Source organism: Trichomycterus rosablanca, chromosome 11, assembly GCF_030014385.1.
Source record: "Trichomycterus rosablanca isolate fTriRos1 chromosome 11, fTriRos1.hap1, whole genome shotgun sequence".
NCBI lineage: Eukaryota > Metazoa > Chordata > Actinopteri > Siluriformes > Trichomycteridae > Trichomycterus > Trichomycterus rosablanca.
In genome coordinates this window covers 8781453-8925631 of record NC_085998.1, presented here as the reverse complement: position 1 = coordinate 8925631, position 144179 = coordinate 8781453, and the positions used below count along the sequence as shown (strand labels likewise).

Below are 144179 nucleotides of genomic sequence, written 5' to 3'. Positions count from 1 at the left end.
AATAGCCATTGGATTCCCTAATGAGAAAAAAAAACATCCAGAGCCAACAAGCGGGTTTTCACTGGTAATGCCAAGTTCAGTATAGTCAAGACAAGACAAGTTGTCAGGTCGCTGTACAGTTCACACTACACAACTGGATCTCTTGTAATCGGGAGTCTTTCAAGTCGGTGTGTATTTCACAATACATGACTGATCGGTGATAGGGGGTTTCACACTACACCATCTATCACCAACTGGAATCGCAGGTGAGCTTCTCTGGTCTCTCAAACTATGTTTTGTCACGAAAACACACGCGAGAAGTGACGAGGGGTTTAATGATACCACGTCCAAAAATACACGTCAACAAGTAGCGAGCGATTAAAGTTTGTGCGCTGATGTGCAGCGTAAAATCAAGGAGAAAAAAATTAATGAGTGGATTTGGCAACACGACCAGCAGGGATTTTGTTCTGTAGCAAGTTGGAGGTTAATAAATATTTTTTTGTAATGCAGTGTTGGTATTATGGTTTGGCATGGACGATAAGCTTGTGTGTGTGATTATCCCCCTCACCACACTCATTGCCAGTCGCAACCGACTGATCCAGATATTCAACATGCTAGATATCTCTCCTCAGTCGCCGAGTGCTCGGTGAGCCGCTCGGATCGAGTTGTTGAGTAGTTCACACATAGCTATTGAGAGCCGAGTTTAGATTGCCGAGCGAACACCGAGTTGCTCCCGAGCTGCCACATCTAGCGGCGACCAGTCAGCGAGTGAAAATCAGGGCAAAAATCGTGTAGTGTAAACGAGGCATAATCAGACTCAGCTGGTCAGGTTGGTCAGATCTGATGATGAAATCAAAACAATTATATACTTACATCTCCACCATTCATTTCATTATCCATCTTTATCCTTGTCAGGGTGGCGATGACTTCTGCCACACCCTGGAAAGGGGCACTTGGGTGGCACAGCTGTAAAACACGCTAGCACAGCAGTGCTGACATCTCAAACTCAAGAATTCAAATCTCAGCTCTGATACCAGCAATCCAGGCGGCTATATGGACAATGATTGGCTCATCTGAGGCTTCATGACCTTGACATTGATGTGTGACTCTCCCTACGGGATACGGATCTCCATATGAACCCGCCTTGTAGACAACTACTGAACACTTGTTAGAGGGGACGTGTGTAGAAGAAGCGAAATGAAATCAGGTAATTGGATATGACTTGAAAAAAAAAACACACACACACACACACAGGTCACTACGGAGCCCCTTAGGGGTCACTAAGGAAAAAAAATATGTGAAGACAAAAACCGTACCCTCAGTTTAGTAAACCGTACGCACGGTTTAGTAATCCGTACCCTCGGTTTAGTAATCCGTACCCTCAGTTTAGTAATCCGTACGCACGGTTTAGTAATCCGTACCCTCGGTTTAGTAATCCGTACTCTCGGTTTAGTAATCCGTACCCTCGGTTTAGTAATCCGTACCCTCAGTTTAGTAAACTGTACTCTTAGTTTAAAGTCCGTCCGCGGTCACGCTACAAGTTTTACTGTGCGCCTAAACCCCGTTTTACGGTAATACAGTTGCGAAGCATTGAAGAGGATAAAGCATCTTTTTACAGCTTAATATACTTAATATACTATATATTAGATATAATATATAGAATACATTTCAGACATTTTTACTGTAGTAATCTGGGGTGATGGGATAGCAAACTTATTAAAAAGTCAAATCAAAATCTTATCAAATGCCACCCACACAATCATAAATAACACGAGTGCTCATCTTGTGATTTTGAGACTATTTTACCATAGGAATTTAGAATAATAGGATTGCAAACAAACGTAAAGTGAAATGTACAGAATAAATGAGCCTCATAAAGTCAGTAGGTAGAAGCAGAAGTATTCTTCAAGAGTAAGGGGCTCCGTAGTAAAATTATGCAAATGGTTAATTTTAAAATTCCATTAAAACAAGTCGAATTGCTATAGACCAATTTTAAAGGTCTAATTAAATAAGCAAATCAAATTATTATCAATTCACCGCATCAGACTCTTGAAGAATACTTCAACTTCTACTTACTGACTTTATGAGGCTCATTTATTCTGTACATTTCACTTTACGTTTGTTTGCAATCCTATTATTCTAAATTCCTATGGTAAAATAGTCTCAAAATCACAAGATGAGTACTCGTGTTATTTATGATTGTGTGGGTGGCATTTGATAAGATTTTGATTTGACTTTTTAATAAGTTTGCTATCCCATCACCCCAGCTGTAAAAAGATGCTTTATTCTCTTCAATGCTTCGCAACTGTATTACCGTAAAACGGGGTGTGGGCGCACAGTAAAACTTGTAGCGTGACCGCGGACGGACTTTAAACTAAGAGTACAGTTTACTAAACTGAGGGTACGGATTACTAAACCGAGGGTACGGATTACTAAACCGAGAGTACGGATTACTAAACCGAGGGTACGGATTACTAAACTGAGGGTACGGATTACTAAACCGTGCGTACGGATTACTAAACTGAGGGTACGGATTACTAAACCGAGGGTACGGATTACTAAACCGAGAGTACGGATTACTAAACCGAGGGTACGGATTACTAAACCGTGCGTACGGATTACTAAACTGAGGGTACGGATTACTAAACCGAGGGTACGGATTACTAAACCGTGCGTACGGTTTACTAAACTGAGGGTACGGTTTTTGTCTTCACATATTTTTTTTCCTTAGTGACCCCTAAGGGGCTCCGTAGGTCACCAATCCATCAGTGATAATAAAATAATTGAATGTGTTGTAAATTATTTACACGTTTTGTGTTTAATAAATTAGATGTTAAAAAATCATTAATCCCAGCAGCAGATTTTAAATATTAATATCTATATATTGTACATGGAATAATTATTTATTCACTTCTGTTTCATGATGGATAATGTAATCTCATGACATGACTGCAGAAAAAAAAACTAGGAAGTTGAGCGTGTAACAGCTGAAAGTGGGACTGGAACCATTAATAACAACTGCTGGAAAAGCATCCATTCCATCCTGCTTTCACTAAGAGAGTGATCCACCCATCAAAAATACACTAAAATTTTATTTTCACGTTTTACCACCAGGGTGGCTCAGTGGGTAGCACTGTCGCCTTACAGCAAAAAGGTCCTGGGTTCAATCCCCAGGCGGGGTGGTCCGGTCCGGGTCCCCTCTGTGTGGAGTTTGCATGTTCTCCCCATGTCTGCGTGGGTTTCCTCCCGGAGCTCCGGTTTTCTCCCACAGTCCATAAACATGCAGTCAGGTTAATTGGAGACACTGAATTGCCCTATAGGTGAATGGGTGTGTGTATGTATGTGTGTGTGTGTGTGTCTGCCTTGCAATGGACTGGCGCCCCATCCAGGGTGTTACTGTGTGCCTTGCGCCCATTGAAAAGCTGGAATAGGCTCCAGCACCCCCTGTGACCCTGATTAGATAAGTGGTTAAGAAAGTGAGTGAGTGAGTGAGTGAGTGAGTCTTACCACCGTTATCTTGGTCAGGGTGACAGTGATTCTGATTTCTCCAGGATCACAGGGAGCAATGCAGTAACAGACCCCGGACAGGACAGTTCCCTCCCTCAGACACAGCCAATCATGTCTGTATGTGGATGCCCAACTGACCAATTAGCACCACTAGAGATTCAAACCCTGGCTAGCAGAATTTACCAGTGCGCCACCTCAGTGTTCACTAACAATTATTAATACAAAAAGAACATTATGTAAACCTACCTGCAGGACTCACAGAAAATATTTAGATGTTACCTAATCCCTTTCACTTCTGTCAAAATATTTCATAGATCTGTTTAGATCTCTGTTAAATCTCTCAAATTGTCTGAAATCAAGACAGTAAAGACACCAGAGAGCCAATAAATAAAAATAAAGAGTGAAAAACAGTGGCTGTTATTGCCAATCATTGTGGGAGTATATACTGTATAATCGTAAGTGCTAGGCTGTGAGAATGTGTTTGTAGGAACCTGCAACACGTATGTGGTGGGTGTCTTCTCATTTTTTTAGCCTCACAGCAGGAAACTCTTTCTGCTATCGGCCTTTAAAGCATTGAGAAGTTTGCTAACAGACTGGCTGCGAGCAGACACCCCCCCGCTACGCTTTTGCACTAGCATTATGCAGATAGTACACTGAAGAACATTGTAGAACAAGTGTGAGTTTCAGAACATTGGCAGGTAATTGGCAAACTTGCTGCCTGCTTTCAGGCCATTTAACTGCACTTTAAAAATACATGGAGCAGTGGTCTTTTACCAAGATCAGGAAGGAAATTCATAATGTCACCTTATAATAGAGGGAATTATTTTGAATAATTGGATGTAATTCTTGAACCACCCAAAAACAACTAGTTTGCCATGAATAAGAAGCTGCATGAACATGTGGCACAGTCTGGTGTCAAGTAACCTTAGCAAGGAGGCCACTCTTTTATTTACTTTGTAATGGGTGCAGTCAACTCTATTAATATGAGCACAAAGAATTCACCAGCTATTATTACTCAAAATGTCTAACAAGGAATTTGGAGGCCATGACACAAAGGTAAATGACATAACAGAACTTTTGGCAACACCAAATAAATAAATAATTCAAGTTGATTTATGTGTAGTTATAACCCAGCAAATAGTCACAAAAAACAATGTGTAAAAATTAATGAATTTTTCACTATTACTGCAGGACGAAGCTGAGTACGATGTTCTGGGGCGTCTTGTATGCTGCCCAGAAGAACCGGGCTTACCTGTATGCTGAGCCTTTCTCAACAGCCAATCAGCAGTGTAAGGAATACACTTCTTTTTGTTTATGCATTATCTCCCCTTTTTCTCCCTTTTTAGCGCGTCCAATTGCCTGATTGCATCATGCTTCCTCTCCACCAATGCCAATCTCTGCTCTGATTGAGAAGAACGAAGCTAACCAACGCCCCCTCCGACACATGGGCAGCAGCCGTATGCATCTTGTCACCTACACTTTGACGAGTGCAGTGCAGCTCAGCACTGTGTATGGAGAGACACACCCTGAGAGCACTCTTTTCTCATCTCTGTGCAGGCGCCATCAATCAGCCAGCAGATGTCATAATTGCATTAGTTATGAGAGAGGCCCTATTCGGCTTAATCCCACCCCTATCTGAACAACAGGCCAGTCGTTGTTCATGTGGCCGCTCAGCTCAAACGGCAGGCAGAGTTGAAATTTGATACGATGTAATTGAGATCCCAGCTCTGGTTCCTTGTGTTTTTACCACTGCGCCACCTGAGTGGCAAATACACTTTTTTTTTAAGTGGACAGAAAACTTGGGACTAAATAATGCCTGGTGCTTTGCAGAACAGACATATTGCTGTAAAGTCACTCACTCTTACTTTCTTAACTGCTTATCCAATCAGGGTTGCTTTTGGGAGCTGGAGCCTATCCCAGCTTTTCAATGGGCGCAAGTCACACAGTAACACCCTGGTCCATCACAGGGCATATTGCTGTAAACTGTTGGGGTAAATCTATATGACATTGCAAGCAAACATGGCTTCAGCGTCCAAGCAGAGTTTTAGAACAGAAGCACTAATTGAAAGTCAGACACATAAAAATGTAAAGTTTAATCCCCTAGCAAACCAGCGCTGAGATTCTGAACACCTTGGTTCGAATCTTGGCTCTGCTACCGGTCGGCTGGGTGTCATTATGAGGGCAGAATTGGCAGTGCCTGCAGTGGACAAAATTGGCCACTAGTCTGCTGGGTGGTAAAAGGTCGGACTTAGTGGGTGGAGTCTTCAAACTCTGTGTAAGGACCCTGGTTAGCAGACCGAGGCACCTGTGCAGAATGGATGAGTCTCATATGCGAATCCCCAACAGCTGAAGACTAATTGGCTACGCTAAATCGGTCTGAAGAAATGCATAAATAAATAAGCGCTGCTTGAGTTTTTAAATACCATGTCCACTCTATTAGACACTCCTACCTAGTTGGTGCAGCTTGTAGATGTAAAGTCAGAGACGATCGCTCATCTATTGCTGCTGTTTGAGTTGGTCATCTTCTAGACCTTCATCACTGGTCACAGGACACTGCCAACAGGGAACTGTTGGCTGGATATATTTTTGGTTGGTGGACAATTCTCAGTCCAGCAGTGACAGTGAGGTGTTTAAAAACTCCAGCAGCGCTGCTGTGTCTTAATCACTCACACCAGCTCAACACACACTAACACACCACCACCATGTTAATGTCACTGCAGGGCTGAGAATGATCCACCACCCAAATAATACCTACTCTGTAGTGGTCAGGGGAGAGTCCTGACCATTGAAGAGCAGCATGAAAGCACCTGCTGCACTTCCTCCCATTTTCATCTCAATCTGCAAGCTTTATCACCCAGATTCTATTTTAGTACAACAAATACAGCCTAATTACAGCAAATATAATCTCAGAAATGATAGATAATGAATATGTTTTTAACAACATGCTCACAGTTGACCAGGGTGAGCCTGGAGGAAAAAGCTATTTATAAAAGTTATTAATGTCATTCAGCCTCAGGGGGGGAAATAATGCAAAATCAGAGGCACAATTAGTATGAATGAATCTAATCTGCTTTGCTTCAGTCATTATGAATCGATTTTAGGCCAGTCATTTAATTTTAGTGCTGGTAAAAATGGAACCTTTAATTTCTTCTATTGCAACAGCCCCAATTTCCATTATTTATGACTCTGCATTTATTTCATTGCAGTGGCTTTTATAGGTAAAGTGTCGCTGACTCAGGTTTGTGGCAATCTATTAAAAATCTATTGCTGTTCTTTGTATAAATTATACATGACGGTGGACCTGCATACAAAGCCTGATCTGTAAAGACATGGTTTAATAAGTTTGTCATGGAGGGACGTCAGTGACCTGCACAGAACCCTGACCTCAGCCCCAGTAAACATCTTTGGGATGAACTGGAACATCCATTGTGAGCCTTGCCTTCTTGTCCAAAATTAGTGCCTGACTTCATGACTAAATAGGCACAAATGTTTACACTCCAAACTCTTGTGAAATGCCGTTTAAGAAGAGTGACAACTGTTATAGCGGCACACACACACACACACACACACACACACACACACACACACACACACACACACACACACACACAGCAAGAAGGTCCAGTGTTCGAGTCCCAGGTGGAGCGGTCCGGGTCCTTTATGTGTGGAGTTTGCATGTTCTCTCTGTGTTTGCGTGGGTTTCCTCCGGGAGCTTCAGTTTCCTCCCACAGTCCAAAGACGTGCAAGTGAGGTGAACTGGAGATACAAAATTGTCCATGACTGTGTTTGACATCAAAAATTGAACTGATAAATCTTGTGTAACCAGTAACTACCGTTTCTGTCATGAATGTAACCAAAGTGTAAAACATGATGTTAAAATCCTAATATAATAAATAAAATGTTCCACCTGTACCCAGACAGAGAACAACAGCAATTGACTGGGACATTCGCAGCAGCTGTTGGTGCCCTGCCTCTAGTTAACACCAGTTCCACTATCATACTGGTGTAGCCAGAGGTCCTTAAGCCCCACATATCCTGGCAAATGACCAGAACCAAGGTGGAGATGGTTGCCAGGCAAGAGATGAAAATGTAGGGCGGACAGTGGGTACAATAAATTGTTGGCAGGATAGGTATACACTGACTCTCTGCATCATCTATCACCAACTTCAGGCATTAGATGATTCACCATGCTACCGATTTCTGATGCCAGTCTACCATGTAGTAGAACAAAGGAGTCAAAGTCTGACTTCCTCAAAAACTGGAGGCTTTACTGGGCAGAATGTGAGGCAATAGAATATAAAAGATGCTTTTGAGCATAGAGAGTTGAACAGCATTCAACTCTTGGATTGTGCTAGCCTTAGCACACATAAAACAGCACTAGTTCAACCAAAATTAGCACATAACACACAGATGGTAGATTGACAAAACAACTCAATATCTATGATCCCCCGTGAACACATTTGCATAGAAAATATGTACAACCAAGAGCGCCAACACGTTGGAGTCATCCCGCCAACGCTACACTATTCACACATTACATATAAAGGAACAAAAATACATCAGTTTATTTTAGCATTTATCAGTTTCTTTAGTCACATATTACATTAAATAAATCACTTCATTCATTCAGTTATCCAGTTTATTTGGCAGCAATGAACAACTTTGCTATTTATCCAATAATTTAATGGGGCATGAAGCCCTGCAATGGATCAACTCATCTATCAGTCCATTTATTCATCCATCCATCCATCCATCTATCCATCATCCATCTATTCATTCATCCATCAATCCATTTATTCATCCATCCATTCGTCCATCTATCATCCATTCATCCATACATCCGTCAATCAATCCATTTAGTCATCATGTCTATTATTGTACTTGTATGATGATTTTTAATAGAATTCTGTACTTACTGAATTATTTTTATTCTAAATACATGGTGTGTGTGTGTGTGTGTGTGTGTGTGTGTATGTGTGTTATTAAATGTGTATGAGAGATAATGAGGGAATGTTGATGTCATGTCTAAAGTGCCCTTCCAGGCCAGTAAAAAAAACCCTGCCAGCCTGATCGGGCTGCACTCTGAAGGCCAGATGCATCTGTTTGGAGTTTTATTGTGATCATATGAAACTCAGAAAGATGGTAATGAGATTCAGGAATATGAATGGCCATCTGCCTCCATCTGCAGAGCTTCGAAACACCTCTCCCAGGCGGCCGACGCCAAGAAACTTACGCCCACTTCTCAAACTCACTTTACCACACTGTAGTCTGGCTTCAGTTTCTCTAAACAACTGAGAGCCATCTTCAGAATTAAAAAGTATAGATTAATGCAGTAAAAGTGCTTCAGCTAAGGTTGTGCCAAGTATAAAACTTGCAGGCACGTTGGAAAATGTCCCACAGATACACGTTAGGTGTTCCTGACACTAGAGATTACTATTAACTGAATGTTGTTATGTTTTTTTCCTCGATATACTGAACATTAAACAGGAAAAACTCCTAAAGTTTACAAAAAAGTGCAACTCTGGAGGTGTCCTTGCTGGACCTCATACTGTGCTGCCAGATTTGAAAGTGTCTCATGGTATGCTAATCTAACCATATGACACCCTTGTGCATGCAACACTAGCTCTAATGCTGTGCCCTGTTTCCACCTGTCTAGTCAGGTCAAACTGTCCAGTCAGCGTCCACTGAGACACAATAGTCGGTGACAACTCCAGTCTATGTTGGATCTCCCGTAGGTATCCTCCCTCTCTCTAGCCCACAACTTTCTTTATGCTTTAGCCCATGTGTTCTTACTGTCTCTACCCTCTCTCTCTCGGTCCTTTGCTTTCTCTTTTAGATAAATAGAGATAGATAATTGGGCCAATAGCCATATCTATATATACGTACTTCAACATACATATGCATGTGTATGAATATAATTAAGTACACATATATATATGTATATACACATACATGGCTACATGTAGGGCCCTCAGTCCTTAGTGATCACCCGCTGTCCTCGAATGCTGGAGTTATAGAGCCTAATGGCTCTGGGGACAAAGGACCTTTTTAATCTGTCCGTGGAGCAGCTCAGTGACAGCAGTCTGTCACTGAATATACTCCTCTGTTTCATGATAACAGTGTGCAGGGGGTGGTCCTCATTGTCCATGATGGAGTGGAGTTTGCTTAGGGTCCTTCTTTCAGCCACAGTCACCAGAGATTCCAGCTCAATGCTGACCACTGCCCCAGCACGGCTGATCAGTTTGTTCAGCCTCGCTTCATCTTTCTTCTTAATACTGCCTCCCCAGCACAGCACAGCATAAAAAAGAACGCTGGCGACCACAAACTGATAAAACATATGGAGAAGTGTTTTGCATATGTTAAAGGACCTCAGCCTTCTTAGGAAGTAGAGCCGGCTCTGTCCTTTCCTGTACAAGATGTCTGTATGTCTGGAGGTTAATAAATATTTTTGCAATGCAACGTTGGTGTTATGTTTTGTAGAGAACAATAAGGTCAGAAATATTGTAAAACTTGTGTGTGTGCCGATGTATTCTGATATTATATTACTATACTATATTATGCCGCTGTCCCACCTTTTTACATCTCCTCCCCTGCGTTTCCCCTCACCCCGTATCTTGTGTTCTCATTGGCTGTTCGACATAGCACTCATTGCCAGTTGTGCGACTCAGATCTAGATATTTGACAAGCTAGATATCTCTCTTCAGTTGCCGAGCGTTTGGGGAGCCGCTCGGATCGAGTTGTTGAGTAGTTCACACATAGTGATTGAGAGCCGAGTTTTGATCGCCGAGCAAACGCAGAGTTGCTCCCGAGCCGGCAAATCTAGCGCCGACCAGTCAGCAAGCGAAAATCAGGGCAAAAATCATGTAGTGTGAACTAGCCATTAAAGGCTCCCGATTACAAAAAATCAAGTTATGTAGTGTGATTAGTACTGCGTTCTGAACACTTTAAATGTGGTGTAGTGTGGCCGCTCAGGTGGCGCAGTGGTAAAAACACACACTGGAACCAGAGCTGGGATCTCGAATTCATCGTATCGAATCTCAGCTCTGCCTCCTGGCTAGGTTGTGCGACCACATGAACAATGATTGGCCTGTTGTTTAGATATGGGCGGGACTAAGCCGAATGGGGTCTCTCTCTCATGACTGGTGCAATTACGACCTCTGCTGGCTGATTAATGGCGCCTGCACAGAGATGAGAAAAGAGTGCTCTCAGGGTGTGTCTCTCCGTACACAACGCTGAGCTGGAGGGGGCATGGGTTAGCTTCATTCTCCTCAATCAGAGCAGGGATCGGCATTGGTGGAGAGGAGGCATGACGCAATCGTGCAATTGGACGCGCTAAAAAGGAAGAAAAAGGGCAGAAGATGCATAAACAAATATATATATATAAATGTGGTGTAGTGTAGTGTGAACTTGTCTAATTTCTATCTCATTTTTGTCCCGGCATTGCTTTATCTTATGGTTTGATTTCTCTCCTGCCACCTATTCTTTCGCCCTACTCATTGTTTTGTCCTGCCAATACCAACCTTCCTGCTCCGGCCCCAGTATCTACTTAACCCTTCTGATGTCCCCTGCCCCTTTTTTCAATGTCCTCTGATTCTGATTATAACACTTCTATTTCTCCAAATTATCCCATCTCATTTATTTCCTCTCAGTAAAAAGGCTAACTCACCTAAAGCAGGTCAAGGTCACATTTGGTTGCCCACTTTGATCGCTGCTTGTTTGGCTTTGAGTTGGAAGCCATCCATCTCCTGTTTACTCAATATAACACCTTCCCGACAGCAAACACATGGTCTCTCTGTCCTCGTGCTATTGTGTGCTTACACAGCCCCTCTGATGGGTACATAAAAGGAACATTTCCAATTTAAATAGAGCCTATGCAGAGAGGGTTGCAGCACCATGAATATGGATGCGGGGTTTATCAATAGACCCTCACAATAACACTGCAAATGACTATGCAGGACAAGCCAAGACCTAATAACTGAATGACCAAAAATAAGTCTGTGTTATTATGGGTTTTCTTTACTGTTTTTTTCTCTCTCTGGCTTTGTTCACCCATGGCTCGGTGCAGGCGATGTTCATTTGCATTTTAGCATTACTGACTCCTAAGAGTGACAGGCCTTAGATTTTGGAGTCTTGTGTTAAAAATAATCATTACCAGACTCACAATTCTGGAGATGCACAGCAATTCTGTACCACTGAGGAGAAAGTGTGAGTTTTCATGGAGAACAATAAACTTGATATGAAAGGAATAAATAAATGAGGAGTTTGCCCTCTGACTCATGATCGATACACAGCACAGTGGCAAACAGCTGTCAACAAACAAACTCGTTTCAGAGCCCATAGAGAAAAAGAAATGTGTATCTGTGAGTGTGCTTACGTGATTATGGGGGTGAAATGTGGGCATCTGTGTTTGAAATGGGCTTTCTAGCGCTCAGGTGCTAGACGGCTCTTGAAGCATGAAGCGTTTCAATGCAATGCTTCAACATCTGTGGATGGACTTCTGAAAATAATGCATTCTGACTGCTGCTGGGGAAAAACACACACACAATGTAGAAAAAAGAATAACAAATACACCCCAATATAGACCCAGAATTATGTGTATACACCTCCTGGGGTTTTGGTGTTTAAACCTTACCTATTTCAAGTGTATCAAATCAACTACATAAAATCCTTTTTAATCCTTCTTTAATAGATGCAGACAAACTAGATCTATATTAATGGGCACAGAGAAGTCACCAAGCATCAAGCATTCAAGCAAAATGAAAAATTATTATATAAAAACATTTTATACACACTGATCAGCCATAACATTAAAACCACCTACTTGTTTCTACACACTGTCCATTTTATCAGCTCCACTTACCATATAGAAGCACTTTGTAGTTCTACAATTACTGACTGTAGTCCATCTGTTTCTCTACATACTTTTTTAGTCTGCTTTCACCCTGTTCTTCAATTGTCAGGACCACCACAGGACCACCACAGAGTAGGTATTATTTGGGTGGTGGATCATTCTCAGCACTGCAGTGACATACTGCTGGTATGAGTGGATCAGACACAGCAGCGCTGCTGGAGTTTTTAAATACCGTGTCCACTCATTGTCCACTCTATTAGACACTCCTACCTAGTTTGTCCACCTTGTAGATGTAAAGTCAGAGACGATCGCTCATCTATTGCTGCTGTTCGAGTTGGTCATCGTCTAGACCTTCATCACTGGTCACAGGACGCTGCCCATGGGGCGCTGTTGGCTGCATATTTTTGGTTGGTGGACTATTCTCAGTCCAGCAAGGACAGTGAGGTGTTTAAAAACTCCAGCAGCGCTGCTGTGTCTGATCCAGTCATACCAGCACAACACACACTAATGTGAATGAGAATGATCCACCACCTAAATAATACCTGCTCTGCAGTGGTCCTGGGAGAGTCCTGACCATTGAAGAACAGCATAAAAGGGTTGGATAAAATGGACAGTGTGTGTAGAAACAAGGAGGTCGTTTTAATGTTATGCCTGATCGGTGTATATTTTATGCATTTTTCTCCCATTTTCTCCCAATTTAGTGTAGTCAATTTGTCACCCGCTGCTGGGGATCCTTGATTTTTTGCAGTTGAGGTGGGTATATTGCTGCTCACGCCTCCTCTGACCCAGGCACAGCCCTTAACGAAACCCTTTTCCACCCATGCTCTCTGCACAGGTGCCTCTATCCGCCAATCAGGGTCCTTACACAGCTTTTGAAGACCCCACCCACATAGTCCAGTCATCCCTACCTGCAGGCACTGCCAATTATGCCCGCTAGATGGTAGATCACATTTTTAGAACAAAAGTAAAACTAATTTCTGACATGTGTAAGAACAAATGTGTTGTAATCTTCCAGTCACAGAAAATATGAGCTGTGTTAACTTCAGCTTTACATAAATACTGTACAAATAAATGTAGTCATATGGACAAAGTGCTGACATCAATTGAATCAAAAACCTTTGGGATGAATTGGAATGCAGACTTTATACATGGCCGTAATGCTCAGCATCTGTCTGACCTCATGAAGGAAAGTTAAAGAAATGGATGCTGGATCCATACAAATGAGATAAGAAAAGTTATAAGAGGTGGAGAGACGTTTTATTGAAATGTTAATAAAGGTTGAATGTTAGGGCTAACACAACTTGACATTTGGCATTTTCATAGACTTTGGGGGTCACCTTAGTTCTCAGGACCCAAAGCAGCTGCCTGTCAAGAAGCTGCACCTCTAGAGGACAACACAGAAAAGAAGACAGGAAGAGAAGCAAAACAAATACCTCTTTTGTAATTTGATGGACAAGGAGAAAGGAGAACCTTGAAAGAACTTCTATAGCTTTATACTACGTCATCATCATCTGCCCGTGGTCGAACTCCCTGTCAGAGTGTTACCTCCCTCCTGTAGGCAGTAATGACAGGACCATATGGACCATCTCTCCGTCTCTCCGTACCCTCTGTATCTTCTTCTGACAGAGAGGTTAAAAAGGGTTTTTCATCTTTTTACTTATGCATAGGCAGCATTTCCATATCAAATGCAAAACAAGTCACTGGAATCAACCACATTAGCACAGTTTTTTGAAGGATCAAAAAATAGGTGTATTTTCATGCTGTATCTATCAGGAGGAGAAGGTGGACATTTTGGATGCCGTGAATCTGAAAAAAATAAAAAATAAAAAAAATAAAAAATATATATATATATACAGTGTATCACAAAAGTGAGTACACCCCTCACATTTCTGCAGATATTTAAGTATATCTTTTCATGGGACAACACTGACAAAATGACACTTTGACACAATGAAAAGTAGTCTGTGTGCAGCTTATATAACAGTGTAAATTTATTCTTTCCTCAAAATAACTCAATATACAGCCATTAATGTCTAAACCACCGGCAACAAAAGTGAGTACACCCCTAAGAGACTACACCCCTAAATGTCCAAATTGAGCACTGCTTGTCATTTTCCCTCCAAAATGTCATGTGATTTGTTAGTGTTACTAGGTCTCAGGTGTGCATAGGGAGCAGGTGTGTTCAATTTAGTAGTACAGCTCTCACACTCTCTCATACTGGTCACTGAAAGTTCCAACATGGCACCTCATGGCAAAGAACTCTCTGAGGATCTTAAAAGACGAATTGTTGCGCTACATGAAGATGGCCAAGGCTACAAGAAGATTGCCAACAACCTGAAACTAAGCTGCAGCACAGTGGCCAAGATCATCCAGCGTTTTAAAAGAGCAGGGTCCACTCAGAACAGACCTCGCGTTGGTCGTCCAAAGAAGCTGAGTGCACGTGCTCAGCGTCACATCCAACTGCTGTCTTTGAAAGATAGGCGCAGGAGTGCTGTCAGCATTGCTGCAGAGATTGAAAAGGTGGGGGGTCAGCCTGTCAGTGCTCAGACCATACGCCGCACACTACATCAAATTGGTCTGCATGGCTGTCACCCCAGAAGGAAGCCTCTTCTGAAGTCTCTACACAAGAAAGCCCGCAAACAGTTTGCTGAAGACATGTCAACAAAGGACATGGATTACTGGAACCATGTCCTATGGTCTGATGAGACCAAGATTAATTTGTTTGGTTCAGATGGTCTCAAGCATGTGTGGCGGCAATCAGGTGAGGAGTACAAAGATAAGTGTGTCATGCCTACAGTCAAGCATGGTGGTGGGAATGCCATGGTCTGGGGCTGCATGAGTGCAGCAGGTGTTGGGGAGTTACATTTCATTGAGGGACACATGAACTCCAATATGTACTGTGAAATACTGAAGCAGAGCATGATCCCCTCCCTCCGGAAACTGGGTCGCAGGGCAGTGTTCCAACATGATAATGACCCCAAACACACCTCTAAGACGACCACTGCTTTATTGAAGAGGCTGAGGGTAAAGGTGATGGACTGGCCAAGCATGTCTCCAGAGCTAAACCCAATAGAACATCTTTGGGGCATCCTCAAGCGGAAGGTGGAGGAGCGCAAAGTCTCGAATATCCGCCAGCTCCGTGATGTCGTCATGGAGGAGTGGAAAAGCATTCCAGTGGCAACCTGTGAAGCTCTGGTAAACTCCATGCCCAGGAGAGTTAAGGCAGTTCTGGGAAATAATGGTGGCCACACAAAATATTGACACTTCAGGAACTTTCACTAAGGGGTGTACTCACTTTTGTTGCCGGTGGTTTAGACATTAATGGCTGTATATTGAGTTATTTTGAGGGAAGATTACATTTACACTGTTATATAAGCTGCACACAGACTACTTTTCATTGTGTCAAAGTGTCATTTTGTCAGTGTTGTCCCATGAAAAGATATACTTAAATATCTGCAGAAATGTGAGGGGTGTACTCAGTTTTGTGATACACTGTATATACAGTAGATCTCGATCATCCACCTCCTTGTTTCTACACACACTGTCCATTTTATCAGCTTTACTTACCATATAGGAACATTTTGTAGTTCTGCAAAAGACACAGCAATGCTGATGGAGTTTTTAAACACCTCACTGTCACTGCTGGACTGAGAATAGTCCACTAACCAAAATATCCAGCCAACAGCGCTCTGTGTGCAGCGTCCTGTGACCACTGATAAAGGTCTAGAAGATGACCAAACAGCAGCAATAGATGAGCGATCGTCTCTGACTTTACATCTACAAGGTGGACCAACTAGGTAGAAGTGTCTAATAGAGTGGACAGTGAGTGGACACGGTATTTAAAAACTCCAGCAGCGCTGCTGTGTCTGATCCAGTCATACCAGCACAACACACACTAACACACCACCACCATGTCAGTGTCACTGCAGTGCACCACTCTGTGGTGGTCCTGTGAGGGTCCTGACCATTAAAGAACAGGGTGAAAGCAGGTTAAAAAGATATGTAGAGAAACAGATGGACTACAGTCATTAATTGTAGAACTACAAAGTGCTTCTATATGGTAAGTGGAGCTGATAAAATGGACAGTGAGTGTAGAAACTCAAGTGGTCTTGATGTTATGGCTGATCAGTGTTTGTGTGTATATATATATATATATATATATATATATATATATATATATAATGTACTTATTTAGGTAAGAGGTAAAAACCATAACCATCTCACTCACAATTAAATATCTTCAGACTTTGGGTCTATCTGAAAACCTGGTGAGCTCTCTGCATAGATGCATTTTATGTCATCCTACTCTCCTGAGAAGAAGACATGTCTAAGTTTTTAAATACCTTAAAATGCTGCCGTATGAGGTGCCTAATTTTTAAGCAATAAACTGCCTGAATAACAAGTGAGCATCCAATGCTTCCTTAGCACTGAAGGCAATCCCAGCATTCAGTGCGGCACAACTTCTCTCACAAAAAAATTACAAATATGGTGGACAAATGCGGAGCAACTAACAGTTCTTTTCAAATGTAAATCAATTCTCATTGATTTTTTAAGTTGTATAAAGCTGTACAAGCGTCATTTATTTGCAAATTCGGGCTTGTCAGTAACAGATTAACCATTTTCAATAACGGAGGGGTTGTGCCTCCTCACCCCATTGGTTTGATTGGCCTGAGGCTAACTGGGTAAGCTTATTAAGCTAAAACTGCGGTGACGTAATTGTGGTAATCACTGTCTAAGTCATGCATCCAAATAATCTGCCTTATAAGTTTGATGTCTTATTAGAATCTTCTCTACTTAGGCAGCTGCCCAGGTAGACAGTAGGCAGCAAGGCAGCTCACTAGGTTTTCAGACAGACCCTATGTCTTCGATTGCCCCAACTACAGTCCTCAAACCAACCTCCACAACCAGCCTCTCTAAAATAATAGAACCTTCCAACTTCCTTCTCTAATCAACCCCCGCCAACCACTTTCTGTAATACTACCTTCCCAACCACCATTTCCTCAACCACTTTTCCTAATCCAACATCCTCAACCATGATCTCTAATTCAATTTCCTTAACCAGAACCTTTAATCCAACCCTCTCAACTGTCCTCTGTAACTTGACCCCCTTAACCACTCACTACAATCCAGCCTCAACAACCCCCACCCTAAATGAGCACACTTCTTTAACCATCCTCTCTTATCCTTCCTACTCTAATCCAACCTCTAGCTTTAACTCTTTCTAACCTCTTTCAATCTCACCAAGTACACACTACAATCCAAAATCACACAATATTAATCATAGCTTCTTAAATCTAATCTTCACTTCAACCTTTCTAACCATCTTCTCCAATCCAACTATCCCAACCTTTGTTTTGACTCCCCAACCCACAACAATAATCCAATCCTTTTTTAACAGTCCTTTCCAGCTGTTTTTCTAACTGAACTTTAATTACTTAATAGACACTGAGAATGCAAGAGATTTGATGGTTTAATATCATGTTCTGGAGGAAATGACCAGTCACTAATTTTTTTAGAGCATTTTTATATTTTTATTTCCATGTCAAAACATTACAATATATCTGGCACACTCTTACAGTTAATTATTGACAGATATTCAAGGAACATATATAGTGTATACAGCCATATGACCACGATCTTCCTGAAAAGCCTTAAAAAACATAGGGATTCATATGAAATAGTGTGATGATGTAAGTACTCCTTACACATCACCAGGACTAGACTTAGGTATCCAATGTAAGTAGTTTAAATAAATAAATAGGTACTTACCTGTTGTTGGGAGTAGAGATGCATGAGTACCGATACTGGTATCGGGTATTTGCCCGATACCGCGCTCATTAACTTGTACTCGTACTCGCAAACGAGGCTCCGATACTAAACATCCGATACCGTGTGCCTAGTGCAAGTTGCTGCGTTATGCCTGGTTCACACTACACGATTTTTGCCCTGATTTTCGCTCAGCGACTGGTCTGCGCTAGATTTGCCGGCTCAAGAGCAACTCGGCGTTCGCTCGGCGATCAAGACTCGGCTCTCGATCGCTAAGTGCGAACTATCCAACAACTCGGTCGGATCGAGTTTTCTAGCATGTCAGATATCTGATCTGAGATGTGTGACTGGGAATGAGTGACATGTCGAACAGCCAATGAGAACGCAGGATACGGTGTGAGGGGAAATGCAGGAGAGGAATGTAAACAGGTGGGACAGGGGGATAATATAGTTTATATCAGAATACACCGGCACACACACGTTTTACAGTATTTCTGACCTGATCGTTCTTTACAAAACATAACAACAAAACACCAACATTGAAAAAACTCCAACTCATTAACTCCATTAACTCATTAACTCCATCATTCTAAATAGCTATTGGTATCGGTATTGGTATTGGCAAGTACAAAAATACATGTACTTGTACTTGTACTCGGTTGGGAAAAAAATGGTATTGATGCATCCCTAGTTGGGAGATGATCCAGGTGTCGGCAGAGGTCGGTGCTGGTCCGGGACTTTGTGGTGTGTAAGGTACCTGAAGATACCAGAATAGAACAGAGTAATGAATAAAGCAAGCTGAATGGTGCACATGCATTATGAATTATGTATGAATGTGTACACTGAATGTTATGGCCATATGTATGTAATTTGTTGTGTGTGTTTGAATGCCCGCTCTAGTTTCTCCTGCTCGAGGATTGGCCGCCAGGTCCTAGAAGGGGAGGGGCCTTATAGTTAAAGCAGGGGGGGGGGGGGGGGGGGGGCAAAAAAAGATGGCAGAAAGTCTTCTGTAGTTTAGTAAGACTGCTGTGGTCTTATCTTATGGGTAACAGACTTTTTGTTGACTATGGTCAATAAGGTTCTTGTGTGTGTATAAAACTATAGCACTGGGAACTTGGACTTTTGAGCTTTGGTCCTTCTCGCAAGCCTCCAACACTTAAATCTACCTCACTTCTACCTCACTTCTTCACAAATAGTTCCCTTGCTCTTCAGAAAATGCCTTACATGAGATGTTAGAGTGTGTCTGTGGGACATTGTGCCTATTTATTTAAAAGAACATTTGTAGGGCTGGGTACCATTGGATGAAAAGCTCAGACAGAAAATTTTCAATTCATTTCAGAAATGTTCAGTGGGGCTGAGGTCAGTATTTTGAATGAGGTCAGCAAATTTGTCAAATCATGTCTTTATGGACTATATTTGGTGCAGGGGAACATTCATTCTGGAACAGGAAAGCACCTCATCTAGACCACAAAAATGACATTTTTGCAGTGCATTTCATTTTAAGAATCAGGGAATTTATTTAGGGTGGCAAGGTGGCTCTTTGCAGTAAGAAGGTCCTGGGTTTGATTTCCAGGTGGGGCTGTTCTGTCTTTTCTGTGTGGAGTTTGCATGTCCTCCCTGTGTCTGCATGGGTTTTCTTTTGGGTGCTCCGGTTCTCTGTCCAAAGACTGTGGTTAACTGGAGATACTAAAGTCTGTAATGTAATATATTTATATGCTCTGTAATGTAATATATTTATATATATATGTATATATATTTGTAGTTCTACAATTACTGACTGTAGTCCATCTGTTTCTCTGCATGCTTTGTTAGCCCCCTTTTATGCTGTTCTTCAATGGTCAGGACCCCCACAGAGCAGGTATTATTTGGGTGATGGATCATTCTTAGCACTGCAGTGACACTGACATGGTGGTGGCGTGTTAGTGTGTGTTGTGCTGGTATGAGATAAAAACTCCAGCAGTGCTGCTGTGTCTGATCCACTCATACCAGCACAATACACACTAACTCACCACCACCATGTCAGTGTCACTGCAGTGCTAAGAATGATGCACCAAATAAAATTAAACTTGTGTGGTGGTCCTGACCATTGAAGAACAGGGTGAAAGCAGGTTTAAAAAGTATGTAGAGAAACAGATAGACTACAGTCAGTAATTGTAGAACTACAAAGTGCTTCTATATGGTAAGTGGAGCTGATAAAATGGACAGTGAGTAGAAACAAGGAGGTGGTTTTAATGTTATGGCTGATCAGAATATATATATATATATATATATATATATATATATATATATATATGTATTTGGTAAAAGATATCTACAAAGTTTGTCTTTGCCGACATGAATCTGTTATGGACGCATTTGATTGCTGGTGCACTTTCAGCCAGCCGGGGGCAGAGAAGAGGGCGGGTCCTGGGAAGGCAGCGTGTGTCTGATTGGATGTAAGAACAGAGGCAGGCGGAGAGGGGGGTGAGAGGAACCTAAACCAGAATCATCTCAGCTATTCGGCAGCAGATCTGCAGGCAGCAGAGCTTGAGCAACATGAATACATGGATCATGGTGTAGAGAGAGAACAGAAGATACAGAAGCGCTGATGAATCTCCGGTGTGTCCTGCAGCTCTGTGCTTTACATGCATGAAGCGGTCTGGACGTGGTGGTGGACGTGCGTGCGGGTCATCAGGGTCTGTTGTACCACACTGGCATTGTATCGGAGCTCCTTTTGAATCCTGAGATGCACGAAGTCCTCTTTTGTTAACCAGGGAGTCGCTCCTTAATCCAGAGAGTGAGTGTGAGCACTGATTGACAGGACGGGTTCGATCCTGCACGTAAAACCTCAATGTGGATGTATTGGCATTTTTGGATTTAGGAACTTCTTTACTGCTTGGGATTTCTTTCACTTCTTTCTTTCATCTTGGCTTTGACTTCGAGTTTGCAGGGGGGTTTTGAGGTAAGAGATCTACAAACTTTTGTAACATCTGTACGTGTACACCACACATGTGAGGGATGAAGTACCTGGCTATGAGTATTTAACCCCAAATTGATCTCTTTGGGTTTTTATCTTATCATATGTATCCTGCTTAAGAAAACAGTCTGCATTACTAGTTGAATGCATGGCTTATATAATGAAAACAAACGATATAACCAAAAGTATGTAGATACCTATCTTTAACATTGTTTGATACTTAATATCAAAACTATAAACAATAATAGAGTTGACCTCTCTTGTTGCAAATATAACAGCCTCCACTTGTCTGTGAGGGCTTTCCACAAAATTGTTATGTGTCTCTGTGGGCACCTGTGTCTATTAAGTAAAAATAGACTAAATCATTTGTGAGGTTAGGCACTTATGTTGAACCATACGGCCAGACCTACGAATTAGACCCAGCAGTTTTAATAGGGTTGAAGTCATGGGTTTAATCCAGGGCACCGAAGTTCCTTCACATTAAACTAATCAAACCATGTCTTGTGCACAGTCTGGATCAGGAAAGGGAATTCCCTAAACTGTTTCCAAAAGCTCTGACTTTACATCTACAAAGTGGACCAACTAGGTAGGAGCGTCTAATAGAGTGGACAGTGAGTGGACACGGTATTTAAAAACTCCAGCAGCGCCGCTGTGTCTGATTCACTCATACCAGCACAACACACACTAACACACCACCACCATGTCAGTGTCACTGCAGTGCTGAGAATGATCCACCACCTAAATAATACCTGCTCTGTGGTGGTCCTGTGGGGGTCCTGACCATTGAAGACCCAGCAGTTTTAATAGGGTTGAAGTCATGAGTTTAATGCAGGGCACCAAAGTTCCTTCACATTAAACTAATCAAACCATGTCTTGTGCACAGTCTGGCTCAGGAAAGGGAATTCCCTAAACGGTTACCAAAAGCTTGAATTAAGGTGTATCAATTATTGTATTGTAATTATTGTATTATTTAGATAATTTTATACACCTTTTTTCACTGGTTGTTGCAGAAACTCTTAAACTTCATATTAATGTCCACATTTGTTTGGCCAGAAGGTTTTTTTAATGGGTGTCAACAAAATGCCAAAAGATTTGAGTAAAACTGTATTAAGGTTTAAGAATATATACGTCCCAATTACATGATCATATTATTGTAGATATTGTAGATATTAAGGTTCCACAGTTCTACATATTTATTCATAATTATTAAACACCAGGTCTATTATTATTGACCCAACTTGCTTGCGCATCTCTTGCTGACTGGACAGGACCAGTGCTGACCTCCTGCAACATGTGTGATGCCTCCGGCAACATCTTTACTCCGGCCAGTGGCAGATTCTTACCCAGAGCTTTAGCGTGTATTGAGGACAACATAAATTTTTTTCGCCGTTTATGTCAGAGCCAAATACATTAATACATTATAATATAATTATAGATATTGTAGATATTAAGGTTCCACAGTTCTACATACTTATTCATAATTATCAAACACCAGGTCTATTATTATTGACTCAACTTGCTTGCGCATCTCTTGCTGGCTGGACGGGACCAGCGCTCACCTCCTGCAACATGTGTGATGCCTTTGGCAACATCTTTACTCCAACCAGCAGCAGATTCTTACCCAGAGCTTTAGTGGTATTGAGGACAACATTTATTTTGTACTGTTTGTGTCAAAGCCTCGTCATTGTTGGCAGCAATAGAAAACTTTTATGTTGCGTATAGATGTTACACATCTTAACATCCAATTAATAACTTTCTACTTTAAGTAACAACAGATTTTTAAAATGATTCCATGGTTCATATTTGCTCATTTTCCTCAAATTGGACTTGTTTAGCTGCAACTTTTATCCCTTGTTTATCATTTAACCTATTTTATATCTTGAGTAGTGAATGTTCTATATGAGGTTTAGCATTAAATTGTTTCCAGTAGTTTAGTGATTTTATAGTCCAGGTTGTTATTTCCCATACCTGACAATATCCAACAGCATTTGGGAATGTGATACACCTTGGCTTGCATCCTTATGCTCATTGTCACTGACTCAGCTAGCTATCTTTCAAGCATTAAAAGTGTAAATTACCTGTTTGAAAAGATCACCATAGGTGTATATACCTGTTGATGATTGAGTTCATGTGTTTTAGACACATTCATCACTAACAGGTGTATAAAATCATTAATATTAAATAAATTACAAAGTTTTACCTCTGTCTTTAACAGTACGATTCCTGTTCCATTATGACCTTGTGAACAAAGCACCCATAAAAACATGGTTTTACTAGTTTGGTGTGGAAGCCACTGACCTTAACCCTACTGAACACTGTTGTGTTTCCCTAAAATGCCATTTTCACAGAATAAGCACAGTTTCTTATGAAAGCTCTAAAATATGTGCAGAAAACCTCAGAAAAGTGAAGGCTGTTATGGCCACAAAAGAGGGTAGAAAGGGGATGACTGCATATTAATGCCTGTTGTTTTAGAATGGGATATCCAGCAAAATCAACAAGCCTACTGATCTCTGTGTTTCATGTGCAGAATAATATTTGTGATCTTTCAGTAAGTGTGTTTTGGGAGGCATGTGAGGAACCAGTCTCTGGATACAGGAAAGGTTAATACTAATTAAACCACATTCTTCTCCAGTGGAGCGCAAAATGCTGAGTTCCCTGTGTGATCCAGAGCCAGCTGTTCCTCTTCAAACACTCTTTTACCACCCTTATATTGTTATAGTCTATTTATTCTGTTAATGTCAATAAAACCTCTTTAAACATCAGTTATAACAACACTGACAGCTGTAGTAATAACATTAATAATACCACTTATACTTTACTACCACTAATACTTTAGATTTGAGTTCATAGTTGGGGAGGTTGGATTAGTGGGGCAAAATTAGGTATTTTGTTTGGGAGGTTGGATTAGAGAGGGTGGTAAGGTAGGTTAGTTTAGAAAAGTTGGTTGGAAAGGTTGGATTAGAGCAGGAAGTTGGGAAAGTTGTATTAGTGGGGTGAATTTGTTAAAGTTTGATTAAGTATTTTGTTTGGGAGGTAGGATTAGAGCTGGAGGTTGGTGAGGTTGAATTAAACCTGGTTGTTGTGGAGGTTGGATTAGAGCTGAAGGTTGGTGAGGTTGAATTAGACTGGGATGTTGTGGATGTTGGATTAGAGCAGGAGGTTGGTGAGGTTGAATTAGACTGGGATGTTGTGGAGGTTGGATTAGAGCAGGAGGTTGGTGAGGTTGAATTAGACTGGGATGTTGTGGAGGTTGGATTAAAGCAGGATGTTGGTGAGGCTGGATTATAACTGGAGGTTGGTGAGGTTGAATTAGACTGGGATGTTGGTGAGGCTGGATTATAACTGTAGGTTGGTGAGGTTGAATTAGACTGGGATGTTGGTGAGGCTGGATTATAACTGTAGGTTGGTGAGGTTGAATTAGACTGGGATGTTGGTGAGGCTGGATTATAACTGTAGGTTGGTGAGGTTGAATTAGACTGGGATGTTGGTGAGGCTGGATTATAACTGTAGGTTGGTGAGGTTGAATTAGACTGGGATGTTGGTGAGGCTGGATTATAACTGTAGGTTGGTGAGGTTGAATTAGACTGGGATGTTGGTGAGGCTGGATTATAACTAGGTTGGTGAGGTTGAATTAGACTGGGATGTTGGTGAGGCTGGATTATAACTGTAGGTTGGTGAGGTTGAATTAGACTGGGATGTTGTGGAGGTTGGATTAGAGCAGGAGGTTGGTGAGGTTGAATTAGACTGGGATGTTGTGGAGGTTGGATTACAGTAGGATGTTGGTGAGGCTGGGTTATAATAGTTGGATTAAATGTGGGAGGTTGGATTAAAGAAGGTTATAAGGTTGGTTGGATCAGAAAGGTTAATTGGTGAGGTTAGATTAGAGCTGGAGTTTGAATGGGTTGGATTAGAGATGGTGGTAAGGTAGGTTGGATCAGAAAGGTTGGTTGGAGTGGTTGTATTAGAGCGGAATTAATATATTTCTTTTTTTTTCTACTTTTATTATTATTATTGTTATTATATATATATATATATATATATATATATATAATATATTATTATTAATTATCATCATCACAACAACAAACCATGCAATAGTGTTATTATAATAATAGTAACAACAATACGGGTGGGGGTAGGAGCAGACAGGGTAGGAGTAGACAGTGGGGGATGTTGGTTGTTGGGGTTGATTTGGTCTTTTGTTTTCTCTCTGGTGGTGAGAGCTTGTTAGATACCTGGCAGTGAGCATTTCTGTTCCACCTTAACCAGGAAAGATCTGTCACTTTATTAGCGTAGTCATTTTTAAATTCAACATTCACGTAACCTCCACCTTCTGCTGTCTGCAGAACATTTTACAGGAGGATTCCGTTTGGTGTCCTGCTGTTCTCAGAGACGAAGGTGTGAGCCGGTGTGTGCGTACGTGTGTATGCGGGGGTGAGGTGCGAGTGTGGTTCTTGTTTGCATGTTGGTAAAAACACTTTGATGAGAGTGGATCTCAGATTTATTACTGTCTTTGTTAGTATCTTTCAGCCTCATTTATCCTGGTTGTTCTGATTCCAGGAAAGCTCTGTACAGATTAATATGATACGGGAACAGGAGTTGGTAGGGCGTTCTTGCCCGTGTGTGGGTCCTCCTGGAAAAATGCTGCTATTTGATACCACACATACCAAATCGATGATGGAGTCAGTCATTAAAAGAATACTCCAGAGTCTCTCAGATGATTATCTATCCCTGAGAAAAAAAACCTGATTATTGGGGAGTTTGGGTGGTGCAGCAGTCTAAAACGCTAACCCACCACTATCAAGGTTGATTGTCTTGCACATTTTGTTCTATGTTGTTCCCTGGAGGACCGTTGTTTCATTTTAATACACCGATCAGCCGTAACATTAAAACTACCTCCTTGTTTCCATACACATTGTCCATTTTATCAGGTCGACTTACCATATAGAAGCACTTTGTAGCGCTACAATTACTGAGTGTAGTCCATCTGTTTCTGTGCAGGCTTTGTTAGCCCCCTTTCACTCTGTTCTTCAATGGTCAGGACCACCGCAGAGTAGGTGGTGGATCAGCACTGCAGTGACACTGACATGGTGGTGGTGTGTTAGTGTGTGTTGTGTTGGTATGAGTGGATCAGACACAGCAGCGCTGATATAGTTTTTAAACACATCACCAACCAAAAATACCCAGCCAACAGCGCCCCGTGAGCATCGTCCTGTGATCACTGATGAAGGTCTAGAAGATGACCAACTCAAACAACAGCAATAGATGACATTCTATTACATCTACAGGGTAGACCAACTAGGTAGGAGTGACTAATAGAGTGGACTGTGAGTGAACACGTTATTTAAAAACTCCAGCAGCGCTGCTGAGTCTGATCCACTCATACCAGCACAACACACACTAACAGACCACCACCATGTCAGTGTCACTGCAGTGCTGAGAATGATCCACCACCTAAATAATATCTGCTCTGTGGGGGTCCTGACCACTGAAGAACAGCATGAAAGGGGCTAACAAAGCATGCAGAGAAACAGAGGGACTACAGTCAGTAATTGTAGAACTACACAGTGCTTCTATATGGTAAGTGGAGCTGATAAAATGGACAGTGAGTGTAGAAACAAGGAGGTGGTTTTAATGTTATGGCTGATTGGTGTATGTACTTGTATATAGCTGAGATGACAATAAAGCCTCTCTTGAACTCTTGAATTAGTAAAGGTGGGTTACAGTGACGCTTCAACTCCTACTGGGATGAGTTTGTTCATGAGTGATTTGGCAGCAGAAACTGGATCCCAAACTACATCATACTGCTGCTAACACTATATTAAAATGTATAAGTTTTTTATAAATTCCTATTTCAGCCATTGGATAGTCTAGTCGTATCTAGTTGGAGCTTGTCTCTCTTTCGTGACTGCCACCACGCCCGTCGACTGAGGAAGGCCGGAACTGCCATGCGCCCCTTCTTATATGTGCACAGACTAGGGATGTAACGATACACTCTACCCACGATGCAATGCGATTCACGATACTGGGTTCATGATACGATTTTTTCCCCGATTTTTTAAAACAAAATTAAATTGAAGACAAGTTATCACAAAGTTTCCTTTTATTATTTCTCTTTCAATATCTCTAAATAGCCGCTCAGGTGGCGCAGCGGTAAAAAGTACGCTAGCACACCAGAGTTGGAGTTTCGAATACATCGTATCGAATCTCAGCTCTGCCTTTCTGACTGGGCTGGGCGGCTGCATGAACAACAATTGGCTGTTGTTCATAGGGGTTCAAAAAATTCGGACCATAGGTCCTCATAACTGGTGCGACTGCGGCCCCTGCTGGCTGACTGATGGCGCTTGCACAGGGCTGAGGAATAATGCTGATGGGGATGTGGCCCTCCGTACACAGTGCCCGTCAGTGTATGAACTCGACTCGTGCAGGTGAAAAATGCAGTCTGTACTGACTGTACGTGCCGGAGGCGTCCTCAGTCAGCAGTGAAGGGTCGAATCAATATAGAGGACGCAATCAGGGTAATTGGACACGACTAGATTAGAAAATTTCTCTAGCTACAAACTATGCAAAACAATGCTGCACATTTCCATTTTTGTGTAAAAAAAAAAAACTGAAATGAAATAAATCCCACATTAAATAAATAAATGAATAATAAAAACAAATTTGGCTGGAAAATTCAGAACCTGGCGACCCTGTAGTTAATAGTGAATAGTGTCAGCGCCCTCTGCTGTTTAAAGTGAATATCGATTAATTATACATGTAAATTGATTTGAATCGTTCCACATGTGAATCGATTTTTAACTGTCTTGTGGTGCATCGTTACATCCCTAGCACAGACAGTCGCTTCTTTTCACCTGCAAGGGACGGGGTCTCACAGAGAGCAGTATTGTTTGCGGACAGCCAGACACTGCCGTCGTTTCTCGTGCAGGTGCCTCGATCAGTCAGCAGAGGCTGCATTTTCCCTAGTGACAAGGAACCCTGATTCAACCAGAGTCCCTCTGCTACAGACACAGAGCTAATCATGCTTGGCCGACTGATATTGTGTTTTGGAGCATAGTGTGGCTCTCAGTAAGTGGCACGGCTTTGTATGTGAACCAAACGCTGGCAGGTAAAAGGAAGTGGCTGTCAACTGATCATGTGTTAGAGGTGGCACGCAGACCAGTGCAGTGTAAATGCTGCACAAATTCTGGGTTGTCACAGTACTCTGGGTAGTGCAAATCTCTGCAAATTGCCCCTGGGTGTAGAAGACTGACTGAAAGGTTGACATGGACAGCCATTTCTGGACTGACTGGAGCTTTGCTTAATGTAGCTTACTTGCTGGTCATCTGCTGTACACACACACACACACACACACACACACACAGTGCTTAGTTTTGGGTGGCCAGATGCCTGCTTACCTTCTCTCTGACACACTGAGTGGAGCAGATGGCCCTCCGTAGATAAGAGAGACTCTAACACAGATTACACACACACACACATGCTAAAATTAAATATTCATCATTTCTGTCCACCATGGTTAGATATTAATAGAGCTTTCTGGAATATAAGGTCATGGGAATTACTTTATTTAGAAAACCTTTATCTGTATCTGATAATGCATTTAAACTGGATCCACAACAGAAACAGCTTGGGAATCTAAGTAGTGTCGAACTATGTAGCTCTTACACCCCTAACCTCTCCGAATTATTTTAATTATTTAATACTGTTATTACAAGTTTGCTGTGTTAGCCACACCCACTGCTAAGAGGTGTATACCATTTTTTTTTTTAATTTCATGTCATTTTTTATGTTTTACCCTCACTTTGTGCTGGTCAGGTCCATCTATTCCCCCTCAGACATAGCCAATCATCCTATAACCACTGATAAAGGTCTAGAAGATGACCAACTCAAATAGAACCAATAGATGAGCGATCGTCTCTGACTTTAGATCTACAAGTTGAACCAACTAGGTAGGAGTGTCTAATAGAGTGGACAGTGAGTGGACACAGTGTTTAAAAACTCCAGCAGCACTGCTGTGTGTGATCCACTCATACCAGCACAACACACAGGCTAAAATGGTATGTAAAATACAGATGGACTACAGTCAGTAGTTGTAGAACTACAAAGTGCTTCTATATGGTAAGTGGAGCTGATAAAATGTGGTTTTAATGTTATGGCTGATCAGTGTATGTGAATGCCTTTTTTGAGCAAGACTGTTTTGTCCAACATTAGTGCCATTTGTGTGCCAAGTTTGGACACCCCTGGTCAAATGCCATGTTTCAGATTTTTTGCAATAATTAGAATTCTGTGCAAATTAATCATGGTGGAAGTGTAACCACTTTACCACATGAAGAACCTCTTTGTGTAATAGTAAATAAATGCTATTCAAAGTAGACTGGTGTGACCAGAATTAACAGCCTTAGATAATACAACTAAACACCTTACCACCTGTAACGGGTACCCAGCAATGCTTCATTCCTCTATCCTCATAAAAAAACTCACCATGAGCCCTGTGACGTTTGTTGAGAGGAATTACGCACCACCAAGTCACACAAAGCCTCTTTACTGTGCGTACAAGGGTCAGCTCGGCTTTACGTTCAAATCGGCCTTTTAAAAAGCCGTTCCAAGTCCTCAGCTGTGTAATAATTCACCTGCTGGTGTTTATGAGGGAAAATCCGCTTGTATTTGAAGTCCTCGCGTCAAAAGCGGGTTATAGAAGAAGAGCTAAATCAATAACTCAGACTTGCTTCAGTTCTGCACCACCCACCCACACCCACACACATACTGTACGATAAATCAGTGACTAATAGGTGAAGCACAGATTCATTTACACAGAGTCCTCCTGATCTCAAGAACTTGATTTTGCAGTGGAGCAAATGAAGAAAATATGAATAAACAGTGAAGAAATAAATGCAGATCCTGTCAGATAAATATAATGAAACTATTTTGCTTATGGGAATAGTCTCTTGTAGTTTGTAGTTCTACAATTACTGACTGTAGTCCATCTGTTTCTCTGCATGCTTTGTTAGCCCCCTCTCATGCTGTTTTTCAATGGTCAGGACTCTCCCAGGACCACTACAGAGTAGGTATTATTTGGGTGGTGGATCATTCTCAGCACTGCAGTGACACTGACATGGTGGTGGTGTGTTAGTGTGTGTTGTGCTGGTATGAGTGAATCAGACACAGCAGCGCTGATCGTCTCTGACTTTACATCTACAAGGTGGACCAACTAGGTAGGAGTGTCTAATAGAGTGGACAGTGAGTGGACACGGTATTTATAAACTCCAGCAGCGCTGCTGTGTCTGATCCACTCATACCAGTACAACACACACTAACACACCACCACCATGTCAGTGTCACTGCAGTGCTGAGAATGATCCACCACCTAAATAATACCTCCTCTGTGGGGGTCCTGACCATTGAAGAACAGGGTGAAAGGGGGCTAAACAAGCATGCAGAGAAACAGATGGACTTCAGTCAGTAATTGTAGAACTACAAAGTGCTTCTATATTGTAAGTGGAGCTGATAAAATGGACAGTGAGTGTAGAAACAATGCTATGGCTAATTAGTGTAAGTGGACACTATATGGCTTGATGGATATAAAATAGACTTTAGTTCTAAGCTTTGACCTTTGCAGTGACCTGTCCCACTAAAGGGATAGGTGGACCCAGCAAAACACTATGACCAAGCTATCACACCCCCTGTTCTGGTCAAGCACTCAAGCTATTCAACACCAAAACATGATCAAATTGCCAATAATATTGTGACATGATTATAATGCTGATGATCTCTCAATTTACTCTTATGCTCTTACCTAGCATGAAGGAATGAGAATATCTGACCAGTAGCTGCCTATTGACATGCACCTGGTGTCGTCTGCCTCCCTTAAATGAACTTAAATTAGCATTATCTCAGCAGCAGTGATCCAACAAACAAAGCTGTTTGCAAAACAAAATGTGCCGTTAGCATGTTGTAAAGTGTTGGGGGGGGGGGGGAATAAAGGGTTCTTTGGAGGCAATAGGGGACCACTTACCAGGGGTCAATGTCTTTGTTTGGAGTTGGGGGATCTTTAATTTAGAAAAGAGTCCTGCTGGGAGGTGGACACCAGCCGAGCAAAGACTAAGTGAATGGAAACAAATGTATGGAAAATACAGTTAAAGATACAATTTTACCCACAGTAGTAATGGGAATATACAAAGATTAACCATAACATTAAAACCACCTCCTTTTTTCTAAACTCACTGCCCATTTTATCAGCTCCACTTACCATAGGAGCACTTTGTAGTTCTACAATTACTGACTGTAGTCCATCTGTTTCTCTGCATGCTTTGTTAGCCCCCTTTTATGCTGCTCTTCAATAGTATTATTCAACAGGTATTATTTAGGTGGTGGAGCATTCTCAGCACTGCAGTGACACTGACATGGTGGTGGTGTGTTAGTGTGTGTTGTGCTGGTATGAGTGGATAAGACACAGCAATACTGATGGAGTTTTTAAACACCTCACTGTCACTGCTGGACTGAGAATGGACCAAAAATATATCCAGCCAACAGCAATCAAACGTGATGGACCAATTAAAATTGAGTTTGGTTGAGAATTTCCGTTAGTTCTGTCACGTTTTTTAGATTATTAAACCCTGCTGGATTTTGAAGAGAACATCTGTGGCTAAACAGGAAATGGTGTAGTTTTTTATTTTTTTTATTTCATAACACTAATGGATTAATCGTTGAGGATGTGAGAGATCTCCAAGCTGGGACAAGATAGGGTTTTATCTCAGGTGAGTGATTTATCATTTATAAACGGCACTCTGTTGGAGCGTATCTTCGTGTGTTTTTTGCTTTACACACAAACAATGGCCTTATTTACATTAAGTGTTATTTACATTGTGTTATTTAAATTAAGCAACAGTATTTTTTTCCTTCCGATATTCGATCCAGTGATTTGGGCCAATATTGGACAGATACCGATACAGAGTATCAGCCAGTGCCAGCCCTTCTTTTTATATATTTTAATATTTTTTATCTTACTTTATTTTATTACTACTGCTGGTCTCACTGAAGGGCTACCAAACAAAGTGTTGCTGTATAACTACAATGACAATAAAGTCTATCCTATCTTATCTATCTTATCTTGTATCTTATCCTATCTTATCTTGGGGGCTCGGAAATAGCGACTGATTACTAACCCCAAGACTACAAGCCCCATGATGCACTGCACACTATCACCTGAATGTCCCACACCTGCACCCAGGGCTGGACTGGGAACAAAATTCAGCCCTGGACTTTTTTCTTGACCAGCCCACTACAAGCACATCGCGCCACACATATCACCCCCTAATCAAATGTTAGATGATTGATATTAATAGCTTTCATCTTACCACTAAAGTTAATAACTCACTATAATAAAAATTAAAATAATAAAAAAATAACTACAAACAAATATATATATTTCCAACACTTTCCTTTGGGATTAATAGTTCTATCCATCTATCACACACATAAAATTTACAATTTCTTAAATGGTTCTATTGGATTTCCCCATCCTGTCTCATTAAACCGTAAGAAATAAAATTAAACCTTTCTTTCATTTAACCTTTAACACTGGTAAATATGCTTTTTTCGCACTTTTATTCACACGTGATTCACGTTTGTTCCAAATTAGTGCATTGCTCCGATGAGCAAAGGAATAAATACTTTATATGTTGACAAGGGAAATTAACCATGTGAGCTATGAACATAATCACTCTAAAAAATGTCCTGAACAACTGCATTTTCCTTTCTGTATTATAGAGGACACGATAGTGTTTACTTTTTCTGAACAGCAGAGACTAATGGTACCATCTCAAATTATATCCACCGCCCTATGTAGTGCACTATGTTGGACATGACATCATAGAACTTTTACAAAAATCGTCCTTAAAACGGCTGGTTTAAAGCCCCTGATATCCAACAGTAGCTTGTAACTACTTATTAATCATTCAACGACTGTTAAAAGAAATGTTTTGTACTGTTAGGAAGTACCCTAAGTAGGGCATAGGTGACATTTGAGATGGGCCCACAGTCTCTCCTTAAACGGCGTTACTAACGAAGCAGAGGCTCTGAACACTGACTTTTCCTTTTCTGCTCTTTGGCTATGCTGTAGTTCCTCACTGCCAAACAGGCTGTCCAGTTTCCTGCACTTTTCTGCATCTGCTTGCAGCTTTTTCTGTTTTTTATCACGGGCTTTTTCTGCACCTCCTTTACGCTTTTTCGACCCTTTCTCCATCTCGTGCTCATTCATAGTTTTTGTACTGGTGCTTGTGATTACGGTTTATCCTGGGGGAGGGACATTTCTGTGATTGGCGAATGGACATGCAGTGAGGATACTGTGGTGGGCCAATGCACACTTCAGGATTATTATTCAGGAATATTTAAAACAGAATTTATTTTTCACTCTCTCAGCGGCCCACATACAGAGCGGCCCACCGGGAAAACTCCCGACCCTCCCGATGGCCAGTCCATCCCTGCCTGCACTTCATTTCATTCCTCATCAGGACTGCTATAAAACACCATCTCCAGCTCCTTGTCATTGTGCAGCATTGTGCTTATTTTTTTGCCCTCCTGTTTTTGTTTTGCTGATTTTCCATGTTCCCAGATTTCTTGCTCCTGTTATTTACTAGTAGTTCTTTGTGTAGTTAGCAGTTTTTTTGTGCTCCCTGGTTTGTATTTAGTTGGCCTGTAGCTTGGTTTAGCCATTTACCTTTTGTTAGTATTAGCGATTTGCATTAGCATAGTGTAAAGTGTATTCATCCTGATCTTGTATGTTTCTTATTAGCATTTGCTATTTATTTTAGTCATATTCTTCCTTTTCTGAGGTTTTCTTTGTCTGTGGTTTTGTATATATTGTACATTGTATATTATACAAGTCATTTGTGTCAATTAATACCTGCATTAATAGTTATTAAACTAGTTTAGTTGTTTAGTTACACTTATTCTGAGGGTCCTACTAAATTCATGGAAAAATTTGCTTAATTTCATGGACTTTGTTTTTCAAAAACCACAAATTTGATGGATAAAAAAAAAAAAAAGTTCCACATTTGCTGCTTAGGTGGTGCAGTGGTAAAACATGCTAGCACACCAGAGCTGGGATTTTAAATACAGTGTATCACAAAAGTGAGTACACCCCTGACATTTCTGCAGATATTTAAGTATATCTTTTCATGGGACAACACTGACAAAATGACACTTTGACACAATGAAAAGTAGTCTGTGTGCAGCTTATATAACAGTGTAAATTTATTCTTCCCTCAAAATAACTCAATATACAGCCATTAATGTCTAAACCACCGGCAACAAAAGTGAGTACACCCCTTAGTGAAAGTTCCTGAAGTGTCAATATTTTGTGTGGCCACCATTATTTCCCAGAACTGCCTTAACTCTCCTGGGCATGGAGTTTACCAGAGCTTCACAGGTTGCCACTGGAATGCTTTTCCACTCCTCCATGACGACATCACGGAGCTGGCGGATATTCGAGACTTTGCACTCCTCCACCTTCCGCTTGAGGATGCCCCAAAGATGTTCTATTGGGTTTAGGTCTGGAGACATGCTTGGCCAGTCCATCACCTTTACCCTCAGCCTCTTCAATAAAGCAGTGGTCGTCTTAGAGGTGTGTTTGGGGTCATTATCATGCTGGAACACTGCCCTGCGACCTAGTTTCCGGAGGGAGGGGATCATGCTCTGCTTCAGTATTTCACAGTACATATTGGAGTTCATGTGTCCCTCAATGAAATGTAACTCCACAACACCTGCTGCACCCATGCAGCCCCAGACCATGGCATTCCCACCACCATGCTTGACTGTAGGCATGACACACTTATCTTTGTACTCCTCACCTGATTGCCGCCACACATGCTTGAGACCATCTGAACCAAACAAATTAATCTTGGTCTCATCAGACCATAGGACATGGTTCCAGTAATCCATGTCCTTTGTTGACATGTCTTCAGCAAACTGTTTGCGGGCTTTCTTGTGTAGAGACTTCAGAAGAGGCTTCCTTCTGGGGTGACAGCCATGCAGACCAATTTGATGTAGTGTGCGGCGTATGGTCTGAGCACTGACAGGCTGACCCCCCACCTTTTCAATCTCTGCAGCAATGCTGACAGCACTCCTGCGCCTATCTTTCAAAGACAGCAGTTGGATGTGACGCTGAGCACGTGCACTCAGCTTCTTTGGACGACCGACGCGAGGTCTGTTCTGAGTGGACCCTGCTCTTTTAAAACGCTGGATGATCTTGGCCACTGTGCTGCAGCTCAGTTTCAGGGTGTTGGCAATCTTCTTGTAGCCTTGGCCATCTTCATGTAGTGCAACAATTCGTCTTTTAAGATCCTCAGAGAGTTATTTGCCATGAGGTGCCATGTTGGAACTTTCAGTGACCAGTATGAGAGAGTGTGAGAGCTGTACTACTAAATTTAACACACCTGCTCCCTATGCACACCTGAGACCTAGTAACACTAACAAATCACATGACATTTTGGAGGGAAAATGACAAGCAGTGCTCAATTTGGACATTTAGGGGTGTAGTCTCTTAGGGGTGTACTCACTTTTGTTGCCAATGGTTTAGACATTAATGGCTGTATATTGAGTTATTTTGAGGGAAGAATAAATTTACACTGTTATATAAGCTGCACACAGACTACTTTCATTGTGTCAAAGTGTCATTTTGTCAGTGTTGTCCCATGAAAAGATATACTTAAATATCTGCAGAAATGTGAGGGGTGTACTCACTTTTGTGATACACTGTACATCGTATCAAATCTCAACTCTGCCATCTGGCTGGGCTGGGTGGCCACATGAACAACATTTGACTGTTGTTCATACAGGGTTAGGGAGCTGGATAGGGACCTCATAACTGATGCAATTACGACCTCTGCTGGCTGGTTGATGGCGTCTGCACAGAGTTGAGGAATAATGCTAATCAGGGTGTGGCTCTCCGTGCACAGGGCTGATTTGCATATGAACTCGGCTGGTGCAGGTGAAAAAATGCAGTCGGCTACTGCACACGTCGCAGGGGCCGTGTCAGTTCGCTGTCCTCAATCAGGGACGGGGGTCAGCACCAGTAGAGAGGAGAGAAAATACACAGCGTAGCCTACCTTAACGGCTGAATGTAAACCTAAAACATCCAGCAATGGTGTGAGGCTTCAATTCGAAAATTCTGCGTCCACAAAATTGGTTGGGAGTTTTCCAAACTCAGTTACCCGAGTCGTGTTTTTAGCTGCTTTACACTTCGACATCTTGGACATTTTGATTAACTGATTGTTAAATCAATTGCCATAGTATTGCTAGAACCGCCTCATACTGCCAACTAACCAGTAAATGTGAGACACTTGCATGCTACGTGAATGAAAGATGTTAAATCGCTAAACACAAACCTTTAATTTTAAATTTCACAGCAAATTGCATATTACACGAGGAAGAGGCTCATTTCACGGTTCATGATGTGATTTTTATGGCCATGAATTAGGTAGGGCCTTAGTTATACTGAAGGGAAATGTATTTAGAAGGACAGGATCCAAGAACCACCACAGCACAATAATTACCATGAATTAAAAGCTGATGGAACCTGGGTTTCACTGTTCACAGCCAAGCAAGCTGAGTTCTACATGAATGATGTGAAAACTGCTTCATGACCACCAATCACTCCGACCTTGGTGAGAAATACAGCTGGCTCTTTAAGAGCTGCACTTTCTCCAATATATTTATAGTCACTGTTGCTGCTTCTTTCTCTTCTGTTCAGTGGAGCTGTAGATGATTTATTTCCATAAAGCCCTATTGCGGGGGTTTAGACATTTGTGCTGATCATGTAGTAGGTGAACTAAAATGTGCCTCATTAGCCTGAGTGCGTCTGGATACTTTACACACATAAAATCAATTATAGAAACCTAATATAGGTTTCCAGTTTTGAGGCAACAGTTTCTAGAAGAGCTGTTTCTGTTTCAGCATGACTGTGTCTGTCTGAAACATTATTATTTAATACAAAATGTGTATTTTTGCTGTTTGGTTAAAAGAAAGCTCTCTATTCCTCAATTACTGTTTGAATATTAACTAACTTAATTATTAACTTATTACAGATAATCTAATTAGCTTGATTAGATTATTTGAATTTCCATGCTTTCTTTGTTTGTTATAGTGGTATTTAGATCACCACTTGGACAACCTCGTAAGTGCAGAAATCCGTTCAAGATCAGATTATTATTACTGTGCATGTAAGCACTCAAAGCATATGTCCTAAAATTTTACCTACCAAATCAGCCTCCATTTAATTGGAACAGAGACGCGGGAAGGGTGTACAGGTGTGTCCACAATAAAAACATTGAATGTATTTAAAATCACAGTGTAAACTTGATCAGAATATAACCTAGTACCTGTTATCTACCTGCACTCTTCAGTTCTTCACCGGCCTCTCTACTGTACATCCTGATCACTCCATGATGAATGAGGACACGACCCAAATCCTTAAAGTGCTGAGATTTAGTGCTGACTAAGGACCAGAGGGCCAGAGTGCGTGCTTAAAATAGGGAGTTAAATATTTAGTAAGGACGGTGGGTTTAGCTGTGCCATGTGTCACGGCTGTTTACAGCTCTGTTCATCCGCAGGTGTTGAACTAAACGCTACGTTCACTACATAAACTATCTTCAGGATTTGTTTAAAATAAGCTGATGCTTTAGATTTGAATAAAAACTCTGTATTATTGGACAGTGCACACAAACCCTTTAGCCTTGTATAAAAACGACACTGTCATATGGTAAAGTTCACTGGGTTTGAAGTTATAATGAAAATCATTAAACAATGGGAGACAAAGCTTTAGTCATTCATGTTAATAAAAGACTCAGTGGGGGTCAAAGGTCTGAGATCATTAGTCATTTTTTCTGTTTCAATTCGTTTTCTATTTTAAATCTTATAATTAGCGTAACAGTTAAAGTGAAAGGCTGAATATACAAAATTAACTTGCTTTTCTTTTGGCAAACCTACTTATATATACTGTACACGTGTGTGTGTGTGTGTGTGTGCATATATGAAGAAGATCACACTGAAGTACAAGAAGTACTCGTATATGGTTTGTACATATCTTCACAAACATGGATAAACTGATTAAATCATGTCAGTGCACTGTGTGTGTGTGTGTGTGTGTGTGTGTGTGTGTGTGTGTGCATATACCAGCTGTAACATTAAACCACCTCCTTGTTTCTACACTCACTGTACATTTTATCAGCTCCACCTACCATATAAAAGCGTTTTGTAGTTCTACAATTACTAACTGTAGTCCATCTGATTCTCTGCATGCTTTGTTGGCCCCCTTTCATGCTGTTCTTCAATGGTCAGGACTAGGGCTGGGCGATATATCGAGATTTTATAAAATATCGATATATTTTCATACACGATATTCAAGATTCAAGATTTACTTTATTGTCATTTTACTGTACACCGAAGTGTACAGAAAAAACGAGATTACGTGCATTGGTTCACATTAAAAACACCACAGGTTTAAAAAATAAGAAATATATATAGAATAGTAATAGAATAGTAAAGTTAAATAATACTACTAATAATAATACTGACATTACGAAAATTGCACATTGTAGTTAAAGTATTGCACATGCAGAAAAATTCACAGTGGTTATACATAATGATAATTATTGCACATTTTGCTATTTCACATTTTGTTACTGCTTGTTAAGATTTAAGGATATTGCAAATGTTATACTTATAGATGAAAATATTTATCAGATTTATTTATCAGATATAAGATAAGACAATATCGCGTATATCTATATAGATGTTGCGTTCCAGTTAGATCCGACAGTTCGTCTTTCTCTTCTCCCAGTTAGTCTCTGCACATGTTCACCTGCCCCGCCCCTCTCCCTCAGTGAACACAACTCGCCCCTCCCCACCGCCAATTCTTTCTGCCCTCAGAACACATTTCTGTAAGTAAAACTCCCATGATAGCATGGAGACGGTTGAGGAGCTGGTTAGTAAAAAGAATAATAATGGCTCAATTATTTGGAGATGGTTCGGATTCAATGGTGGAGAAGTGTCAGATGAGTAGCAGAATAATGTATTCTGTAGAGAATGCCGAAAACAAGTCCAGACAAAAGGTTCCAGCGCCGTGTATCTTTGGTCATTCGTTTTTCACTTCAAATCCCTAAGTTGAAAAACAAGAAAACGAGTCGTTCGTTTTAAAAACCAATACAGTGGAACCTTGACTTACGAGTGACCCAACTTACGAATTTTCCGAGATACGAGCTGTCACTTGGTTGATTTTTTGCTTTGTGATACGAGCCGAGATCTGAGTTACGAGCTCAGCTGGTCACCTGGTTATCTTGCCGTACAAGCAAGTGAAAGAGAGGAAAATGTGACGAAAAAGCCAAAAGTCAGTAAAGAATAAGATTAAGTGAAGTAAAAAAATATATATATTTTTAAAAAAAAGTCGCAATTATGTTTAGCGATAAAGTGTAGCATAGTGTGTAAGTTAAATTTAGCAATATATTGTAGCACCAAGTGTGTAGCGAGTAAGTTAAGTGATAGAGCACGAAATGAAACACTCCCCCAACTTCCTCCGCCAATCTCCACCTCCGCCAGCATCTTCGTCTGATTTTTAAGGTAAATACACTTAGAAAAACCAGTTTATTTCTTTACATTCTCTTTTATTATGTATTATTATTATTTTTATACACTTTGTTATTTATAAAGTACATTTTTCTTATTTAAAAACATGTAACAAAAAAATCAGTGTGGTTTTTGGGGGGCTGGAACGGATTAATAGCGTTCCAATTCATTTTAATGGGAAAATTTGATTTGATATACGAGCAAATTGAGTTATGAGCTTGGTCACAGAACGAATTAAACTCGTAAGTCAAGGTTCCACTGTATTAGAAAAAGGAAATAAACATATAAGCGCTGACATGCACGTATTTACTTCATATATAAACAGTGTAAATCATGCAAGTGTTGAGAAAGTAATAATAACGTAACGGTGCGTCTCCTGTTGTTCTGACTCTTGTGTTTGTATATGTGATGTGCATATATTTGCTCTATCTGTAAAAAACAAACATTATGGGGAGTGATTTCTGTACTGGATGTTGTACGTGGTTGTGTTAGTTTATACTGGATGATCGCCCGACGTCCGACACGTCATTTATTTATTTATCTTCTATTATAGTATTTCTTGTTGTCGGCCAATAAACAACCAAAAATTAATAAAATTGCATGAACTAACTCTGCAGTAAACAAGGAGCAAACAGCAATTAAACAACAAATAAAGCTGTTAAATAATAATAAAGTGCATTAAGCAGAACGCTGGTTAAAATGCATTAAATATTGTAGTAGTTACACAGTGACATGTACGATTAGTTATACCTAGTTATAGAACTGAGTTCTATACGGTAAGAAAAATAATAATAATGCAAATGTGGCGACTGATGTAAAATAATGTATAAAGTCCAAACATGTGAGGGGGGGGGGGGTTTAACGAGAACGCTACTTTTAATGTCACACAAGCTCAGTGCAAAACAACAGAAGAACATAAGCACAGCCGGAAACGGCCAATTTCTGATATCTTACCCTACACACTCGCTCCCTGCGCCCTATAGTGCACTTAACATTCTTAAAGGGCCAGACAATATATTTGTAATTCACATTACACAACAGGTGATACGTTAGAAAACAACAAACTTTTTCTTAGAATAGTTCTTTTTTTTTTTTAAGGAAAAATAGTTCTTGTGTGAAGCTTCCCCAGCATGAATGTTAATAAAAGTGCCTGTAAAAAATTTGGAACATGTAGCTTTGTCTCAGAAGTGTCTTTTTGTTATTACCATATGGGATGAAAAAATATCGAGATATATACAGTGTATCACAAAAGTGAGTACACCCCTCACATTTCTGCAGATTTTTAAGTATATCTTTTCATGGGACAACACTGACAAAATGACACTTTGACACAATGAAAGTAGTCTGTGTGCAGCTTATATAACAGTGTAAATTTATTCTTCCCTCAAAATAACTGAATATACAGCCATTAATGTCTAAACCACCGGCAACAAAAGTGAGTACACCCCTTAGTGAAAGTTCCTGAAGTGTCAATATTTTGTGTGGCCACCATTATTTCCCAGAACTGCCTTAACTCTCCTGGGCATGGAGTTTACCAGAGCTTCACAGGTTGCCACTGGAATGCTTTTCCACTCCTCCATGACGACATCACGGAGCTGGCGGATATTCGAGACTTTGCACTCCTCCACCTTCCGCTTGAGGATGCCCCAAAGATGTTCTATTGGGTTTAGGTCTGGAGACATGCTTGGCCAGTCCATCACCTTTACCCTCAGCCTCTTCAATAAAGCAGTGGTCGTCTTAGAGGTGTGTTTGGGGTCATTATCATGCTGGAACACTGCCCTGCGACCCAGTTTCCGGAGGGAGGGGATCATGCTCTGCTTCAGTATTTCACAGTACATATTGGAGTTCATGTGTCCCTCAATGAAATGTAACTCCCCAACACCTGCTGCACTCATGCAGCCCCAGACCATGGCATTCCCACCACCATGCTTGACTGTAGGCATGACACACTTATCTTTGTACTCCTCACCTGATTGCCGCCACACATGCTTGAGACCATCTGAACCAAACAAATTAATCTTGGTCTCATCAGACCATAGGACATGGTTCCAGTAATCCATGTCCTTTGTTGACATGTCTTCAGCAAACTGTTTGCGGGCTTTCTTGTGTAGAGACTTCAGAAGAGGCTTCCTTCTGGGGTGACAGCCATGCAGACCAATTTGATGTAGTGTGCGGCGTATGGTCTGAGCACTGACAGGCTGACCCCCCACCTTTTCAATCTCTGCAGCAATGCTGACAGCACTCCTGCGCCTATCTTTCAAAGACAGCAGTTGGATGTGACGCTGAGCACGTGCACTCAGCTTCTTTGGACGACCAACGCGAGGTCTGTTCTGAGTGGACCCTGCTCTTTTAAAACGCTGGATGATCTTGGCCACTGTGCTGCAGCTCAGTTTCAGGGTGTTGGCAATCTTCTTGTAGCCTTGGCCATCTTCATGTAGCGCAACAATTCGTCTTTTAAGATCCTCAGAGAGTTATTTGCCATGAGGTGCCATGTTGGAACTTTCAGTGACCAGTATGAGAGAGTGTGAGAGCTGTACTACTAAATTGAACACACCTGCTCCCTATGCACACCTGAGACCTAGTAACACTAACAAATCACATGATATTTTGGAGGGAAAATGACAAGCAGTGCTCAATTTGGACATTTAGGGGTGTAGTCTCTTAGGGGTGTACTCACTTTTGTTGCCAGTGGTTTAGACATTAATGGCTGTATATTGAGTTATTTTGAGGGAAGAATAAATTTACACTGTTATATAAGCTGCACACAGACTACTTTTCATTGTGTCAAAGTGTCATTTTGTCAGTGTTGTCCCATGAAAAGATATACTTAAATATCTGCAGAAATGTGAGGGGTGTACTCACTTTTGTGATACACTGTATCGTATATCGTCGTTCAGGGAAAAAATATCGAGATATTATTTTTGATCCATATCGCCCAGCCCCAGTCAGGACCCCCACAGGACCACCACAGAGCAGGTATTATTTAGATGGTGGATCATTCTCAGCATTGCAGTGACACTGACATGGTGGTGGTGTGTTAGTGTGTGTTGTGCTGGTATGAGTGGATCAGACACACAGCGCTGCTGGAGTTTATAAATACCGTGTCCACTCACTGTCCACTCTATTAGACACTCCTACCTAGTTGGTTCACCTTGTAGATGTAAAGTCAGAGACGATCGCTCATCTATTGCTGCTGTTTGAGTTGGTCGTATTCTAGACCTTCATAGAAACAAGGAGGTGGTTTTAATGTTATGGCTGATCAGTGTATATAAAGAATAACACACTGAAGTAAAAGAAGTACTAATATATGGTTTGTACATATCTTCACAAACATGGATAAACTGATTAAATCATGTAAGTGCACTCAGTGTGTGTACAGTGTGTGTGCGTTCTGTGTATGTATGTATGTGTGTGTGTGTGTGTGTGTGTGTGTGTGTGTGCATCACTATTAATCTGCCACTGTAAATAATTTAGTGAGCATGTTGCTCCCAGTTGGTGATTCAGATCAGAGCAGTAATCTGAGCAGCTTCTCTCAGGCTTGTCACACTGCCTGCTGGTATAAAGCGGGTACGCTGGCACTTCAGTAGGGAGTATGACTGCAGGTTGTTGTGTTTTGTATGTTCTTTCTGTGTGCTTGCTGTGTGGAATATTTCACATACATAATTAAGATTTTCATTTTAGTCCCATATACACACACTGATCAGCCATAACATTAAAACCACCTCCTTGTTTCTGCACTCACTGTCCATTTTATCAGCTCCACTTACCATATAGAAGCACTTTGTAGTTCTACAATTACTGACTGTAGTCCATCTGTTTCATTACATGCTTTGTTAGCCCCCTTTCATTCTGTTCTTTTATGGTCAGGACTCTCTCAGGACCACCACAGAGCAGGTATTATTTAAATGGTGGATCATTCTCAGCACTGCAGTGACACTGACATGGTGGTGGTGTGTTAGTGTGTGTTGTGCTGGTATGAGTGGATCAGACACAGCAGCGCTACTGGAGTTTTTAAACACCTCACTGTCACTGCTGGACTGAGAATAGTCCACCAACCAAAAATATCCAGCCAACAGCGCCCCACGGGCAGCATCCTGTGACCAGTGATGAAGGTCTAGAAGATGACCAACTCAAACAGCAGCAATAGATGAGCGATCGGCTCTGACTTTACATCTACAAGGTGGACCAACTAGGTAGGAGTGTCTAATAAAGTGGACAGGGAGTGGACACGGTTTTTATAAACTCCAGCAGCGCTGCTGTGTCTGATCCACTCATACCAGCACAACACACACTAACACACCACCACCATGTCAGTGTCACTGCAGTGCTGAGAATGATGATCCACCACCTAAATAATACCTGCTCTGTAGTGGTCCTGGGAGAGTCCTGACCATTGAAGAACAGCATGAAAGGGGGCTAACAAAGCATGCAGAGAAACAGATGGACTACAGTCAGTAATTGTAGAACCACAAAGTGCTTCTATATGGTAAGTGGAGCTGATAAAATGGACAGTCAGTGTGGAAACAAGGAGGTGGTCATAATGTTATGGCTGATCAGTGTATATTTGAGCTTTTAGGGACGTGAAAGTACTGCATGTTTGGTACTAGTGATTTGAAGGTCATGTGATCAAATCCCTGGTAGCTTTGTCATGCTAATATGTACAACATATTGATCCTGATACTAATTTAGGGCGGCACCGACATTTTTACAATTTAATGATGCATGTCTGGATTACTTTTCACTTCCAAATCTACATGCTGGTAGATGAATAGGCTGCTCTAAATTGCCCTTTGAGTATGTGTGCTTTGTGTAAGCTTTGGACTCACCATGACCCAGATCAGGATAATGTAGGCCTGCCACAGGTATTACCAGGGTTTGTACGGGTGCTTGAAATCCTTGAAAATGCTTGAATTTTAATGTCGTATTTTCCAGGTTTGAAAAGTGCTGGAATTTTGGGTAAAGTGCTTGAAAATGCTTGAAATCGTAACAGTATTTCTTTCACCACAAATAGCTATCTGACCGAATAGTTCACTTATTAGAGAATTAAAAAAGTCGCAGAGCCTAAAAGGAAAACTCCTCCGCCTGCGCCTTGCTTGCGCCTGTGTGTAAGAGTGATGCGGCTCTTTTTGATGAGCTATTTGGCTCAGCTCACTGAGAAGTTGCCGGCTCTTTCTGCTCCAAAATGGCTCTTCAATTTGACCACTTCTGCCTGTGGAGTGCCTGTCCGTACCGCGGAGAAGATCACCCTAACATTCTGCCTTGTTTTAAGTTACGAAAAGGAAATAAAGTAACGGCTGTTGGACGGGAGTCGGCTCCCATTGTTCACGTAAAAAATAGTTGGCTCAAAGAGCTCGTTTGCGACCGACAGCTAGTGTGTGACTGCGATCTGCCAGTGTGTTTTCATGTGTGACCCGTCCCCCAAAGAGACAGTGGGTGTTAGTGATGGGTCGTTCGCGAACGATCCGATTGTATTGAACGGCTCTTTAAAATGAACGAAAGGAACCGAGTCGCGCCTCTGGGAGCCGTTATGTGTATTTTTTATTTTTGCGCAGTTCTTATCGACTGTAATCCACCCATTCAGCTTCACATTAGAAGAGGGAATTAATCAGTCACAATGAGTCATAATAAAGAGCGAGCGAGAGACACGCGTGCACCCACACACAGAGAGAGAGAGAGAGAGAGACGTAACGGAGCTACAGATAGAACATGCAGAAAATAAGCAGTGCTCTTAGTATAATGACAAATAATTAAGAAATAAACTTGTTTAATTATGCTAACATGTAACAGGACATATTATTTTCGAGTGGAGAAATCGAGTGAAGTCAGAGAACGTGTTTTTTTTTATGCGAACTTGCCCTAAATGCTGCAATTTAATTATTTTTGTGTTTCTAATAGGGTTTTTTAAGCTTGAAATGTAAGCCCAGTTTGGCTACAAGTTATACAGCAGAGCGTTCGAGACTTTTATGCAGTATGAGCCGCCTCAGCACTTGGCGACCCCGCTCTGTAACTTTACGTGGTCTACCACTTCGGGGCCCGTGTTGCTGTCGTTCCCAATCGCTTCCACATTGTTATAATACCACTGATAGTTGACTGTGGAATATTTAGTAGTGAGGAAATTTCATGACTGGACTTGTTGCACAGGTGGCATCCTATCACGGTACCACACTGGAATTCACTGAGCTCCTGAGAGTGACCCATTCTTTCACAAATGTTTGTAAAAGCAGTCTGCATGCCTAGGTGCTTGGTTTTATACACCTGTGGCCATGGAAGTGATTGGAACACCTGAATTCAATGATTTGGATGGGTGAGTGAATACTTTTGGCAATATAGTGTATGTATTTGTATAAATATGTAATTTACCACAGATGTAAGGTGCTGGAAAAGCTTGAAAATGGACCTTGAAAGTAGGGTTGGGCGGTATGACGGTATTACGGTATACCGCGGTATTTAAAAATGGTGACGGTATTTTTAAAAAATGTGAAGCGCCAAATTTCTGCTTCAGGTTTACCTTAAAAACGGAGACTTTAGGACATGTGCGCATCCACAGTAAGGGAGGGGTGGGAGGGGTAGGCGGTTGGAGCTCGCTGATTGGTTGTGGAGGTGATCACTGAGGTGATAACACGAAAACTAGTGCGCGCTCTACATAGACGCGTTTTACGTCATCCTATGCGCGCTCCCGAGAAGGAGGCTGTTTGAAACCTTAGACGCCTTAATAAGCTGTAGTTCTGTATCTTAACATTTCAAGAACGAGTGATCATCGGAAGTGTCCTTGGCTTAAAACATGGCTGACGGTGCGGAGAAACGGAATTATTTTCAAACGTAAATAAATGATTATTGATGATTATTGAACTTGTATAAACTTGCACGTGTTTTTATTTGCAAAATCGAGCTTGTGAGTTGACATGCTAGCGCACTGTGCTATCCCATCCCATTGGTTTGAATGGCAAAAAGCTAACTGTTAGCTTAGTATAAGACAGCCCCGATATTAATGCTTTAAAACATACACGCCATGAACCAATCAGATTTAACATCATTAAACGAGTTTTTTCTCAATTATTTGTCATAATACTGCTAGCGCTCTCTTTATCTGTGTGTGTGTGTGTGTGTGTTTTGTGTGTGTGTGTGTGTCGCTCCCCGTGATAACTGCGCAGTTCTAATCGGCTGTATTTCACCCACTCCGCTTCGCATCAGTAGACGGAATTAATCAGTCATTATAAAATAAAAATATATGTAGAGAGCTCCCTAGCTTTTCGAACACACCCTATATAACAGCTCCCAGAGGCGCGACTCGGGTTCCTTTAGTTCATTTCAAAGAGCCGTTCAATAGAATCGGATCGTTCGCGAACGACCCATCACTAACAGACAGACACGCCCCCTACGCGCCTGCGCGGTAATACCGTATACCTCGGTATTTTTTGAAGACGGTATGGTGGTATGAAAATCGGCAACATCGCCCAACTCTACTTGAAAGTGCTTGAAAAGTGCTTGAATTTGACCTTGGAAAAGGTGTATGAACCCTGTATTACATAATTACCCGTTTACCAGTGCTCAGATTAAATCTTGGCTTAGTTTATATTAGACAATAAGAGCTCAGCTCTTATACTTCTGGACTAGTGATCAAAACATCACTGGTTCAAGTCCCACCACAACCAACACCACAACCGTTGGGCCCTTGAGCAAGGCCCTCAATCTTAATTTGCATGAACTGCATTCGGTTGGGGCGGCACAGTGGCTAAGTGGGTAGCACTGTCGCCTCACAGCAAGAAAGTTCTGGGTTTGATCCCCAGTCCGGGTCCTTTCTGTGCAGAGTTTGCATGTTCTCCCCGTGTCTGCGTGGGTTTCCTCTGGGAGCTCCGATTTCCTCCCACAGTCCAAAAACATGCGGGTTAATTGGAGACACTGAATCGCCCTACAGGTGAATGGGTGTGTGTATGTGTGTCTGCCCTGCGATGGACAGGCACCCCGTCCAGGGTGTTACTTTGTGTCTTGCGCCCATTGAAAAGCTGGGATAGGCTCCAGCATCCCCCTGCGACCCTGATTGGATAAGCAGTTAAGAAATTGAGTAAGTGAGTGAGTGTATTTGGTTGCAAATATTAGTTCATTTTAATAAACGCATCCCTGACCAGAAATTAAACAAAGGTGAAAATATCACAAAATTGATCCTCACAAGGGTCACGCCAGAGGTCACCCGGGACTTATTCTCATCCCTTCATATAATTTTACCTTTGCCCTCAGACCTACAGCAGATCATTCAGTCCTCACTCATTCATCCTTTCAGTTTCTAATCCTTACGGTCAAATTGATGGCTCTGACGGTGGTAGTTTATCGGCGCGGTGCAGGGCGCACCGTTACAGTGTTGAAGCTATAAACACTCCGCCTGTGGTTTGAATGGAGCAGAGAGGGGAGGGAGGGATCCATTAGAAGAGCGTTAAAACTCAATAATCTCGGCGTGTAAGTGGCCCAAACCCACCGGCTCTGCGCACCCGGCCTGCCTAATAAACTCCAAATGACCCTTATGACTTCATAGATCTCTGTAAATGAAGGCGCTAATGGCTATTGGGATCTGATCTAATTTAGCCATCAGGAGCTGGTCGAACTGCATTTGGGGGTGAAGGGGCAGGTAGAAGGAAAACCAGAAGAGAGCAAATAAAAAAAACTGCAAATGCAGTAAACAACTGCACAAATAATGGGGATACTGGGTGAACATTTGTTAATGATTTACATCAGCCTTCCATAACATGAGAGTGTAAGTGTGAATGGGTGTGTGTGTGATGCCACCGCTCTCAATCTAGGAAAACACTTATTGTGACCACGAACAAAATAAACTGGTAATTAAACGGTTATATATACATATATCCCCAAATCAGAAAAATTGGGACAGTTTAGAAACTGCAAATAAAAGAACCCTGCAGTGTTTCTTACATTAATTTTAACTTTTATTTTTTCATTGCAGACAGTAGGAACCTGAGATATTTCAGCTGTTGTATAAATATATATACCGATTACGCATAACATTAAAACCACCTCCTTGTTTCTACACTTACTGTCCATTTTATCAGCTCCACTTACCATATAGAAGCACTTTGTAGTTCTACAATTACTGACTGTAGTCCATCTGTTTCTCTACATACTTTTTTTAGCCTGCTTTCACCCTGTTCTTCAATGGTCAGGACCCCCACAGGACCACCACAGAGCATTCTCAGCACTGCAGTGACACTGACATGGTGGTGGTGTGTTAGTGTGTGTTGTGCTGGTATGAGTGGATAAGACACAGCAGTGCTGATGGAGTTTTTAAACACCTCACTGTCACTGCTGGACTCCAAACCCAAAAAATCAAAAATATATCCATCCAACAGCGCCCCGTGGGCAGCGTCCTGTGACCACTGATGAAGATCTAGAAGACGACCAACTCAAACAGCAGCAATAGATGAGCGATCGTCTCTGACTTTACATCTACAAGGTGGACCAACTAGGTAGGAGTTTCTAATAGAGTGGACAGTAAGTGGACACGGTATTAAAAATAACTTCAGCAGTGCTGCTGTGTCTGATCCAGTCATACCAGCACAACACACACTAACACACCACCACCATGGAATGGAGAATGATCCACCACCTAAATAATACCTGCTCTGTAGTGGTCCTGTGGGGGTCCTGACCATTGAAGAACAGAGTGAAAGCAGGCTAAAGAAGTATGTAGAGAAACAGATGGACTACAGTCAGTAATTGTAGAACTACAAAGTGCTTCTATATGGTAAGTGGAGCTGATAAAATGGACAGTGAGTGTAGAAACAAGGAAGTGGTTTTAATGTTATGGCTGATGTATACAGTCGAATCCGGTTAATTGGACCACCGGTTAATCGGACCAGCCGCTTATTCGGACCGAATCCTAAAGTACCGAAATAAATCCTATTATGTACGTGTAATGTTATTCGCTTATTTTGACCAAAATTCCGTTTAATTGGACCAAAGAACGTGAGAGCGAATAAGAAAAAGAAGCCACAAGTTGCCACTTAGAGCGGATGCAAAGCGGGTCAGCGAGATATGGGAGGATTCCTGGGCTCCCCGGGAGAATTTATGCTTTTATCAAAGGTCAGGAAATCCGAAAAGTTGTGTTGACGAGAGCAAAACCAGCGGGAGGTGAACACGCCCACCACTTTCTTTCCCACAACGAAGCACCCAGTAGCCAGCAGCGTGGTTATTGGATCCATCTGCATCTCCGCTTTTCGGCGAAATGAAGTCAAGCGTAAACAAGATGGAATTTAGTAAGAACTTTTTTTTTTATTATGCTTCGCATGCTGAGTACCTATACATTGTGTTGTAGATCGTTTCGAAAAACTTGTTTGCAAATGTATTTTTTGTTTAATGCTAGTATGCACTGTAGAGGGAGAAATATTAAAATCCCTTCCTTTACCTCATTCTTTGGGGTTCATTGTTTTTAAACATTTTAATAAATTTCTCATTTATTTGTTTACAACTGGAGATTCTCTGCCCATCTTTGCTCATCAAAGACTCAGGCTTTTATGGATACTGCTTTAGTTCCACATCATGATTACAATCACCTGGTAATATCACCTGTTTGCTCTGGGTACTGTGTTCATGGTAAAACCAGCTCTGCCGCAACCCTGGCCAGGATAAAGTGGTTGATTTAAATGAAATAAAATGTGAGGTGGTTTTATGCACTGGACAGATATAAAATAATAACCATAAATATAAACATTATAAGATTAGAATGAACAAGTCTGAGCATCATTTATTCATTTTACTAGGAGAAAACCTAAACAGACAAAAGATACATAATGTACAGTAAATTCTTATTCCACATATTCCAGCTTGTTTGAAGGCTGGGGTCAGAATGTGAAGTCAGCCTTTATACAGTACTGGAGCTGAGAAGGATGAGCTCTTGCTCAAGGGCCCAACTGTGACTGCTTAGGAGAGCCAGGACTAGAAACCCACAATCCTCTAATAAGTAGCCCAGAGCCATAACCATTGAGCTACCAATGTAAATGTAAGTGAGGAATAAACTCAAGTCCTCTGCCCTATATATAAAAACAGAACACATGTAAAGTGATGGTCACGCTGAGCGACTTTTCTAAAGAATATATAGATTTTTTTCGGCTGATATAGGAAAAGCATATCAAACGACACTATAGTAAAATCTTCTGCTAGAAGCTTGCTAACAATTAGAGCTAATTATTTCTGTGAAGAATTCTCACAGAAGTAAAATTGGGCCAGCAGTTTTGTTGCCAACAGTGGGCCACTGGTGTTTAAATGTTGACTACAATGAACAAACTGGCTCAGCTTTGTAATAAAAGACAAGCTAAACACTCATTGATTGTCTTATTTGGATCCAAACTATTAAACGTTAATATTATTTTTATTTTTATCCTTTTTGTAATTGGTTGGTGAAAGAAAGACACAAAAGTGATTATTGTTTTTAAAAAAATGTACACTTGTCGGAAATAAGACGTCTACATTGGGGCTTTTTAACAGCTGCTGCATTTTGGCCACCTTGTAGCCCCCTTCTCATTCAATTACATGTTAAACAGGGTTAGATAGATAGATAGATAGATAGATAGATAGATAGATAGATAGATAGATAGATAGATAGATATATAGATAGATAGATAGATAGATAGATAGATAGATAGATGGGACGATCGATCGGCTACGAATCGGTATCGGCCGATTTTTAATTAAAATATGCTAGCAATGCTTAATCAAAAAGTAGCCGATCCGATCGTGTGATATATAAAGACCATGTTAAGTTAACAGCTCAGTGAATTGATCCAGACTTTGAGCTACGACGCACCAACCATCACATCAAAATTCTTCAACAATCGCACAGAAACCATCGTGAAAGCTCTTACGATGTAATTTTGCTGATTGTAATATTTACTTTAAAAAGATAATTCAACCCGGTCACATCTGAGTCGATTCTATCAGCACGTTATATAAATTCCTGGTTCACTTTGGTAAATCGTAAGCGGTTCTTACTTGTGATGTAGATGAGAACAGAAGACGTTACAGAGCCAATCAGAGGCAAAAGTTTATTCATTACCAAATTCGTTAGTTCAGGATCATCTGCTGAACTTTTAGAAAACTTTTAGCTCCTTAGACGGAACGAGTCTGACTCGGTTACAGATCTGTGGTAATAGCAGTTTAATTAAGCTTTTTAATTAAGCTTTTTAATGTAAGAGAGTCACACAAAATGTTCTGTAGTAGCTGGTGTTTATTTAAAACCACGACATTTAATTAATAACAGTAAACACGGAGAGATAACTGAGAAGAGAAACTTACGCTTTACATAAAAACGAATCAACTCATGAATTAATGAATCACTTATAGCGATACTGTGAACAAAGCGTGTCTTCTAAAGGCACAAACACACACACACACACACACACACACACACGTGTGCTGCTCCGGTTTATCTTTACTGTGAGGCTCTTTTTAAGTTTATTTACTGCTAATCCACCCCCCCACCCCCGATCGGAATCGGCTATTGGCCGATGTCCCTGAAAGGAGATCGGAATCGGTGCCAAAAACCCCGATCGGTCCATCTCTAATAGATAGATAGAACAGTATAGTAATAAGGTAATGTGAGTAACAGGGTGGGTGATACAGAAAGAATACAGGTAAAAGGTGCCAAGTGTGACCATTCCCCCATGTTCAGAGGAGCCAGGTTGGCACTTTGAGCTGTCAGCAGTGTGAATGAAGTGGGCAGATCTAAAGATCTAATGAGGCATAAACAGATGCAGTTATGTTCATTAACCCGGGGTCACTCCTAAAAAGAAACAGCCTGTTACCTGATGACACAGACGTTGTTCAGATTTACTAACTGCCTGTGTGTGTGTGTCCTGTACTGGGTAGGCAGTGCCCTCATGGAGCAGCTGCAAATAGCACAAATATATTCTTAGGAACACGAGGCAGGTTTAGTGCACGACTGTAATCTACTGGCACACACACACGCACACACACACACATGCATTTCGAACATATTCTTCGTAGTGTGTGTATAGGGTATAAAAGAGCTGGTGTGGAAAATTGAAACAGCGTAGTCGGGCGTGTCTCTTATTACCAGCCGTGTTTACCTGACCTTTTTTTCTTTAATATATTCTTTTGTGTGCACTGTGCTCCAGAATAGCCTGGCACTAGAAAACTCAGTGGCACACGCACTGCATGATAAGGTGATGTAACCCTTAGGGTCTGTGGAATGAATCTGCAGTCATCCTTGCATTCGGTTCAAAAAGCGCCTCAATGTGGTAACAATCTGGATATTAACGTTTATTAACATACTTTTAGCAGAGCCACAGAACTGTCTGAGGTAGGGAAGGTTGGATGGGGTCTTATCTTGCTGTGCTTTGTGATCTTCAGGACTGACCTACAAACCTGCACCTGGTGAAGAGGGGTTACACGGGGCTTATCGTTGCTTTCCATACACAGTACAGCTCAGTGTGAGAACCCAACACTTACATTAAACTACAGTTAATCACACACCTGAACCACCTACTACAAACAATTTAAAAAATAGTGGGACAAAACTGCTTACTGCTTGTGGACAGCAAAGAGCAAGGAGATCCTGGGTTTGATTCCCAGGTGGAGCGGTCCGAATCCTTTCTATGTAGAGTTTGCATGTTCTCCCCGTGTCTGTGTGGGTTCCTTTTGGGTGCTCGGGTTCCCTCCCACAGTCCAAAGACATGCAGTCAGGCCAATTGGAGCTACTGAAATTGCCCTGAGGTGTAAATATGTGTGTGAATGTGTGAGTGTGTTCACTCTGTGATGGACTGGCAACCTGTCCAGGGTGTTTCCTGCCTTTTGCCCAGTGAATCTCAGGCCTGCAACACATTCCAAAAAAAGTTGGGACATCTTAAGACGTGTTTGCAGGAAGAATGGCACAAAATAAAAGCTGAAACACTAAATCACTTGGTCTCCTCGGTGCCAAAACGTCTTTTAAGTGTGGTGAAAAGGAATGGCAACATTATGAAGTGGTAAATGCTTTACTGTCCCAACATTTTTTTGGAATGTGTTGCAGGCCTGAAATGCAGGAATGGATGTTTATTAATAAATGAAATGAAGCTGAGCAGATAAAACATGAAATATTCCAGTTTGATCCTGTCTGCAATCAAATAAAAGTCGAAGTAAATGTAAGAAACAACATTTTCCATGCTGTCCCAACTTTTTCTGATTTGGAGTTGTACTTTCAAGTGTATCTGTAAACACCTCACAGGAACATAAATCTTACAAAAGCCAGTTCTTTAATAGTTCAGTATGACTCTTTGGCCTCCCATTTAGAACAGTTTTTCAGAACAGTTAATTTTGGAGGATTGATCGGGTTGATCAATGATGGTGGGTCACAGACCTTTCGTTTTCAATTGATTTTGATTTATCGGTACAAATAGCCGCTGATTAATTGTTAAACAAGACCTCACTCTGTCACCTGTTATAAATCTACACACGTAACTCACGAAAGAAATCATCCTGGTATTATTTTCTCTTTCCTGGATGACAGCTGCCCTCCCCCGTTACCCACAACACCTTTAGGGTAGTAGCTGAGATGGCCCCTGTCTCCCCAGGGCACGCTCGGGCTCTGTAATCACACTAGATTGAGTAGTTTGTGCTCAAACTGGGGCGTTTACAGAGCAATTAAGGGCAGAGTTGAAGATAAAATAACGCAGCCAACTTCACACCCCCACAGACCCCCTGTCGTCTACGTGGATCAATCAGCTCCCCCCTTTCCCCCCAGGCAAGACCTGAACTGCTCCTCACACCTACTGAGAAGCTTTGCTTTCAAGTTCTGCAGCAGAATGTGATCAGATTTAATGAGAAATAACAGAATTACATGAAGTTTAGCTTACTAGGTGGTTAGTAGGGGTGGATTTATGAAAAATGAAATACAGTGTATCACAAAAGTGAGTACACCCCTCACATTTCTGCAAATATTTCATTATATCTTTTCATGGGACAACACTATAGACATGAAACTTGGATATAACTTAAAGTAGTCAGTGTACAGCTTGTATAGCAGTGTAGATTTACTGTCTTCTGAAAATAACTCAACACACAGCCATTAATGTCTAAATAGCTGGCAACATAAGTGAGTACACCCCACAGTGAACATGTCCAAATTGTGCCCAAATGTGTCGTTGTCCCTCCCTGGTGTCATGTGTCAAGGTCCCAGGTGTAAATGGGGAGCAGGGCTGTTAAATTTGGTGTTTTGGGTACAATTCTCTCATACTGGCCACTGGATATTCAACATGGCACCTCATGGCAAAGAACTCTCTGAGGATGTGAGAAATAGAATTGTTGCTCTCCACAAAGATGGCCTGGGCTATAAGAAGATTGCTAACACCCTGAAACTGAGCTACAGCATGGTGGCCAAGGTCATACAGCGGTTTTCCAGGACAGGTTCCACTCGGAACAGGCTTCGCCAGGGTCGACCAAAGAAGTTGAGTCCACGTGTTCGGCGTCATATCCAGAGGTTGGCTTTAAAAAATAGACACATGAGTGCTGCCAGCATTGCTGCAGAGGTTGAAGACGTGGGAGGTCAGCCTGTCAGTGCTCAGACCATACGCCGCACACTGCATCAACTCGGTCTGCATGGTCGTCATCCCAGAAGGAAGCTGACGCACAAGAAAGCCAGCAAACAGTTTGCTGAAGACAAGCAGTCCAAGAACATGGATTACTGGAATGCCCTGTGGTCTGACGAGACCAAGATAAACTTGTTTGGCTCAGATGGTGTCCAGCATGTGTGGCGGCGCCCTGGTGAGAAGTACCAATACAACTGTATCTTGCCTACAGTCAAGCATGGTGGTGGGAGCTGCAGTTCATTGAGGGAAACATGAATTCCAACATGTACTGTGACATTCTGAAACAGAGCATGATCCCCTCCCTTCGAAAACTGGGCCTCATGGCAGTTTTCCAACAGGATAACGACCCCAAACACAACCTCCAAGATGACAACTGCCTTGCTGAGGAAGCTGAAGGTAAAGGTGATGGACTAAACCCAAGTGAGCACCTGTGGCGCATCCTCAAGTGGAAGGTGGAGGAGTTCAAGGTGTCTAACATCCACCAGCTCCGTGATGTCATCATGGAGGAGTGGAAGAGGATTCCAGTAGCAACCTGTGCAGCTCTGGTGAATTCCATGCCCAGGAGGGTTAAGGCAGTGTTGGATAATAATGGTGGTCACACAAAATATTGACACTTTGGGCACAATTTGGACATGTTCACTGTGGGGTGTACTCACTTATGTTGCCAGCCATTTAGACATTAATGGCTGTGTGTTGAGTTATTTTCAGAAGACAGTAAATCTACACTGCTATACAAGTTGTACACTGACTACTCTAAGTTATATCCAAGTTTTATTTCTATAGTGTTGTCCCATGAAAAGATATAATAAAATATTTGCAGAAATGTGAGGGGTGTACTCACTTTTGTGATACACTGTATATTTCAACTGTGATATTTTAACACTGTGATAATAAACACCTCATCAGCACGAAGAAACAAGAAACATGTACAGAAGATCTGAGAATGAAAAATAGTAACATATTTATGATTTAACATTTCAGGAACTTGGACAGACAGTAATCGTGAAACCAACAGTCCAGTTGTATATAAATCACATGGTATGGGGGATATGAGCATATTGAGAATAAAATTTTTAATCAAGCGATTCTTATTGGGCTGTGTTTGTGCCTCTTTAAACACACGTCACTGTGGTAATTTGAGCTGCTTTAACACAGCAATGTTGTGTTTATACTGTATAACGATAACACCGGTCTTTTTCCAGTTTGCGGTCGTGAGTTACAAATTACTCTTACAAATTACTTTTTTTTTAATGCATTTTCTCCCCATTTTCCTCCCTATTTAGCGCACTCAATTTTGTCTTCCGTTGCTGACGGATACCAGATTGCATCCAAGGAGAGCACATCGCTGTACACGCCTCTTCCGACACGTGTACAGCCCTCCTCTTCTCGCCCCTGCATTCTGCACAGGCGTCTCTTCCGCCAATCAGGGTCCTTACACAGCGTATGAAGACTCACCCACCCACACATAGTCAGGCACTGCCAATTATGCCTGCCAGATGGTGCCCAGCCGACCGGTGGCAACACCGAGTTTCGAATCGAGGAGTTCAGAAACTCGGTGCTGGTGTGCTAGCTAAATATCCTGCTGCGCCACCTGGGCGCCACTAAATTATCATTTTTGTTTTCAAGAAGCATGAGAAATCATCACTAGACAAAATTACAGTTATTAATTGGTCAAAGCCCGTCTTTGTCTCGTCAGGCATCTGCATGCACGGATACGTGTTACAGGCACAATGAGCTCAGACTCAGTCTAACTTTATTTCAAAGGAATTTGGATGGAAAGCCTATGGACTGTACACGTCGTGGGAACATTACAAACACTGGTGTTACATGGATCACAATGGACTGTAGACGCTTTAACATAGTTAACGATGTGGGTCTACATGACGTTATACGTGTTGCATCTACAAATGGTTCATATTAGAACCCTGAGCGCCTGTTTTCAGTGGCAGGGTTATGAACAGGAAAATATCTTTACTTTTGCCACATAATGTGAACAGACTTGTCATTTTAAATACTGGCTGAAAGATGGGTAGCTGTTAACAACTCTGTATAGGCATTGGCTGGCTTTCTAAAGATAATTTAGATTTAATAATTTTATCATTATTGTATTTATTGGTAAACATTTTCTTGCAGTAAAAATTTGCATAACTCTTCAAATTTTGCTTAGTTATTTTTGCAGTCAAGTGATCGTGATTAATTTGGTGCTTTAATTGCGATTAAACACGATAAAAAAATTAAATGGTGTGACAGCCCTAATTTATGTGTGTATTAAGTGTAACAGGCTAGCACAACACTGTTGAGTCTTCAAACTTGTCCTCTGGTCGACACTGTGATATGTAATCTCTGGGACTGGTCCGGGCTCCTGCTCAGCCTGGCTCTCTGTACACGATGCAGCTCTGAGGGAACCAAACACTGTCAGGTGATAAGAAGCGGTTCCAGATTAACACATCTCAGAGGGGGCGTGCGGTGATCCGGCTCTCCCTGATCAGGTCGTAGGTGGTGCAAGCAGCGCCGGATTTACAATCGGGAATTGGGAATGACTCCCAAGTAGATTGGGAGATAAAGGGGGAAACCCATGAGGAGAATGTAGTTAATGCATGAGAGTAAATTCACTGCTGAGGAGAAAAAGAAACTCAGTAATAATAATTAAAGCTTCAGTAAATGTGGAGTAAATCCGGTGGAGAGTCTCGACAGATGTTGTGAACAGGTGGAGATTTTCTTTGCCTAATATTTCCTTCTCTTCTCTTGTAGGTTTAAAGGACCCGAGGGAAGTCGTTCCATTCCTAAAAATTTCTTCTGGGAGAAGACGACTTCTGGTAAGGACTTAAAAAAACACTTTTCTCTCTTTCTCTCTCTCTTTTTTTTAAAGAAAATCACAGGTTCACAAACTGGCAGAAACTGGTACTTTGTAAATGCATGGGTAGAAAATACCGGTCGTCAGTCTGACTGGTTTTCTTTGTGCTCTGTGTAGCTGCCCTGCAGTAAACAAGTGGCGGTCTGACATTTGTTTCCAGATGCTATAAAAGGATGCATTAGCTGCACTCATAAAATATTGATTATCACACATTGTTTTCTTTTTATCCGTGGTAATGGCTCTGGGTTTGTTCCCATTAAAGCCTTCAGAGTCCACATTTCGGCTCGCTGCGCAGAGCCGAGGCTTTTATCATCTTCGGATTGGAATTCGTGGTACATTCGCGGCCCGAGGCGCGTCCTGCAGTGCCCGGTCCTGCACAGGAAAATGTTTTCTTCTTATAAAAACTTAATGGACAGAGGTATGTGGACATCTAACCTCGCTCTTCTTGGACAAGCCATTATAAAACCACAGGCATTAACATAAAGCCCTTCACCTTTTGAGGCTATAACAGATTTCACTCTTCGGGGAAGTATTTCTTTCTTCATGGTTTTGTAGTGTGTGTTAGAAGCAGGAAAAATGGGCGAGCATGAGGATTTGAGGGAGTTTGACCAGGGCCAAATTGTGATGGCTAGACGACTGGGTTAGAGCATCTCCAAAACTGCAGCTCTTGTGTGGTGTTCCCGGTCTGCAGTGGTCAGTATCTATCAAAAGTGGTCCAACGAAGGAACAGTGGTAAACCAGCGACAGGGTCATGGGCGACCTGTGCCCAGTCCTGCACAGAAAAATGTTTTCTTCTTATAAAAACTTAATGGACAGAGGTATGTGGACATCTAACCTCGCTCTTCTCGGACGAGCCATTATAAAACCACAGGCATTAACATAAAGCTCTGCACCTTTTGAGGCTATAACAGATTTCCATCTTCTGGGAAGTCTTTCTTTCTTCATTATTGGAGTGTGTGTGAGAAATTCTGTGCACATTCAGGCAATAGAACATTTGTCATGTCACTCAGTGATGCTGGACCGGAAAGCCTGGCTCACAGAAGACATTCCGATTCGTTCCAGTGCTGTTGTGTTCAGTGCTGTTGTGGTGAGGGCTCTTCTTTCACACTAACTCGTCAAACCATGTCCTTATTGACCTCACTTGCTGATACAGGAAACAGCTTTCCCCAAACTTTTGCCACATGTCATTTATTTTATATAGTAGAATTTTAAGCACTTGTTTGTTTAATAATCAGGAGAGATGTCTACATACTTTTGGCCATATAGAACCTACATATGCAGTAAAACACACTAGTAGTTGTACAAACATTTAAAAAAGTTTTCACCCCCTTCCTTGTTTCCTTTTGTTACTGCATATTTGTCACACTAAATGAGTTCAGATCATTAAAACCACAGCTGTGCTGCCAACCTGGCCAATAGTGTCCAACAGACAAAATCAGTCATGTCTGATGGAAGAAGTGCAAATGGGGTTTTTCCTTACTGCTACTGTAAAAATGGGACCTCAGCGGTCTGATCAAGGCACAGACATGAACGCTGGGTGACTCAAATGCGGTGTAGTGTGACTCTTCATATTTAATATGGCTTTCTGAGAATCCACTGCTGGCTGGTGTAAAAGAAGTGAACTGCACATGTGTCCTGGCCAACTTGTGAGTGGCAAGCAGCAGAGGATCACAATGACGGCTTCTTATTTTAATAGTGCAATGCAAATTCAGGTTAGTGCTCCATATTACACGAAGTGCAACATGTGTTTATGGCATTACGATCATAAAGCAACTAATGCTACTAATGGTAAAAACATGAACAGACAACACTTAATAGCAGCTGTAGCCTAGCGGTTAAGGTACTGGACCAAAAGGTCAACTGCCAGATTGCTACTGTGGGGCTCTTGAGCTAGGCCCTTAACCCTTAATTGCTTGGAAAATATATATTGACACAGTACTGAAATTCACTTTGGATAAAAGTGTCTGCTAAATTCTGAAAATGTAAATAACGGTGGTTTCGCCCTTACTGGTGGTCCATTGTCCAGAATAGCACCTGCATGTTTTCTCTTTAGTGCTGCACAGTGTACAAACTACCTTTTTGTTTTGTGCCAGTTTGAAGTATTCCCAAACTTTCGATAATTTGGGTCTTTGAGAACTTTTAGCTCTTCTTTGAAAGCTATTTATTTATTTATTTATTTGAATTTTGTTTATGCACTTTCTCCTATTTTTCTCCCGACTTTTTAGCGTGTCCAATTGCCCGATTGCGTCATGCTTCCTCTCCACTAATGCCGACCCCCGATCTGATATGAGGAGAACGAAGCTAACCCACGCCCCCTACGACACGTGTGCAGCAGCGGAATGCATTTTGTCACCCACACTAGACGAGTGCTAATGCGAATCAGCTCTGGGTATGGAGAGACACACCCTGATCAGCGCACTCTTTCCCTGCCTCTGTGCATGCGCCATCAATCAGCCAGCAGAGGTCGTAGTGCATAAGTTACGAGGAGTCCCTATCTGGCTTAATACCCCACCCCTATATGAACTACAGGCCAATCGTTCTACCGGATGGCAGAGCTGAGATTTGATACGATGTATTCGAGATCCCAGCTCTGGTGCGCTAGCGTGTGTTTTTACCGCTGCTCTTTATAATCGGCCTATGACTCTGCGCTTAATCCGGCCAACCAATGACTGGAGCCAAATACGACTTACGTCATGCAAGTAGTGCTAAGAGAAATCATTTGTTATATGAATGGAAATGTTTAAATTAAAAAGAAACATTAATTTAGGAACATTAGTTTTAAAAACAATGCTATTCTATCGAGTACGTTGACCAATCAGGAGTAGCCTTATTCATATGTGTAATAGCATTTGTATTATGAATCATTGCACAACCTATTTACAACTCGGTTCAACTCACGGAGAGATAATCTTACATTTAAAAAAATACTTTTTAACATTTAGTTGAATTCAATGCAGCAAAGCAACCCCACATCACCATGCAGCCACCACCATGCTGCTAGAATGTTCTTACTAAATGCTATATTTGCTTTCCACCAGTCACATTTTCATGAGACACATTTTCCATTTTGTTTCTATTTTAACATCTCAGAAGCTTCGGGGATCATCCAGGTGCTTTTTCGTGCAAATGTCAGACAGGCTCTGATGTTTCTCTTGGTTAGCATTGATTTCCACCTAGCTACCATTCTATGAATGTCATTCTAATCTCAGCTGAGCTTAGAGACGTCTGCTGTTCCTTCAGCTTTCATATCTCCCCCCCCTGATAAAAAGAGTAACCAAATTCAGCACAGGTAGTTAGTTCTGGTACGCCTCACCTGGGAGTGGAGACGCGACAAAATGTGACATCACAGATTTGCAAGTTGCTGATGCTTGAATGTTTGCATAATGGTACTGGACTGTGTTTGTCGTGGTCTGGATCAGCCTGGAACTCTCGGCTAACCCTCGGCTCCAGACAGGCGGAGGGAGGACAAAAGACTTTCGGACGTGCCACAGGTTTGGCTGGAGCTGCGAGGAGGCATTTGTGCAGGTCAAGCATGTAGAAGCAGGTCAGAGTTTGGAGAATGTGTGGGTCACACCCGGTGGGGTGATCTAAACCACCCTGTCATCTGTGCTTTCAGTTTACTGACTCTCCCACACCCAGTACTGTGTGTGTGTGAGTGTGTGTGGGGGAGTGTGGGAGCGAGGAAGAAGTGCTGAATACACATTTTACATGCCAAAACTGGGAGACACGCTTGTTTTCTCACACCATGACACAAAACAAAACATACTAGGGATGTTCCACTGGGGCTTGGGAATGGACACTGTGCATTTGGTGATGAATTCTTTTATTTACAATAATTTATTGACTGCCTAATTTGGGTTGTTAATAAGATTTTAAAGATTTACATGCTGGAATAAACATCTTAAAATCAGGGTCACTGACAAAGCGTGAAGGATTTTATAGTACAGCTCTTCATCATGTCACATAAAGTTCTTCAGTCCTGCTCACACCCATCGTCTATGAGAAATACACTACTTCATCTGCCGTCCACTCGGATGGACCTGATTATTTATTTATAACATCCACATTGATGGCAGGACCCAAAGTTTCCCAGCAGAACATTGCCCAAAGCATCACACTGCCTCCGCCAGCTTGCCTTCTTCCCTTCTTCCCATAGTGCATCCTGGTGCCATGTGTTCCCCAGGTAAGCGATGCGCACGCACCCGGCCATCCATGTGATATAATAGAAAACATAATCCACCAGACCAGGCCACCATCTTTCATGGCTCCATGGTCCGGTTCCGATGCTCACGTGCCCATTGTTGGCGCTTTCGGCAGTGGACAGGGGTCAGCATGGGCACCCTGACTGGTCTGCGGCTATGCAGCCCCATACGCAACAAACTGTGATGCACTGTGTATTCTGACACCTTTCTATCAGAACCAGCATTAACTTCTTCAGCAGTTTGAGCAACAGTAGTTCATCTGTTGGATCGGACCACACGGACCAGCCTTCGCACCCCATGTGCATCAATGTTCACCCACCACGCCCATTTTTATACCAATTTTTGCCCCATTCACTTCCATTCATTTTTTTTCAAAAGTATTCAGATGCCACCAACTCCATGACCAAAAGTATTCAGACGCCACCAACTGCATGATCAAAAGTGTTTTGACGCCACCAACTGCATGATCAAAAGTGTTTTGACGCCACCAACTGCATGGCCAAAAGTATTCAGACGCCACCAACTCCATGACCAAAAGTATTCCAACACCACCAACTACTGAGCTGCAATCACACTCACATTTTCTTAAGAAATGCACCTCTCTAGTTTCAGTATGTTCTTTTTACGAAGCTGTTGGTAAGATTTTATAGATATTTTATAATTTATAATTTTATAGATGTTTCATCACTTGAGAGGCACGTCTTTTACGCTAGCCCACAACCATCAAGATCCGGATTCGAATCTTAGCGGTGCTATCTGCCAGCCAGACATCCACATAGACATTACTGGCTACGTCTGGCAGGGTAATGGCTGAAGCCTTGCAACAGATAGGTGCCCTTGTGCCCAGTGTTTCCCAGTGATCCACCCACTGCGACCCTGACCAGAATAAAGCCTGATCGTTTCCTTATAAACAAGTTTGTAACTATTTTAACGACAGAGTAATTACATAAACATTTATCATAACGATCCTAATACAAATCCTACACAACCTTTTCAGCTCAAGTTTGGCAACTGCATCGTTTACACAACATCTGCGCTACCGTCTTTCATTTTGCATCTTTTAATCTGATCAGTCGTCGCTGTCTGTGAGGCAAAAAAAAAGGAATTGAGTGTTTCAACAGTGCAGGAGAAGTGGCCTAGTTCTGCCTTTGTGTAATAAAGGTGGGGAGAACCTGCTGAATGATGATAGATGAGAGTGTGTGTGTGTTTGCTTTGTTTTCAGGATTTGTTGTTATATAAATCTACCGTGAGGTCAGAATGAACCTCTGAATCATTGCTGATAGAAACACGTACACAACGACATGCAGGAAGAGATTCGTTCATATTTCTGTGCACATGATAATACAGAACTTAGATTTTTACGTTGGGTTTTTCGTAGTTGTTTAGTAGTGCGGTGGGTAAACTTATTTAAAGCAGTTAGATGTAGCGAAAGGGTTATTTTACATCATTATTCAGAATGTATCATTTTGTATTGGCGCTCGGGTGGCACAGCGGTCTAGTACGCTAGCACACTAGGCTGAGATTCAGGTTTCGATCCCAGTGGTGCTATCAGTCGGCCGAACGTCTGCATTCACATTAACATTTTCAACAGTAGACGCTTTTATTCAGAGCAACTTCCAAAAGGGTCACACAGACACTCTGGCTGTGCCTGAGGGGTGATGGCCGAACCACTGTGATGGATTGGCACCCTGTCCAGGGTATTTCTGCTCTGCATTCAGTGTTTTCTGTTGAAACCGGACCCTAACCCTGTGACCCTAACCAGGATAATGTTCTGACTATTCATTTATCCATCGTCTGATTTGCCACTGCTGTATCCTGGTCAGAGTTGCGGTGGGTCTGATTCACTGAGCGAAAGGTAAATGTGTTTGATCCATCACGGGTCAAACACATTCAAATTGACCTGAATGCATGTCTTTGGACTTGTGGGAGGAAACCCATCCCCCCAGTCTGATTCCTCAGGGAGTCATGCTGAGCATTATGTGTTCCTCCACTACTTTTGCTGGTGCCTAAACCAGACAGCAGGAGTCACTGTTGAGTGAACATGCAGACTCCACACAGAAAGGACCTGGACCGCCCCTCTTGGGGATCGAACCCAGGACCTCCTTGCTGTGAGGCGACAGTGCTAGCCACTTATCCACCGTGCCGCCCTCATTGCTGATGTAGAGATCTCTAATTATTTAGGCCCGGTAATAAAAGACCCAAGGACCGGTACCCAAGGACCACTGAGCTAGCGCATTAACTCGCTGCACCACCTGAGTGCCACTCTTTTTGATGTATATATGATTAGCAAAATACATGATTAGAATGTAATTACAATAGTAATATGTGGTTGGAAATACAGACAAAGCTGTGGCTCTGGTTCTAATGCCAGTGCCTAATGGGGAACCATTGTGCACCTTTCCAATGCTAAAGTCTGGAACTGGCGGCCCGCCAGTTCCAGACTTTAGCATTGGAAAGGTGCACAATGGTTCCCCATTAGGCACTGGCATTAGAACCAGAACCATTCAGTACAACAGGACTTATAGGGTGTGTTCGAAAAGCTAGTGTGCTGTCTACATAGACGCATTTTACGTCATCCTGTGCGCGCTCCCGAGAAGGAGGCTGTTCGAAATCCTAGATGCCTTAAAATCCTCACTTCTGAGGCATCTTATTATTTCAATGTTATTTTGGCTTAAGAACGAGTGAGCATCGGACGCTGCCTTAGTGATCAAGGCAATCCCAGAATTCATGGCTGACGGGGCGGAGAAACGAATGGAGTTATTTTCAAACGTAAATAAAATATTACTGATTTTTAACTTGTATAAACTTGTACCGAGTGTTTTTATTTGCAAGTTCGGGCTTGTCAGGAAATGTAATTTAATCGGTACATGAAGGGAGATGTTATTGACGTTAGCGTGCTGTGCTACCTCAGTTTATTGGTTTTAATGGCGAGATGCTAAATGCTAAACACGAAATGCTAAACCCGATGCAATCGCTATCTAAGTAGTGCGTTCGAATAACCTGACTTATAAGTCACTGACTTATTAGAATCCTCTCTACTAAGTCAGCTGCCTATGTAGACAGTAAGACAGCAAGGCAGCTCCCTAGGTTTTCGAACACACCCATAGACTCTGAGCTACTCTGCTACATGAATTTCCTCCTCTGGTCACTTTAATTGAAATGCGTAGATGTAAATGTTTTGGAACTCACTGAGCTTTGTGTGACCTTCAAGACCGCGGTTTCTATTCATTCACCGCTCGTGTTTTAAGACCTGGTTAATGGAGGCATTGACTTGCAGCATGCGGCCGTTCTCGCCGTCTTTTAATGCTTAAAAAGAAACAAAAGAGGCGTCGCTAAAACCTCCAGTCAGATTTGAAAAGGTCACACCAGGTAGCCATTTAGAAAAGTCGGGGGAGATAACTCTGCTCACTGCTTTGTTGTGTTGGTTTGGTTTGTTTTTTTATGTCAGCACGGTGAAACCTGGAGAGTTCGTTTGTGGCTGATATAATCCGAGCTGATCAAACTCATGGGTTCAATGGTTGCTTTCGGTCACTGTCTGTAAAGTTAAATTGTGACTGTGTGTACACTGATCAGCCATAACATTAAAACCACCTCCTCGTTTCTACACTTACTATCAATTTTATCAGCTCCACTTACCATATAGAAGCACTGTAATCCATCTGTTTCTCTACACACCTTTTAGCCTGCTTTTACTCTGTTCTTTAATGGTCAGGACCCCCACAGGACCACCACAGAGCAGGTATTATTTGTGTGGTGGATCATTCTCAGCACTACAGTGACACTGACTTGGTGGTGGTGTGTTAGTGTGTGTTGTGCTCACTGTCCACTCTATTAGACACTCCTACCTAGTTGGTCCACCTTGTAGATGTAAAGTCAGAGACGATCGCTCATCTATTGCTGCTGTTTGAGTTGGTCATCTTCTAGACCTTCATCAGTGGTCACAGGACGCTGCCCATGGGGCGCTGTTGGCTGGATATTTTTGGTTGTTGGACTATTCTCAGTCCTGCAGTGACAGTGAGGTGTTTAAAAACTCCATCAGCATTTCTGTGTGTAATCTACTCATTCCAGCACAACACACACTAACACACCACCACCATGTCAGTGTCACTGCAGTGCTGAGAATGATCCCCCACCCAGAGAATACCTACTCTGTGGTGGTCCTAGGAGAATCCTGACCATTGAAGAACAGCATGAAAGGAGACTAAAAAAGTATGTAGAGAAACAGATGGACTACAGTCAGTAATTGTAGAACTACAAAGTGCTTCTATATGGTAAGTGGAGCTGATAAAATGGACAGTGAGTGTAGAAATGGTGCTGGACTAGGAATCAGAATGTTGCCGGTTTAAGCCCCACCACCACCAACTTGCCCTCAATTGCTCAAACTGTCAGTCATAATTGTAAACTGCTTTGGATAAAAGCATCTTCTAAATGCCACAAATAGAAATAGACTGGTTGGTGGTCCAGGGTAGATATTTTTGACCCACAGTGACTCCGACCAGAGCTTTTTAAACCACACAGAGTAAGAAGTTTTGGTAGCAGATATCACACAGACCTGAAAGCTAAACCTCTTCCAGACCCAAAACCCAAACCCAGTCAAGTCATATCCAGTCACCTGATTTGTATTTTCACCTCTACTGCCACTGACCACTGACCTCCACTCCTGACCAAGGAGGGACGCAACTAATGCACATTCCTTCCGACACGTGTGCAGTATTTGACCTCTTCTTTTCACCCGCATGAAGCACCGATCACCATTATTTCTCGTCTCTGTGCAGTACCATCGATCAGCCAGCAGAGGTCGTAACTGCAGCAGTTATGAGGAATCACTGTATGGCCTTCCTTTTCTCAGACCAGTTGTCCATCATTGTCATTGTAGGTGTCCCATATCACCCCTATAAACACCTTCTACTTCTGGCCAAGATCCATGTGCTCTTTTAAGTTCTTTTAAGATAATCTGTTACTGATAGTTTTAAGGTTCTGAAATAACTTCCCCTCATGGCTAAACCTGGTGTATTTTCTCACGTCGTCTCTGTTACTGTTCTGTGTTGGGGAGGTTGAACCGATCAAGGTGTCACATTCACACAATCAAAGTCTGACAAGCAAAGCTGTGCGAGTGTGGATCACCAGCTGCTGCCCATCACACCAGTGTGTGTGTGTGTGTGTGTGTGTGTGTGTGTGTTAATGTGTAGAGTTTGAACAGGTGCTGCTGAAACTGAATCCCTCTCACTTACTCTAGAGCCCTGCAGAGAAGCAGTAGTGACTCCCAGCGGTCGCCCGCCACCCCAACCACTGCAGTGACCTTTAACCCTTTAGTCATCAGTTTACCAAGAGCAACGAGAAAAACAACAAACAGTATATGGACAAAAGTATTGGGACACCTTTTCTTATTTTAAAGTGAAGACATGAATAATAGCTGAACTGCTTTGGAATGAACTGGAATATCAACTGAGGCTTTTTAGACCAACATCAGTGCCCAGCGGTACAAATGCTCTTTTGACTGAATCAGCTCGAATCCCCACAGATACTGTAGACTACAAAGTCTTGTGAGAAGCCTTCACAGAAGAGTGGCTGTCGTTCCATCTGAAGAAATCACACAGAGGTCACTCTGTTTTAATCATTTGTTTTTGAAATGAATGTCCAACAAGCTCATGGTCAGGTGTCCAAATACTTTTGGTCATATAGTGTATGATTAAACATGCAATAAATTGCATTTATTAAATCACAAAGCTGTTATTTTTAGCACAGGTTATAAATCCGCCCTATTCTGCACTTTAAAAAGCAGGTAATAAAAGTAAAGCATGATTTAGGATCAGTGAGGAATGAAGGTTAATGATCATGTTTATTATTCTGTTACTGACATGTCCAGTATTAACAGTCTCACTTGTTGCAGGTCCCTTTCTAAGCAACGTGCAGTTTAATACTGTGATTAAAAGTAATAACAAGAAGCCGCTCAGGTGGCGCAGCGGTAAAAACACACGCTAGCACCCCGGAGCTAGGATCACAAATACATCATATCGAGTGTCAGCTCTGCCATCCGGCTGGGCTGAGCAGCCACATGAACAACGATTGGCCTGTTGTTCATATAGGGGTGGGGTTGTAGGGGTGGTTGATGGCGCCTGCAAAGGGGTGGGGAAGGAGTGCGTTGATCAGGGTGTGTCTTTCTGTACACAGTGCTGATCCGCATTAGCATTCGCCTAGTGCAGGTGAAAAAATACATACGGCTGCTGCACATGTCGGAGGGGATGTGGGTTAGCTTCGTTCTCCTCAATCAGAGCGGGGATCGGCATTAGTGGAGAGGAAGAAAGATGCAATCGGGCAATTGGATGCGCTAAAAGTCGGGAGATAAAGGGGAGAAAATGCACAAAATACAATACAAATAAATAATAAATAATAATAACAAGAAATCCAGAAAAAAAAAATCACAAAAGTGCATTAACAGATTTAAAAAGAATATTTTAAATCTAGAAGTAAAGAGAGTTAAAGAGCTTGTGTTCTTATATCTACTGTTATTTTTAAGGTTTTGGGGGAGGTAGAAGAACTGATCCTGAGGATTAATAGAAGTCCTGCATCAGCTAAACTGAGTAATCAGGGTGGACTGGTCACTCTCAGGAGATCAGCAAGAACTGAGCAGGTCATTAGCAGATCTTTGTTTTCTCATCTATACAATACACTGATCAGCCATAACATTAAAACCACCTCCTAACATTTTTTCCAAATCTGAAAGACTCACTAAAATCATAAATAGGAATAATAATAATAATATTGTTAGTAACAATAATAATAGTATTGTTAGTAATAATAATAATAATATTGTTAGTAACAATAATAATAATAATAATATTGTTAGTAATAATAATAATAATGTTAGTAACAATAATAATAATATTGTTAGTAATAATAATAATATTGTTAGTAATAATAATTAGTAATAATAATGTTAGTAATAATAATTAGTAATAATAATACTATTGTTAGTAAAAATAATAATAATAATTAGCAATATTAATAAAATAACAACAACAATAATAATAACAATAATAATAATATTGTTAGTAATCATAATAATAAATAGCAACAACAGTAATAATACTAATAATAAAATAGTAACAACAACAATAATAATAATGTTAATAATAATATTAATAATAATATAAATGTTGTTTGTAACAATAAAAATAAAAATAGCAACAAAACAATATACAGTACTAATAATAACAATAATAGCAATAATAACAACACAAACAATATCAACAATACTAATAATACTACTACTACTAATAATAATAATTATTATTATTATTGTTATTGATTATTATTACTATTATTATTGTTGTTGTTGTTGTTGTTGCTATTTTATTATAATTATTATTATTATAACTGATGAATATTTGCTGTTGGCAATGCTAGTTTGGCAGTTTGTAGATCATTCTCAAGCTCTACTACTGGCAAGTTGCCAAAGTTGGGCCCCTGAACAAGGTCTCTAACCCTCAATTGTTGGCATTATGTTTGTTTATGGTTTGATAAAAGCATTTTCTGAAAAGCTCTAAATGTAAATCTATTGTTATCTTTTTGCAGTGTTTATGTTTTGAATTACACATGTGTAAGTTATGATAATTTGCCCTCAATTTCCCAGGTCTGGACGTGTTACGTTGCTGTTTTACTGAGCATTATAACTGTCTCACACATGGTGCCTGTGGAGTAAATTACTGGTTAATATGCATGTGAGAAAAAATACTGAAGGAAGAGTTTTGAAGAAAGAGGTGAGACAGGACAGGTGAAACTCTGGTTCACTTTTAATCTGGAGTCTTTGGAGGAACAGATGAAGGATGCAGTACGGCAAAGTCAGCAACAGTGAACAGAGCAGGAGAGAGAATTTATGCTGAATATAAAAAAGTTAGAGGAGGAGAAGGAGGCTTTGTTCCCACATCGAGACCCAAACCTGCTATGACATGCTGGAAAAGAGGGAGGGAAAAGTGGGAGGAGCGCACACACACACCTACACACCTACCTCTACACACACACATACACTCGCATACAAAGTTCAAAGTTTGCCAGTGGCAAATCGCATTGAATCAGCGTCTCTGCAGGTCAGTCTGGACTTTCATTCATCTGTCAAAGCCACGTTAAAGGACTTCAAGCAACTGGATGAAAAGAAGAGAGAAGAATAGAGGGAACAAAAACAAGGAGCAAGCTGGCAGTGGCTTTGCACAGAGGTACGGGTTTGTATAGCCATTTTCTTCTATCAATGCAGCTTTTGTGTCGGTCCCTCCTCTCGTCAGCCTCTTCCGCAGTAATACGATCCTCTGATCCAGAGTTGGAGTCCACATCTAACTGCACTGTGTTCCTAGATTAAAGGAATAAGCTATTAACCAGTGTAAGGGACGTATATTTTAATGCAGTCGTTTTATTTATGGAATTGGACCAGATACTATACCCAGAAACTTGGGCTTTATCATAAGTTGATCATGGGTTTTTACCCCTTTTTGCACCCAGAAGCCATCTAGACCTTATCTCTCTCTCACGTCGCTGAGCATCGTCATGTGTCCCCTCCAACATGCCCATAGCTGATGGCTTCTTTTCACCTGCGAGGGGCAGGGTCTCACAGAATGAGAGCCACACACTGCCATCCGTGATCAACCTCCCCCACATCCCGGCAAGCGCCTCGACCACTTAGCGACGAGGAATCCTGCTTCGACCATTGTCTCTTCCCTACAGCTGATGGCTTCTTTTCACCTGTGAGGGGCGGGGTCTCTTACAGCAAGAGCCACTCACTGCCATCCGTGATCTGCCATCCATCCCCCATGCAAGTGTCTAGACCACTTAGCAATGAGGAATCCTGTTTCGACCACTGTCCCTCCCCTACAGACACCCAGCCAATCAGGGGTCTGGGTAGGCGCCCGCCTGGCTGATAGCAGAGCTGAGATTCGAACTTGAGAGCTCATGATGTCAGCATTGCTCAGCTACCGTGTTTTACCGCTGCGCCACCCAAGCGCCCTTTGATGCAGGTTCTGCCATTGATGCAGCGTTGCTTTCACATCCTCATCATATGAAAATCTTCTTAACTCTTAAAGCTTCTTTGAGCGTTGAAAAAGGTGGAAATCAGATGGCGTTAAATCCGGACTATAAGCGGACTATAAGCATCTCTCAGACACGACCAAATACTGCCCCTCCCACGCTCACCGTGTCCAACCAAAATGTAAAAGTGCGGAAACTCTCATATATTCAGTGTCTTCTAAACACATCTGACCAAGCTTTAAGGGTTAAAATTCTGTTTATGATAGACTTATTTATTACTTGTTGGCCTGTTGGCTTCAGAGCATGGTTTGAGTAATTGATTACCTTTGGTTAAAGAAGGCGTATAAGGAATTTTGATGTTTTGCCATACTATTTATTTGAAGTAGGTGGCATGGTATCGGGTGCAACATGAGTCCTGGGGTCCTAGGTTCAATCCTTACTGATGGTCACAGTCTGTGAAGGTATTTGCATGGTTCTGCAGTGTCCATGTGAAATCCCGTCACCTCTCTAAAGCAGGGGTGTCAAACTCATTTTCACCGAGGGCCATGTCTGCATTATGGTGATTGTAATGTATCCTGCTGTGATTGCAGTCTGCCTTTTAAGTCTTGGACAATTTGTTGTTTTTCTTGGAGGCAAAATTTTGTGTTTGGTGTCAAAATGTCAAATTTATACTGTATATTTATAATGTATATCTACATTTATATTGTACTACTTTACCACAGACACGGCCTCATAACACAAGAGATGTACCGGTTCTTCTTCTTGAAGCACAAACAAATTTCATTCTTCTGCTTCAATTTTCTCTTCTTGTACATTTTGGGATTATTTGTAAATATTTCTCAACATCATCTAGTGGCGGGATGCGGTCACTTTGCAGGTCACAAAATTGGCATGCATTGTGAGAGATGCAGTTAATGTACGATTTTACAGTGTATTTTAAGACAATTGTTCTGCCCTCGCCAAGTTTCTCCCTTTCTCAGCTAGACAAAAACACAGCTCCCTCCAAAACACAGTTACGTTGGTTTTATTTGCTTCCCAGCTGTACACTGTGTGCATCAGAATGGAGTAAAACTACACAATACAAACAATAAAAAACTTAATACAGTACATGCACATAGCTGTAGTTAAGTGTTACATCTAGTACAATATGAAATTTAACCAAACATACAAATAGCGCTAACGAGTTAGCATTTTGTGTAAAAATAGTAATTGCTGTAGTAACGGTAACAACCGTATTTAATTATGGAATTACGGTAAATTCGTGACTGAAACGCTGTAACATACTTGCTAAACATTTACGAACAACTGAGAATATAAATGTCTACTACTTACAGATGATGCTTCTGTATTGGATTGCAAGAGAATTAACTTCTATTTATTATTGTTTACGCTACTGACGTTACCCCGCGTTCTTTTGCCGCTAAAACGTAATAGTAACATAGCTTCTTAGCAAAGTCAAAGTTAGTTGCCATGACTACGATGTCAACAAATGCCGCTTAAATGCGCAGGTGTCCCATCACATTATAAGTTCGTCTCTGTAACTACTCAAACCATCACAACAATCATATGTCTTTTAAGCTCTCACAGGCCAGAAAAAATGAGGTGGCGGGCCGGATTTGGCCCGCGGGCCTTGAGTTTGACACCCCTGATCTAAAGCATACAATAGGTGGATACACTGTTTAAATGACCGCTAGATGTGAATAAGTGAATGTCTGAATATATTACTGATTGCAGTAGATGCTGTGGATTCAGGGTGTCTTCCTGTCTCTTATCCAGTGTTTGCAGGCTACCCCGGACTTGCTGTGACCTTTACCAGGATGATAGATTAAAATGATTGATTATTCACTTAAAATAATATCTTACATTTACTTAGAATGAGGGTGTGATTAGCTGGAGTTGATACTCTATCACCTCAGTGCTAATTGATGAAGCTGATGGGAGTTTCTCACAGCTTTTGATGAAGCGCTGCATTTTTTTAGCATAATAGTTCTGAGTATAGTTGGTAATAGTTGGTAATTAGCCAGTTAGCCATTTCTTGTGGAAAATCAGTAGAATTGTCAGTTCTTTAAGCAATGCAACTTAGAGCTGGCCTTTTTCCAGGCACTGAACGATTACTTTAGCATTTAAGCTCTGGATGGATTGATGTTCTGCTAATCAAGAGTTTGGTGAGGCACTTTGCATACTTCATGATCTTTATTTGTTTTTATGTTGTCGTTTTTTTTTCTGGGTATCTCTTGTACAATGTTTGCGATGGTAATGCTGCACTGTGAAGTTTGTGGAGAAAGCAGATGTAAAGATTAGCCGCTCTAATAGAAGCATCATGAGGAACGGTAAGGATAGGAAGTCTAGTGAGAGGAAGAGATCTATACAGAGAGATACAGAGTGGGTTTGAAGATTAGCCTTCTAATGCACTGAGTATTAAACTTCCAGTAGACGTGCTGACTCCAGATAACTGATCCCACCATCCCTTGCGGTAGAACCTCTGAAGAGCCTCTCTCATTGGCTCGGTCTTTCTTTGTTGGCTTTTGGATTAGTTTGCTTGCAGAAAAATTAAAGCTTTCTTTATAGCCGTGGTCAGGTTTGAAATGGAAATTGGAGATGGCGACTGGCGCACAGTTAGCCCTTTAGCTGTAACGTCAAAGTTTGTTGGCAGTTTGCCTCACTTGCTAACCTTTCCGAGTTGGTGTTAGAACTCTGCGCTCGTAACTTTAGATTTCAGGCTTTTAAAACACCCGTCAACCCAGAATTCCTGGCAGGAAAGTCAAGAAGGTTTTCTCAAACAAGAGCTTAGCATAAGACATCATAATAACAAGTTTGCCAAGTTAAATTATTGGAGTATTTACTTCAGATTAATTAACATTTAGATACAGCAGCTGGTTACATCTGTAACATGGGACCTGTAAATCTGTTCATTAGCTTTAGATTATTGGAAATACTGAACTGAAATGAGCTTTCTGAAGGCGTCCATTTTGTAGCTGGAACATGTGGTTTTAACCTCATAAAGTCAAGTGCAAGACTGGAATTTTACTTACTGTTCCCTCTGCATTTGAACATCTAATGTTTATACTGTAAATCTACCATGTTAACACTCGACCACAAAGTTCTTTTGGAATCATTATTTTCCTCTTAATTTAGGGGTTTTGAGAAAACCGCATCTAACAATCATCCTATAGTTGTCCTCGAAATGTAGAACGATAATGTGGTTAATAAGCCACTAACCAAAAAAAAGGGGGAGCAATAGAAAATGGGGGCGGGGGGGGGGGGGGTGTACATCTGAATGAATGAATAAGGTGTACATCTGCAACCCGCAACAGCGAAAGTGGATAGAAAAGGGATAGTGCAGAAATGAGAACTGGATTTCGTGATATGCCATTCATGACAAACTTGCCCTTGCTAAGAGGAAACACAGGGAACTGTCTGAACCTGCCGGTGTGCGAATGGAACCCCTTACCAAACCAACTTACATTCCCCTATGCATACCAGTGGTTTAACAGTGGTTTTATCTAACTCTGGAACCTGGATTGTCACACTGCCTTCTCGGGCGAGTTCCCAGGAATAACCAGAATGCTGACATTCTACGTCAGAGAACACCAGTCGAATTGAGTGATCCGGCATCAGAACCTCTGAAAAAAGTTCTCTAACTATATTTGATGGCCAAACTAGGTAGTGTACAACAGGGTTTTTCAAAACCCTGGGTGGGTCACAAGCCGAATAAAACAGGTTGCAGAGAAAAATGGATAATAATTAAATAAATTGTGGAGGCTTTTTTAAATCTTGTATAGAGAGAGAGTAAGATGTACTGCTTGTGTTGCCTGGGTCGCTTATAAAAAAGTTTGAAAACCTTGGTGTAGAGGGATAGAAGGCACAGGAGATTGTCAAATATGATAAGTTGAGAAATCATCATCTTTTTATCAGCTTCTGCGCCTCTGTGCCCCAACTGCACGCCAAACTAGGCCTTGCAGAGGGAGATGTCTCCCAACGTGGAAAAGCCTTTCTGATAGCTGCAATTTAGACTTAATTCCTAATTCCTACCAATAATATTGTCAATATTGTCAGTATTTGCATTTGGCTAACTGAGCGTGTTTAGAACAGATTTGTTAACACCTTGTTGCTCTGTGTCATGTTCTTCTCCTAATTAGTCGATTTTAACTTAACAATATATGCCCACCGGTCATTCTTCAACAGATTAGTGATCATTTGTGTGGGCAGAGAGGTGATTATGTCTTTACTACAGTAATTTCATCTCTGATTAGATTCAGGATTAAAAAGCTTGTCGTTTAAAAGGGCAGCGCTGCACGGGTGTTTTGTTAATGCTGCCCAACTGCATGGTCATTATGCCATCCTACTTTAATCACATTACCTTCCTTTTCATCAGGGTTTGATTGACAGGTGAAGCAAAGCTGTGTCAGATTCTTCTGATTCTTATCTCTTTAGTCATGGATCTTAAATAGAGTGTGGGACAGAATATGTGTGTGTGTTTGCTATCTGGGTTTCCATTGCTAATGACTTCTGGGGCTTAACATTTACAGCTGGGTACAAAAGTCTACGTGCACTACAAGTTTTATGACTTTGGACTCAGTTGTATCTTGACTTGTTGGACTTTATTATAGCTAGCTCGCAATATGAATTGAGTCACAGAACATTTTGGGCAAGCTGATTTAAAAATGGTTAGCTTAGCTACAGATTAGCCCCAGAAAATGTCTTTTCATTACAGCACTTTTTACAGTTTCTTTAGCAAAATGAAGCTAACTACACAACAAAATGCTTAAATAGCTTGAAATTGTTTGGTAGTACAGATGTAGAAAATGAGCGTTTGAGAATGTGTTGTCATTAGGGATGTAACGATAAACTCTACCCACATTGCAATGCGATTCACGATACTGGGTTCTTGATACAAATTTTCCCCGATTTTTTTAACTGAAATTGAAGACAAATTATGACAAAGTTTCCTTTTATTATTTCTCTTAAAAATTAAAATACAATACTGTATTTGTGATGATCTAAAACTATGCAAAACAGTTTTGAATTAAGCCCAATTTGGCTGAAAAACCCCGAATCTGGCAGCCAGGTGTATAGCGCCAGTGACGTCAACCAGGCAAGGTGTATAGCGCCAGTGCCCTCTGCTGTTCAAAGTGAATATTGATTCATTTTACATGTCAAATCGATTTGAATTGTGGAATTTTTGAATCAGTTATTAACTGTCTTGTCATGTTATTGTTTGATGTTACTTGACATGTTATTAGTCATTCTTAAGCTTGTACAGATGCCTCAAAATGAAGCTTTTGTTGTTTTGTGTTCAGACACTGATGTATCTTTTTTTGCTGCTCCCACTTTGATCTGCTTATGAAATTGTTCTTAACCTTTCATACGTTCATGAAAATAATACAAGCCTACTGATGTTTGTCATGGTTGCAATTTCACGTTATTAGACGAATTGATTTCTTCTCCAACCCAAACACTCCCCACTGCACCGTCAAACCCTTTGTAAAACATGACGTCCATGCTGGCCAGAGCTTTTCTTTTCAACAGCCAGTAGCTGATTCACCGCCACAGCGTCAACAAAACAATTGTATCAGCCGCTGTTGAAATTTGCTGTGCTACTCCAGCACCATAGATACATTGATTTTAAACTAATTAAATGTTGCACGTGTTCCTACACTTCATTATCATCAGCTTGTGATATGAGTTTACTTTGCAGGCCATGATGCATAAACTGCTTAAAAATGTAGCCTGCAGAGCTAAAGGTTACACAGAGAAATGTATCCAATTACCCGACCAACTATACAGCTAACGTAGCATAATTAGCCTGACATATACACTAAATCACAGTATTAGTTATTGTTATTAGTAGTAGAAATTAGTGATAGTAGTTAATTGTAAATGTATTATTAGTTGTAGTAGTGCTAATTATTATTATTAGTAGTAGTAGTAGTAGTAGTAGTAGTGGTAATAATAATTATAATTATTACTAGTAGTTCTTGTAGTGGTAATAGTTATTATTATTATTACTAGTAGTTGTAGTAGTGGTAATAATTATTATAATTAATACTAGTAGTTGTAGTAGTGGTAATAGTTAGTAGTGGTAATAGTTATTATTAGTAGTAGTATTAGTTGTTGTAGTAGTGGTCATTTTATTAGTAGTAGTTGTAGCAGTGGTAGTTATTATGATTAGTAGTAGTAGTGGTTGTAATTACTATTATTATTAGTAGATATAGTAGTGTTAGTAGTCATTAGTAGTAGTAGTGTTAAAAGTCATTATTAGTAGTACTAGTAGTAGTTGTTATTATTATTAGTATTAGAAGTAGTAGTAAAAGTAATTATTGATATTAGTAGTAAATGTAGTAGTACTAGTTGTAGTAGTGGTAGTAATTATTATTATTAGTGGTACATGTAGTAGTGGTAGTAGTCATTATTATTCTAAGTAGTAGTTGTAGTGTTAATAGTCAGTAGTAGTAGTAGTAGTTATTAGTATTAGTTGTAGTAGTGGAAGTTATTTTTAATATTTATAGTAGTATTAAAAGTAGTAGTTGTAGTAGTGGAAGTTATTATTAATATTATTAGTATTAAAAGTAGTAGTTGTAGTAGTGGAAGTTATTATTAATATTATTAGTATTAAAAGTAGTAGTTGTAGTAGTGGAAGTTATTATTAATATTATTAGTATTAAAAGTAGTAGTTGTAGTAGTGGAAGTTATTATTAATATTATTATTAGTATTAAAAGTAGTAGTTGTAGTAGTGGAAGTTATTATTAATATTATTATTAGTATTAAAAGTAGTAGTTGTAGTAGTGGAAGTTATTATTAATATTATTATTAGTATTAAAAGTAGTAGTTGTAGTAGTGGAAGTTATTATTAATATTATTATTAGTATTAAAAGTAGTAGTTGTAGTAGTGGAAGTTATTATTAATATTATTATTAGTATTAAAAGTAGTAGTTGTAGTAGTGGAAGTTATTATTAATATTATTATTAGTATTAAAAGTAGTAGTTGTAGTAGTGGAAGTTATTATTAATATTATTATTAGTATTAAAAGTAGTAGTTGTAGTAGTGGAAGTTATTAATATTATTATTAGTATTAAAAGTAGTAGTTGTAGTAGTGGAAGTTATTATTAATATTATTAGTATTAAAAGTAGTAGTTGTAGTAGTGGAAGTTATTATTAATATTATTATTAGTATTAAAAGTAGTAGTTGTAGTAGTGGAAGTTATTAATATTATTATTAGTATTAAAAGTAGTAGTTGTAGTAGTGGAAGTTATTATTAATATTATTAGTATTAAAAGTAGTAGTTGTAGTAGTGGAAGTTATTATTAATATTATTATTAGTATTAAAAGTAGTAGTTGTAGTAGTGGAAGTTATTATTAATATTATTATTAGTATTAAAAGTAGTAGTTGTAGTAGTGGAAGTTATTATTAATATTATTATTAGTATTAAAAGTAGTAGTTGTAGTAGTGGAAGTTATTATTAATATTATTAGTATTAAAAGTAGTAGTTGTAGTAGTGGAAGTTATTATTAATATTATTATTAGTATTAAAAGTAGTAGTTGTAGTAGTGGAAGTTATTATTAATATTATTATTAGTATTAAAAGTAGTAGTTGTAGTAGTGGAAGTTATTATTAATATTATTATTAGTATTAAAAGTAGTAGTTGTAGTAGTGGAAGTTATTATTAATATTATTATTAGTATTAAAAGTAGTAGTTGTAGTAGTGGAAGTTATTATTAATATTATTATTAGTATTAAAAGTAGTAGTTGTAGTAGTGGAAGTTATTAATATTATTATTAGTATTAAAAGTAGTAGTTGTAGTAGTGGAAGTTATTATTAATATTATTAGTATTAAAAGTAGTAGTTGTAGTAGTGGAAGTTATTATTAATATTATTATTAGTATTAAAAGTAGTAGTTGTAGTAGTGGAAGTTATTAATATTATTATTAGTATTAAAAGTAGTAGTTGTAGTAGTGGAAGTTATTATTAATATTATTAGTATTAAAAGTAGTAGTTGTAGTAGTGGAAGTTATTATTAATATTATTATTAGTATTAAAAGTAGTAGTTGTAGTAGTGGAAGTTATTAATATTATTATTAGTATTAAAAGTAGTAGTTGTAGTAGTGGAAGTTATTATTAATATTATTAGTATTAAAAGTAGTAGTTGTAATAGTGGAAGTTATTATTAATATTATTATTAGTATTAAAAGTAGTAGTTGTAATAGTGGAAGTTATTATTAATATTATTATTAGTATTAAAAGTAGTAGTTGTAATAGTGGAAGTTATTATTAATATTATTATTAGTATTAAAAGTAATAGTTGTAATAGTGGAAGTTATTGTTAATATTAATATTAGTAATAAATGTAGTAGTTGTAGTGGAAGTTATTATTAATATTATTATTAGTATTAAAAGTAGTAGTTGTAGTAGTGGAAGTTATTATTAATATTATTATTAGTATTAAAAGTAGTAGTTGTAGTGGAAGTTATTATTAATATTATTATTAGTATTAAAAGTAGTAGTTGTAGTAGTGGAAGTTATTATTAATATTATTATTAGTATTAAAAGTAGTAGTTGTAGTAGTGGAAGTTATTAATAATATTATTAGTATTAAAAGTAGTAGTTGTAGTGGAAGTTATTATTAATATTATTATTAGTATTAAAAGTAGTAGTTGTAGTAGTGGAAGTTAATATTAATATTATTATTAATATTAAAAGTAGTAGTTGTAATAGTGGAAGTTATTATTAATATTATTAGTAGTAGTATTAAAAGTAGTAGTTGTAGTAGTGGAAGTTATTTTTAATATTATTATTAGTATTAAAAGTAGTAGTTGTAGTAGTGGAAGTTATTATTAATATTATTATTATTATTATTATTAATATTAATAATAATATTAATATTATTATTATTATTATTATTATTATTAATAATAATAATAATAATAATATTAATATTATTATTATTATTAATATTAAAAGTAGTAGTTGTAGTGAAAGTTATTATTAATATTATTATTAGTAGTAAATGTAGTAGTTGTAATAGTGGAAATTATTATTAATATTATTATTAGTATTAAAAGTAATAGTGGAAGTTATTATTAATATTATTATTAAAAGTAGTAGTTGTAATAGTGGAAGTTATTATTAATATTATTATTAGTAGTAAATGTAGTAGTGTTATAATAATAATGTCTGACTAGCTATTTTAATTCCAGCTTCTCAGTTCAGTTGTAGGATGTGGTTTGAGTGAGAGCTTTTTTGTAAATGAGGGCAGTGGTCTGTTAGAACAGGAGACTCATCCCCTGATCTGTTTTTTCCACAAAAATTTGTGGGTCCAAACAATTTAGAAATAGTCTCAGATTATTAGTTATACTGTATATCTCATCTGTACTTATAGCTGTGTTTCATCTGTACTTAACAAACTTTTAAATTTACTACTTAAACTACCAGACAGTGGTGTGTGATTTATCACCTCAGATGCTAAAACGTGACTCCTTTCCCCAGATGCATTTCTACAGCTCCAGAGTCCAGAGTGTGCTTTACTCCATTTTAGCTAATGCTTGGTATTACACCTGAAAATCTTTATTGTTTGGCTTTAAAGTGCAACATACAGCATAAAAATAAATGTATTAATGAAAGTGAGCGGTGGTGAAAAGAACACAAAAACTGCACACTCAAGAGTTCTGGAGTTTTTTATGTGTGTGTATCTCCAGTTGGAGATGAGATGAGTGCGGAGGCTGTAAACACCTTGGAGGTCTCGGTGCGTCCATATTTCATGTCCTCAGCCCTTTTTTTGCCTCTTCCTCTTTTGGTTGTACTTTACTGGAGCTTTTATCCCGATGGACTGTAAGCATTTTGTTTTGTTGCTGGTTCGACAAAAGATCCTCATTAAAGCTTCTCTGTTCATCTTATATCTTTGCTCGTCACCTCTCTCTCTCTCTCTCTCTCTCTTTCTCTCTCTCTTTATTTTTTTTATGTGGGTGTCACACTAAGATCTGTTTCTGAAAACCTGCACTTTTATTACTTCTGTACATTAGATTGTGAAAGTCATTTGAAAGTCAGTCAGATATTTACAATTTCTGCATTTAGCAGACGCTTTTACTGTGACAGAATATTGGGTGTGTTTGAAAACCCAGTGAGCTGCTTTGCTGTCTTACTGCCTACATAGGCAGCTGCATAAGTAGAGAGGATTCTAATAAGTCATCGACTCATAAGGCAGGTTATTTGAACGCACTACTTAGACAGCGATAACATCGGGTTTCGCTTACGAAGTTAACACAGTTAGCATCATGCCATTCAAACCAAGGGCCCAACAGTGGCAACCTTGCAAGCAATCTTGAACCAGCGACCTTTTGATTAGTAGTCCAGTAACTTAACCGCTAGGCTACAACTGCCAGACAGGAGAGTGTATGGTTACTTAGCAGTTAAAGTACTGGACTAGTAATCAGAAGGGTATTGGTTCAAGCCATGCTGTAAATGAATATGTAGAACGAACCTTGTTTTTAGTGGAACACCAGAAGTACCTTCAGCTTTGGAGTCAGTAATTTTGACTTTTTTGCTCAGGAGCTACCTAAACTAATAATTAACTTGAACGTGAGAAAGAAGAAGACGTCTGTGTGTGTGTGTGTGTGTGTGTGTGTGTGGCGAGTGTAAGCATGACCAAAAACCAGGTGATCTCATTAGAGAGGATTGGAATAAACAGCAGATGAGTGATAGCAGACAGGTGAGCTTACTGTGGAAGAAAAATGTGGAAAAGGCAAGTAAAGACAAAAAATGAGGAAAGAAAATACTGCACACACACACTCTGGAGGAAACTCCCTGTTTCTGCCTTTTCTTTGTCCAGTTAAGCTTTAATTCTTTTATTTTGGTTAGGGCTGGGCGGTATATCGCAAATGTCCATATATTCGATATTACTTTTTACACATTGTTAAAAATGGCCATATTCGATATATCGAGTATGTCTAGGATACACAGGTTACCATTTGAGAACATTAAAAACAGAGCACAGGTGCTGCGCATAACGCTTTCTCTAGCGCATGAGCGGGTGGGTGCGTGCAGGCACACATGCAAACTGAATCACTGAATCACTCTTTTCAAACTATTCATTGGAATCGAATCAGGGAGCTGTGCTCTTATCTATGGTAAAGATTCATTCGTTCTGCTCACACAAATGAATCAGTTCATTTGTGAAAGAGATTCATTCGTGGTTTAAGCCTTGAAAAACCGCTGTATAAACCAATCAGAGCTTCCGAATTCAGATTTTAGGCGGAATTTCAATCTCTGTCTTGATTGTTTATCGTACTTACTATAAGGTAAAAAGCTGAAACCACAGTTGAAAATGTATTAATATATTCTGGAAATATTCTGGAAACATAAGGTGGCCTTCAAGAAGAAAAACAAGGTGATTATATCCTTAATGGAACAACACGCAGGTACGCAGCGGTTATTATTTTATGCTGCTGTGTGGTTGATCTGGGTCGTGGTGCTGTTGTTTAACGTGCGCTTTCATTTTGCAATGATAGCAAAGCATTATTAAATGTTGAACTTTTTTCAGGATTTTTTTTATGCTCATTTATTTAAAGTAAAATGGACAGCATAAATGTGATTGTGAGATTCTGCTGGTTTGTTTAATATAAATGTTGTCAATATTAAAACAAATACAGCCTTATAATAATACAAAATATAAACAATGTAATTCTGTCAGAATGTATCAGAACTACGGTATTTTGTGTTTTTAAGATTAACTTGTAAACCAAATAAGCTAAAATACGGGCAGTGGTCTGCCACTGTACTTTAAGTTTACATTATATCGTATCGTATATCACCAGATTTGCCACTTATCAAAAGCATATCGAGATATGAGTTTTTTTAGTCATATCGCACAGCCCTAATTTCAGTACATAAAACGAAGGGCTGCAGAAATCAATAAAATCCCAAAATTTAAGATTATGTGTAATTAAGCTAAATTATATAATTTGCGGTTGGTTTTACGACCTGCAGTCGAATCTGTTTACAGTTCCGCTGGTTCTTAATGGCTTTATTTCTAACGTTTGAGCCTTCCTACATAGATGCAGTGTAGAGAAGCAGTATTCATCTCATCGCTCAGTCATGACGTTCAGTTTCTACTTTTTGAAGGTCATCAGTGTTGCGTACGTCAGTGTTGTGCTTAATTCTTTGTGTCCTTCATATCTGCTTTGCTCTGTTATGTTCCTGAGACCGTCCCTGATGTTGGAGTGTGTGTGTATTGTGGACTCTATTTGGACATGTGGGTGTTTTGTGAGTGTTTATGTGACTGTGTCTCTCACAAAAAGACCTTGAGTGAGAACCTCAGCCAGATAAAACATTTCTACATAATACACACATTACCGCAGCACACACACACTGTCATTTTTCACTTACAGTTTGCCAGTGCTGATGTTGGTTGCAAAGCTGGTACTCAATTCGAAACTGTTCTTTTCTTTTTTTGCATTTCTCCACCAATTTTCCTCCATATCTGGTCTTATCCAATTACCCAATTGCATTACGCTTCCTCTCTACTGATGCTGATCTCCACTCTGACTGAGGAGAGTCGTGACTAACACATGCCCCCTCCGAAACGTGTTCAGTACCCGACTGCATCTTTTCACCTGCATGAGGCGAGTTCATATGTGGATCAGAGAGTAACACACTGATCCTCATTATCCCCGGCGTTTGTGCAGACGCCATCCATCAGCCAGCGGAGGTCATAACTGCATCAATTATGAGGTCCCCTCTGGCTTCCTCCCTATGAACGAGCCAATCATTGTTTATGTGGGTGCCCAACCTGCCGGTAGCAGAGATTAGAGCTTGCAAGTTCAACATGCTAGCATGTTTTACCACTGTGCCACCTGAGTGGCTTGTTCTGCATTTTTCCACCCCAAAAGAGACATTTTTACTGGTAAAATATATTACGTCTGCATTCTAATTCAGATAATTGGTAATGACTTGACTTGATACACATAACTTATTCTGTACAATACCTGCACATCTGGACATTATAAAAGTATTCTAACTCTAAATTGAAACATTATATGCTGGAATAATACTTGAAACATTCACATTAACGGACTCACAGTAGATTATACTTGTGTATTATATAATAATTATAATGTTGTATATCTGTACATTCATAGCTTTACATGTATATATTGAACAGATGGTGCTAGTTTTATGTAAGATGTATGTAAGCAAATGTGTGGTTTGTATTTAATGTGTGTTAAAACTGTGAGGGACTATGCACCCAAGATTTTCACTCACCTTTCACACCTGTGTTAATGTGACGTGACAATAAAAAGTGATTTGATTTGATGGCTGATTATATAAGTTGTGTTCATCTCTGTGGATTTGAAGATTCTCCTGTTGGACCTTTTGCTTTCCTCTGGAGCTCCAGTTTGCTCCCCCTTTCCAGAAGTGGAACACTAAATTTCTCCTAGATGTAAATGTGAGCATGCAATTCCTCATTTTGTCTTGCCTCACCCAGTGTTTCCAGGTAGGTTTGGAACCTGCCATGACCTTGATCATGATAAAGTTTTATTGAAAATATACAGGGAGATTTACTTAAAAGAGGCCCCGAATATTCTGTAATAACTCTCGCTAGGACAAAACAATCTGAACGAAACGTGTGCAAAGTGCTCCTCAGTATATGGAGCTTCGAAGAAGCCTGGATGCCCCTGCATCGAAGCGATGAGTCACTCGACTTCTCTCAGTCACTCAACTTCCTATCAGGATGATGGTGTACAGTACTGAACAGCGTGTCTTCATGGTGCAAACCTATTGGGTCACCAATTTGTTTAAGCGATGTCAGAATGAATTTAGGAGGAAATATGGTGTTCATGATGTACTCTCAAAGAATGTTACTCAGAAGATGGTACGGAAACTAGACTGAACATGTTTAGTAACATGGAGCGCCTCATCGTAATGTGTCTGGCAGAAAACGGAGATCACTTCCAACATCGCATGTAATGTAATCGATTACACATTCGTCAAGGTATGTAATGTATTTTTTTTGGATCAGATTGCTTCATCCTAACGGGCATTACAACAGAATATTCAAGGACTCTTTCGACTGAATCTCCCTGTATAAATGAATAAATAAACACACGTGTTTCTTTAAATACACTGATGAGCCTCTAGTTCTCTGGCATCAGTGAGACTTGGCCGCTCAACCTCCTGTCATCGGTTCACGTCTTGTCCCTCCTTGGACCCCTGTTAATAGGAATTTACCACAGTTACCTGTGAGCAATTTTTGTCTTTTCAGAGATACTTCAGCCCAGTCATCTGGCCCAACATCTGATGTATTCCTGAACGTGACTTCACAGTTGATACAGAATCTGCATTGTCATGCACATTTTTGGCAGCGGTTTTAGTTTTTTTGGCTCATCAGTAAATTCTTTCTACATCTACATTTTATATTTTCGGCATTTAGCAGACGCTCTTATCCAGAGGGACTTACAGAAGTGCTTCCACAGTAAACATTTCATACTCTAGTTTAAGCAGACAACAGTCCAAGAATACAAATCTGCTGAAACTTTGTTAGAACAAAGTTGTTGTTTTTTTAATAAGATGCTATAGAAGTGCACTACTAGTAAGTGCATGAGGTGGGTCTTTAATTGTCTTTAGAAGAGTGACTCTGATGTTCAGACAGACAGGGGAAGTTTGTTCCACCACTTGGGTGCCAGTACAGAGAAGATCCTTGATCCTTGACGTCTTCCACGAGTTCTGGGTGGAGGATCAAGAAGAGCAAGACTAGTGGCTCGAAAGTTGCATGGTACAGAGCTGGTTGTGATGAGTTCTCTGAGGTAGCTTGGGGCTGGTCTTTTTTAGCTTTGTAGGTGAGCATCAGTGTTTTAAACTGAACACAGGAAGCCAGTGTAGCAGCAGTGGGGTAATGTGGGGTTTAGGTTAGTTGAAAACCAGGTGAGCAGCTGCATTTTGAATGAGTTGCAGGGGTTTAATGGAGGACATGGGAGCACCTGCCAGGAGGGAGTTGCAGTAGTCCAGCCGAGAGATTACAAGTGACTGGACAAGAATCTGAGTGGCTTCTATAGAGAGAAATAGCCGAATCTAATTGATGTTGTAGAGGAGGAACCGGCACGATCTTGTCATGTTGGCTACCTGAGTAGAGAAGCTGGTTATCCAGAACTACTAATTATTTTCAGTTCTTCACTATAAAGCTGCACAACACATGTCCATATTTTACACGATTGGCTGTCTTATGTTTCTGAAATGAAACCTGCACCATGGGACCAGACATCGGTCAGCTAGAAATTGCAGCATGTGGATTGTGCTTGACGGGATGGTTTGGTACCAGCACACACCAGATCTAAAAAAAGATTTCTGCAGAGCTGCGGAAGTTTTGACATAAGCTGCAGAAGAGTGAATGCGCTGGTGTTGCTTGATCCTCAGGTCGGTGTTCACTGATGGGCACTGGGTTTGTTTAATACGACGTGGCATTGCATGCTGAGAGCTTTATGTTCACTTATTTTGCACTATATTTATACTGTAAGCAGAAATGTGCTCGGGCCCTCGCCTCTTTTATTATTTATTATTATTTATTATTTATTATTTATTTACCCTTTCATTTTAATTTTACTTACTGTTTGATTCTGGTATGTGTTGGGGTGGACACAGAATGCAGGGCAGGAACACACCCTGGACAAGGCACCAGTCTACCTCAGGACGTTACTCAATTATTTACTCACTCACTTAATCATTTACACCAGGGAGCAATTTAGAGCAGTTAATCACAGCCGTGTGGACGCATGGAAAACATGTTAAACTCCTAACAAACAGTGACCAAAGGTCAGGAGCGAACCCACGTCCCTAGAACCCATGTTGCTGTGCAGCACCCATCGGCTGTGTCGCTGTGCTTTGCTTAAAAGTAAAATGCTATACATTTCAAAAACATGGAGCTTGAATGGCGCAGCGGTCTATTGCGCCAAACCCACCACAGCTGAGATACGGGTTCAAATCTCAGCAGGTGCTATCAGCCGGCCGGGCATCTACACAGACACGATAGGTTATGTCCCAAGGGAGGAAATAGACAAAACCCCGAGATGGATTGGCACCCTGTACAGAATGTGTTTCTACCTATAGATAATCATATATAATTTCTCTGCATTGATCTTGTGCATGTTTATTCTGCTATCATTACCACTTAGTTACTTCATTCACCTGTTGATTACTATAGTATACGTTATACTCTTAGTGTTCAATTAACATTATAACCATTTGGATTCTAACACTGTGAGTTTGATTCCATGGTGAGAGAAATACATATAAAATACTTGTAAAATATTAAAATATACACCGATCAGCCATAACATTAAAACCACCTCCTTGTTTCCACACTCACTGTCCATTTTATCAGCTCCACTTACCATATAGAAGCACTTTGTAGTTCTACAATTACTGACTGTAGTCCATCTGTTTCTCTGCATGCTTTGTTAGCCCCCTTTCATGCTGTTTTTCAATGGTCAGGACTCTCCCAGGACCACTACCGAGCAGGTATTATTTGGGTGGTGGATCATTCTCAGCACTGCAGTGACACTGACATGGTGGTGGTGTGTTAGTGTGTGTTGTGCTGGTATGAGTGGATAAGAGGTTTTTAAACACCTCACTGTCACTGCTGGACTGAGAATAGTCCACCAATAGTCCATCATACTCCACGGATGGAGGTCTAGAAGATGACCAACTCAAACAGCAGCAATAGATGAGCGATCGTCTCTGACTTTATATCTACAAGGTGGACCAACTAGGTAGGAGTGTCTAATAGAGTGGACAGTGAGTGGACACGGTATTTAAAAACTTCAGCAGAGCTGCTGTGTCTGATCCACTCATACCAGCACAACACACACTAACACACCACCACCATGTCAGTGTCACTGCAGTGCTGAGAATGATCCACCACCTAAATAATACCTGCTCTGTAGTGGTCCTGTGGGGGTCTTGACCAAGAACAGGGTGAAAGCAGGCTAAAAAAAGTATATAGAGAAACAGATGGACTACAGTCAGTAATTGTAGAACTACAAAGGGCTTTTATATGGTCAGTGGAGCTGATGAAATTTTCTACACATTTTCTAGTTTTCTACACTGAACAGTGAGTGTAGAAACAAGGAGGTGGTTTTAATGTTATGGCTGATTAGTGTACAATGCAATATTTTTCCTGTTCTTCTTCCTTTGGCTGCCCCTGTTAGGAGTGGCCACAGCAGCTCATTCGTCTCCATGTTGTCCTGTCCTGAACCTCCTCTATCACCCCAAACACCGGCATGTCCTCCCTCATCTCATCTATAAACCTCCTCCTCTCCTCCTCATCACCTTTCTCCTGATATAACTCTCATCTCTCCTCTGCACACGCCCAGAACATCTCAATACCAGTTATTAGATAGTCATTAATAGGGAAGGTCCTGAAAAATGAGCTGTCTAATTGCTTGTTTACTAAATTGCAGGGTGAAAAAATCAATTCCAATGAGAGTTCATTCATGGTCTGAGAATCAACCCTGAAGATTGGAAATCAATTCACAATACCGATTCTCTAATTTGCAGTAAATGGCACAGTCATGAAAGTGAAACCTCACTAATCAAAAAGCGACGGTCCTTTACTTTACTGCCGAATCTTTGTTACACTGAGCGAGCGAGACAGGATTTATTCGGACCATCTGAGCGTTTGATGGCTGAAGGTTTGGCTCAGGTTTAGCTCAGCGAGGTTTAGTCTGCTCCGGGACTCCTATATTAAACGCGTATTAAGGAACATAAACTCGGTGCTCAGTCAGCATCTCGGCAGCGCCGCTGAGATCCCGACGGAGCCAAACTTAATAACCTCAGAGCTGCTTTCTTCCTGAACAGCGTCCCTCTTTTAATAAACTCACCATTTTGTGTTAGTGTCAGTGTTTTATACTGAGGCCTGCAGGCGAGTGTCTAATTAAAGTGAAGCATGATTAATTAAGGTGATAAAATCAGCGCATGCATCTGTTTCTCTATCACACAGGATCTGTCTGTATCTGTTTTGTTAATCAGTCGGGGCTGGAGTGATGGAGTCTCTCACCGTCTGAGCTTTAATTAACACACATGAAGACAGGGCCGCTATTATTGGAGCCACGTGGTGTCCGTCCACTTCTTTAATTAAACTTTAGTCGTATGTACTGTTGACCGGTTAGCTTTAGAACTCCCACTTTAGCAGCACAATTATTTAGGAGAACCGATATACAGTATGTTGTCCATATCTTAGATATTTGCAATAAGGAATATTGTTCATGGATTTTTCCAATAGCAGGTGGGATCGGGGACGTCCTGTAAAACTAATATCATCAATTATTTGAAGAGGGTTGGGAATACTGGGACGCAAACTCATGATCACTCTATAATTAGGGTGGTAACTCTGATTTGGACATAAAAATAAAGCTTCTTTTTTACTATGTGTTTATTTTATAGGGTACAGAATAGTGTTTACATTTATTTAATATGATTTTCTTAATAACCAATGAATCCTAGTACCTGTGACAAAGTCCGGTGCTACCCAGAACCAATCCATCACACGTTCACTTACACCTAGAGTCAATAAAGAGCAGCTAATTCTCCTCATGTATATAAAAGATGGGAGGACATTTTTGGAAACCCAAGCAAACATAGTAAGAACGTGTTCAGTTCTTGGGGGAACTGAGTATATCTACATACAATGGGACAATGCAAAAAGAAAACCTAGTCTGTGTAGAGTTCTAGTCATTACATTTAGCATTTATTATTCTTGTTGATGTTGTTTTTGTTATTATTATAATCACTAATTATGTTATTATTATTATCATTAACTGTTGTTGTTGTTGTTGTTGTTGTTGTTATAGAATTAGTATTATAATCATTTATTATTATTATATAATGATTATTGTTATTGTTATTATTATATTAATAATATTATCATTATATTACAGTATATTAAAATCATTATTTATTTATTATTATTGTTATTATATAATTTTTATTATTATTGCAACCATTAGTTTTAATAATGTATATTTTTATTATATTATAATAATAACAGTAATAATAATTATTGTTCTTATTATTAGTAGTAGTAATAGTATATGCATATTATTGTTAAATTATAATAACAATAACAATAACAATAATTATTATTATTATCAATAATAAGAATAATAATTAATATTATTGTTACTATTATTATATAATTATTATTATTATTATTAGTTAGGATTATTATAACAAATAATAATAACAATGTTATATAATAATAATTATTAATATTATTATTGTTATTATTATATTATTATGGTTATTGTTCTTTTTATATTATAACAATAGCAATAATAACAACAACAACAATAATAATAATAACAAAGATTATAATAATAGTAATAATTATTATATTATTATATAATTATTATTATTATCATTTTTATTAATATATTATTATTATATAATTATAATTACTATATTCATTAATTTTTATTATTATTATTATTATTATTATTATATAATTATTATTACTATATTAATTAATTATTATTATTATTATTATTTTTATTATCATTAATTGTTGTTATTATTCTTATATAATTATTATTACTATATTTGTTAATTATTATCATTATTATTCTTATATTATTATTAGTCGTAGTTGTATATTATTATTATCATTATCATTAATTGTTATTATTATATAATTATTATTACTGTATTTATTAATTATTGTTATTATTATTATTGTCATTCAGGCATATCAGTCTAAATCATGTGTATTTTTACCATCTGCAGATGAGAGAATGCTGCGGGGAAGCATCGTGAGGCCGAGTCCCACCTGAAGCCCATCCTCCACTCATCCCCCCCACCGGCTGTAACCTTCCCATAATGCACTGCCCCTGCAGAGGGAGGCTGAAGCTGCTGCTGGCGTCTCTGAGCTTCATCATCCTGCTCACCTGGCTCTACCTTCTTGCTGGAAACCTGGAGAGTGAGTGCTAACAAATGTGGATCATTTTAAAATCTGAAACTCAACCCTAGGCTGTGACTTTGCTAACAAATGTACACGCAGCTTTAATACAAGCAGCATTCGCATGGACATGTCTGAGGGTTCAAATCAGATATTCAGTAAATCTATCAAATCAACATCAAACATCAGGCTATGCTAAGTGAGAGCCATACCAACAGTATTAAAAGTGTTTTGAAATGCTCCTGTGTGGTATGTGTACCTAATAAAAGGGCCACTAAAGGTATTTGGTTGGTAGGAATTTGCAAAACACCGAGGCTGAGAGATAAAAGACAGAGAACATACTCTACGCTGTTTTCTTCCCATAATGCCCATTTAAAGTGAGGTGCGGCTGGAGCCTCCGATTTTTCTTCAGACGGCAGTCGGGGAGAAAAGTTGTGCTCCATCAAACAAACAAACAAACAATGAATAAATAAAGAGGTTGTCAGTGGCGTAATTGTTTTGGAAGCGGATAAATGAGGATTATTATGGCTGAGTGATGGGCGCGCGGCCCGGCTCGTCTGTTCGGAAGGAAAACAAAGCGAGCGCTCATTTGGAGTTCTACTGTTAATCTGAAAATAAGTGCTAAATTCATTAACGTCATTAGCATGAGGTGCAGCTCGGATTCGGCTGGTTAATGGGCCGGCGATGCAGATGAACCTCTGGTGATGGTGCTGGTGATGTATTATGCAGCTGATGAAACACCAGCGTTTCTTTATGTAGCTTTTATTAGCATCATGGCAGTGAATGCTGCTTTATGAACCACAGGCTCTTTATAGGTTGTGTGTGTGTAAACACCTAGATATTACATTCAAACTTATTAAGCATTCTCTTTTATTCAGCCATAAAAACATTAGTAACATTTGTCACTAATGTTTTCAGGAAGGTCTGAATCACAGTCAGTGTTCTAATTCATCCCAAAGGTGTGTAAAGGGATCGAGCAGGCTTGTCAAGTTCTCCCATGCCAAACTTAATTTGAGCAAATTTTCTCCTTATTATTATTAATACATTTTTGGACTGACTTGTCCGGGGTGTTTCCTGCTCTTCATCCAGTGACTTAGACCCACAGCAACCCTGACCAGGATTAACTGCTAACTGTGGGTTCCACTACCAGCTGTTATTTTAACTACCAGCTGTGGGTTCCACTACCAGCTGTGGGTTCCACTACAAACTGTGGCTTCCACTACCAGCTGTGGGTTCCACTACCAATTGTGGGTTCCACTACTAGCTTTGGGTTCCACTTTCAGCTGTGGGTTCCACTACCAACTTTAGTTTCACTACCAGCTGTGGGTTCCACTACCAACTTTAGTTTCACTACCAGCTGTGGGTTCCACTACCAGCTGTGGGTTTCACTACTAGCCATGGGTTCTACTTCCAACTGTGGCTTCCACTACCAGCTGTGGGTTCCTCTATCAACTGTGGGTTCCACTACCAGCTATGGGTTCCACTACCAGCTGTGGGTTCCACTACTAATTGTGGGTTCCTCTACCAGCTATGGGTTCCACTACGAGCTGTGGGTTCCACTACGAGCTGTGGCTTCCACTACCAATTGTGGCTTCCACTACCAGCTGTGGGTTCCACTACCAGCTGTGGCTTCCACTATCAACTGTGGGTTCCACTACCAGCCGTGGGTTCCACTACCAGCTGCACTGATTATTACAGCCACTAGTGTAGCATCATACAAACCTTGAGCCCAAATCAGCACGTTTCATGTTTACTGATTCGTTCTCTATCATTTCTTTATCACGTTTTAATCTGTAATCTTTCTCTGGTCATGTGTCGGCAGATGGTCGATCCCTGCTCCTCTCTCCATGTCTGCTGGAGTCCACGGAGGCACGTTTGCTTGAACGGGAGGAGCTCGAGTCCCGGGTTCGACAGGTGGAAGAAGAGAACCGGCAGATCCGCTTGCAGCTCAGCCAATCGCAGGGCCAGACGGAGGGTAACTACGGCAACCAGCAGTGGGTGGCATCGGCTGATACGGGAGCGGAGGACGTGGAGAACACGGCAGAGGAACGGGCCAATCACAGCGACTGCATCCGCTCTCCCACTGCTGAGAAGTGTGAGGTGAGGGAACTGATTTATCAGATGCATTCGGCTTCTTCAGAAACACAGAGACAGACAGGCAAAAAACTTCCCATTTATCACTGAAAACACTGATGGGTTCTGGGAAATGTAGGCCCCATAACCGCCAGTTAAACAGCGATGATTCATGGGAAATGTAGGCCAACTTTCATAGTATGGTATAATAAAGACAAGAGCCACATGCAGGAAACTGCCAGCTGCTTCTTTACTCTGACCAGCAGCAGATTCTAACAGAGTCCCAGTTTATACAGAGGAGCATCTTATTTACGCTCATTTGCTCAGAAGATGCTTTTTCATCCAACGTCCGCTTACACATTCTGGGCCAATTTTGTCTGTTTAGTGCCTAGCCAGGCTGGCAACACTACTAAGACTTGAACCCGGGTCTCTGCTAGAGTATTAGACTTCTGTACCCTCTTTATTTGATTCCTGTCCTTGTTTTGTAGCTCCTTCATTTAGACTCCTTTGGTTAAATATCACTAGGTTTTTTAACCCAACAAGACTTTATCATAGCACAAATTCCAAATAGCTGAGAGGATCACATAGTGGCCGTTTGTTCTATCTATTTAAATACCAGATTACTGTAAGAAGGGTATTTTAATATCATTTGTTTTTGAAATGGGATGTCCAGCAAGCTTGTTGCCAGGTGTCCAAATACTTTTGACCATATACTGTACATACTGTATATACCAGTCTAGTTTTCCATTGTGTACGTTTCTGAATATTTATCTGTGTTTATACAGTTGATTCACGTGGCATGTGTGTGTGCGGGTCACAACGCCAGCCGAGACGTGGTCACCCTGGTCAAGTCCATCCTGTTCCACAGGTAAATGCAGAACACTGTGTTGTGTTAATTATTAACTGTCCTTTATGCTTCATCAAAGAGTAACTGATAAGGCAGCATGAAACTAAACAGAAATACTGAACACATTTGCAAACCAAAACTCGTACAGATTGTTTCTCTATATGAGAAAACTAGTCATTGAAAGGTTGCTGGTTCAAGCCCCACCACATCCAAGTTGCCACTGTTGGGCCCTTGACTAAGGCCCTTAACCCTTAATTGCTTAGACTGTATACTATCACAGTACTGTAAGTTGGTTTGGATAAAAGCGTCTGCTTAATGCCGAAAATGTAAATATCAATATTCAGTCAAAAGATTACATACACCAACATCAGGGCTTGATTGTGCCAACCTGGCAGGCTGGGCAAAATTGTACATGCCACTGGTGGAAAACTCGTTGGTTTGAAACTCAGCTCTGCCATGCGGCTGGGCTGGGTGGCTACATACAGTGTATCACAAAAGTGAGTACACCCCTCACATTTTTGCAAATATTTTATTATATCTTTTCATGGGACAACACTATAGACATGAAACTTGGATATAACTCAGAGTAGTCAGTGTACAACTTGTATAGCAGTGTAGATTTACTGTCTTCTGAAAATAACTCAACACACAGCCATTAATGTCTAAATAGCTGGCAACATAAGTGAGTACACCCCACAGTGAACATGTCCAAATTGTGCCCAAAGTGTCAATATTTTGTGTGACCACCATTATTATCCAGCACTGCCTTAACCCTCCTGGGCATGGAATTCACCAGAGCTGCACAGGTTGCTACTGGAATCCTCTTCCACTCCTCCATGATGACATCACGGAGCTGGTGGATGTTAGACACCTTGAACTCCTCCACCTTCCACTTGAGGATGCGCCACAGGTGCTCAATTGGGTTTAGTCCATCACCTTTACCTTCAGCTTCCTCAGCAAGGCAGTTGTCATCTTGGAGGTTGTGTTTGGGGTCGTTATCCTGTTGGAAAACTGCCATGAGGCCCAGTTTTCGAAGGGAGGGGATCATGCTCTGTTTCAGAATGTCACAGTACATGTTGGAATTCATGTTTCCCTCAATGAACTGCAGCTCCCCAGTGCCAGCAACACTCATGCAGCCCAAGACCATGATGCTACCACCACCATGCTTGACTGTAGGCAAGATACAGTTGTCTTGGTACTTCTCACCAGGGCGCCGCCACACATGCTGGACACCATCTGAGCCAAACAAGTTTATCTTGGTCTCGTCAGACCACAGGGCATTCCAGTAATCCATGTTCTTGGACTGCTTGTCTTCAGCAAACTGTTTGCGGGCTTTCTTGTGCGTCAGCTTCCTTCTGGGATGACGACCATGCAGACCGAGTTGATGCAGTGTGCGGCGTATGGTCTGAGCACTGACAGGCTGACCTCCCACGTCTTCAACCTCTGCAGCAATGCTGGCAGCACTCATGTGTCTATTTTTTAAAGCCAACCTCTGGATATGACGCCGAACACGTGGACTCAACTTCTTTGGTCGACCCTGGCGAAGCCTGTTCCGAGTGGAACCTGTCCTGGAAAACCGCTGTATGACCTTGGCCACCATGCTGTAGCTCAGTTTCAGGGTGTTAGCAATCTTCTTATAGCCCAGGCCATCTTTGTGGAGAGCAACAATTCTATTTCTCACATCCTCAGAGAGTTCTTTGCCATGAGGTGCCATGTTGAATATCCAGTGGTCAGTATGAGAGAATTGTACCCAAAACACCAAATTTAACAGCCCTGCTCCCCATTTACACCTGGGACCTTGACACATGACACCAGGGAGGGACAACGACACATTTGGGCACAATTTGGACATGTTCACTGTGGGGTGTACTCACTTATGTTGCCAGCTATTTAGACATTAATGGCTGTGTGTTGAGTTATTTTCAGAAGACAGTAAATCTACACTGCTATACAAGCTGTACACTGACTACTCTAAGTTATATCCAAGTTTCATGTCTATAGTGTTGTCCCATGAAAAGATATAATGAAATATTTGCAGAAATGTGAGGGGTGTACTCACTTTTGTGATACACTGTATACAGCTCTCGTTCATACAGGGTGGGAGTCGGACGGGACCTCATGACTGATGTAATTAAGACCTCTGCTGGCTAATTGATTGCCTGCACAGAGTCGAAGGATAATGTGTTGATCAGTGTTGCTGGTGAAAAGATGCAGTCGGCTACTGCACAAGTGTCGGATGGGGCGTGTGTCAGTCTTGCTCTCCTCAATCAGGGCAGGGATCGGCATCAGTAGAGAGGAAGCATAATGCAGTTGGGTAATTGGATGCACTACAAGTCAGGAGAAAAAAGGGAGAAAATGCATAAAACAAAAAATATAGATATACTGTATATAAAAAAACAGGTGGGGAAAAACAAGACAAGACTCTTCACTGGTGGAAAACAGAACAGGGCTGAGGATGAGACAAAATCTAAAAACAGAGGCAAACTGCCTCAAGCAAGTACCTCAAGCCCTTATTCTTACTTCAGACAGCTCAGATTTTAACATCATGTGTGTTTATTTCAGTGTTTTCCATAAACTGTTCCATGTTTGCTGCCCCATTCTAGGAGAAACCCGCTACATTTTCACTTCATCACAGACACAGTGGCCAATCAGATCCTTAGCACATTGTTTCAGTCATGGATGGTGCCATCGGTGCAGGTCAGCTTCTACGATGCTGATGAACTGAAGGTAACTTATAATGTCATGCTCAGAAACACAAAATTACACAACATTACACCCCAAAACATAAGATCAAGCACATAGCCATGCAGTCTCTGTAAGCACTGGCACTAGAATGGAAGCAACAACAGCCCCTTCCTGAAGCCACACAAGTTCCAAGACTGGGACCATAAAGTACTGAAACATGTGGAGAGTTAAAAAAAAACATGTGTTTTTAACTGCCTCTGAAATTCATACTACTCAATAGTCCAGTAGTATTGTGCTTTACATGACTCCATTTAGCACTTGGCATTGCACATTTTGAACTGAGGCTTGTGTGCAGCTGCTTAGGAAACCCAACCTATAAAGACCCTGATTAACTACTGAGTTCCAAAACTGAAAGCAGCACAGTGGCTGTTAGTGCTGGTTTATTGCGAAGATCAAAAAAATCAGTTCATTATTACATTACATAAATAGAACTTAAAAAAAAAACTATGGGGCAGTACCTTGTTGCAGCAGGAAGAGTGGGTGCAGCACAGCAATATGGGTCTTGGGGATCTGGGTTTGATCCTCACTGCAATGTATTAGCACCCTGACCATCTAGTCATGCCCAATCGGAGCTTATCTCTCTCTCTCTCTCTTGTTATTCCCGCCACCCCCAACCCTCGATCAAGTCATCAGGTCATCTGCCCCCACAGTATCAATATGAAGTGCCACGCATTTCTGTGCCATCTGTGATCAGCCGCCCCACGTTCAGGCACCTAGACTGGTCAGCAGAGGTTGTAATTGCCCCAGTGACCAGGACCTCTTTAATCCCGGCAACTTAGCTTGGACATAGGCTCACATTCTCACATACATGTTATCTCCCGTATATAAACCCGTCCTTCCTGTTATAAACAGAACGCTTACTCTGATTGTGTGTGTGTGTGTGTGTGTGTGTGTGTGATGATTTTCTTCTCGTGCACACTCAGATTTTGCAGGGCTCTTTCTCTCAAACTCATAGCAGTAAATGACACTGGAGTGGAGGATCTGAACACCAAGATTTCTTTAAGATCTCTAACAGTAACATTGTCTCCGGATGTGTCCCTGTTTTCTTCTTTCACTATCACACCCCTCTTCATTGCTGGTATCCCTGTTAAGTCTTCTTCCAAGGCATGTAATCTTGGGGTTCTGTTTGACCCTCTTCTGTCGTTTGAGCCACATACTGTATAAGTTCACTGGCAAAGTCTGCCTTCTTTCGGCTTTGAAATGTCTCTCAACTGGTACATGCCTTTGTTTTTTTTTTCCTCACGATTTAGCGCACTCAATTTATTGTGTTCCACTGCTGAGGGATGCCAGATTGCATCCGAGTAGAGCACGTCGCTGTACACGCCTCTTCCGACACGTGCACAGCCCTCCTCTTCTCGCCCCTGCATTCTGCACAGGCGTCTCTTCCGGAAATCAATGGGCCTGACACAGCGTATGAAGATCCACCCACACATAGTCTGGCCCCCACCCTGCAGATACGGTGGTCAGTTAGTATCTGCTGCAGGCACTGCCAATTATGCCCGCTAGATGGCGCCCAGCCGACCGGTGGCAACCGGTGCTGGTGTGCAAGCAGAATATCCCGCTGCGCCACCTGGGCGCCCCTACATGCCTTCGTTACTTCAAAACTAGGCTACTGCAATTCTCTCCTCTATGGGCTTCCCTCAAAATCCCTCCGACCACTGCAGATCGTTCATAATGCTGCTGCCTGAGTGCTGACCCAGGCTAAAAAACATGAGCATATCACGCCGGTATTAGAACGACTCCATTGGCTCAGTACAAAATTTTAGTGCTTACTTTTAAGGCAGTTCATGGTCTGGCCCCCTTGTATCTGTCTAATCTACACTGCTATGTCCCTTCTCCTAGGTTAAGGTCGTCTGATGCTGGTCTCCTGGTTGCTCCTAGGTTTAGGTTGACCACCATGGGTGGTAGATCATGTAGTGTTGCTGCCCCTACACTGTGGAACTCTCTTCCTCTCTCTCTTTGTCTCTCTTCCTCTCTCGCTGAGTTTAAATCTTTTCTAAAAACGTTCTTGTTTACTCAGCACTTTCACTCGTCTTCTTCTGTTTCTGTTTGATCTTGTTTGTGATTAGGATTCCTATGTAAAGCGTCCTTGGGTACTATGAAAGGCGCTATATAAGTTAAATGTATTATTATTATTATCTGTGTTTGGTCCTCACCTCCAGTGTCTGTGAAGGTGATTGGCATGTTGGAAAAAGGCATCATGTCAGATGTTTGAACTGACTTCATACTCACTGTTCTCTCTCCACACTAGATTATATTTGTGTATAGGTCAGAATTTTGGGTCGGAAATCCCAAATCTGTTGAGTTTGCTACCTTTTTAGGTGAATTCACCAGATTGACTTGTATAAAACCTGTAGCTTTCTTCCCCTCTTACTGGGGGGTCTTCTGTTCCCAGCGTGAAAACACTCTGCTGAGCACCGAGCGCTGATTCATTCATTTCTCTTCATACATTTAAAGTGTCTGTGTGCACCGCTGCGGGGAATTTAAATTATTCGCGGCATGTTTGTAGGTCGGTTTGTTTGGGTGCGCTGCATGGTAGCGCCAGTGTGGCGGCATTCGAAGTGCGTCTCTCTGTTTTCTGTTACGTAAACTCACAGAGACTGCATATTTATTATATTTAATATTTCTTTGCATGTTGTATACAGTGGGAGAAACATATTCAACAGTATTTAGCCACTGTTGTTAGTGATTATATACAGTGGGGTCAAAAAGTATTTAGTCAGCCACTGATTGTGCAGGTTCTCCTACTTAGAAAGATGAGAGAGGTCTGTAATTTTCATCATAGGTACACTTCAACTATGAGAGACAAAATGAGGGGGAAAAAATCCAGGAAATCACATTGTAGGATTTTTAAAGAATTTATTCGTGAATTATGGTGGAAAATAAGTATTTGGTCAATAACAAACAAGCAAGATTTCTGGCTCTCACAGACCTGTAACTTCTTCTTTAAGAAGCTCTTCTGTCCTCCACTCATTACCTGTATTAATGGCACCTGTTTGACCTCGTTATCTGTATAAAATACACCTGTCCACAGCCTCAAACAGTCAGACTCAAAACTTAACCATGGCCAAGACCAAAGAGCTGTCGAAGGACACCAGAAAGAAAATTGTAGACATGCACCAGGCTGGGAAGAGTGAATCTACAATAGGCAAGCAGGTTGGTGTGAATAAATCAACTGTGGGAGCAATTGTAAGAAAATGGAAGACATACAAGACCATTGATAATCTCCCTTGGGGTCAAGATCTCATCCCGTGGTGTCAAAATGATCATGAGAACGGTGAGCAAAAATCCCAGAACTACACAGAGGGACCTGATGAATGACCTGCAGAGAGCTGGGACCAAAGTAACAAAGGCTACCATCAGTAACACACTACGTCGAGAGGGACTCAAATCCTGCAGTGCCAGGTGTGTCCCTCTGCTTAAGCCAGTACATGTCCAGGCCCGTCTGAAGTTTGTCAGAGAGCATATGGATGATCCAGAGGAGGATTGGGAGAATATCATGTGGTCAGATGAAACCAAAATGGAACTTTTTGGTAAAAACTCAACTTGTCATGTTTGGAGGAAGAAGAAAAACCCAAGAACACCATACCTACTGTGAAGCATGGGGGTGGAAACATCATACTTTGGGGCTGTTTTTCTGCAAAGCGGACAGGACGACTGATCCGTGTTAAGGGAAGAATGAACGGGGCCATGTATCGTGAGATTTTAAGCCAAAACCTCCTTCCATCAGTGAGAGCATTGAAGATGGAACGTGGCTGGGTCTTCCAGCATGACAATGATCCCAAACACACCGCTCGGGCAACGAAGGAGTGGCTCCGTAAAAAGCATTTCAAGGTCCTGGAGTGGCCTAGCCAGTCTCCAGACCTCAACCCCATAGAAAATTTGTGGAGTCCGTGTTGCCCAGCGACAGCCCCAAAACATCACTGCTCTAGAGGAGATCTGCATGGAGGAATGGGCCAAAATACCAGCTACAGTGTGTGCAAACCTGGTGAAGACTTACAGGAAACGTTTCACCTCTGTCATTGCCAACAAAGGTTATGTTACAAAGTATTAAGTTGAACTTTTGTTATTGACCAAATACTTATTTTCCACCATAATTTACAAATAAATTCTTTAAAAATCCTACAATGTGATTTCCTGGATTTTTTTTTTCTCATTTTGTCTCTCATAGTTGAAGTGATGAAAATTACAGACCTCTCTCATCTTTCTAAGTAGGAGAACTTGCACAATCAGTGGCTGACTAAATACTTTTTGGCCCCACTGTAACATCAGTGCCCAACCATACAAATGCTTTTTCTCTGGGCGTAGTGCAGCAACACACTCCAGGCAGGCCTCAGCCACCTCCCTCAACCAAATGTAGCCAATCATGTCTTTATGTAGATGCCTGACCATCCGAAAGCACTGCTGGGGATTTAAACCCTGGATCCCAGCGATAGCGGGCTAGCATGATTTACCGCTACAAACCTGAGTGCCCCTAATATAATTGGACTTTATTATTATTATTATTGTTATTATTATTATGTTTTTATGCATTTTACTCACAATTTAGTGTAGCCAATCTACTGCTGGGGACTTACAGGACAACAGCATCCAAAGACATGTGCGCAGTCCACCAATCCCTTCTTATCCACCCATACTTTGGTGGATTCGCATGTGAGGTCGACTTCGCGTACAGAGAGCCACACCCCGATCTCTGAGCTCCTCCACTTTCTGTGGATAACCCCACCGAGCAGACTGGAAGCCAGTTTTGTCCGCCACAGGCATTAGCCAATTCTGCCTGCTTAAGGGCGCCCAGTAGACCAGAAGAAGAGCCTGAATTAGAACCCGGGAGTTCAGAATCTTGGTTCTGGTGTGCTAGCAGATGATCTCGCTGTGCCACCTGGGCGCCCTATAATTGGATTTTCTTTCAATTCAACATGGTACTCAAATTGTCATTCTAATTATATGCTTTTATTAAATAAATACAAGCTTTTTCCTAGAGGTTCTTTTTCTCCAGAACATCTGGTCTTCTCTTTAGACCTTCAGGCTTCTTAATGGCTCCATCATTGTTTCTCTAATTGTATTGATCTGTCTTGTTGCTGGCCGTCCTTCTCCTCTTTAGTCTGTAACTATTTCAAGCATAGCTGTTGTTTCCAATGAGTCAAGTCAAGTCCATATTTGTATAGCGCTTTTTACAGTGTCTCAAAGGACATTATCTCAAAGGACAGCAGGACCAACAGACCAAAAACCCCTGCTGAGCAAACCGAGGGCGACAGTGACATGGAAAAACTCCCTTTAAAATACAGGAAGAAACCTTGAGAGGAACCAGACTCAGCAGGGACACATACTCCTCGGGTGGCCTGGAGGATACTTTATTAATTAATTAATTCATTTATTTTCTTATCCGCTTATCCAATCATGGTCTCGGGGGGGGGGGGGACATGGTAACACCCTGGACGGGACACCAGTCCATCGCAGGGCAGACAGACACACATACATACACCCATTCACTTATAGGGCAATTCAGTGTCTCCAATTAACTTGACTGCATGTTTTTGGACTGTGGGAGGAAACCGGAGCTCCCGGAGGAAACCCACGCAGACATGGGGAGAACATGCAAACTCCGCACAGAAAGGACCGCCCCGCCTGGGGATCGAACCTAGGACCTTCTTGCTGTGAGGTGACAGTGCTACCCACCGTGCCCCCCGAGGATAATTTAAATAAATAGGATTTACACAAAAGTAAATTAAACTAAAAGTTATAACTAGCAAAAAATAATTGGAGTTCTTCATTATTCAGTTCAGTCTGTGATAAAGTGAGTTCGACTTGGTTCCTCACATAATGTGAGCTGTAGGTTAATTGTTACTGCTTGTACTTTAGTCTAAGCCCTGGTAGAAGCGGTTGTACATCTGATTTTAACTTTATTAAAACTGTACTTCTGTAAAGTACTTTTTAATTTAAAATTCCAAGGACACAGTTTCAGGGACTTGATGTGCCATGTTAAATTGGATCTGTAGTTTTTTCATTTGTAAAATAAGTACCCGGTCTGGCACCTATTTTTGCTAAATAATTACATTCCGTAGCTGGTTGGATTGGCTTGATGCTTTAACCTCTTAATTTAAGGATTTCATAAAAACGTCTGAAGAAAAAATCGATTAAAAATGTACTAGTGGAACCAGAGCTGCTAAAACTCACTTCTCAGCTCTTTCTTTTCTTTTTTCCTATTTTTGTTGCTTCTGTTCTGTTCGTGCTGCTGTTTGGTTCCGAGCATTTGCTATTCATTACACGCGTAGAAACCCCAGAACCGTGAGCTCCTGAGTGTGTTCTGGCAAATCAGTCTTTAATCTCCTGCCGAGCCTTACATCACTAAATATGTATTCTGAGATAAAAGAGACATAACCATCCACGCTCCTCTGTCAGGTCCCTCCTGTGTTGTGGAAAAGACTTAAGTTGAAAGAGTTGAGAGTCCAAATTGTCCCATGGTTCTGCTGACCTGATTTCAAATAGGATCTTTCTTTCTTTTCATTCAGCCTGAGGTGTCATGGATACCCAACAAACACTATTCAGGAATTTATGGCCTGATGAAACTCACCCTCACCAAAGCGCTTCCCTCCGATCTGTCTAAAGTCATTGTGCTGGATACGGACATCACCTTCGCTACTGACATTGCCGAATTGTGGGCCATCTTCAGGAAATTCACAGGTAATTATTTACTGCAGTCACTGTATTACACAATATGTACCCTGACATAAATGCAGCAGTCAAAATAACAGAAACAAAATAACAAATAAAAGATACGAAAACATCAGCAGCCTGCAATGGAGAAAGTGGGTAGAAAAGGAATAGTGAAGAACTGAGAACTGGTTGTCACAATTTGACAGCTACTCCTGACATCTGTGACAACCCTGTTTTCAGAAAAAGAGGGAAGATAGGAAACCCCCAAAACAACTGGTAATAGCAATGCACAAGACACTTCACAACCCCAACAAGCTACATGAATTTACAGGTGGGTCCTCTCCAGTAAGGAGACAGATGTCACACCACCTCTGAGGTAATTGGCTCCGAATAAAAACTTGGACTAGCTGGCTGAGGAACAGCTTCATCCCCAAACCCTTAAGAACACAATATTTTGTTGTACTATGTACAATGACAAATAAAGTTTCTATTCTAATCTATGGTGAGCTCCATTATTTCCATCGTGAGGCCCGAAAACCAAAGCCAGGTTCCCATTAAAAGATAAAGTTATGCTGGCATCCCACTTTATTGGAATACCGGACCGGAGCAAGTCTGGTATCATTGTTTCAAAGAAAAAGCAGGTTGCCAGACAGAGGAGCTGGCAAGTCTTTAAGTGAGAAACTGTGATACAAATATACACTCCCACCTGGAGCGAAGTAAAGCTCAGTAAGGTGGCAGTAACTTAAGAGAAAGTGAAGAGAAACATCTGTTCCTCCTTGCCCTGTCTGCCAGCCATAACTGGCATGGCAGATAAAGCTGGACCAGCTGGATCTGTTACAGTAATGTTTGGAAATATATATTATAGAGAAATTTATCCAGAATTACCAGATGAATGTAGCAGTTCTTCAAAATAAACAAATAGAACACTCTACTAGAAGCTAACACCTGACTAAACACCTGTAAAAGATAAATAACCAGCAGTGACTTTATTCCAGCAAAACAGGTGATTGGACTGGTGGAGAACCAGAGTGACTGGTACCTTGGAAACCTGTGGAAGAACCACAAACCCTGGCCTGCTCTGGGACGCGGGTTCAACACTGGTAAGTAGAACTAATTAATTAAATTCTGGAAGAATTAAGGAGAGATTTGAGGGTTTCAGGTTTATTACCCCCCCATTTATAAAATGATCTGGGGCTGGTTTTTAAATCACTATTTTATATTAGTTAAGTTATTGAGTATTAGTTTCTTTAAGGTGTTTAATTTTTTATATACAAACCCCACTTCCAGATAAGGACATCTGTTTTCACTAATCAACTTAATTGTAGTTTGTAAATATAAACACATTCCAACACTCTCCAAAAAAGTTGGGACATAGGCAAAGTAAGAGTGAAAAGTTAATAGAATAGTATACAGCCATAACATTAAAACCACCTCCTTGTTTCTACACTCTTTGTCCATTTTATCAGCTCCACTTACCATATAGAAGCACTTTGTAGTTCTACAATTACTGACTGTAGTCCATCTGTGTCTCTACATACCTTTGTTAGCCAGCTTTCACCCTGTTCTTCAATGGTCAGGACCCCCACAGGACCACTACAGAGTAGGTATTATTTGGGTGGTGGATCATTCTCAGCACTGCAGTGACACTGACATGGTGGTGGTGTGTTAGTGTGTGTTGTGCTGGTATGAGTGGATCAGACACAGCAGTGCTGCTGGAGTTTTTAAATACCGTGTCCACTCACTGTCCACTCTATTAGACGCTCCTACCTAGTTGGTTCACCTTGTAGATGTAAAGTCAGAGACGATTGCTCATCTTTTGCTGCTGTTTGAGTTGGTCATCTTCTAGACCTTCATCAGTGGTCACAGGACGCTGCCCACGGGGCGGTGTTGGCTATATATTTTTTTGGTTGGTGGACTATTCTCAGTTCAGTAGTGACAGTGAGGTGTTTAAAAACTCAGCATTGCTGTGTCTGATCCACTCATACCAGCACAACACACACTAACACACCACCACCATGGAAGTGTCACTGTAGTGCTGAGAATGATCCACCACCTAAATAATACCTGCTCTGTAGTGGTTCTGTGGGGGTTCTGACCATTGAAGAACAGGGTGAAAGGGGGCCAACAAAGCATGCAGCGAAACAGATGGACCACAGTCAGTAATTGTAGGACTACAAAGTGCTTCTATATGGTAAGTGGAGCTGATAAAATGGACTGCGAGTGTAGAAACAAGGAGGTGGTTTTAATGTTATGGTTGATTGGTGTATGTCTTTGATGTTTTAACAAAGGTTTAGAAAACCAGTCCCAGCTAAATGTTCCTGCTAAGCCTCAGATAATGGGTCAGCATACTTTACCACTGCGCCACCTGAGCACATTCTTGTTCCTACATTGTAATTAAACTATCCAAAGTGCAATTGGTTATTTATTCTATTTAGCACAGTAGTATGCAATTTGGGACACAGCCTTTTTCGAAAGCCATCATAACTTTGAGCTTTGCATTCATGAGGATAGGAACGGCTTAAAAAGTTTAAACCGAGTTTCTTCCTTCTATAATGAGTCTTTCAGGCCACAATCACCCAACAGACTCTGCAGACTTTTAATTTCATCAAAGTAAAAGTCTGACCCCGTGAGAGCACTTACAACTAAATGTCAGCTTAATGCTGTGTAATTAGGTAAATGTAGCTCTGATGGAAAGGATCTCCTCCTGGGTTTCAGGGGTAATCCTGCTGTATCTGGAGAGGTTGAGGAGACTTGGCTGGGAGCAGATGTGGAGGTTAACAGCAGAGAGAGAGTTGATGAGCATGCTCTCCACCTCCCTCGCTGATCAGGTAAAGAAGAACACAGTGAGTTATCACACTGCTCAGCTGCTGAAGGTTCTGTAGAGCTCAGTGTTTTGTTCTGTCTGTGCAGGATATATTTAATGCTATCATCAAACAGAACCCGATTCTCGTGCACCAGCTGCCGTGTTTCTGGAACGTACAGTTATCGGATCATACCCGGTCTGAGCAGTGCTACACTGAAGTGTCAGACCTAAAGGTAAAGAAGAACTTAATGTTCACATAATGCAACATTAAAGCCACAGTTAACATAAATGCTTCTTTTTTGTTTAAATTCACTGTATGGCCAAAGATTTGTAGACACCCCTCACCACACCCACTGTGAATAGGTGTATAAAACCAAGTATATAAAATAGCATTTGTGGCAACACATCATGTGGTCATACAGTATACACACTAGTACAGTAATGTATTATATTTTCCTTGTATATTGATTAGAATATTATTAGATATATTAGATATTGATTTCACACTGGACCATGATTGGCTCCTACATTACTATTACTACTTTTCTGATGATTTGCACTGAATGGTGTCAGCCAGCTTTGTGTAGTCTGGACAATAGCTGCTGATGCCAGTGCTCAAGCTTCCAAGTGTTCATCAACAAGGGTGGACCGATATTTAGACTTAATTATTTTCATGTGGTAAAAGGCTGATTCACGCAAGTAGGTTGATCCAAAAATGCTGTCAGATATGTGGCACATTTCCTAATTTTTGGATATTTTATCTCAGCCAGTGAGTTCCTAAATTGTCCAGCGCTTGACTTCATAGATTGTAGGGTTAAAATTCTCCGTCAGCTTCTTCCACGTATGAACGAAGCATCCGTCTTTCCAGTAATCTTGCCCGAATCGAAACGTTTTTGGTTTCTTTGTGGTTGGTTGCGCACTCATTTTCACAAACAGTGTAGGTTACAAAAAGAAAAAATGCAAAAATGGTGCAAACTGGCTACTGATGAATGAAAACTTTCTAGATTTACAGTGCTTTAGATGGACTGAGGCGTAGCTATGGTAACAACCCGCAAATTAAAGAAACAGTGGCCACATTTCATGTCTGTCATGTTGACCTATTTGAACGAGGCGCGATCTACCAGCATGCACTGTGCTATATGATTGGAACATGTAGTCCTTAAACTAAGCTTTCATTAATTTCAAGTTCTTACATTCATTTTTTGTAGGTTTTCTAAAAAAATGACATTTTTATGAATTTAAAGCTACTGAAACACCCTGGTTTCATTACAAAAGACGTCGTCATTGGTTTGAATCATTTCAGACAACTTATAACAGTCATAACAAGCCACAGCAAACACCTTCAAAACATCAGACAAAGTGGTTCAATAATCCGCTGATGGAAATTTAAAGTGAATCTTTGCATAGAAAGTGTATAAATAAAAACTAAAGGCATGGACTACTTGTTCCATCTTGGTGTGTTTAAACAGGTGATTCACTGGAATTCTCCTAAAAAACTGAGAGTGAAAAACAAGCATGTGGAATTCTTCCGGAATCTCTACCTGACCTTCCTGGAGTATGACGGGAACCTCCTCCGGCGGGAACTGTTCGGGTGTCCGAGTCAGGCCAGCTCTGAGAGCACACGGGTGAGTACAATCAGTGCGATCCAACACGAAATTTAGTAGGAATTGGAAAACACACGAGTGGTCATGAAAATAACAATTCAAAACTAAAGCTATAGGGCGCCCAGGTGGCACAGCCGGATGGTCCGCTGGCACACCAGCGCTGAGTTTCTGAACTCCTCGGTTCGAGACTCGGCATTGCCACCGGCTGGCTGGGTGCCATCTGGCGGGCATAATTGGCAGTGCCTACAGCAGATACTAATGGCCACCATATCTGCAGGGTGGGGACCGGACTATGTGTGGGGTGGGATCTTCATACGATGTGTGAGGACCCTGATTGGCGGAAGAGACGCCTGTGCAGAATGCAAGGCCGAGAAGAGGGGGGCTGTGCACGTGTCAGAAGAGGTGTGTACAGCGACGTGCTCTCCTCGGATGCAATCGGGTATCTTTCAGCAGCGGAAGACAAGTTGACTGTGCTAAATCTAGAGGAAAATGTGGAGAGAATGCATTAAAAAAAAAACTAAAGCTATATACCTACACCGCTAAGAGCTGTAACGATCAATATACTTGCCGTTATTTTCTTTTCTGCTTTTTTTTCTATTTATTTATGCATTTTCTCCGAATTTATTTATGTCTTCCGCTGCTGGGGATCCCTGATTGCATTCGAGGAGGGTATATTTTCTACTCGCGCCTCCTCCGACCCATGCGCAGTCCTTAGCGGACCCCTTATTTTTTACCCATGCACTCTGCACAGGCGCCTCTGTATCTGCTAATCAGGGTCCTTGCACAGCGTTTGAAGACCCCACCCACATAGTCCGGTCATCCCGCCCTAGCAGACACGGTGGCCAATTAGTGTCTGCTGCAGGCACTGCCAATTATGCCCGTTAGATGGCGCCCAGCTGATCAACGGCAACGGCAAGTTTCGCACAGAGGAGGAATCTCGGTGCTGGTGTGCTAGCGGAATATCCCACTGTGCCACCTGGGCGCCGGTAAAGTGTTTTTTTTACCTAATTTATGTAACATTCTGTCAGATTTGAGAATGAAAGAATGAAAACATTTCTTCAGGTGGCACAGTGGTAAACTGAGCTAGCACACTACCTCTGGGATTGAGGGTTTGACTCCCAGAATAGCGGTGCTATTGGCCACTCGGGCGTCTACTTACAGACATGATTGGCTGTGTCTGAGGAAGGGGAGATTGCAGAGGCCCTGTGATGGATTGGTATCCCGCATTGTGCCCAGTGGTTCCAGGGACATGAACAAATAGATGCACGCAACCCTGACCAGGATAAAGCCGTAGTAGAACATTAAAGTGTAAAAACAATTTTAAAGCTTGTTTGAATTTCTGTGTTTTAGCTTCAGAAAGCCCTGGAGGAGCTCGATGAGGACGACCAGTGTTATGACTTTCGCCGTGAGCGGATCATGGTCCACCGCGTTCACCTTTATTTCCTGGAGTATGAATACGTGCCCACAGAGGACGACACAGACATCACGCTGGTGGCTCAGCTCTCAATGGACAGGTAAGACAGCAGATCGGGCTGACTGAACACGGAGCTTACACTTCCACACCGACACACTGGTATGAAAGCTTTGATTAAAGCGCAGAATCTTTTAAGAGGCGTTTATAAAAGGTCCATTCATGGGGTTGGAATTGGATTTGGATTTCTGCTACGGCTTAAAGAGCTGATAATCCCCCAACAATCACCCCATCCTTCTGCTCTCTATGGGCCTTATTCAGAGTTTGTGACTTAAGTCCTCATTCAGTTCATCTCTTTAAGGTTGCCAGGTTATTCATGTATTCATTTTGAACATTTCTAGGCATGTTGTCTAAACAGCACTTAGTTTTAGGGATGTGCGTGCAGTCTGAATACAGATGTCCTACTCAATATGTGTTGTTGACTCCACTCTGAACATCTGGATTGTCTGTTTCTGTACAGGTTGCAGATGCTGGAGGCGATATGTAAACACTGGGAAGGACCGATCAGTCTGGCTCTTTATATGTCGGACGCTGAGGCTCAGCAGTTTTTGCGCTATGCCCAGGCCTCAGAGGTACTCAAAAACCGCAAGAACGTGGGGTACCACATTGTCTACAAGGAGGGACAGTTCTACCCTGTTAACCTTGTCCGCAACGTGGCTCTTCGGAATGCCAAAACTCCCTACGTCTTTCTGACTGACATAGATTTCCTCCCTATGTATGGTCTCTATGATTACCTCAGGTAAATTAAAATACATTTTAAACTGTTCCATTCCATTATACACTGATCAGCCATAACATTAAAACCACCTCCTTGTTTCTACACTCACTGTCTATTTTATCAGCTCCACTTACCACTTAGGAGCACTTTGTTGTTCTACAATTACCGACTGTAGTCCATCTGTTTCTCTGCATGCTTTGTTAGCCCCCTTTCATGCTGTTCTTCAATGGTCAGGACCCCCACAGAACCACTACAGAGCAGGTATTATTTGGGTGGTGGATCATTCTCGGCACTACAGTGACACTGACATGGTGGTGGTGTGTTAGTGTGTGTTGTGCTGGTATGAGTGGATCAGACACAGCAGCGCTGCTGGAGTTTATAAATACAGTGTCCACTCTATTAGACACTCCTAACTAGTTGGTCCACCTTGTAGATGTAAAGTCAGAGACGATCGCTCATCTATTGCTGCTGTTTGAGTTGGTCGTCTTCTAGACCTTCATCAGTGGTCACAGGATGCTGCCCACAGGGCGCTGCTGGCTGGATATTTTTGGTTGGTGGACTATTCTCAGTCCAGCAGTGACAGTGAGGTGTTTAAAAACTCCATCAGCATTGCTGTGTCTTATCCACTTATACCAGCACAACACACACTAACACACCACCACCATGTCAGTGTCACTGCAGTGCTGAGAATGATCCAGCACCCAAATAATACTTACTCTGTAGTGGTCCTGTGGGGGTCCTGACCATTAAAGAACAGCATGAAAGGGGGATAACAAAGCATGCAGAGAAACAGATGGACTACAGTCAGTAATTGTAGAACTACAAAGTGTTTCTATATGATAAGGGGAGCTGATAAAATGGACAGTGAGTGTAGAAACAAGGAGGTGGTTTTTTTATGGCTGATCAGTGTAGTACCATATAGTCATCGTTTGCTCATTTGTCTTTGGCTTGATTGTCCTGCTTGTAGAAAATCAATTGTCCAGCTGGACATGGCTAATACCAAAAAGGCTCTGGTGGTTCCAGCCTTCGAGACGCTAAGATATCGCCTTTCATTTCCCAAATCCAAAGCTGAACTGCTGTCTATGCTGGACATGGGGACTCTCTACACCTTCAGGTATATTAACTACAGTACTACTTCCTTACTCATATAAATGGACACTAATGACACCTTCAGAAATGCATGATGCTATAATATCTATAATATCAATGGGACTGTTGTTTGCCTCACAGGTACCATGTTTGGACCAAGGGTCATGCACCAACCAACTATGCTAAATGGAGGACGGCCACTACCCCATACAAGGTGGAGTGGGAGGCTGATTTTGAGCCCTACGTGGTGGTGAAACGAGACTGCCCTGAGTATGACCAGAGGTTTGTGGGCTTTGGCTGGAACAAGGTCTCACACATAATGGAGCTTGATGCACTGGTAAGACCTGCAATAAAATGCAGACAATGCTTTGGTACACAAAGAAAGTAGCAGCAAAGACTAGGGAAGTTTAATTCACTGACAAAGGAGAACAATGACTGGTTAATTAAGTGAACTCCTTAACTTTTTTAAGCCAACTTAAAAAAGCAACTATAATATAGGATGTTATAGAGCAGTTAATAATATATTTTTGTTAATTTTAAAAATAAGGATACTCAGGTGGAGGTAAAACACGCCAGTTCGAATCTCAGCTCTGCTACCAACAGGCTGGGCACCTACATGAACAACGGTTGGCTTGTTGTTCCAGGGAAATGTGTCGGAGGGGATTCTTCATAACTGATGAATTTATGACCTCTGCTGGCTGGTTGATAGCGTCTGCACAGAGACGAGAGTTAATGTAATCAGGGTGTGTCTCTCCGTACACAAAGCTGATCCACATATGAATTTGTCTCGTTCAGGTGAAAAGATGTAGTCGGCTACTGCACACGTGTCTGGGGGCGTGTGTTAGTCACGGCTCTCATCGGTCAGAGTGGAGGTCAACATCAGTAGAGAGGAAGCGTAATGCAATTGGGTGATTGGATACGACCAGATTGGGAGGAAAAATGGGGGAAAAATGCAAAAAATAAATAAATAAATAAATAATGCACAATTTGTTTACCAAAAAATCTAAGCTGTGTTATCACCCGGCTGGGCACCTACACAGACACATGATTGACTGTGTGTCTGTAGAGTGGGGGACAATGACCAAAACAGGGTTCCTCTTTGCTGGGCAGTTATGACCTGTGTTGACTAGTCAGGGCACCAGCATTAGGAAGGATGGGTGTGCATGAAACCTCGGTCCCTCTCGATCGGGGTGGGAGTGGCAGCAGCAACGCTCCAATTGGCCACGACTGAATTGGGTGAAAAAGGGAGAAAAACAATACAAATAAATATAGAAATACAAAATAATAATAAATCTTGGGAACTATTATGAATTTTATTTTTAATTGATTGTTTATTTCACCGAGTGTAAGTACTGTAGGTAGGTCCTTTATTTAAAATTATTTACGATCGGGGGGGGCACAGTGGCTCAGTGAGTAGCACTGTGGCCTTACAGCAAGATGGTCCTGTGTTCGATCCCCAGGTGAAGCGGTCCGGTCCTTTCTGTGTGACGTTTACATGTTCTTACCGTGTCTGTGTGGGTTTCCTCCGGGAGCTCCAGTTTCCTCCCACAGTTCAAAGACAGGCAAGTGAGGTGAATTGGAGATACAAAATCGTCCATGACCATGTTTGATATTAAACTTGTGAGCTGATGAACCTTGTGTAACGAGTAACTGCCGTTTCTGTCATGAATGTAACCAAAGTCTATAAAACATGACGTTAAAATCCTAATAAAATAAATAAAATTCATTTACTGTGATGGTACAAATGTAGCACCCACCACACCAGCAGAATGGACAACAATCTAAAAAAAGATCATTTGCTGGTATCAGCATCTCCTAAAGTGATAGAACGGTACATATTCATGTTTGAGATGATAAAATGCTGACACACCTCTTTCTCTGTTTTCATACAGGAGTATGACCTGATGGTGTTACCTAACGCCTTTATGATCCACATGCCCCATGCTCCCAGCTTCGACATCTCAAAGTTTCGTTCCAGTTCAAGTTACCGCTACTGCCTGACGACGCTAAAGGAAGAGTTCCACCAGGACCTCTCCCGGAAATATGGTGCTGCTGCTTTAAAGTACCTCACCGCTCAGAGGAACATCTAAACATGCACATCAGGACACTAACGGGTCGGTCAAGGCCATGCGCCGCTCTGAGACGATGTCGGTGACCCTGAGGTGCGGCGAGGTACTAAACTGTCCTTCCAAAACCTGTATCTGTACCGGATCTGCCAGAGGCAGAGCGGAGACTGGAGCTTTAACCTCGATTTCCACGTGCTCGTCACATCGAGGATCCAAACAGCGATGTCAACACTGTATTAAAGACTCATCCGACCAAGCATTTTACCTACTGGTTAGCGATGCTTATGTCTGCAGTATGTGTATTGATGGACATCTAGCTGACCAAGTTCTTGCTTATTAGCATAAAAGACAAAGATTATGAGCAAGGTTTTTGACAATCAGGACTTTGACTCCACTAAGAGCAAAGTAATCCAGTGGAACAGGTAGAGTTTAGCTGGGTGAAAGAAGGATGGAGGAAAAGATAAAGCCTTATCACCCCTCACTATTTAAAATATTGATGTGTATTTTTTCCCTTTTAAAAATTATGGTCCATAAACTATGGAACAATATGAACGTATAGAATATAATGTTTTAATTACCAGATTATTGGAGGGGAAAAGGCACATTATATTTTCATTTCTATAAACAGAGTACTGAGAGAGCGAACGCTTGAGATACGTACTTGTCTAGTGGGGGTAAATGTTTCTGTCAGGCGCGATGGCTCGCCTGGACGTGTGTGTAATTGCTGCATTTAGAACTGTCACTTAACTAAATTGCCACATATTATGGCATGCATATTTTATATCTGGCACCATTTTAATTTCATATATATGGCATCCATGAGCTATATCATCTCACACTCAGTCTGATTAGTGTACTTGACAAGAAATGCACACATTGTCTATTGTAGAACTCACTTCGACACAGTAATGAGGATGTACTTGAGGAGGCCACTTTTCCACCGGTTGGGTACACCATGTACAGGTACTGATCCAAATCCAGAACTCACCTTACCCTGGTGAAATACCATTTCAGTTTTTTTTTCACTGCATAACATTAATAGTTCTGTTAGTGATGGAATTCATGCAGTATTCATTATAAAAGCAACAAATTAATTAGTCATGTCTTTTTAAAATACAAATGTAAATCCATGCCTCAGTTGATGGTCTACCTCTTAAGGCTTTTGTAGAGTGTAAAAAAGAGCGAGTTTGCTGGTGTGCAGTAATGGTGTCGAGTTCATACGAACAAAGCCAGTGATCTCAATATGTCTCTCAATTCAGTTGTTGACAGTTGACCAACTGGCAAAAATATAAATATATATACTGATCAGCCATAACATTAAAACCACCTCTGTGTTTCTACACTTACTGTCCAATTTATCAGCTCCACTTACCATATAGAAGCACTTTGTAGTTCTACAATTACTGACTGTAGTCCATCTGTTTCTCTACATACTTTTTTAGTCTGCTTTCACCCTGTCCGTCAATGGTCAGGACCCCCACAGGACCACCGCAGAGCAGGTATTATTTAGGTGGTGGATCATTCTCAGCACTGCAGTGACACTGACATGGTGGTGGTGTGTTAGTGTGTGTTGTGCTGCTATGAGTGGATCAGACACAGCAGCACTGCTGGAGTTTTTAAATACCGTGTTAACTCACTGTCCACTTTATTAGACACTCCTACCTAGTTGGTCCACCTTGTAGATGTAAAGTCAGAGACTATCGCTCATCTATTGCTGCTGTTTGAGTTGGTCATCTTCTAGACCTCCATCCGTGGTCACAGGACGCTACCCACGGGGCGCTGTTGGCTGGATATATTTTTGATTGGTGGACTATTCTCAGTCCAGCAGTGACAGTGAGGTGTTTAAAAACTCCAGCAGCGCTGCTGTGTCTGATCCACTCATACCAGCACAACACACACTAACACACCACCACCATGTCAGTGTCATTACAGTGCTGAGAATGATCCACCACCTAAATAATACCTGCTCTGTGGTGGTCGAGTGGGGGTCCTGGCCATTAAAGAACAGCATGAAAGGGGGCTAACAAAGCATGCAGAAAAACAGATGGGCTACAGTCAATAGTTGTAGAACCTCAAAGGGCTTCTATATGGTAAGTGGAGCTGATAAAATGGACAGTGAGTGTAGAAACAAGGAGGTGGTTTTAATGTTATGGCTGATCGGTGTATTTTATTTTGAAGTATGAGAATGTGTGCAGTGATAGCAGCAGTATGGTACGTGAGAGGGGGTTCGGCCTTAACTCATCACTGAACAGAGAGGCAGATATCTAGATCAACATAGTCAGGGTAAGGGTGATAGTTAAAAGTCATTTACAAGCCTGGTGGCCTGTAGATAAAAGCTGTTTTTAATGTTTGTGGTACTTGATTTTACAGTCCTGTAGCGTCTCCCTGATGGCAGCCGTGTAAACAGGCCGAGTTGGGAGTCGGTTCTGTTCTCGATAGTGTTGTGGGCTCTTCTGATAACCCTGGTGTTATTAATGCCCTCGGGTGATAAGGAGGCTGTTTCTGAGATACACTGTATCGCCAAAAGTATTTGGACACCTGACCATGAGCTTGTTGGACATACTGTTTAAAAAACAAACGCTATTAAAATAGAGTGACCTTTATGTGATCTTTATGTGACCTGATGTAGGTCAAGAAAGCCTCAGTTGATGTTCTAGTTCATTCCAAAGCTGGTCAGTGGGGCTGAGGTCAGGGCCTCTGGAGTTTCTTTAAACCAAAACCGTTTCTTTATAGAGCTTGCTTTGTGCACGAGGCAGTCATTCTGGAACAGGAAATGGTTTTTCCTAAACTGTTGCTACATTTACGACATTTAGCAGACGCTTTTATCCAAAGCGACTTACAATTATGTAATTGTACAATTCAAGCAATTGAGGGTTAAGGGCCTTGCTCAGGCAACTTAGCGATGGTGGGGCTTGAACTGGCAACCTCATGATTACTAGTCCAGTACCTTAACCGCTGAGCTACCGCTGTGCTACAAAATTGGAGGCATATACACCGATCAGGCATAACATTATGACCACCTTCCCAATATTGGGCACCCTAACTAGTCTGCAGTAGAGGTGGAAAGAGTACTAAAATATTGTACTTAAGTAAAAGTACTATTACTTTGATGAATTTTTACTTAAGTACGAGTAAAATTACTAGTCTAAAAATCTACTCAAGTAAAAAGTAACTCATTTAAAATGTACTCAAATTAAACGTTACTTTTTAACAGAAGGAGGGGGTGTCTCTCCTGTGTAATGCACACAAGACGTGTGGACACACAATAGTTGTTTTTAATTCAAATCTAATAGAAAAAAACATGTTGATACAACATTTAAAACATTTAGGGATGTGTAATGTGTCATTTTAGTACAGACCATCCCATCAAACATTTTCAAACTGTATAACCACTGAAGTTGGCACCCCATGTGCATCAGTGAGCCTTGGCTGCCCATGACCCTGTCGCCGATTTACCACTGTTCCTTCCATGGACCACTTTTGATAGATACTGACCACTGCAGACCGGGAACACCCCACAAGAGCTGCAGTTTTGGAGATGCTCTGACCCAGTCGTCTAGCCATTTCAATTTGGCCCTTGTCAAACTCGCTCACATCCTTACGCTTGATAATTTTTCCTGCTTCTAACACATCAACATTGAGGATAAAATGTTCACTTGCTGCCTAATACATCCCACCCACTAACAGTTGCCGTGATGAAGAGATAATCAGTGTTATTCACTTCACCTGTCAGTGGTCATAATGTTATGCCTAGACGGTGTAGTTTCTTTTATATAATTATTTATTACAACTGTTAGCAATTGTATGGTTAAAACATATGATTTCAGTCATTAGAATGGGTGTCCCAATACTTTTGTCCATATAGTGTATTTTGTGCAGTTTGAAATGGTCCACATCTGTTCTGTCCATGTCTTTGTTTAGTACTTAAGATACCCTGACAGGATGAATAACCAAATTCAGTACAGGTACGTAGATACAGCGCTGATCATTTGACAATGATTATAACTAAATATAGGCTTTCAGATTGAATGCCATTCCATACCCTGCTGTACTGTCTAGTGGAAAAGTGGCACACTGATCACCGGGACCATCAATCGACCCCTTAGTGTTGGTTTATAATGTATGGTTATAATGTATTATTTACTTGTGGTTTGATAACTACTGTATTAGATGAACTGTAATGAATAAGTTAATTGAAAAACAGTAAAACAATGTACACATGACTATAATTCCTTCAAAGTGCTACCAGTTATTAACGTGGAGAAATGTGGACACGTTTTCTAAAGTTCTCCAAATCATTTAATGTCCTGTCATTCATCCTTCACCGTGTACACTGCAGTACTCGTCTGCAGTACATGCCTGTGCCTTTGCTGTGTAGTGAAACTGGATATTGATTGTACGACTGTACGTCAGCGGGGCCTGCAAGAGGAATTCTCTATTTATTATTGACTTAAAACAATCATATTTTTCTATATAGGGGACAAAGTGCTTTAAATAAATTTGCCCTTTTTCTAAGAGACCTGACTAAAGTCTTTATGTCCTTTTATGTATTTTTTTCCATTTGGTTGGGGGAATTTTAACACACACACACACACACACACACAACACCTTGATACCATAACATACACATGAATGGTGTGGGTACATGCCTTAGCAATCAAATGTTATTCTCAGCACTGCAATTATACTAACATGGTATTGACGTGACACTGGCTGTTGTACTGGTATGGGTGTATCAGGTGCAGCAGTGTTGTTAGGATTTTGAAACACTTCAGTGTTCATTTCTGAACGGAGATATTAAGCCGAGAACGTCCTGTGGTCAGAAACTGTCCACTGATAAAAGAGAATGCCGAAAATGATCTCGTACACTAATAACATTTAATTAATACACTGATCAGCCATAACATTAAAACCACCTCCTTGTTTCTACACTCACTGTCCATTTTATCAGCTCCACTTACCATATAGGAGCACCTTGTAGTTCTACAATTACTGACTGTAGCCCATCTGTTTTTCTGCATGCTTTGTTAGCCCCCTTTCATGGTGTTCTTCAATGGTCAGGACCCCCACAGGACCACTACAGAGCGGGTATTATGACTGACATGGTGTTGGTGTGTTAGTGTGTGATGTGCTGGTATGAGTGGATCAGACACAGAAATGCTGATGGAGTTTTTAAACACCTCACTGTCACTGCTGGACTGAGAATAGTCCACCAACCTAAAATATCCAGTCAACAGTGCCCCGTGGGCAGCATCCTGTGACCACTGATGAAGGTCTAGAAGATGACCAACTCAAACAGCACCAATAGATGAGCGATCGTCTCTGACTTTACATCTACAAGGTGGACCAACTAGGCAGGAGTGTCTAATAGAGTGGACTGTGAGTGGACACGGTATTTAAAAACTCCAGCAGCGCTGCTGTGTCTGATCCACTTATACCAGCACGACACACGCTAACACACCACCACCATGTCAGTATCACTGCAGTGCTGAGAATGATCCACCACCCAAATAATACCTGCTCTGTAGTGGTCCTGGGAGAGTCCTGACCATTGAAGAACAGCATTAAAGGGGGCTAACAAAGCATTCAGAGAAACAGATGGACTACAGTCAGTAATTGTAGAACTACAAAGTGCTTGTATATGGTACATGGAGCTGATAAAATGAACAGTGAGTGTAGAAACAAGGAGGTGGTTTTAATGTTATGGCTGATGAGTGTAAGTAAGTACATAGGGGTGACAGCAAATTTACATGGCAACAGTGTATCTTATAGCTTATAAAATAACAAATAAATGTATGTATCACCCAACAGAGGGAGAGTCAGAAATAGATAAAACCCTTTCTACAGTCAGTCTTTCTGTGGAAAATCACAGCACTGTGTAGAGTTCTGGTCAGTCCTGATCGGATCACTGTGCTAGTGCTAATGCTAATCAGCTTTTGCTCACTGATAACAGAAATGTCAGACAGCTCACAATCTACGCTTTAAAAATAGATGAAAGATTTTCTTTATCGAACCTTGGAGAGCGTAACTGTTTCTCCTGGCGTAGAGGATAAGAGAGGCAGAGACAAGCTGTGAAACTTAAAGCTCAGCTTAATGAAAAAAATTCACATCTAGAATTTATGTCAACTTTAGCTTCACTGAAACATCAAACAGAAGCAACAGGTCATTAATAAACTTTAGGAACTGAAGAGTTCTGAAAACTTCTGAATAAACGACATATTTATTCATTTATTTTCCCTACGCCTTCATTCTAGTCAGGATTTCTGCAGCTGTTTGTTTTCTGTTACTGATAATTGAAACACTTTATACTGTAAAAAATTTCAAAATATACATACAACAACGGGCAGCACGGTGGCTCGGCGGGTAGCACTGTCGCCTCACAGCAAGAAGGTCCTGGGTTCGAGTTTGCATGTTCTCCCCATGCCTGCGTGGGTTTTCCTCCGGGAGCTCTGGTTTCCTCCCACAGTCCAAAAACATGCAGTCAGGTTAATTGGAGACACTGAATTGCCCTATAGGTGAATGGGTTTGTGTATATGTGTCTGGCCTGCGATGGACTGGCGCCCCATCCAGGGTGTTACTGTGTACCTTGCTCCCATTGAAAAGCTGGGATAGGCTTCAGTACCCCCCCACCCCCGACCCTAATTGGATAAGCGGATAAGAAAGTGAATGAGTGAGTACGTACATGCAACAACTTATTAAACCTAATAATAATAATAATGAGGATGCATGGGTAGCTTAGCGATAAATTACACTAGCTCATTTCCGCTGGGGTCCAAGGTTTGAATACCAAGTGGTGCTAAAATGAAAACAGTGCTAAAAATAGTGCTAACATTTGGATGATTAGATGTAATCCAGGAACGACCATGAATGGAACACAGGTAACAGTGTCTACAGCTAGTGCCAAGTTCACACTACAAGTTGTTTGGTCACTGTACAGTTCACACTACACAACTGGATCTCTTGTAATCGGGAGTCTTTCAAGTCGGTGTTGCTTTCACACTACACGACTGATCGGCGAAAGGGGGTTTCACACTACACCATCTATCACCAACTGGAATCGCAGGCGAGCTTCTCCAATCTCCCAAACTACGTTTTGTCACGAAAACAAATGCAAGAAGTGACGAGGGGTTTAATGATACCACATCCAAAAATACACGTCAACATGAAGCAAGCGATCAAAGTTTGTGTGCTGATGTGCAGCGTAAAATTAAAGAGAAAAATGTATGAATCTGGGTGGATTTGGCCACGCGACCAGCAGGGATTGTTTTACAGTGAGTTGGGGGTTAATAAATATTTTTGCAATGCATTGTTGGTGTTATGTTTTGTAGAGAACGATCAGGTCATAAATACTGTAAAACTTGTGTGTGTCGATGTATTCTAATATAAACTATATTATGCCCATGTCCCACCTTTTTACAACTCCTCTCCTGTGTTTCCCCTCACACTGTATCTTGCTTGCGTTCTCATTGGCTGTTCGACATAACACTCATTGCCAGTCGGGCAACTCAGATCCAGATATTTGACAAGCTAGAAATCTCTATTCTGTCAGATCGAGTTGTTGAGTAGTTCACACATATCAATTGAGAGCCGTGTTTTGATCGCCGAGCAAACGCCGAGTTGCTCCCGAGCCGGAAAATCTAGCAAAGCAACCCCTTCCTTTTTTTCACCAGATAACCATCAACCAACATTAGCAGCCTTCAAACCAGTGTAAACTCTTGACTGAAATCCTAAGATGGCTATAACGTACGTACATGTCCCTTACAAGTGAACCTAAACATTTAACTTTATCTGTAGTTCCCTGATAAATTCCTGTTCTGTATTACAGGAGCTGTGACTGTTACATGAAATGACAAAAGAACAGCAAGCAGAGTGACGTTTACATTTCAGCCGTGCTCATGAAGAAGGCAAATATTAAAGTTACATTGATCTGTTCTGTATTTTTAATCAGTGCTCAGCTACAGCGATCCTTGGTTCTTTGCAAAACAAGTACTGGAGTATCTAAAATATTTACATTGTTTATGCATACAGACTTGTAATGGGACACCTAACACTCAAGTTGTTAGGTGTCCACATACTTTTGGCCATATAATATACACTGATCAGCCATAACATTAAAACCACCTCCTTGTTTGTACACACACTGTCCATTTTATCAGCTTCACTTACCATATAGAAGCACTTGGTAGTTCTACAATTACTGACTGTGGTCTATCTATTTTTCTACATACTTTTTCAACCTCCTTTTACTCTGTTCTTCAATGTTCAGGACCACCACAGAGCAGGTATTATTTAGGTGGTGGATGATTCTCAGTCCTGCAGTGGAGTTTTTAAATACCGTGTCCACTCACTGTCCACTCTATTAGACAATCCTACCTAGTTGGTCCACCTTGTAAAGTCAGAGACAATCGCTCATCTATTGCTGCTGTTTGAGTCATCTTCTAGACCTTTATCAGCGGTCACAGGACACTGCCCACAGGGCGGTGTTGGCTGGATATTTTTGGTTGGTGGACTATTCTCAGTCCAGCAGTGACAGTGAGGTGTTTAAAAACTCCAGCAGCGCTGCTGTTTCTAGTCCACTCATATCAGCACAACACACACTAACACACCACCACCATGTCAGTGTCCCTGCAGTGCTGAGAATGACCCACCACCTAAATAATACCTGCTCTGTGGTGGTCCTGTGGGGGGTCCTGACCATTGAAGAACAGAGTAAAAGGAGGTTAAAAAAGTATGTGGAGAAACAGATGGACTACAGTTAGTAATTGTAGAACTTCAATGTGATTCTATATGGTAAGTGGAGCTGATAAAATGGACATTGAGTGTAGAAACAAGGAGGTGGTTTTAATGTTATGGCTGATCGGTGTATATACAGTATATTCAACTACTGTAGAGCTTTCAAACTGTGTAATATCTGTTCAAGTGAAATCAATTCAGTCACTCTGATCGACAATCTGATCAGTGCAATTTTGAGCTAATCTCTTCCTGCACCGCTAATGCTAACGCAAGGCTAATTGCTTGATATGGATCTTTTTCACATTATAATGCATGGAGTCTAATGCACATGGACTAAAAGTCTCAGAAAGCTTTTTTAGCACTCCGGCAGATGCCAGGACACAAAAAATAACTACAGTATGAACAAGCATATCAAGGTAAACAAAGGGAACCAGAGACACTGTGATTATTAATAGTCTATTTTGTTTTGGCTGATTTATCAAAGTTAAATTTTTAATTTAATGGTGTAATAAGGTCTGTAATGTGTATCATGGTAATGTGTTTTATGTTATTCTGTGCTTGGCTGGTAAATTCTTTGTGCCACTATAAATAGGGTTAGTTTTACCACAACTGTTAAAAAGCACATGGAAGAACAGTCTTTTTGTCTAGGTTGGACAGAAATCTCAAGCTTTCTACCAGATGCTGAGTGGATATTTGATGGTGTGGATGGTGGGATATAATCTAAAAAACTGTTAAAACAGACCTGTCATAAATTAGCCCTCACAGCAAGAAGGTCCTGGTTCGATTTCCAGTTGCAGTGGTCGGGTTAATTGCAGGTTAATTGGAGTGAATAAAATCACCCTAGGTGTTTGTGTGTGTGTGAGAGATGGACTGGTGACCTGTTCGGGGTGTTTCCTACCTTTCACACAGTGAATTGTACCCGCTGCGACCCTGAATAGGATAAATTGGTGGTAAAACAGACGATCAATGAATGTTAAGGGGTGGGTTGCGTCACACTACTGAAGAGTGAAGGGGATGCCCCGCTCCTGTAAGAATTAGATAGAACCCAAGTGCAAATGTTTAATTAAGGTAGAACAATACTGTGGCAAAAATGAGGAACAATCACACATAAATAAGATGGTCAAAATATTGGAAACAAAGTAACTATTAACAGAGTGAGTCCCCAGAAAGATAAAGAATGCTGGCAACCCCTGCTGTCTTCCATCAGCAAAATCAATGTAACCTCTTGACTGAAGACCAGAGATGGGGACTCAAGTCGACTCGACTAAGACTCGTTTCAAATGACTCTGACTCGACTCATGACTCGTAAAAAAATTACTCGTAAACAGCAAGAGTCCCTAGCGTCAGCATGTGTTAACATTAGTTACGTGTGACAATTATATATATACATTTAAACATTTTCGTTACCTTTGGATTGGAATCTCACTTAAAATGGTGAAATACCCTATGTAGTGCACTTCACAGAAACAACTGGAGTGAATGGAACGCTCCTACAGAATTGGCGCTAATGGTTGAAAGCGCTTTCTGAACCAATCAGACCTTCTGATTATAATGTTTAGTAAGAAATGCTGTTATTTGCATTTATTCAGTTTGCATCACACAGATGATGTGTCATTGAAACGCTTGATTGGCTTTCTAACGAGTTCATGTTTTACTTCACAACCGGGAAAAGTTAGGAGGTTTTTAATGATAAGCACACATTTACAAACTAACAGATTATATTTCTAATGGGACACACGCTTATACATTTAATAGCATCTGGAAGAACATAAGCTAAGGTAAGCAGTGGTTATGATGTTTTTGCTGTGTTTTGGATTTTGGCCGCTGTGCCGTGATTTATCGTGCGCTTTTGTTTTGCAATGAAAATAAAACGTATCAGTTTAAGCTTTTAACTGGTACCTTCTTGTTATGGAAATTATATTCATTTGCACAGTGACTAGGAAAGTAAAGGCACAGAGTAAAACAGCAAAATACAGTTGCTAATCTGTTGTTTTTTTATCTGAACTTACATATTACTTGTTTATTTCTACACTACATTTCCAATATATGTTTTGTGTAAATTATATTAACTCGTGACTTGACTCGGACTCTAGCCTAAAGACTCGTGACTTGACTCGGACTCTAGCCTAAAGACTCGTGACTTGACTCGGACTCTAGCCTAAAGACTTGTGACTTGTCTTGGACTCTAGCCTAAAGACTCGTGACTTGTCTTGGACTGTAGCCTAAAGACTCGTAACTGGACTCGGACTCTAGCCTAAAGACTTGTGACTTGTCTTGGACTCTAGCCTAAAGACTTGTGACTTGTCTTGGACTCTAGCCTAAAGACTTGTGACTTGTCTTGGACTGTAGCCTAAAGACTCGTGACTGGACTCGGACTCTAGCCTAAAGACTTGTGACGTGTCTTGGACTCTAGCCTAAAGACTTGTGACTTGTCTTGGACTCTAGCCTAAAGACTCGTGACTTGACTCGGACTCTAGCCTAAAGACTTGTGACTTAACTCAGACTCTAGCCTAAAGACTCGTGACTTGACTCTAGCCTAAAGACTTGTGACTTGACTCTGACTCTAGCCTAACGACTCGTGACTTGACTCTGACTCTAGCCTAAAGACTCGTGACTTGACTCGTATTTTGTGACTTGTGAACATCTCTGCTGTGGACAGTCTATGAAAAACTCAAATTCATAAAGCGCTGTTTGACAGAGAGATGTGTGTCCTAATTATTTAGTAATAAAAAGGAAGAAATGATCCCAAGAATACTAAGAAATGAAGAAAATCCTAAGACTGCTATGACATATGTGTCCATTAAAAGAGGAACAATCACAACTACATAAGGTGGCCAAATTATTACAAAGTTACAAAAAAAAGACACTCTGGGGTGAGTCCCCAGAAAAACCTGACTGGAAACAGCGGCTTAAGTGTGTCAGCAAAGGAGCTGGCAAGTGTGACAGGGAGAAACCGTGATATATAGAAAAACTTCCACCAAACAGAAGGACACGACTCTTAACTCTTAGCAGCCAAACAACTTCAGCAGCCGCCAGATTACCCATGCAACATCACCTTGTGTAACATTGACACTTAGCGAGTAAAACAACCTGGCAGCTTCACTATGTGTGACCTTTATATGAAACACTTAATAAAATCTTTGTTCTCCGAAAGTTCCCTCTGGGCTGGTTTTATCACTTTCTCCATAGTAACTGTGTCAGAACGTCTTAAAATATGAAAGTTCTAAATTGAACGTGCAGCGTTAACACCTCGCTAACACCTCGCTGCTGCCTTCAGAGAAAAAAAAGGTGAGATGAGGGTTTTTTTGGGTGTCTTGTTCTGTGTAGGAAGTTCAATATTGTTATTTTACTTTGTAGCATGACCTTTCTGATTTCTTATTAGAGATTGTGATTGACTACAGCTGGTCACTTCCATGTGCATTCTATGAATAAACTTTGAGTGCATGTTTGTCCGGGTGGGTGGATAACATACAACAACCACCAAACACAGAACTGCTATAATATAAGCAGCTGGAACATGTGTGATACTGTCTGCAGTCAAGTGAGCATCACTAGCCATGGGCTTACCGTTTAAAGTTTGCTGTTGATTTCTTTGAGGGATTTCTTCTTGCCTGGCAGCCTCAAACCTCATGAAGACCTCAAACCTCATTTGTCACCTGACAAAGATGAGTGTCAACCATCTTCAAGCTGATTTTAAGATTTTTTAGACCAGTTTTCTGATCTTTTATCTAAATATATAGACAAATTTCCTCTCTGCATAAGCTGACAATTTGGGTTTTTATCCCATAGGTGTTGAATGAATTTGAGGTCAAGGCATAGTGCAGGGCACTGGATGTCCTTCATACCAAATTCATCAACCCCTTATGGACCTTGACAGACCTTGCCATGTTCACAGAGCACAGTCGAGCTGGAACAAGGAGACATTGTCACAAATTTTGAAACGTCAGTTGATTTTCTTGGAAACAGTGGGCTCCAGGCAGGAATACCCTTGACAGGGTGCCAATCCATTGCAAGGCTTCAGCCGTACCTAGCCAATCATGTCTGTGAAGACTGCTGAGATTTGAGCACAGATTTAAATGGTGGTGGGCAGATGGAACAGACCACGTAATAGACTGTTGAATATTCTGACAGGCTGCAGGATGACCAGCACCAGTCGAGCATGCAGCAGTGACAGACAGAAACTCCCTAAACTCAGTTCAATTAAAATATTTGTTTTTTCTCTACTGACAATAATACACCTTATTAAAATAAAAATAATATAAATTATAACTTAATAATAATAACTTTTCTGCATTTTTACACAAATTAAAATTAGCATTCAATTCATGTTATGTTCTATTTACTTAATAAGCAACAGTTTTTAAGCCTAGTGACTACCAAATTAGCTTAAATTTTTTTTTTAATCCGGTAATGAATACAGAATGTATTAGTATAATTCATTCATCATTGCCTGTTTTACCCATGCTTTATCCTGGTCAGGGTTGTGGTGGGGCCAGTTTATTGGGTCAAAGGTAGTAAACACCTTAGACAGGCCGCCAGCCCATCACAGGGCAAACACACACAAACTCTGTCTCTCACATACCCCCCCCCCCCCCCCCCCCTTATTTGTTAATGAGTAAAAGGGTGAGTGTGTCATGCCCTGTGATAGAGTGTAATCTTACCCTGCACATAGGATAGGCTCTGGATCAACTCTGATGAATGAATGAATGAATAAATGAATGAACAAACCAACAAAGTATGTAATAAATAATTGAATTAATGAATAATTGAATTAATGAATGAATGATTGAATGAATTAATGAATAATTGAATGAATTAATGAATAATTGAATGAATTAATGAATAAATGAATAATTGAATGAATAAATAAATGAATGAATAATTGAATGAATGAATAATTAAATGAATGAATGAATGAATGAATAATTGAATGAACAAACGAACGAACCAACAAAGTATGTAATAAATAATTGAATTAATGAATAATTGAATTAATGAATGAATAATTGATTAAATTAATGAATAAATTAATGAATGAATAATTAAAGAAATAAATGAATGAATGAATAATTGAATAAATGAATGAATGAATGAATAATTGAATAAATGAATGAATGAATGAATAATTGAATAAATAAATAAATGAGTGAATGAATAAATGAATGAATAATTGAATGAATGAATAAATGAATAAAGTGCTTTGTAAGTGAGTTCATTTCTCAGGAAGGACAGTGTTAATCTGGTTTGAAATCCAGCAGCGCTTCGTTAGACAGCGGTTGATGGACGATGAGATCATTACAGTAATTAAAACCTCAGCTGCGTTTATCAACTGGCTTATCTGATTTGACAGTGTGAGATGAAGCATTATGGGAAAATTGGCATCTCGCCCTTTGATCAAGCTAAATCTCGGGCATTGCCAGCCACAGATAAATGCTCTGCACTAATTTAATTTGTCTGGATGACAGATAACAGAGTCACACCTGTTTAGAAATCCTCACACGCATCACATTCCAGTCAAGTCTGTCATTTTCTAGAATTAAATATGAGACAATTTCAATAATGGAGATCTGCACCAGAGCCAGTGACATTTCTGCTCAGCTGGCATTGAAGTTTGACATGAATGATGGGAGATTAATATTGACACTGACATTGATGTAACTGTTTGCTGGTTATTGCAGAACTAAAAAGCATGACTACAGACGGGAGGCTTTAAAAGCTTTTCTTCTTCTCTGACTTTGAGACAAAGTGACAGGCATGCACAGAAATCCTGCTGTGTTTTGGATATTGACCACAAAATATGTTTTTCTTAGTAATAGGAATTATTTTTTTTCAATCACATAACCAATCAAATTAATACTTATGAATTCTATTTCTCTCATTATTTTACAGAAAATTTTCTGAAAATCTGATGGGTCAGAACCTTTTTAAATGTAACAGATTCTTTTATTCAAAGTGACTTTTTCATGGTATCAGCCTTACTGTAGAGTACATGGTCTTTTTGATTTTTGTTTCGTGTACACACACCCCCTTCTTGCCTCCTTTCTCTGATTCGTCCTTGTGTTAAATACCTCCAGATGCTCCTAATTTCCCCATTAGTAATTAGCAGAGCGGTAGAGAGAACAGAGTGGCGACACTCTCATAGGGAACCGTTGGAAAGGGGGCGGGACATATTTTCTGCGCAGCTTCCGGGTTGTGGAGCTCTGTATAGTTCCAAACAACCCATAGAGCCCCATTCATTTCCACTACTTATCCAGCATTTTTAGCTGTATGTTGCTTTGTTTTAAAACAATTATGAATTTAATGTCATTAATATACTTAATACTGTTATTGTTTAGCATTTGCTCAGCACTAAATGTTACATGTTTATCTTAATTAATAGGTATAACCCAATTTAGCTTAGTCAGTTTAGCTTAATTAATGACACACGAGTCTTTTCACCTAAAATGAGTTGATTAATCAAGAGTCTTGTTACAGAAATGATAATAAAATATTAGAACCACAATAAATCATTATACTTTTACTTTCATACTTCAGTACATTTGAAGGTAAATTTAGTTTAGTACTTTAGTGGAGGTAAAGAGTATTTTTACTTTTACTACTACTTTTACTGGAGTAATATGTTACCTTGGATATCTCTACTTTAACTCAACTGCATGGTTTGTGTACCTTGTCCACCACTTACATTAGACAAAATGAACTAGTGCATATTCATAATGAATTCATTAATGTATTACATGTAGGAATCAATTATTAATCACTCATGAAATAAGAGATGAATGAATGCTTTTTCATGTACCTTAAAGGTACGGTAGTGTGTTTATCAATCTGTTCCTTCAGTGCAGGTAAACCTTATGAATCCAGCCACATGGTTTAGTGACATGAGTGTTTAGCCAAAATGATTATTATTATGAATCCTCAGGAAAGTGAAGGGAGATTAGTTTATGTAAAAAACAAAACATAAAAAAACTTTAATCTCTGTACTGTATATTGTCTCTACTACTTAATGATATCGCATTATGTAATGTATGCTAATATAATGTACTGTGTGTTAACAAGAACGACCTATTAACAAGTCATTATAAACATCAAGCTTCCACTTTATATACCAAATTGACATTAAAGCAGATGCAGTAAATGTAAACGCAGTTGAAAATACCCAGAAATTGTACAAATGTTTATTATTTGCCGTTTAATATTTCATTTACTGCTGCCTGTCCCATATGAGAACATGACAGCGCCGGGTTTGTTTGGAACTATTGGAGGGTTACATGAACCACGTGACCGCGTGGCGGCGAGATCAAGGAGTGTCGCAACTCTCTCTATCTACGGCTCTGGTAATTAGTATATATAGTTGCCTTTGTTTACAGTTCCCATGGTTGGTCATTTAATTTGACTGTGAATGTGACTCTGTGAATGTGACTCTGTGAATGTGACTCTGTGAATGTGACTCTGTGTATGTGAATGTGACTCTGTGTATGTGACTCTGTGTATGTGAATCTGTCTATGTAAATGTAACTGTGTATGTGAATCTGTCTATGTGAATGTGACTGTGAATGTGACTGTGTATGTGAATGTGACTCTGTGAATGTGAATCTGTCTATGTGAATGTGACTCTGTGAATGTGACTCTGTGAATGTGACTCTGAATGTGACTCTGTGTATGTGAATGTGACTGTGAATTTGAATCTGTCTATGTGAATGTGAATCTGTCTATGTGAATGTGACTCTGTGAATGTGACTCTGTGTATGTGAATGTGACTCTGTGAATGTGACTCTGTGTATGTGAATGTGACTCTGTGAATGTGACTCTGTGTATGTGAATGTGATTCTGTGAATGTGAATCTGTCCATGTGAATGTGACTCTGTGAATGTGAATCTGTGAATGTGACTCTGTGAATGTGACTCTGTGTATGTGAATCTGTGAATGTGACTGTGAATGTGACTCTGTGAATGTGACTCTGTGAATGTGACTCTGAATGTGACTCTGTGTATGTGAATGTGACTGTGAATTTGAATCTGTCTATGTGAATGTGAATCTGTCTATGTGAATGTGACTCTGTGAATGTGACTCTGTGTATGTGAATGTGACTCTGTGAATGTGACTCTGTGTATGTGAATGTGACTCTGTGAATGTGACTCTGTGTATGTGAATGGGATTCTGTGAATGTGAATCTGTCTATGTGAATGTGACTCTGTGAATGTGAATCTGTGAATGTGACTCTGTGAATGTGACTCTGTGTATGTGAATCTGTGAATGTGACTGTGAATGTGACTCTGTGAATGTGACTCTGAATGTGACTCTGTGTATGTGAATGTGACTGTGAATGTGAATCTGTCTATGTGAATGTGACTCTGTGAATGTGACTCTGTGTATGTGAATGTGACTGTGAATGTGACTGTGTATGTGAATGTGACTCTGTGAATGTGACTGTGAATGTGACTCTGTGAATGTGAATCTGTCTATGTGAATGTGACTCTGTGAATGTGACTCTGTGAATGTGACTCTGTGTATGTGAATGTGACTCTGTGAATGTGACTGTGTATGTGAATGTGACTCTGTGAATGTGACTGTGAATGTGACTCTGTGAATGTGAATCTGTCTATGTGAATGTGACTCTGTGAATGTGAATCTGTGAATGTGACTGTGTATGTGAATCTGTGAATGTGACTCTGTGAATGTGACTCTGTGTATGTGAATGTGACTCTGTGTATGTGAATCTGTGAATGTGACTCTGTGAATGTGACTCTGTGTATGTGACTGTGTATGTGAATCTGTGAATGTGACTCTGTATATGTGAATCTGTGAATGTGACTCTGTAAATGTGACTCTGTGTATGTGAATCTGTCTATGTGAATGTGACTGTGAATGTGAATCTATGTAAATGTGACTCTGCAAATGTAACTTTGCGAATGTCTGAGCGTTATCTTGTGTGGTTCATGCTAAATTCCTGTTCTGGTTCCTATCTTGGTTCCTGTTTTGGCTTCTGTAATGGTGATGTCTTGCTCTTGTCTGTTTGTCCTTGTCAGTGTTTTCACTGTTTTTGTTAGTCATGTTCTTACTTCTAGTTTAGGTATTAGCTTAGCATAGTAGTTAGCATTTATGTTTAGTTTAGTTTAGTTTAGTTTAGGGGACTTGAATGTTTAGCATCAGATTAGCTTTAAGCATTATGTAGCCTTTAGCATAGTGTAGCACTAGCTTAGTCACTGTTCATTCCTGTCCTCCCGTGTTTGTTTGTCCTAGTCATGTAAGTTTGTCCTGTACATTTTGTTCCTGTTCATGGTTTTGTATGTCATTGCCTGGTTCCTGTTCTGTTCTTGTCTTGTTTTTCAAATCATGTATAACGTGTCTGAGTGTGACCACCCCAGTCTCTCATCCTTGCATTACAGACTTACAATTGTGAACAATGCAATGCAAACATTTGAGGGTTAGGGACTTGTTTAGTAGTGTGGAGGAAGTGGGCCTTAAACCAGTGACCATCTGATCAATAGTCCAGTACCTCAACTGCTGTGGAAAGTTGTGTTGCCATTTGAGTCTTGACCTCCTAACTCCTTGTTAGTGATAATGATTTATGGTGGCCTCTTTGCCTATAAAAACAGGACCAGTTTGATTAAAAATGACATGGAATAGTAGTCTTTTGCTAAAGCCAGGAATAAAATCCAAGCTGTCAACTTAAGATGAGAGGAAATTTGTCTGGACTGTCAGATATAATCCAAAAACCAGAGTAAAAACATTTCTGACACCAATTAGAAGTTGCTAGAACATGTGTGACACGTCTTAATATCCTCATGTGCAATGTTGAGCATTGCTGGAAGTGGTGCAAAGCATACTATTATAGTCAAAAACTGTAAAAATTATAATTGCAGGACTAATAGACATTTTACTAGCTGTGAAGTATGGTAGAGGGTGAAAATGAGTTTAATTTTAGAAAGACCTGATACTTTTAATTTTTTAAATGTAATTTAATTTTCTGTTACCGTGTTTCAGCATTACAGAAGGGAAGTTCATAAAGAAATTATTTGCTCAAATATAAGGTGTGGAAGAATTTGACTGCCCTGAACATAACACTAAACTCAACTTCATCCAACACCACATAATCAAGTCCAATTTGGAATGAATTGGAACACAGCATTGAAGATTTGCCCAACCTCACTGTTCTAAATAATCCCTGCAGTCATATTTCAAAATTTAGAGGAAAGCTTCCAAGGTTCCAAGAGTGAAGGCTTTTTTAGCAGCATCTATTTATTAACGTCAGTGGTTCAGTGTTTGTTGTGTGAAAATAACACATGATGTTCAGGGGTTCACATACTTTTCACCGAGTAGTAAATGTAGCTACCCACACTGCGGGGGTTTGAGTCTCAGTGTCCTAACCTGACCACCTCCAAACACACAAGCAGCTGATTTCTAGTAGGATGGCAAAGATGGAAGTTTTTTTTCTCTTCACAGCATGAGGTGCCAGGCAGGGGGGCAGCTGAAAGGCTCTCAGTGTGCAGTGGAGTGTTTAGCAGTGCTGCATGGGCAGTCGTTCAAAAAGACCAGGCTTTCAAACCCAAGTGTGGGTGAAGCCTTCAGCATTCCTGACTCTGTATGCAGTCATGCAGTAGAGGAGAACTGGCACTGCCACCGCCCTGGAAACTGAATGCTAAATATTTGATTCAAGTAAGTGGCTTTGTGGTAAATTCCCATCTGTAAACTATTCAATATAAATAAAATATATATTTTTTGTTTGTTTTACATGTATTAGACATCATACGGGCAGTTGTAGCCTAGAGGTTGAGGTACTGGGCTAGTAATCAAAAGGTTGCTGGTTCAAGCCGCACCCCTGCAGGTTTCCATTAAGCCAGGCCCTTAACCTTCATTGCTTAGACAGTATACCGTCACAGTACTGTAAGTCGCTTTAGATAAAAACATCTGCTAAATGCTAAAAATGTAAATATCCAAATTTTTTCATATTTACAAAATATCATTATTTTTTTAGGTAAAAACAGGTTATAGAGAATTAACATATCACTGATTCTTGTTTTTGTTATATTTTAGGAAATGTTCAAAATTTTTAGGAAATAGGGTTGAATTTCTTTTCTTCTTCTTTCTATTATTATTATTATTTTTTATTATTATTATTTTTTTTATTATTATTATTATTTTATTTTATTATAATTTTTATAAAAAAAATTTATTATTCATTATTATTATTATTATTATTTTTATTAAATGTTTTTTTTATTATTATTTTTTTTTATTATTGTTATTTTTATTATTGTTCTTTTTTATTATTTTTTTATTATTATTATTATTATTTTATGGTTTTTGCTTTACTTTAAATATTTGTTCTTGATTTATATTTTATAACAAATATATATATGTATTTCCCAATCAATAGCAACATACACACCCACCCACAATGAACACATCTACACAAATGACCGTTTGTGTCTTTTCAGACAATAACTATTGTCACCCCGGATGTCAATAATGCTGACTGGCACATAAACTAGATTACAGTAAGGATTTGCACAGCATCTACCAGACTAAATACTCCCAATCTCCCATCAAAAAAACTTTTATTAACTTTGTTGTACTACAGTTAAAGTCAAACGTTTACATACACTAGAACGTGACAGGTATGTCATGCCAGTCTAGATCAGATGCAATCAAGAACCAACAAAAATGAATCTGCCATGAATTCCCACAATTTCCCTTCGGGGATTAATAAAGTACTCAATCAATCAATCAATCAATTTGAAGCTGCTGGAACTTTGGGGATAATGTACAGGGGAATTAAGTATATCCAAATTGGGTCAATGCAAGAAAAGGAAAAATATAAATAAATACATACATTAATTAATTAAAAATATTAGTTCTGCCCTAATAAAACTACCTGTTTTTCTGGCACTCTAAGCCTCTCATTGGATGTGAAATCTAGTTCTATGAGACACTGTTAAAAGACACAGAAATGAAAAATGAGATGAAGCGGTTGGAGAAATGGGTCATTTAATGCTTAGTTTTTAGGATGCAGCTTTGGGCAAAATTGTCATTTAAAAAGGATTAAAAAAAAAATTTGGTACCATGATTGTTTGGAAACCATTTATTTGAGGACAGAGAACAAAAAGACGTGTATGTTCCTGTTTTTCAAATAGGAAATGAAGTGGTTGAATGTTACATAATTAAAATCATTTGCATCTTGTGTTATATAAGTGAGCACATGATTATGATTATGACCTCTGTTTCACTGTTCTGTTTCAACATGCAACACTATAAAGTCTAGGGACGCAGAGATCTCATGTTTTCAGTTGTATTTTTGATTAATAAAAAAAACTGTGTAGCCAAATGTATGTGGACTACATGCTTGTTGAATATCACATGCTGAAACACATGAATAAAAAAAAATGTATGGGTGTCCCAATACTTTTAACATCATGTTTTGCACTTTGGTTTCATTCATGACAGGAAACGGGGAGAACATGCAAACTCCACACAGAAAGGACCCGGACCGCCCCACCTGGTGATTGAACCCAGGACCTTCTTGCTGTGAGGCGACAGTGCTACCCACTTAGCCACAGTGCCGCCCCAGTCTAATTGATGCAGCCAGTTATGTTTGCATGTAGATTCCAGACTGGCCGATATTGTATCATATTTTTTTAAAATGAAAGCATGTAGGATTTAAAATATTTAAAAATCTTTAAACTGATATTCCTAAAAATACATTTTTGTAATATTCCTTGTTTTTTCATCTGTATTTAAACAGTAAAATAATTAAAACTGCCAGTCAGTGACTGATTTAACTTTTTAAATATAGCCTTTAATAAGATGAAAAGTAAATGTCAAGTTGTGTAAAGAAATGAAGATCTCTATTGAGCGATGATTATCTGTGTGTGTGTGTGTGTGTGTGTGTGTGTGTGTGTGTGTGTGTGTGTGATTACTTTTAGCAGTGACGTGGCCTGAATATAATTTCATTCTGTACGATATGAATTGTTTACAGAGAGAATGAAATGACAGGAATGATTATCTCATCACACTAAGAGCTACTGTTTTATCTTCAGACTGTAATTAAAATTTTGGAAATATAAAACAGATACTTTATGTATTCATGTTAATTAACCACTCTTTTCTAATCAGTGTCATGGTGGGTCCAGAGCCGATTCTTAAAACACTGGGTGCAGGGTGGGAATACATGCTGGAAAGCTAGCGATGTTTAGAGAAAATTGCAATGTTTTTGTACAAAGCAGATGCTTTAATTTGTTGTTGCAGAACTTTTGAATACAAAAATATGGAATTTCCAAATGTGCCTTTCATTTTCTTTAACTTAACTGTCATGTAATTAATACAAAAGGTTTCATATACAGTTTTAAGTAGAACAGAAATAAAATTTAAAGTTAGAACAACTTAAATTGTTAAGTAGGTCCAAATTAACTAAGCTTCATAATATTCAGCATAATCATGTTAGCAGAACCTAATTTATTTGGGTTAGTGGAACAAAACTTGTATTTTAAGAAATACAAAAGCAAAAAAATTAAGGCAATAGTTTGCATGGATCTTTCTATGTTGGGAGAACATAAAAAAATGAGTTGGTACAACTTGAATTTGTAGTCCTTCATTTTGACTTTATTTAGTTGTATTTATTACAAAACCTGAGTAGATTCAACTTGCAGGGCAGACACACATATACACACACACCCATTCACCTATAGGGCAATTCAGTGTCTCCAATTAACCTGACTGCATGTTTTTGTACTGTGGGAGGAAACCGGAGCTTCCAGAGGAAACCCACGCAGACACGGGGGGATCGAACCCAACCTTCTTGCTGTGAGGCGACAGTGCTACCCACTGAGCCACCGTGCCGCCCGGGACACCAGACCTAGGGAAAATCAGATACAAAAAGAACATGCCAAATTCTGCACTGACAATTTTTGGGAGTGAAAAATCAAAGACAGGTTATAAAGTAATATTTATTTACAGTAGTGTAGGCTGTCCACATTTCAGTTTACCATTTTAATTATTAGTATTATTCTATTTTGTTTCATTCTTGTCCTTAACCATATTAAACCTCCTCATGAGCCTAATTTCTTGCAGTGTAAAAGCATGAAACACTTTAAGATCAGACTCCACCACCGTCTTTGGAAAAGCACCTACGTTCATCCCAAATCGTTCAGTATTTCACAGACGTCATCATGCCAGATGGACGGATCTCCTGCAGTCAATATTAGCCTCCCCTGTGGTGCGGTATTTTATATTTACTCTCTCTACATCTATTTTGGTCATACACCATGAGCTTGTTGGACATTCATTTTAAAACCAATGGCCCTTCCTGCTAAAACAGGCTTCAGGTTTTTCACAAGATTTAGATTCAGAATTCAGTAAAAGAGCTTTTGTTGGGTCAGGCACTGGCGATGGCTGAGAAGACCTGGTTTGCAACCAACATCCAGTTCATTCCAAATATGTACAATAGTGTTAAGGTCTCGGCTCTGAGTGGGTCACTAGAGCTCCTCCACACCAAACTTTCAAAACAAGTGTGTGAATTATACAGTGACAATTGGCGGACAGGGTCAAGTTATATAAGTATATATACACCAAACAGCCATAACATTAAAACCACCTCCTGGTTTCTACACTCACTGTCCATTTTATCAGCTCCACTTACCATATAGAAGCACTTTGAAGTTCTACAATTACTGACTGTAGTCCATCTATTTCTCTACAAACCTTTTTAACCTGTTTTCAACCTGTTCAATGGTCAGGACCCCCACAGGACCACCACAGAGCAGGTATTATTTAGGTGGTGGATCATTCTCAGCACTGCAGTGACACTGACATGGTGGTGTGTTAGTGTGTGTTGTGCTGGTATGAGTGGATCAGACACACAGCGCTGATGGAGTTTTTAAATACCGTGTCCACTCACTGTCCACTCTATTAGACACTCCTAACTAGTTGGTCCACCTTGTAGATGTAAAGTCAGATACGATTGCTCATCTATTGCTGCTGTTTGAGTTGGTCATCTTCTAGACCTTCATGAGTGGTATTATTTAGGTGGTGGATCATTCTCAGCACTGCAGTGACACTGACATGGTGGTGGTGTGTTAGTGTGTGTTGTGCTGGTATGAGTGGATCAGACACAGCAGCGCTGTTGGAGTTTTTAAACACCTCACTGTCACTGCTGGACTGAGAATAAAAAATATATCATATATATGTGCCAACAGCACACCATGGGCAGCGTCCTGTGACCACTGATGAAGGTCTAGAAGATGACCAACTCAAACAGCAGCAATAGATGAGCGATCGTCTCTGACTTTACATCTACAAGGTGGACCAACTAGGTAGGAGTGTCTAATAGAGTGGACAGTGAGTGGACACGGTATTTAAAAACTCCATCAGCACTGCTGTGTCTGATCCACTCATACCATTACAACATAGCCAATCATGTCTGTTTAGACAGCCAGCCAGGGTCATAGCACCGCCGAGATTTGTATCCAAATCTTTGTTTTTATAGATGTTAGCAATGAGTGTGACTGATTCACTTCAGCTTGATATTTAGAATGAGTGTCCACATACCTATATGGTGTAAATGACCTGTAGTGACCTACAATCCTTAAAACATGTAGTCAGTATGGGACAGGAGATTACATGGTAGAGCTTTACCATGCAGAATAAACAGAAATGATTACACAGGTAAAAATGAGCGCCGTCCTCCAGCTCTGAGAAACATTTCCCTTCATCTGCAGTACAGAGGAGATTTAGGTAATACTGGTGTGAGAGATCTTTTACTGCTGTTATTACTGGCTTGGCTGCGTCTCATTAACATCGACTGGAGTGTGTACATCGTATATCACACTCTGGAGCTGACTCGGTCTCTAAAGGAGCAAATCCACTGGTGCTATTTCAAACGCTCCTCCTAAAGAGGGCAGAAGTTTAATGATGCATGGCAAATAGAAGTCATTCACAGCTCATTCTGTGTGCTGTACCCGGGAGAAGGGATGCTATCCTTCTCGTACCAGATGCCAAACAACACAATCACTTCTCTGATGCAATCTCTTACTGTTTTGAGGTCTGTGTTTTTTTTTCTTAAAGCTCCGAAATGAGGGTGAACGACTGTTCTAAAGCTCTTGGCTATGCCAGAGTAAACATGGTGATGTGAAAAGTAATTGAAAGTAATTGCCCTTTCTGATTTCTTGTGTCATTACATAATGGACACACTTAATGATTCCTGATCATTAACTGAAACATGATATTACACCAACAGAACATAAATTCATTTGTTTTAGGACACAATTAAAGTCCTGTCATCTCACAGCAAGAAGGGCCAGGGTCTAATTACGGGCGGCCAGGGTCCTTTCTGTGGGGAGTTTGCATGTTCTCTCTATGTCCATGTGGGTTTCCAACTGGTGCTCCAGTTTCCTCCAACAAGTCCCAAGACAAGCAATCCAAAGACATTTGTGTGAATTAATAAAGGAATTTTAGATTCACTGCATTTGCAAAGATTATATATACACCGATCAGCCATAACATTAAAACCACCTCCTTATTTCTACACTCACTGTCCATTTTACTCACAGAACCACCACAGAGCAGGTATTATTTAGGTGGGGGATCATTGTCAGCACTGCAGTGACACTGACATGGTGGTGGTGTGTTAATGTGTGTTGTGCTGGTGCTATTAGACACTCCTACCTAGTTGGTCCACCTTGTAGATGTAAAGTCAGAGACGATCGCTCATCTATTGCTGCTGTTTGAGTTGGTCATCTTCTAGACTTTCATCAGTGGTCACAGGACGCTGCCCACAGCGCACTGTTGGCTGGATATATTTTTGGTTGGTGGACTATTCTCAGTCCAGCAGTGACAGTAAGGTGTTTAAAAACTCTAGCAGCGATAGATAGATAGATAGATAGATAGATAGATAGATAGATAGATAGATAGATAGATAGATAGATAGATAGATAGATAGATAGATAGATAGATAGATAGATAGATAGATAGATAGATAGATAGAGGGCACAGGGATTTTATTTTTTGGAACAGTGGTAGCCTAGTGTGCAGGGCTGAGAGGCTATTAATTAGAAGGTTATGGGTTCAAATCCTGGCTCTGCCATGTAGCCACTGTTGGTTCCTTGAGCAAGGCTCCAGCAGTGCTGTACAATGGCCAACCCTGCGCTCTGACCCCGGCATCCAAACAAGCTGGGATGTATAGAAAAAAAGCATTCCATTGTACTGTACAAGTGTATTTGTATATTTGACAAAGACATTCCATCTGCTCAAGACTATTAATATTATCATAATTATTATAGCTTTAGAAAAATGCTTTGACGTGGAAAAATTGGCCTGAACAGATTCCTGCAACCCCATCTAACACCTTTGAGATAAATTGGATCGCTGACAGCAAGATTTGCCCAACATTAATGCCAGACTTCAGTAACCCTGTAATCAAAGTGACTCCAGTCATGTTTTCAAATCTTATGAAAAGAAGGTAGCTATTGAAGCAAAAGGAAACTCTATGGATATTAAAGTGTATATTTTTGCAAAGCACTGTTTAGCATGCAGATGTAAATGTAATGCTTGTAGGTGTCCACATATTTTGGCATGTAAATAACCTTTTTTAGAAGCCAATGTTCTTTTCAATTTAGCCGTGAACTGAACTGCATCATTTCATTAGAGGTTTAATCACAGCTCTGGCTGTCACGAATATCCGTGTGAGATTTCATCAATGATTTTTGCTTCTCGCTGCCCTGCAGTGAGCAAAAATGATCCTGTCTAATGTTCAAAGCAAACACAAATTAGCATTCTATATTTCACCTCCCTTCTACATGTAAAATGATTTCAGATCTAACAGCTCACCTGAGGGAGCACCACATCAGTAAATATCTCTCCAACATTACAGCCAATTAATAGTGTTTACTCCCCGAGCCGCCCTCTCATTACATCAAAGAAGACGGGTATTAAAGGAAGCCATGATGCCTAGTTATTGTTACAGACGCACAAACATTTCATTTTAACATGTCTTTTTTAACATTGTGTAGCTGCCAGTGTGTGTTGGGTTGTTCAAAATGTGAATTATCCAAATAATTAGAACATTTTTAATCAAAATAATTATGTACCAGTGTGCTTAGGCTCCATATTTGAATAGTTTTTTTTATTATTATTATTTTGTTTATGCATTTTCTCGCCTTTTTTTTTAGCGTGTCCAACTGCCTGATTGCATCATGCTTCCTCTCCACCAATACCGATCCCCGCTCTGACTGAGGAGAACGAAGCTAACCCACGCCCCCTTCAACACGTGGACAGCAGCCGTATGCATTTTCGAATCAGCACTGTGTACGGAGAGACACACCCTGACAGCACTCTTTTCCCATCTCTGTGCAGGCACCATCATTTAGCCAGCAGAGGTCGTAATTGCATTAGTTATGAGAGAGTCCCTATCCGGCTTTTTAATATCCCACCCCTATCTGAACAACAGGCCCATCGTTGTTCATGTGGCCGCTCAGCTCAGCCGGATGGCAGAGATGAGATTCGATAAGATGTATTCGAGATCCCAGCTCTGGTTCCAGCGTGTGTTTTTACTGCTGCACCACCTGAGCAGCCATATTTGAAGTGTTTGATGAAATCACTAAACATAAAGTTCATGTAAAGAGAAAGCTGACCCATCTGTGCAACAAACCATCACAAAGCAAAAACGGTGTGGTGACATGATGTGAACGAATGGGCAAAATCCCTCAGACTCCTTTAAATCTAGTGGAAATCTCTCTACTGATGTTGACCTCCACTCTGACTGAGGAGAGCCGTGACTAATACACGCCCCCTTCCGACACGTGTGCAGTAGCCGACTACATCTTTTCACCTGCACGAGGCGGGTTCATATGTGGATTAGCTTTGCACAGAGAGACACACACTGATCCACATTATCCCTTAGCTCTGTGCAGACGCCATCAGTCAGCCAGCAGAGGTCGTAATTGCATCAGTAATGAGGAATTCCCTCCGGCACCCTCCCTGGAACAACAAGCCAAGCATTGTTCGTGAAAGTGCCCAGCCTGCCAGGTGGCAAGAACTATGTTTTTAAGATAAAATGTAAGGCACTGAAGCATAAGCATGGTGGTGGGAATACTGTGCTACTGGGCTGTTTTGTAGCTGGTGGATTTGGTGCATTGGTGAAAATTTCCCTCAAAATTCTTCAAAAATTCTTGATTGCAATTCAGTGTCCCAATTACATTACATTACAGTACATTAAACCTGGTTTTGGAGTGACAAGTTAGGACTAAAATACTTGTAAAGTTAGGACTAAAATTCTTTTTTATTATTATTATATTTTTCTCCCATTTTCTCCGATTTAGTGTAGTCAATTTGGCTTCCGCTGCTGGGGATCCCCAATTTTTTGCAGTTGAGGAGGGTATATTGCTTTCCACCCCTCCTCCGACCCACACACAGCCCCCAACGGAACCCCTTTGCACCCATGCACTCTGCACAGGCGCCTCTATCCGCCAATCTAACCTTGCTCACATATTCCGGTCATTCCTCCCTGCAGGCACTGCCAATTATGCCTGCTAGATGGTGCCCAGCCGACCAGTGGCAACACCGAGTTTCGAACCGAGGAGTTCAGAATCTCGGCGCTGGTGTACTAGCGGAATATCCCGCTGCGCCACCTGGGCGCCGGACTAAAATACATTTCTGACCAGTTAAAAGTATGTTTTATAAAATGGTTGAAGATCCAGAGTTCTGCTAGAAGTTTATTTATGGCTTTCCATAACAATTGATTAATGTAAAGAGAGCTAAGAGGCATATGACCAAATATAATGTGTTGCATTTATATTTTTGATCAAACAGATTAAAACCTATATTGTCTTAAAAAGAGAACTCAAATTCAAACTTTTATTTATTTAATTATTTTTAATCGAAAAGGTGTTCTGATTGTTCAGTCAGAAAAAATGCAGTTCTTCAAAAAAGAACTCACTAATATCCCAAGACATGCTCAAACGTATTTACAGAAAACAGTGGTTACTGTTTATTTGGTGCTGATTATTCTGGCAGCTGTTTTACTTTCAGTAAGACCTGCACCAGATTCCTGGCACTGTTTAACAGCTTAGTCTTTTAAATAATTTCAAGTCTGCCTTCTGTGTGTGCTAAAGATTTTAATATTTCCATATTAGAGATTAATATTAAAAAGCTGTCATGTTGCTGATTTGGTGTTTAAAAAATAATCCAATCCCTGCGCCTGAGGGAAATCAAGATGAAACAATGGACAAACACAGTGTGCAGTCTGCTGTTATTAAAATGATAATAATCAGATCAGCCAGCAGTGCGGGGCTCCTCTCCATGATTTCTGTTGGAAAAGTTAAAGCTTGTGTGTACATCAGTACAGCATGAGTGAGTGAGTGAGAGAGTGAGTGAGTGAGTGAGTGAGTAAATGAGTGAGTGTGTGAGTGAGTGAGTGAGTGGGTGTGAGAGTGAGTGTGTGAGTGCGTGAGTGAGTGAGTGAGTGAGTGTGTGAGTGAGTTAGTAAGTGGGTGTGTGAGTGAGTGAGTGAGTGAGTGTGTGAGTGAGTTAGTGAGTGGGTGTGAGAGTGAGTGTGTGAGTGAGTGAGTGAGTGTGTGAGTGAGTTAGTGAGTGGGTGTGTGAGTGAGTGAGTGAGTGAGTGTGTGTGTGAGTTAGTGAGAGTGAGTGGATGAATATGTGAGTGAGTGAGTGAGTGAGTCAGTGAGTGAGTGTGAGAGTGAGTGAGTGAGTGTGTGAGTGAGTGAGTGAGTGAGTGAGTGTGTGAGTGAGTTAGTGAGTGGGTGTGAGAGTGAATGTGTGAGTGCGTGAGTGAGTGAGTGTGTGAGTGAGTTAGTGAGTGGGTGTGTGAGTGAGTGAGTGAGTGAGTGAGTGAGTGTGTGAGTGAGTTAGTGAGTGGGTGTGTGAGTGAGTGAGTGAGTGAGTGTGTGTGTGAGTTAGTGAGAGTGAGTGGATGAATATGTGAGTGAGTGAGTGAGTGAGTCAGTGAGTGAGTGTGAGAGTGAGTGAGTGTGTGAGTGAGTGAGTGAGTGAGTGAGTGTGTGAGTGAGTGAGTGAGTGAGTGTGTGAGTGAGTTAGTGAGTGTGTGAGTGAGTGAGTGAGTGAGTGTGTGAGTGAGTTAGTGAGTGGGTGTGAGAGTGAATGTGTGAGTGCGTGAGTGAGTGAGTGTGTGAGTGAGTTAGTGAGTGAGTGAGTGTGTGAGTGAGTTAGTGAGTGGGTGTGAGAGTGAATGTGTGAGTGCGTGAGTGAGTGAGTGTGTGAGTGAGTTAGTGAGTGGGTGTGTGAGTGAGTGAGTGAGTGAGTGAGTGTGTGAGTTAGTGAGTGAGTGAGTGGATGAATATGTGAGTGAGTGAGTGAGTGAGTGAGTGAGTCAGTGAGTGAGTGTGAGAGTGAGTGTGTGAGTGAGTGAGTGAGTGAGTGTGTGAGTGAGTGAGTGAGTGGATGAATATGTGAGTGTGTGAGTAAGTTAGTGAGTGAGTGTGAGAGTGAGTGAGTGAGTGAGTGAGTGTGTGAGTGAGTGAGTGAGTGGATGAATATGTGAGAGTGAGTGAGTGAGTGGATGAATATGTGAGTGAGTGAGTGAGTGGATGAATATGTGAGTGAGTGAGTGAGTGAGTGGATGAATTTGTGAGTGAGTGAGTGAGTGAGTGAGTGGATGAATATGTGAGTGAGTGAGTGAGTGGATGAATATGTGAGTGAGTGAGTGAGCGAGTGAGTGGATGAATATGTGAGTGAGTGAGTGAGCGAGTGAGTGAGTGAGTGAGTGGATGAATATGTGAGTGAGTGAGTGAGTGGATGAATATGTGAGTGAGTGAGTGAATGAATATGTGAGTGAGTGAGTGAGCGAGTGAGTGGATGAATATGTGAGTGAGTGAGTGAGTGAGTGAGTGGATGAATATGTGAGTGAGTGAGTGAGTGGATGAATATGTGAGTGAGTGAGTGAGCGAGTGAGTGGATGAATATGTGAGTGAGTGAGTGAGCGAGTGAGTGAGTGAGTGAGTGGATGAATATGTGAGTGAGTGAGTGAGTGGATGAATATGTGAGTGAGTGAGTGAATGAATATGTGAGTGAGTGAGTGAGCGAGTGAGTGGATGAATATGTGAGTGAGTGAGTGAGTGAGTGAGTGGATGAA

The 144179-nt window shown here is 40.6% G+C and overlaps 1 protein-coding gene across 1 annotated transcript; it reads left to right on the top strand.

Moving 5' to 3' along the window:
- Window positions 1-58034: 58034 nt before the first annotated feature.
- large2 (LARGE xylosyl- and glucuronyltransferase 2) lies at window positions 58035-114372 on the top strand. Its single transcript, XM_063004455.1, has 15 exons — window positions 58035-58080; window positions 91106-91298; window positions 93100-93377; window positions 94136-94218; window positions 96801-96924; window positions 103452-103623; window positions 104592-104696; window positions 106312-106424; window positions 106507-106632; window positions 107869-108024; window positions 109354-109517; window positions 109935-110213; window positions 111160-111306; window positions 111423-111618; window positions 113174-114372. Exons 2-15 carry the CDS (start codon window positions 91199-91201, stop codon window positions 113369-113371), a joined length of 2241 nt encoding a protein of 746 aa, XP_062860525.1. The 5' UTR covers window positions 58035-58080; window positions 91106-91198; the 3' UTR covers window positions 113372-114372.
- Window positions 114373-144179: the final 29807 nt, after the last annotated feature.

Excerpts from the sequence above, each read along its gene's own strand:
- large2 (XM_063004455.1), top strand. The coding sequence starts at position 91,199 with ATGCACTGCCCCTGCAGAGGGAGGCTGAAGCTGCTGCTGGCGTCTCTG. Across the intron at positions 103,624-104,591 it reads CATCTTCAGGAAATTCACAG|CAAAACAGGTGATTGGACTG; the intron begins GTAATTATTTAC and ends ACTTTATTCCAG. Across the intron at positions 106,425-106,506 it reads CCACCTCCCTCGCTGATCAG|GATATATTTAATGCTATCAT; the intron begins GTAAAGAAGAAC and ends CTGTCTGTGCAG.